This window comes from Pelodiscus sinensis, chromosome 10 (genome assembly GCF_049634645.1).
Source record: "Pelodiscus sinensis isolate JC-2024 chromosome 10, ASM4963464v1, whole genome shotgun sequence".
Classification (NCBI taxonomy): Eukaryota; Metazoa; Chordata; order Testudines; family Trionychidae; genus Pelodiscus; species Pelodiscus sinensis.
The window spans coordinates 48,955,632-49,070,996 of record NC_134720.1 but is presented as its reverse complement, the minus strand read 5'-3'; the positions used below and the strand labels follow the sequence as shown (position 1 = coordinate 49,070,996).

The 115,365-nt window shown below is 52.1% G+C and overlaps 2 protein-coding genes across 4 annotated transcripts; both read left to right on the top strand.

Annotated features, from left to right (window-relative positions):
- The first annotated feature begins 16,828 nt into the window (after window positions 1-16,828).
- Window positions 16,829-49,873, top strand: EIF2B5 (eukaryotic translation initiation factor 2B subunit epsilon). The gene is made up of 16 exons (XM_006138450.4): window positions 16,829-17,034; window positions 22,225-22,349; window positions 23,642-23,827; window positions 23,927-24,104; window positions 25,388-25,468; window positions 26,909-26,986; window positions 28,610-28,922; window positions 29,684-29,829; window positions 30,646-30,784; window positions 32,618-32,719; window positions 33,918-34,025; window positions 35,168-35,258; window positions 38,151-38,274; window positions 45,097-45,222; window positions 46,774-46,884; window positions 47,971-49,873. Exons 1-16 carry the CDS (start codon window positions 16,882-16,884, stop codon window positions 48,034-48,036), a joined length of 2,127 nt encoding a protein of 708 aa, XP_006138512.2. The 5' UTR covers window positions 16,829-16,881; the 3' UTR covers window positions 48,037-49,873.
- A 9,192-nt stretch (window positions 49,874-59,065) lies between these two features.
- DVL3 (dishevelled segment polarity protein 3) lies at window positions 59,066-114,788 on the top strand. 3 transcript variants are annotated; one of them, XM_075938116.1, is made up of 17 exons: window positions 59,066-59,410; window positions 95,910-95,979; window positions 102,171-102,292; window positions 103,020-103,126; window positions 103,954-104,089; window positions 104,375-104,468; window positions 104,903-104,972; window positions 105,910-106,049; window positions 106,226-106,302; window positions 108,231-108,298; window positions 108,715-108,765; window positions 108,881-109,030; window positions 110,447-110,578; window positions 111,692-111,859; window positions 112,850-113,062; window positions 113,912-114,304; window positions 114,734-114,788. In XM_075938116.1, the coding sequence occupies exons 1-17, from the start codon at window positions 59,244-59,246 to the stop codon at window positions 114,763-114,765; spliced, it is 2,190 nt and encodes a 729-aa protein (XP_075794231.1). In that variant the 5' UTR covers window positions 59,066-59,243; the 3' UTR covers window positions 114,766-114,788. The 3 variants fall into 3 exon arrangements, with proteins under 3 accessions (XP_075794231.1, XP_075794232.1, XP_025034930.1); XM_025179145.2 differs by lacking the exon at window positions 59,066-59,410 and adding an exon at window positions 63,114-63,190; XM_075938117.1 differs by having other exon boundaries at window positions 59,069-59,410; window positions 113,912-114,788.
- The last annotated feature ends 577 nt before the right edge of the window (window positions 114,789-115,365 follow it).

Genomic DNA, 115,365 nt, shown 5'->3' with positions numbered 1-115,365 from the left:
CAAGGGCTCAGGGATAAGTCTGGACCTTCAGCCCTGCTGCTCGGTAGATCAAGAGGGACCAGCCCACGGATTTAGGCCCAGCAGCCTCCCCTGTCTCCTACCACGCGAGAAGGAGAAGCAGGAGGCGGTTCCTGCTGAGCCGCTTGACACTATTATTCCCTCTAGAAGCTTGAAGTCTGGATTTTATTCCCCCTTCATTTGCTGCATTGTTGTTGACTGTCTGTCCCTTTTTGTTGCCCAACCCCATGCGCCCCACTTTGCACAGGGAGGCTCATCTGCTTCTCCATTGACCCCCCCAAGGATCTCTTCCTCACCCTAACCCTGGCCTCCCCAGAGGTTACATTACACCCCAGGACTGCAAGCAAAGACCGAAGGAAAAGAGCACTAGTATACCACCCCGAGCCCTTCAGTGGGAATGACGCTGCCCTCGGGACCACACAGCACCATGGAGCCCTAATCAAGACTGGGGGCCGCTTGTCCTGTAACACAGACTAACAGACCAGCTAGCTAAGTTGCTGAAGAATAAGGTCACCGCATTGCATGACTCATAGCACCAGCACAAAGAGATGGACGAGCCCACTTACATCCCAGCCCGCCTGTCTCTTCCTCAAGGGCCAGGACATGCTGCAGTCGGGAGGAGGAGGAGAGCAGGACAAAAAGCAGGTCAGCCAAAGAGTCCCCTCCTGGGGGCAGGGGGTTGTGCCCCACACAGCTGGGGGGAGAAACAGAAGAGCACCTCCTGTCTGGTTCAGGAACCATAGGGAGAACCCAAGTACACCTCCTAGCATCTCTGGAGTCACACCAGCACCATGAAGGGATGCAGCTATCTCCACACCCTGCTGCCTGGCCAGAGCTGTCCTCCTACCCCACCCCACTCACAGGGTGGGCAGAAGGGAGCAGCAAAGAACCATACCTAGGGCCTTCAGTGGGGGGGAGGGGGGGGGGAGAATTACTTTGTTTGATCACCCCAGGGAAGTAACCACCTTCCCCCAGACAGCTGGGCTCCAGCACATGCAGCCAGTGCTCTAGTTAGCAAAAGCAGCCCCTGCCTAGAGCCACCCCGAGCTGCTCTGGGCACTGGCCTTTTAAAGCATGTGAGGCTGGGCACTGAGGAACAGCCAATTGGCGGCACCTGCTCTCCGCGCCACACCTGCCCAAAGTCCTGTCTGAGCCTGCCTGTAAATCCCCAGCTCTCTGCTCTCCTGGCCTGCCAGAGGGCTGAGTGGGGGAGAGATAATAAGGTTGCATCTTCAGTGCAGAGCCGGGCACCAGCTTTCCCGACCGACCGCCATCAGCAGCAGCAATGGCCTCGGGTCCACCCGGCGGGGCAAGTTGGCCACTGAAACAGCAGTGATTTCTCTGGCTGGCAGGCTGGCTCAGCCCGGGTCAAGCCGCTGCCCTTGCAAAGCCACGCCTGCGCTGAGGTGCCCGGACCATTGTCCACAGCTCTGCAGTGGGCTGAGCAGCTTGCGGGCTCTTTCCCAGGGACTGGCGCCGCGGGAGCAGCTGGGGAAGGGTGGGCACCCGCTGAGTTGTAGGGAGCTTGTCTGCCCAGCTGGGCACAAGGCAGAGAACCGTGGCAGGGCATGAGGGGACTGGAGCACTCGGGGGGCTTAGTCTGTGCACTCACTGCCGGGGGGGTGTTACCAGCCAGGGTGCAAGCAGCCCCCCTGCTCTAATCCCCCTAACCGCATCAGTCAGCTCAGAGGGAAAGTTCCACCCTGTTGAGATGAGAGAGTTTTGTGTGTGGACAGAAGGGGGGTTAGGAAAAACACATGGACAAGAGCCCCAGCCAGCTCCCCGCTGAACCCAGAACCCAAAGAGAAGTTACCAATTAGGCCAAGACCGCGAGGTTGTTTGTTAAGTCTATGGGAACAGCATAGTGGGAAAAGCATAGGTCTGCAGGATCTGTATGTTGCTGAGCAGAACAGCCCTGTCCCATGCGCTCCTGCTGGGGCAAACGCCCTCTGGGCATTTCTCAACCACTAATACAAAAACCCCATGTGTGATCTGGGATTAGCCAGGTCAGCCAGTGGCAGAGTCCTCTGGCTGCTGGGTTCTCATCACCAGCTCCTTCTCAGTCGCTTATGACAGGCCAGGAGTCGTTGCGCTGCGAGCGGCAAAGATCAGGCCTGCTACCCAGGATCGGCAGCAGAGAAGAATCCAAGAAGCATCCAGACAGATTTAAATAAGCAATAGCCTCTGCTATGTTTATGGTGTTAAAAATCAAACCATTTCTCTCTTCCTGCATGACCTCCTCCCCCACGATTAGTAGGATGAACATACCCACCCCCTTGCACTACACAGAGCAAGGCCGTCCTTAGGATTTCTGGGGCCCTGCGCAGTGCTGTTGAGCTGGTACCCTGATGGCAGTCGGGAGGGTGACAGTGTTTTAGAGCTGTGATTTTATAATCTTCAGCAACACGCTAATGAAATATTTTAAAACATTTTAAACTCAGGTCCTGTTGACTCACACAGTAAATTCTGAAATTGACAGGCTAGACCTGGGCTTGGCAAATGCCTGTTAAATGACTTAATTACCGCTCAAATGGCTCTTCCACAGGTTCATTGTTCTGCTAACAGGTCTGGCAGGCTTTGTCACTGTGAGGTTCACTAGAGCAGTGTTTCTCAACCTTTTCTTATAAAGTACCCCTTAAAAATATATAAGTACCCCCAGTACCTACAATTTTCAGACACGCAATTTTTTTTTTCTACCACTGCAACACGTTTGTTTAAACAACATAATGGTAGCCGGGTGGGCGATGAAATGTTTGGGTGTAAAAAGAACAAAAATAATAAAGCGCTGTAAAACGTAAAACAAAAATTCAGTTTTCTCCAAATTTCAGTTGCATTGACATGCCCCCCAGACTTCTCTCCGGTACCCCTTAGGGTACTCCTACCACTGGTTGAGACACACTGGCCTAGAGTCTCTCCGTTCTCAGAGGGGCAGCCATGTTAGTCTGTAACTTAAAAACAACTTAAAAAATGAGTGGTTTTGGAGCACCTTAGAGACTAACAAAAATACATACATCATATCCTGAGCTTTCGTGGGCACAACCCACTTTTTCAGATTCTCTCCAGAGGAAGCAGTGCCCCAGAACAAGGATAGGAAGAGGCAGGTGGGGGACATTAAGATCCAGGGGTGCCCCACATTTTTGAGTACCCTACACAACTGTGTATTCTGCATATGGGTAGGACAGCTCTGGTGCAAGGGTCAGCCCTATGGACGGGAGGCAGGGAAGACTTTAAAACCCAGGACATAAAGGCAGGGCAAGGCAAATCTTGTGTGGTTAAAGCAAAGGACTGGGAGCCAAGAGATTGGTTCAGTTCCTGACTCTGCCTCTGATTTGCTTTCTGACCAGGAACAAGTCACCCACCCAGCTCTGTGACTCAGTTTCCCCATGTGCAACGTAAAGATAGTGATGCTGATTTGTCATCCAGGGAGGTTAGGGAAGTCCAATTTATTCATGCTTGGATGGGAGGCGGCAAGGGATCTAGTATTGTCCTACAAGTGTCTTGGGGTCCCAAATCTCTGCAGGCCCTGGTCCAAGGAATGCCCACCACCCCAGCGAGCAGTATGGGACCCCGCGCCTCAGGCTCTCTGGTGTGGACAAACGACTGAGTCAGCCTTGCACAGATGAGGCATCCACCCCTCAGCTGGGGGAGCAGCTCCAAGGGCTCTTTTCCATCTGGGCTGCCGCCTGTCAAGTAAGCTTCATATATCGTGGCCGCCTTCGGCCGGTCTGCTTTGAAAAAAGCCCCCACGGCACATCCCCCTTCACAAAACTAGAGCATCCTCCTAACTGGGCCTCTCACTCCTGCCACAGGAAGGAGGGCCCTTAGCCCAGGTCTGCGTGGGATGCGGTGCTTTTTAAATGGGAGCTGCCTGCATTTTGACAGCAGAGGCCCTGCATTCTATTGGATGTCACTTCACCTGCTTACGGTGTCCGGGGCCAGATACTGTCCTCCCATGTGCCTCGTGTTCTCACCAACACCTGTGCAAAGCGGCTGACTCAGAATTCCCCTCACTCCGGCGGATGGGCATGTCGTTACCTCCATGGTGCACAGGTGCCAATAGCAAAACCTGCTGCCGGGAGACTCTAGCTCAGTAGCTTCCCAGCCAGGTCTGTGTGTGAACCCAAAGGGTCAAAGTTTATTGCTATTATTATTTATTGTAGTTGTACTGCAATAGCACCCAGAGGCCCTGTTCAGGACAAGGGTCCTGTTGTGCCAGGTGCTACACAAACACACAAGAACACAAAGTCCCTGCCCAGAGAGCAAATAGTCTCTCTCGAAATGCGGCATGTGTGGGTGTGATGAACAACAAGTGTAGGGGGAGGGGTGGCAGAGAGGTAACCATGCTGGGGTCAGTGGTTACACAAGAGAACCGCCACACAACTCAAGGGCTCCTGACAATAATAGGATTACCATATTTGAACTTTCAAAAAAGGACACCCCTGAGAGGGAGCGTATCTGTATCAGTATTAGTATCTATCAACTCAAGTTGTATTAATGTGTTATACAACACGGCTGTGTCTAGACTGGCATGATTTTCCGCAAATGCTTTTAACGGAAAAGATTTTCCGTTAAAAGCATTTGTGGAAAAGAGTGTCTAGATTGCGGAAAAGCATCCGTGCCAATCTAGACGTGGTTTTGCGCAAGAAAGTCCCGATCGCCATTTTCGCAATTGAGACTTTTTTGCACAAAACAAATCTGAGCTGTCTACACTGGCCCTCTTGCACAAGAGGGCTTTTGCCCGAACGGGAGCAGCACAGTATTTCCGCAAGAACACTGACAATCTTACATGAGATCGTCAGTGTTCTTGCGGAAATTCAAGCGGCCAGTCTAGATGCAGCCCACATGTATAATGTGTTTTACATTAATGCAACGTGAGTTGGTAGATACTGATACAGATACGCTCCCTTTCCGGAGTGTCCTCTTTTTTGAAAGTTCAAATATGACAATAATCAACATCAACTATCGGAAAATCTTGTGTTTCAGGCCTTCCTCTGACATCTAATTCCGGGCCCTTTTGTAGGCACAGTGCTGGGGACTTCTTGGGGGCAGGGATAGTGCCAAGTCGCCCTCTCCTCTGAACAAAGTGCCCTGCAGCGGAGGTGGCATCCAGGGCTCAGAAGAGCACAAGCAGCTTTGGCGTGATCAAGCCCAGACACCTACGCAGGTGATAAAAGCAGGTGCTCACAGCCAGTAGAAGAAGTAAATGGGGAAGTGCTGCTCTTGTCCTTGGAGTCCTGGGATCTGTTTCTACGGCCTCATTCCTCGGGATAAAGGACCCTCGGCAGTGCCCCCAGACAAGCAAACTAGGTCTGCCGGCGTCCTTCCTCCTGTGCTTAGGCAGGATGAAGTGAACAGCCCTGCCCTTGAGATGGCAGCAGAGGCAGAGCGCCAGCGCCAGCTAGTGGCTGACAGGGGAACAGGGAGAGCTGCGGTCGGGTGAGGTCGTGCGCCATGGGGGATGGTGAAAGTCCCCAAGGTTCAGGCTGATTGCAAGGGGTGCTGGGGTTGGAGAGCAGCTGTGGACTCTGGCACAGGGTGGGCTCTGCTGCAGGGGCACAGCTCGCAGGGGGAGAAAGAGCTGCTGCTGATTCCCAGGCACTAGGGCACAAGGGAGCTAGCCTGACATTGTCCCTGACAAGCCTGTCTTCACAACTCCACTGGCTCCCCGCTTGGCTGGCTCTGGCGATGCTGAAGGGGAATGACAGCCCAGAATTGCCCTTCCTGTGTCTCTCTCTGCAGGCCGGGGGCAGCTGAACACAGGCAGCTCCTCTGCCATTGGACTCCCCTGGCCTGTCCCAGGAGATGAGGATGGCGGGTGCCAGAACCCTCTCCTCTGCTGCACCCGCTTCTGGAATCTCAGACTCCATCTTGTCAGGCTCTCCTAGGCATGTCTCCTCTCCCCCTGGCCCAGACCTTGGGTCTGTTCCTCTTGGCCATTGGGGGCGATTGTAATCCAAGCTTCCCCAGGTGCGCTCTTCCCACCAGCAAAGAGAGTGCTCTTCCAAACGCCAGGGAGGCCTTTCCCCCCTGGTTGGCACAATGTATCCCAGACATGGGCTGTGAGCCCCAAGCACTCCTGCTCCTTCTCCCCATGGCTGGAGAAGCCCTGGCCGGCCCACCCCAGCCAGCCCCAAGTCTTGGGATGCCTCCAGAGCCAGGCTGAGCCAATGGCCTGTCTCCCCACCCCACCCTTGCTAGCCTAGCATTGCCCCAAGCTCCCCTTGGTGGAGCTGAATTCAGGTCTACCGGCTGGAGCTGAGCCCGACGCGTTACCAGCTTCAAGTAGAGAGGGAAGATGGGGCCTTGGTACACAGCGCAGGTGCAGCCAAAGCCTGGGCCAGGAGAGGCTTAGCCTGCCCTGGCCTGCAATACCAGTGCATAGGATGCAGTAACCACCATGGCCCAACCTTGGCCCCAGAGCCTATCCAGTCATGAAGGAGGCTGAGCTGGTGTTACAGAGAGACCTTTGCATCCTCCTTTCCCCGTCAGGCTTCATTGGACTGGGAGACACACCCCGGACAGAGGCTTTCAGCTAATTCAACATTGTTCTAGCAAAGCGGCTCTGGCCGCAGCCTGGTTTGCCAAAGTTCAGCGCAGAGCCAAGAGCATAGGCTGTGAAGGCCAGATGCAACCCTGGAGCAGGGAAGTGGGGGGAGAGGAGGGAGGGACCTTTCCCACCACTCTGGGTCCCTTTTTCCTGGGTGCTGGGAATGCTAACAGGGCAGCTAGCTCTGTGGTGAGATGCAGGTCTGGAGACACCGTTAGGACCAGAGAGGTAGAGGTGGGGGTCGGATGGGCAGCTGAATCCACGGGAGTGGAGAGGATCAGCAACTAGGTCAACGCAAACGGGAAGCGAGCACAGCCAGGACAGCTGGGCAGAGCGCTCCCCAGGCTCGTGGAGGCAGGGTAAACCGCAGCAGCTGCATGAATACAAAACTTTGGCTTGCTTTTGCCCACACTTGCCCTTGGATGGGTCAGCGTGCTGGAGCAGCGAGGCTGATTGCTGAATCAGGGCTGGCGTTCAGTAAATGATGCTTCAGCAACAGACTCTTGGTTAAGCAGGTGAAGAATCAGCAGAGCTGTGAAATATTGTCTATAGGGAGCAACGGTGAAATCAACTTTTCCATTGCACCCCGCTGCTCTCTCTGGTGCTGAGACCGTTGTCCGCAGGCAGGGCCAGTCCAAGAGATTTTGGCACTCTGGCAAATGGCGGCTTTGCCCCCTCCACCTTCAACGGAGAGAATAATGAGACGACTAGAATGAAATTTCTCCTTTATTTATTTGGCACTGAAAATGAACAATGTACAAATAAATATTGTTATTGATTTTTTCCTACTTTTTATTAACCCTAACACAACTATACCGTAAAGGGTAAACCGCCCCATTGCTGGCACTTTGAGGTTTTACCCATTTTGAGTTGTACACAGTGTTTCTGCTCAGTGCTGTGAACAGTATTTGTGGCTCTCCTTGTACAATCTTGCTAAAAGCTTTTGTCAAATTTTTCAAAGTCCCACAATACAACTTCTTCGTGGGCACAGAGTCTTTGGGATCACAGTGCGTCACATGGCAGAGCAGCTGTGGTGGGTCACGGACCGGCCTTCAAGAAGCTGTAAGCAACACTCACTCAACTGTATGACTAGCCAACCCTGGGCTACTGAGAATAAATTAAAAATTAATGGAGATTGCCTATCTCCTAGAACTGGAAGGGACCTTGAAAGATCATAGAGTCCAGTCCCCTGCCTTCACTGCAGGACCAAGTACCATCCCTGACAAATTTTTGCCCCAAATCCCTAAATGGCCTCCACAAGGATTGAACTCATAATCCTGGGTTTAGCATGCTGTCAGCCCACGGTCAGGGCAGTGTGTGTGGGTGTGTCTCCTAAGTCTTTCACTGCTAAGACACGAAGTCTCGTAGCAGCGGGCAGCCCAGAAGGCTGAAAGGAGCCCCAAGAGTTTAACGTCCGTGACTTTACTGCTAGGACCGAGGTCCCGTCACAGAGGGTAGCCAAACAGGCTAACAGACGCCCCTGTGTGTAGGAAGAGCTTATTACACCTTAGATTTTAGCTGCTAGAACACAAAGTTCCTTCGCAGCGGGCAGCCTGGGAAAGGCTGGAAAGGTGCCCCAACGGATCTTGTCACCTGGGAGTGACACAGATCCAAACGCCCAAACTCACCCTATGTCTGTCCCTTTATGACCGGCTGAAGTTCTTTTAAATTGTGCTTGGTTCTATTACAGCAACTGAAGGAGTCAGGTTAAAACTTAAACAGTTACAGGTTTATTAAAGGAACTTATAAATCATATGGTTACAATGGCTATTGCTCTATTTCTTAATGCTAGCATATATATAGATCTTAAAAAGTGGTTACAGGAAAAAGGTAAAGATAGAAAATAGAAATAATGGTACCAAATGACAGCTTAATCTTTAAAGAGCTCTAACACTATGTATATATACTTAATCAAAGGACCACATCCAGGTACAATTTTTACCCCCTTCTGTGCCTCTCGACTCCAGCGTGTCAGGCCAGGTCTCTCAATTCCTCGGAAAGACAAATACGAGGTGGGCGTCCCCTCTGGAACCTCGGGAGGTCAAACACCAAACCCGACCAGCAGATAGGTGGTAGATTGACACACAAAGCAAGTGTGATGCTGGACTCATCTTTATACCCCTGGGGGCCCGTATTCTCTTTCTTATCTTAAGAGGCCAAATTGTACTGGTCTGTTTTGTGGCGCCAGTTCTTACAAGCAAGTTACAAGTTAATTTACACTTGTAAGAGAGGAAGATTGCTAAATTAGGACTGCCGGATGTTCTTGTTGGGCGGGAGATTCCTCCCCCCGCGGACGGTTGTGTGTTCGTATCAATATGGGTTAAGTCAAGGGCACGATGTACAGCCTCTTGGTCAACAATTAGTTTGACCACCCTCCTATCTCTGCTTACAGTTGGTCACGGTCACTGAGCCAGCATATCTAAACCTCCTGCTCCAAGGTTTTCAAAGAATATGCTGTTTTCCTGCTCTTATGTGCCCTGCATAGTTTCAAGCAAAGATGGATGTTAAAATGAAGGTTCACGTCTAGCTACACAGGCCAATGCTCAAACCACTGAACTATCCCTCCCCCGATGGACTGCCAGAATCCATGCGCAGGCAGCAAACCCAGCGGTGCTCTTTGGAAGCTCTACTGGGACACACATGTTAATTGTACTTGCATACGGAGCCGTGCTCCACAATGTAAAAGGAGTAATACAACTCAGCTTCTGACATGGCAACGGTGCACTGTTAGACAAGCACGATACTGGACACTTCTGTAAAAAGTTAAAATTCACTTCTGTAGAACTTGGCACCCCTTAAAACTGGTGCCCTAGTTTGCCAGTATCAGGGCTGGGAAAAATATGGCCCATGGGCTGGGTGCAGCCCACAGACATAGCCCGGAGCCCCAGGAAAGCTCCCAGCCTGCCTTGCCTTCCCTTGCCTTCCCCAGCAGGCTGAACAGCAGCTGCAGGGCCCTGATTGTCTTTGAACAGCTGCGAGCCCCAGGGGAGAGGAAAGAGGCTTTGCCCGCTGCCCCCACCCCAGCACAATCCCAACGGCCCCGTTTCCCAGTTAAATCTTCTGGACAGAGCCTGCCTCTGGAACCCCAGGCCCCCCCCCCCCAACCCTCTGCCCCTCCACTCCTGCCTTCCCACCTCACATAACTCAAACCGTGTCCCCCTCCTACACCCCAATCCCCTACCCCAGGCCACAACCGAAAACCTCTTCACCCCAAGCCCCTGCCCCAGGTCACAACCTCAACACCTGCCCCTCCTCCTGCACCCAAGTCCCCTGCCCCAGGTCACACCTGCCTCCCTCATCCAAACTCCCTCCCAGACCCCACATTCTCTCCTGTATCCCAAGCTCCATCCCAGACCCCGCACCTCCTCCACTAATATCATGGGAGAGTGCGGCTCATAACCACTTTCCAAATTCTTGGGAGTGTCCCCCCACAGCAAAATGACTTGCCCAACCCTGCCCCATATGGTTGGGCTGGCCCTGTGTGCAGGCAGCTCCTGGCAGGAGCCCTGGACAGATTTGCAGGGAGCCTCTTCCTGCCAGTCCCCCAGACTCAACAGAACATCTGGCTCCAAGCAGGATGTGTGGTTTCCGCCTCTAGCGCGCCAACGTGTCCTGCACCGGAGAAGGCAGACCAGGGCAGCTGACATCAGCAACATCCAAGCCAGGGCAGAAGGGTTGGCAGGAGCTGGGAAGCCATTAGCCCAGGCTTTTCAGGTCTCAGAAGGGGAGAGCTGCAAGGAAGGGAGAGGATGAAGAACAGCTGGACTAAAAGAGAGCTGGCAAGGGGGATGGGGGACTCCAAACTTGTGAGCTTTGCCTAGAGCTAAAGTTGGGCTGGGGAGATCTCACAGCTCCTTGCAGTGAGGCATTCTAAAGGAGCTCACTAGGAGTTCGGTGTCTGTATTACTCTGCTGCAGGCTGTAACCCCAGCTCTGTGCCAATGCTGGAAGGGACGGGTGGTAGGTGAAGGCAGGGCTGCAGGAGGCAGGGCTGCAGGAGGCAAGCCCGTCCAGCTCCACCCCTTCTGCCAAGGCCCCACCTGCAATGGGAGCCAAGCTGGTCCCCTCCCCCTGCACTGCGGGGTGAGAGGTGCACGGCCTCAGCCTCCCCAGCCCTGGATAATGGCAGGTAGCACGTGGCCCCAACCTCCTTGGCCCCAGAACACGGGGAGAGTGGGCACTTGGGGACAGCAACACTCCGTCTCCTGTAGACACTCTGGGGGCACAGTGTGAACAGCACCGGGCAGGCGCTTTGGGGAGGAAAAGCTTTCCCCTGCCCAGCACACCAGCTGCCCATGCCGGAGGATCTGACTCAGCAGGACAGGGTGGCTGGGCGCCCCACAGAGCAGGGCTTAGTATTTCAGCACATCAAGTGAGAGTCGCAAGGGGATCTCTCATGGCCGTCTGTGGGGCCCAATCTTCCTACCGAGGGGAGCAGAGTTAGACCGCACCTTCGGCTGGCTGTTTACTTGGTGCTGTACACAGCAAGGAACACAATATCCAAAACCCCTGCCCTGCGGCTGTCACAATCCATCTGCCTTTTCCTTTCTAGATCCCCGCCCGAGGCTGTAACCTTGCTACTAACATTATCCTGGACCCTTTGTTCCATGCCCAGTCTCTTTGCTGAGGCAAGCTCAGTCCAAGCCGCTGCTCGTATGCTGACACTGGGTTGTCTCCAGTCTCCTCTATTTTTAGCAGGAGGGGGGGGTGATTTATTTCTCTGGAGCAGTCCATTGCTCAGCGACGTCATTCCTAGCGGCTTTATTTCTATCTGCCAGCATCCAGCAGCCTGCCTCCACCGCCGTCAAAAGCCTGCGGTCGGCCCTTGCCAGCAGACTGACTCACAGGGCTTGTGCTAAGGGGCTCTTGAACTGCTGTGTAGACGTAGATCTCAGGGTCTCCGAGGGCCCCGGAGCTCGGGTTGCAGCCTGCGCCCAAGTGTCTTCACCACCATTCAACAGCCCCTAAGCTCAAGCCGTCAGCCAGAGTCAGCTGGCCTGGCCTAGCGGCTGGTTTTTAACTGCAGCGTAGACAGACCCGACAAGGTCAAGCACTTGCCCAAGGTAGCGCCGCGGAGCCCAGTGCCGCAGCCCGGAAAGGTTAACAAGGCCGGAAGGCAACAAAGAAATGATCGTTCTAACCATTGCTCCGGATGTAAATGGTTATGCAGTACTGGAACGGGAGCTCACCGGACAACAGACCCGCACGCCAGAACGGTGCCGGGAACACCGGGGTGCTGTGGGGTCTGGCAAGTAGGAGAGAAACCCCATGTCTCTGACCGGTCCTTGGCCATCAGAGCGCCCATCGCACTTTCCTAAGGGTTACCATGTTAACCACAGGGTCACGGCCAAATTCCAACACTGGCTACTGCGCTCCGCTTCCCTCCAGCCAGTTCGGTTGGCTAGAACGCGCCTCCCTGCTTCTTGCCCCAAACTGTTGTGCACGGTTACTGTGAGTTACCAAACAGCCGCTGTGCCCCTCCCCCCAGAATGGCTGTACCACTAGTGAGGGGGACACTGTCCATATGACTGCTCCCCAGCCTGTGGAAGGGCTGTGGCAACCCCTCTCCGCCCCAGGCCCTGCCCCTCCCTCCCCTTCTCTTCCCCAACCACGCTACTCCCCATCCCCCTTCTTCCCCCCTCCTCCCCAGACCCTAACGAGAGCAATGCAGCCCTGGATGCTAGCAGGGCCGGGGGCCTGGCACAAGCAGTAGCCATCCACCCCCTCTCACTGGCTGCAGCCGGGGGGTGAGGAGAGGAAAGCAACACGGCCCCAGCCACATCGCTCTGCTTCCTGCCAGCAACTGCAGGGACGGTCCTGCGCCTCCCCTGAGCAATGCGCCAGGAGAGCAGAGCGAGCTGGGGTCGTGGTGCTCTGTTTCCCCTGGTGAGTACACGGGTGCCACACCCCTGCCATGGGCACCAGGCTCCCTCTCCCCACTAGTCTCCCTAGATGCCCAGAAACTCTGGCCACACTGGCTATTGCCAGCCCCTTGCTCCTTTGGGAGGGGGGCACGTGGCCTCCACTGTCCCCCACACTGCCCCTGCCAATGGTGGCTGAAGTGTGGGTTTTGGGTCTCTGCTCTTCAGGAGCAGGTGCGTCAGCACCGCGGTTTGGTGACAGAGCCCTCACTCCCAATGCCTGGGACACATCAGGGAGCTGAACCCACCGGAGTTTCAGCTAATGCAGAAGGTGAGGTAAAGCCATCAGCAGTCAGGGCTGCTGGTATCAGGGCTCTGAGCCTGATTCACTCTTCAGACACTCCAGCACCAAGAAGCTTCTCTCCCCAGCAAAGCAAAACCTGACTGAAGGCTGCTACTTGCTTCCTAGCTGTAAATAGGCTGCTAATTCCACCCAGAACATGCCTCAAGTCCCATCCAGTGATATCCCTCAAGGCCTTGAGCCACCTGCTGGCACCGGACCCGGGCACATTTGTCTGTGCTCACACCTGCTGCCTGAGAAAGGCCCGGGAGGCTTCCGGGGTGCAGTGTGACGAAAGAGACAATGGAATCTAACGAGGAAAGGATTACCCAGCTGACACAGCCATCTTGCTGGGCATCTCCCTCTCACCTTCCTAGGTTAGGACCAGTTCCCGTCAGACTGGCTGCCAGGCCTGCTCTGGTGACAAGCCCGGCACATGGGGGTTCTTCACTAGCTCATGCCAGCCCCTAGTGCATGGATGTGAGAGGGCTTAGGAGACCCCTTCACCACCTGCTGTGGCTGCACACAGGGAGATCCCCCCCCCCCGGGTCCCCTCTTTTCTCAGGTGATGGGATGGCAAAGAGCAGAGAGAGGAGTAGGGGAAATTCAGACTTTCATGTCCCAGGTGGAGCTTGAGGTTCCCACAGGCCTATGTCCCTGTGACGGGGCACGCCGCCCCCACACAGCGGCCCGCCCCGCACTCAACCCGCGATCGCCCTGACTCTCCTGGGCACCGCCCGGAGAGCGCGGCAGGACTGCAGGGCCTGCTCCTCCGCCGCGGCCTGGATAATGGGCGGCGCGGCGAGGGTGGGGAACGTCGGGACGCCGACGTACGGTGGGGGAGGAGCCCGTTGACGCGGCGCCTGACGTCATCAGGGCCGGACGCCGGCGGGGATTTTAAAAACAGGCCCGGAGAAGCCAAGAGGGGGGTGGAGTGGTAGGAGGACGGAGGAGCAAGGCGGAGGAAAGAGGGGACGTAGAGAGAACGGAGCGGAAAAGAGCGAGAAGGAGGAGAGAGCGGAGGAGGAGGAGAGGCACGCAGCACTGGAAGAGGGGAAGTGGGGTAGCACGAGTGGTGAGGGTGACCACCAAAAAGGGGAGCCTGAAGTCGACGGGGAGCAGCACGGGGCTCCCGCGTTACAGTCCCAAACACAGCAGTCTGACAAAGGAGATCACAATTTCCTTCAGTAACCCTTCACTGCTCCTTGTGATCAGTCAGAGTCACCGGGAGCCAATGTGAGGCCTCCACACAGCAACGCAGGAATTGCCAGACTAGATCAAAATGATGGTCCATTCTGTGATCAGTAGCAGGCGCTTCACAGGCAGGTGCAGGAGACCCTGCTGAGGGCATGGGATAACCTACCCCCGGGAAAATTTCCTCTGGAATCCCAAGTCAGAGACTGGCAGGACGGTTTATGCCCCCCCTCCCCTACACGGTTGGTTTGTTTAGGGGCAGCTGTTTTAACCCCTCTATTCGCTGTGTGTCCAATCCCTATCTGAATCCTGCTAAACTCTGAGCCACAAGTCTATCCAGTGACAGTGCGTTCCATGGGCTGGCTGTCCATTAGCTTTAAACGTATTTCCTTTGATCAGCTTTGAATTTGCCACCACTTCATTCCAATGGATGCCACTTGTTTTAGGAGTAAAGGTGGGGATAAGCTCCTGATCTACCTCCTCTGAGCCACTGAGGGCTGCTTCCATCTCTCACTTCCCCTTTATTTCTGCAATATCATTTCTGAGGTGGAGGGACGAGCTGTGAACATAGTATCAGAGGCATCCTCATGGCTCCCACAACTTCACTCTTCTGGCACAACAAACCTTTCTACAACCAAGGTAAACCTTGTCGGTGTGAAATAAACTCTCTTCTCTTTTGCTCCAAGTACAAGGGGTCACTCTTTGACCTGCCTTCTCTAACAAACAGAGAGGGCTAGAAAGACTAGTTAAACAAATTCCAAACAAAATCCTCCACAGCACACTAGGGCTTTTAGTTTCATGAATGAGCCATGAGACAGCACTGCTAGACTACAGGTGCAATGCCCTGGGTGCTCTAGGACTGGGACCACCATGGAGAAAAATTAATGGGTTCTTCCCACTCCCACAAGCCTCTCGCTCACCATATCCCTGCTGATCAACTCCTCCTCCTCCTCCCCCCCAAGCCAGGGCTGTCCCTAGCAGGGTCTGGGGCAACCCCCTCCACTATGCCAGGTGCAGGGCCCAGAGCAACATCCCTCTCTGCTCCTGGCTCTACCCCCACCCTCTTCCATTTCCCCAAGCCCCACCCCCACATTTCCCCACAGCACCCATTGCCCAAAGTACCCTCACAATGTAAGCTGGGAATTACCAGGGTGGGAGGAGGGCTGGCATGTGGCAGCAGCAGGGGTTAGGTTCCTCCCACACTCACTGGTGGCAGGACCTGAAACAACTTGGCAGCTTGTTCTAATGCCCATTTCCCAGCCTGCTGTGCTCCGCTTCACCTCAGCAGCGGGAAGGGGAGCAAGCTGGGCACTCCGCTTCCCGCTGCCATGGTGAAGAGGAGGGGAGCAGGCTGGAAGATGAACAACAGAGCAAACTGACTGGTCGCTTTGGCTCCCGCCGCCCCAGTGAGCGCAGGGGCAGGAGGGAGCCCAACCCTTGCTGCTGCGCCACACCAGGTCCTCCACAAATCCCCCACGTCACCTTGGGACCCGTGGGTCCCATCTATAAAATGGTTAAGGGGGCTGCCGCAAGGCCCCCCAAAGTGCAGGGTTTGCAGCTGCTCCAAATCATCTTACAGACAGGATGGCTCTGCTCCCAGCACCTTCTGCCTGCCTTGGAATTGATGTTTCCTGGGATGCAGGAGGCTCTGGGAGGGTGGGGAAAGAGCAGGAATGGGGCACATTTTGAGGAAGGGGCCAAAAGAGATAGGGAAGAGGCGGGGCAGGGCAGAGCAGGAATGGAGTCTTGGGAAAGGGATGGAGTGTGGGGTGGGGCCTGGTTCAGAAGGAGGGGAATCAAGCACCTCCTAGCCAGAGGCAAAGTTAGTGCCTATGTACACCATTACAAGTCCACTAGAGGGCTGAGCCCATTGCTCACTACACGACAGCCAAAGATCATGATGACATTCTGTCATCCAGCAGGAAAAACTTTTATAGATAGACACACAGACAGGTGCCTGCCTCACTACATGCTGTCTGTGCCTATGCACTGTGAACACACCTTTAGTTCTAGCCAATCCTTTTCCCATCACAGTCCTGTTTTTTGTTCCAGCTACACCAGACTAACACGGCTGCATTTCTATCACTATTCTAGTGGCAATACAGTTTGCATTTCACAGCCCAGCACATCAAGCTCCGCCTCCTTCTGCATGGTGGTAACAGCATCTCCAATCCCAAATGTTCAAAAAAATCATGATCCAGTTTTACCAAAAAACCACGACATTTTGTAACAATAATAGACCTGGTGTTCTTGCCTGCGGTGGGGTTTTTTTGTTTTTAGGTTGTGCTGGGGGAGACTTAGAAGCTTGTACACTTCGAAGCTTTCTCCACAGCCACATGGCTAGAAACGTCTCCTTTAAAAAGGGAAGTCAAAAAAAGTCCTCACCCGCGCACTTGACCCTGGGAGCTGGGACAGTCAATAAACAAGAATGAGCAGAAGACGCAGGTGAAAATCTGGAGCGCTGCCATCACTGCAATTGCTGGTTCCCCAAAAAAGGCACCAGAGGGGTAATGGTGCAAATCAAATGCTCCCTTGGCAGGGACCGGCTGGGCTCCAGGTTGCACGGGGTAGCTCTGCAGGCAGCCAGCAGGGCCCGGCCTGGGCAGCCTTAGCGGGGCTGCGCTGGAGGATTCCACCAGCCACGGGAACAGCCGGTCCCATTACAACGCGCCCCGGCCCACGTGCTGCTCCAGCGCAGGGAGCAACCGCTTACGGAGCGCACGTGCCACGCCAGTTTTCTTATTGGTGGGCCGCGCCGCGCGCATGCGTGTCAGGGACACCCCCTTCGCATTGGTGTGTCCTCGCCGAGGCGCCGTCTCCTTCCGGTCTATTTGAAAACATGGGATGGTGGGCGGGCGAAGCCGCGGCGACCCGGAAGAGGATGCGGCGGAGGGGCCGCGTGCGTGAGCCAGGAGGCCGATCATGGCGGCCCGGGGCTCTGGGAGGCGGGGAGCCGGGTCGGGGGGAGCCCGGGGGCCGGACCCGCAGGAGGAGCCGCCACCCCCGCTGCAGGCCGTGCTGGTGGCGGACAGCTTCAACCGCCGCTTCTTCCCCATCTCCAAGGACCGGCCCCGGGTGAGGCACCGGCCGGGACCCTGCCCCGCCCCCGGAGAGATCGCCCTGGATCCCTCTGCGCCCGGCGGAGAGACCGGGACCCCTCCCCCCGCCGGAGCGTCCGGGACCTACCTACTTTCCCGCCAGAGACACTCAGACTTCCCCCCGCCCCCCGCCAGAGAAAGCAGCTGGGACCTGCCCCAGCTGGACAGACCGGGACTCCCCCCCCCCCCCCCCTTCCCCTTTCCGCCTTCCTACGAACAGAGACCGGGTAGGACCCCTAGATCCCCCTGGGAGAGACCCCACCTGCCACCTCCTGGCTTCTTTCTAAGTGCTGCCTCAGCCCGCGATCCTCTCTCTGAGTGTGGGGCGGAATCATTCTGAAAGTCCCAAAGCTCTGCAGGGGATCAGAGGGCAGCTGGGTTTTGTTCCTAGCTCTGTCCTTGCTTCGCTGTGGAACCTGGGCCAAGTCCCTTTTGCAATCCGAGCCTCAACTTCCCTGTCTGTAAAATGGGGGCTAATTATACTGCTGTAGCACCTCTGGGGAAGGGTAGTGAGTTATTCCTAAAGCTTTTCAGCAGCCTAAGAGGTATTTGTGGTATTCCCTGAGAGTGGCAGCTGTGGTGGGAGACACATATAAAGCGCACACCATCCTCTGGCTGTTTCTTAAATAAATTATTTCAAGAGAATAGGTCTTCAGAACAGAGAATACTCATCTGCATCTCTAATAACAAACATAACAGGCTTGACTAGAAGAAGAAATTAGAATCTATGTGCTAATTGCCAATGCTATACTATAATTTGTAGTTAATAAAACAGCTGAATAAAGAGATGTTGAATCATGTGCTGAGAGTGGCCAGGCTCAGATTTCTGGAGAGGTTTCGCTATACAAAACATTGTATTATTCGCTCCCATGTGATCCTTCTGGTTGAGAGACAGGTCTTCGATAGGGATATGAAGTACTAGTCAACAGGCTTGTCAACTAGTCACTCCTCCCCCACACACATACTTTGCTGCCTCTATCAGAAAGAGGCAGAAGGGGGGCATGAAGAAGGGTACTTAAAAGAGGCAATGTTGCTTGGAGCCTGGGGCCAGAGCCTGGGCTCCGCACAGCACTGCCGCTTTGAAACGCCAACACTAGATGCAGCCCAGGGCCAGGTGGGGGGGTCCCCAGGCTGCACGCAGCATTTCAAAGCGACAGCGCCGCATGAAGCCTGGGATCATCTGGGGACTCCCTACTGACCCCGGGGTTCCATGCGGTGCTGCTGCTTTGAAACGCATGGGGAGCCTGGCATCAGGCTCCTCATGGTGTTTCAAAGTGGCAGTGCCGCATGTAGCCTGGGATCAGCTGGGGACTCCCTACTGACCCCGGGGTTCCATGCGGTGCTGCTGCTTTGAAACGCATGGGGAGCCTGGCATCAGGCTCCTCGTGGTGTTTCAAAGTGGCAGTGCCGCATGTAGCCTGGGATCAGCTGGGGACTCCCGGGCCCTACACAGCACTTTTGCCTTTGGAGTATAGCAATAGCCCTTGCTACACTTCAAAGGTGGGTCAGTTAGTTGATACTTAACATCCTTGGTCTTGGAGGTGAAAGTTTTTGTGATAGCTTCCAACAAGAAAATATGGTTGAAAGAGTTGTTGAAATCTGTGGGAGACATTTTTAGTTTATTGAAGTTGTTATAAAAAAAGCTGAAAGGTGCCTTGATTACAGCATATAAGCACATTCATAGGGCTTTTTCATATAGAGGAGAAAAACAGAACATGAACCAATGGCTGGAAGTTAAAGCAAGAGAAATTAAAATGAGAAATAAAGCTCATATTAACAACAAGGGTAATAAACTATTGGAACAAACGACCAAGGGAAGTGGTGGATTCCTCATTTCTCCGTGTCTTAAAAGCAAGACTGGATCCTTTTTGGAAGACTTGCTTTAGCCATACGCATGTTGTTGGGATTAATATAGGAGTCACTGGGTGAAATTTAATTTGTGTAGGAGGTGAGACTAGATGATCCTTCTGGCTTTATACTTGTTGAATCTGAATTTCTTTTTAAAATTCTTACATAGGAATTGAACTAGATTAAGAAGCAAAGTACCCAAGTACTGCAAGAAACTCCTTGAGAGGAAAGAAACTTGTAAAGCACACAAAGACACGAAGTCTTGTAAAATCATTTTATGGAGGACGCTCTTGAATGAGTCAGTCTAAGGCGAGTCCAGATGTTAACGTGACCAATGACACGTTGCTCCCTCTTTTTCCATATCAACTCGAAAGGAGAAAGGAGAGTGATTATGGTGAAGGTTTCCACTACACAGGTTGAACCTCTCTAGTCCAGCATACTCTGGTCCAGCAACATCCATGGTCTGGCATGTTTTTAATTAGCCAGATGTCCACGTATCTCTAGGGATGTTAACTATCGAGTATTTGTGTAAATGTGTAACTGCTTGAAATTTTAGCTGCTACAGATGGGGGGGCCAGGTGGGACCCAATATGCAGGGGAGCCTGCTTGAAAGCCACTTCCTGCATATATCGGCTTTCCTCTCCCTCCTCCCCCATCAGAGGCTACAGTGTAAGGGGTGGGGAGGCAGTGTCAAGGGAGCCAGTGCTCATGGGGAGATGGCTTTTAATTTTAAGCTCTCCTCCCGCCCCCCGAGCATTCGCTCCCGCTTGACCTCTCCCTCCTCTCCCCCTTCCCCCCCCCCACCTCTGTAGGAGGTGGTGGGGAGGAGGTTCCACGGAAGCCGGCACGTGCAAAGGGCCTACTTAAAAGCTAGCTCCCTGCTCCTGCCTGCTCAGGCTTATCGGTTAATTGTGTAGTTGACTACACAATTGCCCTCTCTAGTTAGATAATGATTAATTGAATAGTCATGTAACTGCACAAATTATCATCGGTTACATGACTGTTTGATAGTCCCTGGGGAGTAGGTCTGGCAGCCAGTGCAGTCCGGCCCCACACCTGGCAGCAGCACAGGATGGCATGCGGAGCTGGTCCATGAGGGGTGCTGGTTTAAAAACTGGCTCCCCGTGCAGACCAATCCACACCTGTCACCTTGCACTGCTGTCTCTGATACAGGGACAGCGGGAGAGGGGGCTATGTGACTCGTATAAGCCGATACACGTGGGGAGCTGGCTTGAAAGCCTGCTTCCCATGTGTACTGGCTCCTGCCTGCTCCCCACACCTTACGCGTTGCTGCCTCTCTTATCAGAGGCAGCAGTGCGGAGGTTGGGGAGCAGGTGGATCTACAGGTCCAGTGCTTGTGGGGAGCTGGCTTAAAAGCTGGCTCCCCACGGCACCAGCTCCTGCCTCACCCCCCTTGCTGCCTCTGATACAGAGGAGGCAAGGGGGACAATGCATGTAATAGATTAGATGAACTGATAAGCCTAGGCCACCAGTCTGGCTCTCAGTGATCTCTGCTGAAACAAAAAACAGGACTATGTAGCACTTTAAAGACTAACAAGATGGTTTATTAGGTGATGAGCTTTTGTGGGCCAGACCCACTTCCTCAGATCAAATAATCTCTGCTGTTATTTAGCTCTAATTTACTCCTAAATGTCTTCCAAGAGCCCAGTAAACAGTGGGAGTGTCGGTAATGCTGTTAGGCAATATTGACCTTCCGTAGTTTGTCAAACTTTCTGGTTTGGCACCGGTCAGGTCTCCAGAGTGCTGGACTGGAGAGGTTCAGTATGTATGCTAGCTTCTGAATTGTTGAAAGGGGATGGCTAGAGAATGGAAAACTCAGCACTGATGCTGTTCTAAATAGTCTTATTTATATTACAGTAGTATGTCGAGGTCTCAGTTACGGAACAACTCCCATGGTGCTGGGTACAAACATGTAATAGTTGCTGCCTCAGAGCTCTTAATAGTTTATCTAGGGACAAGAAACAACAAGTTGGTAGAACACACAGTGGGAAGGGGTGAGAAGACGAGGGTGACAGTAATAGCTAATATATACGACATTGTGCTCTACGTGCAGTTAGGAGGGAATATTTCGAATGCAATAACGCCTTCTGTTTTCTTATCTTGTGCTGCCTCTCCTGGGTGTGAATGAAAGAGAGTGCTTCATTTGAGGGAACGATATTGCTCATAAAAGTCTAGACACTGGGGAATTACAGTAAGTTGTAAATAGGGGGAGAGTGTGAAAAGATTTTGACTCTATATCAGCATATACATACCAGCTATTTCTGTGGGAATGTTTTGGGTGTTTTTCCCCACAATGAAGAAAAATAAACCAGAAATCTAAACTACAGCAGTCAAAGCACTGGGGAGTAGCGAGCATAAGTACTGTTTGCTTTTCATTTGATGATAGGAATTTTACTGCAGCTGCCCCTCTCGGGGGAGGGACAAATATCTTTTTGGTAGATGGGGAAGAGGCCAAGGCCGTGCTTAGAGCTGGGGCAATGTTTCCCATGAAATTATGAGCAAATGAGAGAAGAGCACTTTGACGGCCCGAGGCTCTAGTGCAATAGGAAATAGCTATCCCGCTGGGTTTGGGGTTGAACAAATATGGAATAAATATTCATGGCAATTAGGGATGTGAAAAGTTAACTGGTGGGGGCTGGAGCAGTTCTGGGCATCTGGAGCTGCCGCTGTCCTCAGTGGACCGGGTTAGGGGGAGAGGCACAGGCAGGGGTTGCTCCAGCCAGGCTGACGCAGCCCCTATCTGCGGCGGTGGGCCACTCCAGCCAGGCCGGGGTGGGAAGGCACTCCAGCCAAGCTGGGCTGGAGCACCCTACCCCAATCAGTGTTTTCTACCAGAGATAACCGGTTAAACGTGAAGTAATCCCAATTACATGGAATTTTACATCCCTAATGGCAAATCATGATTACACGATTCGCAGTTGTTCACTGGCTGAAAGCCAGAAAGGAACAATTTTTAATGTGAGGGAAAAAATGCTTTTTGAAAATGAGAGCTACAAAAAAATTCATACGTGACCTGCAGTTGTAAATTACTGTCAAGGAGACACTTGACTCTCCAGTTTGCAGAATGTATTCACATTCCCTCCATAAATGTTGTGTGGGTCTCTTTAATTTTTTTTTTATTACTTTGTTCCTGTGGTTTCATCCCTCATGTCTGACATTTTTTCTGATGGTTAGAGCGTGAGACGTGGAGTCATGACTGTCTTACTCTGGCACTGCTGAGTCTTTCCTGCATCTGGTTTGTGGCTGGCCTTATTTGGTGTACAGTGTCGGTTCAGCTAACTCTGTCCTGTCTCCCTAGGTTCTCCTTCCTCTCGCAAATGTGGCCATGATAGACTACACTTTGGAGTTCCTAACTGCAACTGGAGTAGAAGAAACCTTTGTCTTCTGCTGCTGGAAGTCGGTGGAGATAAAGGAGCATTTACTGTAAGGAACACCTCATCTTCTTTTGAGGCTTACTGTAAAGGAATGTTTCCAAGATCTTATATCACAGTGACTCCTGTGGCTAATGAAAGCTGGATGATACTCCCAGTATTGTCCCAAGAGGACAATTTGAACAATGTATCCTTAGAAATTTCTGCTGGTGCTGAGAGCTTATGTACGGCATGTCCTTATTCACCAGCTTTTGCTAATAGCTGAGAAAGCACCAAGGTAAATAAGGTGTGAAGAGAGAAAATTCTTTCCTTTAGTGAGCAGGATGTGGGTAGCACTGTTGTCTCTCTGTGGACTGCATAGGTGATGGTCTTCACTGTCTTGGTTGTATTTAAAGACAGATCTTTCCTGGCTAGATATTTATGAACATTGTGTACCTGATGTTCCTTAAGCTACTGGCTCTCTGAGGAGTGAATGCCCTTGCTCTGTAACACTCTGAAGTGCACTTGTCAGGCTGGGGCTAGCTCTCTGCTACACAGTGATCTTAGCTTTCATAATCTGTAGGCTTGTGCGCCCAAGTGGAATATAAAGCATCATCTCTCCGCTGTTGCCCACAGGTTAAATTTTGGGTTTGCATAAATGCTTGGTACCTTTCACGAATCCGCACACTACGTCTTGCCCACAAGGAAGTCAGTGTCCTTTAAGCTACAGTCTCAGAGCATTACTCTCTTTTGTCTCTGCTACAATAATCAGGGCTTGACAAACAATACAATCTACTCCCCCGTGGCGAGTAGATTTCAGCCGCGCGCCCTGTTCATTCGTGGCGCGTGCATGCGCATTGCGGCTCTTGTGCATGCGCGGTACGGGGCTGGGGAGCAGTTTTCGCCGCCGTTCATCAAGCCCTGACAATAATACCTGTACTTTAAGGGTGGGAAACCCTTTTTGGCTCAGGGGCCGCTGACCCACCGAAAAATCAGTTGGGGGCCGCACACAAGTGAGAAGCAAAGTAGAAGCCCCTGACTGAGAGGGTGAAAGACACTCCCCACGTTCCCTTTGGGGACCAGAGCCTAAAGGGGCCAAGGCTAGTAGATTCTGTGTGCTCCAGCCCTGCGGATGAGTGGCTGGGGGGCTGGAGCACCAGCGCGGGCTTGCCAGTGCTGAGCTTCGGGCCGGATCCAAGCAAGGTTCCCCACCCCTGCTGTATTTATATGTGACAGTGGGCCAGAGAGCGTAACATAGTTGGTTCGTAAATGTGTGGACCGAAATCCCCCTACGCTGGAGCACCATGTTCTAGCCTAAGCTAGAAGATAACCCTTTCATTCTTTATCTGTTTTCTTCCCCTCTAGTAAGTCCAAATGGTGCCGCCGTACCTCTCCCAATAAGGTGCGCATTATGACCTCAGACCTGTACCGTTCGCTTGGCGATGTGCTAAGGGACGTCGATGCCAAGTCCCTTGTCCGTTCTGACTTCCTCCTCGTCTCTGGAGATGTGGTGTCCAATATCAACGTTTCTGCAGCTCTGGAGGAGCACAGGTGGGTGCCTGGGGCAAAGGTGGACCAGCCTGGCTTTCTCAAGCTCACTGCTGTTTCTTTTTCAGAGACATTGTTTAAAGCTCTTCCTTTCCTGTTTAGGAAGCGCCGTAAGCTGGAGAAGAACGTGTCTGTGATGACGATGATTTTCAAGGCGTCCTCACCAGGTCACCATGCTAGGTGTCAGGAGGATGACATCATCCTTGCTATGGACAGCACCACGAACCGTGTCTTGCACTACCAAAGAACTCAGGGGCTGAAGCGCTTTCGTTTTCCCATGGTACGTGCAGAGATGTGGCCAGTGAAAAGCTGCTAATGTGGTCAAGCGGCCCAAAAGAAAAGTCTAGGGAGAGGGGTGTGTTCTTTACAACTCCCATTGAAAAAGAGATGGCGGGAAGTAGCTTTTGAAGCTTACACCTTCCAATGTGGCCGCTGGCCTCTTCTGTGGGCACGTCATCACTACAGTCTAAATTGGTGGGCAACAATCGATCCAGTGGGAGTTGATTTATTGTGTCTAGTGCAGCCACGATAAATCTACTGCTGAGCGCGCCTCTGTCACCTCCCATAAGGAGAAGAGTAAGCAGCGCTGATGGGAGAGAATAAGCTGTCAACTTATTGTAGTGAAGACATTGCAGTAAGTAGATCTAAGTACGTCTACTTCAGCTACATTATTCATAGAGCTGAAGTTGCGTAACTTAGGTTGACAGCCTGTGGGAGTGTAGACAAGGACTGCAAAGCATGTGGAATGGTACCACCATGGAGGCGTATGCCCTGAAGTTACCTCGAGTTTTTGAGAATGGGGGATTGATTCCCACCATCCCTAACAGGACTCAAACTTTTTCCTCAAAATTCAGTTTTAATTAATTAATTAGTTAATGTAACATCTGCGCTTAGGACTCTGTGTGTGTAACAAGGGATAAACAGATGATTCAGACTGTTGTCTGGTGGCCAGTGAGGTGACTATCAGTGCACCTTCTCTAATGGCTTGGGGGTCGTCAATTATTTTCCCATTACCCCTTGTTGAATGTGTCACAATCCTCCCAAAAGTAATAAAAATGGGTCATTCCCAGACTAATTCCCTCATCTGGGTCATGTGTTCTCTTTTTAAATCACTGCAAGTGAGGAGTAGGCCATGATCTTGAAGCTCAAATCCTCATGTTTTAAAACTGTAAATGCATTTTCATTTATTACACTTCGCATTCCATTTGTAAATCCCAGTCAGTAGAGAGCTTTCTGCCACTTGGAAAGGCGTGACCCTGTTTCTAACCTAATCTAGCTTTTGGAGAGATTTTTCCATGTGGGAATACCTCTGGGTTGAAATCTTTCCTGGTTGGCACATGTTGTTGTGTGTGACCATTTTACACACGTTAAGTATTGTTGCTCTGTGTGGTGTGTCCGGCTGGTGTACTTAGCCTGGATATTGTAACTCGTGGGATGTCTTCCAGGTTTCCAACCAACTGAAGTGCGTTCTTAGTATTTTGTCCTTAGCTGGTGCAGGATTGTTCTGGATTGACTCCTACATAAGAAGCACTCAAGCTGTACTGTGTTCTCTCCTCTTTCCAGAGCTTGTTCCAGAGCAATATAGAGACGGTTGAGGTGCGCCACGACTTGCTGGACTGCCATATCAGCATCTGCGCCCCGCAGGTGAGTTGCCGTCGTTCTGGAGGTGTTCTGAGTTGCTGGTTTAGTGATGCTCACATGGCAGAAGCTCATTGCATTGCTGTGGAGTAGAGTCCATTCCAGAGCCCTGGTTAGGGTTGTAATAGTGTTGTTGATTAGTCAGTTAACTGATAAGCAAAAGCTTACCAGTTAATGCTATTGACTACATGCATTTAAATGCAGAGCTGCAGGAGGGGACCTACCCCCGCTGTGGCTCTGCATTTAAAATGGAGTGGGAGGCAGGCAGGCAGCCCAGCACAGTCCCAGGATCCGGGACCTACTCCTGCTACAGCTCTGCATTTTAAATGTGCTAAGAGCCAAGTGGGCAGGCAGCAGGGGTAGCTCCTGGGCCTGGCATGAGCCGGGACTCAGCGCTTTAATTTCCCGTATCGACTTATCGTGTAGTTGATAAAAATTCTATCAACTACACAGTTAGCAAATTACCCGCTTACCATCCCTAGCCCCTGTCCCGTTCCATGTGACTTTGCATGGAGCATGTCATGGACACAGGAAGCACGATGTTTTCTCGGGCTGCCCCTGCCCTTTCAGCAACTGGTCTCTTGCTGAAGAAACAGGTCAGACAGGAAGGGCCTGTGTGTGTGTCCATGTCTGAGATGAATGGAGGAACTAGTCCGAGATTAAGCCCAATGAAAAGTGAGGGATCTTGCAGAGCTTGTTACAGGCTGCAACAGCAGAGGTGCCACCTCTGATGCCTGGAGGCAGGGGACCAAGTGAAGTGTCAGTTCTTGCTGGCTGTCCCTTGTTGGGAGTAATGTCCAGGGCATTCCTTGCCATGCACTAGACTTGGGAATTGTTCTGCTGCTGCTCTTCAGTCTTTCACAGTCAGCAAAATTACAAAGCTACACCGGTCTGCCAGCTGGAATGAATATCCCACCCTTCACTGTGCAAGAACATAAGAACGGCCGTATTGGGTCAGACCAAAGGTCCATCTAGCCCAGTATCCTGTCTGCTCACAGCGGCCAATACCAGATGCCCCAGAGGGAGGGATCACAACAGGTAATCCTCATGTGATCCCCCCCGTCACCAACCTCCAGAGAAACAGAGACTAGGGACACCATTCCTACCCATCCTGGCTAATAGCCATTGATCCTGGCTAATAGCCATTGATGGACCTAACCTCCACGAATCTATCTAGCTCCTTTTTGAACCCTGTTGAAGTTCTAGCCTTCGCTGCATCCTCTGGCAAGGAGTTCCACAGATTGACTGTGGGAGGAGATGGGAAGTCCCAACACCTCCCGTGCAAGAGATCAAGCCTTTCTCATGCCAACAGGAGAAGGATGAGAGCACTGTCTTCCTGTGTTGTACTTTGATAAGCTCCCTAAGAGCAGCTGGTCTGTGTTAACAAGTGAACAGTCCTGCCAGTGTCCTCTGTGTTTTGGCCTCACATTGTCACGTTGTCTCCAGGTGGCCGAGCTGTTCACAGATAACTTTGATTATCAGACTCGGGATGACTTTGTACGTGGCCTGCTGGTGAATGAAGAGGTAAGGAGGGGTGTTGTGCGAGAGCCACTTATGTTTGATCCGAGAGGCCTTTGGCTTTTCACTTTGTCTCTTTAGTGGGTGACTGGCACCTTCTTCGTGTGCTGCTGGGGGTGAGATGTTTCTGTGTCAGTGCAGCCGGTTGTGCTTGCTGGGCAGTAACTGGGCACATACTCTAAATTGTGATAGGCATTGTTGGTTCTTGGGGAGCTGGGAACAATTTCTGTTAAATTAGGAACTAGCTCTCCTGAGATTCACAGCAGCACCTTCTCTCCGCTCTTGGGTTAGTTTATATGCAGAAGAATAGGAAATATGAAGGCTGAAGACTTGTTAAATTAGAAACTGACACGGCCTTTGCTGCTCCAGGATCATGGTGCCATGTTTAACATCAGGGTGGGGAACCTCTGGCACGTCGGCCGCCCGCAGTTCATCAGGGTTAGCCACTCGCAGGCCCCCAGATGGTTTGTTTATCTGAGCTTCGACAGTCACTGAGCCCTGCAGCTCCCAGTGGCTGTGGTTTGCTAATCCCGGTCAATGGTAAGGATGGGAATGGGTAACAGAATTAACCAGTATCCAGGAGCAGCCGCTCCAGCACACTCAGTCTCCCACGCAGCAACCCCCGCCTACTAGCCCCACCACCGCAGGCAGGGGCTGCCCTGGCTGGGCAGGGGCAGTCCCTGGTTGTGGTGGGTGGGCCGCTTCAGCCTGGACCGGAGTGTCCCTCCCACCCTGCCTGCCTCCCCTTTTCTCAGTTAACTAGATAAACCCTACGTTTAACTGGTTAGCCAATTGCACGGGATTGTACATCCCTAGTCAATGGGAGCTGCGGCAAGCAGCGTGAACTGGGGCACCACTTCTCGCATCTCCTATTGGCAAGGACCAGCAAACCTCAGCCACTGGGAGCAGTTGAGCCTGTGGACAGGCAGGTAGGTAAACTGGTGACGCGCCAGCAGCTAATCCTGACAAACCACATGTGATCCTGGGCTGGAGGTTCGCCGCCTGTGTTTTACATTCTGCTCTTCAGATCAAGGACTGTCTCTGGAGTTTGACAGCTCACATCACAGTGGGGTTGTGAGCCTGTTTGGGCCCTCGAGTACTACCATAGTACCAATCTAGCAACCAGACTTCGTTTGGTTGAATTAAAGCCAATGCAGGGGTCTGAAAGTCTTGGCTAGAGGCGGCATGTCAACAGATGTATGCTAGTGACCTGCACAGAGCTCTGCCAGTGTCCATCGCTCTGACCTGACGCATGCCCTTGTATTCCAGTCCTGGATACTCATGTTGGTTCTGGAGTGGGAACCAAATGAGTAGGCTTATGCAAATGAGATGCCTTTCCTAAAGCCGCTGAGGTGACGGTGGCTCTGGCCTGTAATGCATTTGGAAGGCTGGAGGCTGGGAATGTTTGGGGTGTGATTCAGGTCATTGGGGTGTGAGTGTCATGAAGACAAGGCCCTTAGTGCCTCAGAAGGCTGTTTAGTGAATATGGTAGAAGAGGCATCTGTATGGACGCGAGGGGTGGGTCGTTATGGGGAAGTGTGTGGGTGACGTGACATGGGGTAAGCCATGCTCAGGTTCAGGCAGCCTTCCTCTGCAAAGAGTCCCTTGACATGCTTGTCTGTTGCCCAGGTCCTGGGGAACCAGATCCATATGCACGTGACAACAGAGGAGTATGGTGCCCGCGTGTCTAATCTGCTGATGTACGAGGCCGTGTGCTCTGACATCATCCGGCGCTGGGTTTATCCGCTGACCCCAGAGATGAACTTCACCGATGATGCAACACAGAGCTATACCCATTCCAAACACAACATCTACCGCGGGGCAGAGGTGAGCCTGGGCCACGGCAGCGTGCTGGACGAGAATGTCCTCATTGGGCAGGGGACGGTCATTGGCAGCAACTGCTCCATTACCAACAGCGTCATCGGTCAGAACTGCAAAATAGGTAAGTGCCGTCCACGGGAAAGGTGGGGAGCGGATACTGGCCGGTGGTTGGAATTAGAGTGAGTTCAGCTCTAATCCAAGATGCCTTTTGTGGGAGGGGAGGAGCGGGAGGCAGAGGGTGAAATGGGGGAAACCAGAGTGGAGGAGGGAGTGACAAGTAGTTAGCTTGTGTCTATTGTACAGTCTTGAGTGCTGAATTTTGAAATGGGTCCAGGCCTTTGGGCAGGAGGCTAATGCTGCAGCAGGGAGTGTATTGAGGAGTGCAAGCCGAGTGAGAGGGAGGGCAGTTGGCACCCAGGAAAAAGAAAGAGCGGTCCATGGGTATGTACGTTAAGACAATCATTTACTGGGCTTGTCTCAGACCAGTATAGAGGTGAAAATCTTTGTATCCACTGCTCATCCCCATGAATCTCAGAGTGCTCCTGCTTCATAGTCTTGAATAAAGCTCCATTGTTTATCATTTTTCCCCATTTTGCCACATTACTGTAAGTGGGAGGCCTGCAGTTACTGCAGCATTTGCTGAATGTCCACAGAAAACTTAACTCAGTTTTTCTTCCCTGGCTTAGTCGAAGTGGCTGCTGAAATCAGAGGCTGGCTTTGCCACCGCAGCTAACCTCCTCTGAGCCACAGGTGTATTCTCTCGTCCTGGGGCGAATGAGTTGGATATTCTCTGGGGCATTCAGTGTTGTGACACTGCCAGTGAAGCATGGGGTGAGAGCTGCGCTCTGCCCTGCTCAGCGGCTTTGTGGTGCCATTCAACAGGGGATGATGTTATCCTGGATGGAGCATTCCTCTGGAACGGAGTCCATGTAGCAGACCGTGTGAAGATCCAGCAGTCGATTGTCTGCGATGAGGCTGAAGTGAAGGAGGGGGCCATATTAAATCCTCACTGTGTTCTGACTTCTCAGGTGAGCTGCTTCTGAGTCCATGCAGTTCTCCGCATGTCCTTGGAGAGCTACTAGACCAGTGGTCCCCAACGTTGCGTGGCTGCCGGGCGCCCGGGGGCGGGGCCACACACATGCTGGGCACCCGGGGGCGGGGCCACGCACGAGCCGCGCACCCGGGGGCAGGGCCACCCACGAGCCGTGCGCCCGGGGGCAGCACTGTGCATGTGCTGCGCGCCCGGGGCAGGGGCCGGCAACGCACCCCGGGCCGGCACCGCGCATGGGCCGCGCGCCCAGGGCCGCCCACGAGCCACGCGCCCCAGGCCGGCACCGCACATGTGCCCTGGGGCCGGGGCTGGGGCCACCCACGCGCCCCGGGCCGGCCCTGCGCATGTGCCGCGCACCCAGGGGAGGGGCCGCCCGTGCGTCCCGCGCCTGGAGCCGGCACCATGCATGTGCCGCGCGCCGGGGGCGGGGCCAGCCCAAATGTTTCAGCAGGCGCCCAGAAATCCCCCGGCGGGTGCCATGGCGCCCGCGGGCACCGCGTTGGGGACCACGGCACTAGACTGTGGCTCATTGAATATACTCAGCTGAAAGGACCTGACCAGCCGCTAAAATGAGGGGCGCTCCACGCCCTTTATTCTGGATAGGGCATAGGCTGCTGCCCCTGCCTTGTCCCTTCTGCAGGGCAGGAGATTTGTTTATTTAGCAGGCTACATGCCTGGACATCGCTAATAGTGTTTGAGGCAGAGCTTGGCTCCTGAGGGGGAAATGGGAGGTGGCAGCAGAGGGAGCTGTGCTTCTGTTCTGTGCCAAGATGTGTAAGTCCTTTGTTTGTAGGTGGTGGTGGGTCCTGACATCGTGCTCCTGGAAGGCACCGTGATCTCACTGCACTCACCAGATGAGGAAGAGGAGGATGACGATGAGTTCAGTGACGATTCTGGAGTGAACAAGGAGGAGAGCAAAGTGAAGCTGAAAGGTAAATGAGCTTTCCTTGAGCTCTGTCCTTTGTGAGTCTTCGCCCTCTGGGACAATCCTGTGTTCCCAGTTTGGTGAAATGCAAAGCTGGTAGCTAAAGTCTTACATTAAGCTTGGCATCTGTGCCCTTTTAGTAGGGAAAGTGGGATATCCCAGTGTAACAGCCTGATAGTAAAGTCAAATAACCAGTGACTACCAGCCCTCTCCAGCACCCAATCTCCAGTTTTGACGTTGTCTTGGGGTGAGAGCGCTGTACAGATCACAGGCTACAGTTTGAACTGTCATCCAATTCAGGACAGATGCCAAGACCTCTGACCCTCAGTTCTCTCCCACGGCACCTCAGGGAGTACCTGGATCTTAATCCTCCCCCACCATGGGATATTTGTTCTGTCAGTCCCCACTTGGGTAGGATTCAGAGTGCGAGTCAGTGTGTCAAGACAGTCAGGCCATTCTGCTGCAGGACAAGGTCATAGAATCGTAGGACTGGAAGGCGCCTCAAAGTCATCAAGTTCAGTCCCCTGCCCCACAGCAGGACTAAGCACCGTGTAGATCATTCCCGACAGGTGTCTGTCTAACCTGCTCTTAAAAATCTCAATCTCTCTCTCTCTCTCGCCCTGTATATGTGTGTGTACACACACACAATGTAATCTACTTGCCCGTGGAGAGTAGATTACACCCCGGAAGAGCCGACGCAGAGCGATCTGCGCATGTGCAAAACCGCGCAGCTGGCGAGCCCTGTATGTGTGTGTATACACTTTCTCTCTCTCTCTCTCTCTTTATATCTATATCTATATATAAATAAAACTTTTTAAAAGGTCAATTTTTCTAAAAGTGCTGCAAAAGACTAAAAATGAAGTTTTCAGCTAACAATTTAGGAGACAGATTGGATGGCTAACAGTTAGCAACTACCTTGAGTCGTACTTAGCCATCCAATCTGTCTCCTAAATTGCTAGCTGAAAACTTTATTTTTGGTGCACTTTTAGAAAAATTGTCTTTTTAAAATGTTTATATATTTGTCTTTTTGGTCTTAAATGTAGTGTGTTTCCACTAGTAAAAACTGCAAGGTTCTTGCCCGCTCGGGGGCAGTGGGAAAGAGCTGCCCATCCCGGCTCAGGGGGGAGCTCTGCTTCCACCCTGGTACTCTGGGGCCCAGCCCCTTCCATCTCCTCTCCCCGTGCTCTGACGGCTCAGTCCCCTCCTTTCCCTTTCTGTCCCCTCTCCCTGTGCTCTGTGGGCTCATTACTCTGTCAAAGAAAGCTATCAGGTTGGTTTGACATTTTGTTCTTAACAAATTCATGCTGACTGTTGTTTATCACCTTACTATTTTCGAGATGTTTGCAAATGGATTGCTTAATTATTTGCTCCATTATCTTTGCAGTTAGAGAAGTTAAACTGACTGGTCTGTAATTCCCTGGGTTTTCTTTATTTCCTTTTTATTAATGGGCACTATATTTGCCCGTTTCCAGTCTTCCGGAATCCCTCCCGTCTTCCATGACTTTTCAAAGATAATAGCTAATGCCTCGGATATCTCCTGAGTCAGCTCCTTGAGTGTTCCTGGGTGTGTTTCATCAGGCCCTGGGGATGAAATGCATCCTAGAAAGATGAAAGAACAGCTTGGTGATTTTCTACTGGTCTAGGTGAATGAAAACAGTGCCTCCTGTGCATGCATGGGAAAGTCAGCCCCTGCCCCCTCCATGGGTTAAGTGTTTGGGACACGGCTTGGTGCAGGTTATTCTGACCCCTTACTCTCTCATGAGAGGCCAATCAGTTCCAGGTTAGTTGGCTGTCCCAATACCCTTCCTTTCTTCTCAGTGCTGCCATCTTCTTCTTTCAGGTTATAACAAAGCCGAAGTGGGGTCAGAGGGTAGAGGTTACCTCTGGAAAGCAGCTGATGAGAGTGAAGCCGATGAGGAAGAGCAGAGACAGAGCCTTTGGGGTGAGGAAAAGTTTGCTATGGGCTGCTGGGAATGGAAATGCTTGTGCACTATCCCAGTGAGTTGCTGAGGGGGGAGGTTAATAATGGGAACAGGGATCACCTTGTTGTTCAGTTTGTGCAGCTCCTAGCACAGTGGGATCCTGGTCCATCACTAGGGCTCCTAAGTGCTGCAGCAATACAAATAATAATTGGTGTCTAAGGTCCGTGGTGGTGGCATGTTGATCCAGGCTGAGACAGTCTCCCCAAGCCCATTAATGAGACATCAAGAACTCAGATTAGACAGAACCCTGAAGAACAGGGAGTGGTGGGAACAACCTCAGGTTAGAAATCTGACACTGCAGTTGAATGGGGTAAGCCCATCCTCCCTGGAGCTCTTGTTCCAGGCAGTCCCCAGGCTGACAGACAGACGCCACTTCCTCAGTTCTGCTAAGGACATGTTTGAAAAATGTTCTTCCCAGCCATGAAGTCCAGATACATTTTATTGAAGAGGGGGAAAAAAAAAACCAGTGAGATTCTGGAGCACGTTCCACAACGAGGGGTGGAACCTGTGGCAAATTCCATGGCTGCCGAATCGCAAAGCCTGCGGCGTCTCAGTTATAATTGTGGAGTAGGGTGGCATGAAGTCTCCCGTTGAGCTGCGGGGAGAGGACGGTGTATATGGATGCACTGCATGGACCAAACACTCCTCTTATGCTCTTTGAATGATGTTCCCAGATCTTGCCTCTTGCCAGCCTGTTGTCTCCCAATAGCAAATTTCAAATCTGTGTCAGAATGGCAAAGGCAGCCTGTCACCTTCCAGGCACTGTATCTGGGAGTGAGTGGGGGGACCATGTGTGTGGATCAGTTTCCACCAGAACTGCTCAGCTCCAACGCTGCATCTGTTTCTCTGCAAGGCTCCACCTCAAGTAAGAGTCCCATGCTGCTGGCGTTGCTCGCCTTGGAACAGTTCGGCCGGGAGGGATGCATTTGCTTTAATCAATGACCTGAACTGCCTGCTCTAGGAATCTGATGAAACTCCTTTAATTTAGTGCAAGCCCCACTCAGTGGTTATGGATGTCTGGGTCTGTGTGTGGCAAATCCCATCCAAGGATAGCTTGTTCCAACCTGACTATTCCAGCTTCATCAGCCAGGGGAAGACTGCAGCTCCTCTGCTTTCGAGGGGGCCCCTTTAAAGGTTACATCATCCTGTCTCTATCAGGCCCCACACTGAATCCAGAACAAGAGAGTGAGTCGGAGAGTGACCTGAGTCAGGACTCAGAGCAGCCAGACAGTCGGGCTGCTTCTCCTCAGCTGGATGACGTCAAAGGTGAGTGGCAGGGGCCGAGAGGGAATGTTGGGCAGGCCAAGGAAGGGCATTTCTCATCTTCCTGTTATAATTCTTTGACATTCTCTTCATTGCTGTTGTCTGGTTAGTACATGCATAGGGGCCCAGGTGGGAAGCTTGAGGACTCTACCTCTTTCTGACCAAAGGCTGTTTGAGGCTGTCTGAGATGCCGTTCCCTTTCCATAGCAGCTTGCTGTGGTCATTCTTCTCCTGCTGCATGCCCAGGAAGCCCAAAATGTGTCAGGGCCTGTCTACACGGGGAAGTTTTACTGGTGGTGAAGCCAATATAGTTACACTGGGTTAATACCCCATGTGGCACTCTTAGGCCTTATCTATGCTTACCTGAAAAGTAGAATTAAGATGTGCAACTCCAGCAACTGTTGATGTACCTTAATTCGAGTTTTTGTGCAGTCTCCATAGCAGGAGGTCAATGGGAGCAAACACTCCCACTGGCTTTCCTTACTTCTTTCTAGGAACAGGAGCACTGGCACTGAAGAGGGGTGGGGTACCTTCTGACTTCGATTTAGCAGATCTTTATTAGACCTGCTAAATCAAACTCCAGAAGATGGATCACAGCAACGTTGATCTTCCCCATATGAAGACATGGCCTTAGTTTGGAATGAGTGGCCTTTTCAGTTTAACCTGCAGACTTGGAAAAAGTTTATTATAGTATGAGTGACTACTTTAAGGGTATCCACTTGGAGAGTTACACCAGCCTGGCCATATGAGTTCATATTCCTTCTAGCTTGTGCCAGTATAACTTTCCCATATAAATCAGGCCTTAGGCCATGGAATAACCTCTCAAGGGAGTTGTGGAAGCCCTGTTGCTTGCATCAGTTCTGCCTGCAGCTCTGAAGAACACATGGTGCAGTAGGGGACAGTCCTGCACTGGTGCCTAGTGATGAAATTGAAGGGATCTGACAGGTCTTTACTTTTACACGTACTCTACTGTTATTTACAGGTGGAATAAATGTACGTGTGTTGGGTTATGGAGGGCAAATGAGGAGCTTTTTAGTAGGCTGGTCCCTGCTCTTGTCACGGGGCTAGTTTCTCTGTAGTGAGAGGTGCTGTTTGCTGGATTTCTCCCTTTCCTGTCTAATGGCCTATCCTTGCATTGATGACAGTTTTCCAGAATGAGGTTCTGGGCACCTTGCAGAGAGGGGAAGAGGAGAACATTTCCTGTGATAATCTGGTCTTGGAGATCAACTCTCTCAAGTAAGTGCTCCCCTGGAACTGCAGTGCCTGACTTGGAAGTGTCTTTTGCCTCATAGGCATGACGCTCAGAGGTTTGAGGGGAAACGGAAACAATATGATTAGCCCATGTGGTGATCAGTATCCAGTAAGTTTCTTCAGCAGTAGGGTGTAAGAGAGACTGATAACTGAACAGGGTGCCATGAGGTGCTGCAGAGAGTGCTCTAACTCATCATCTCCCTGACTAGCATCAGCTGCTGTTCCATGAGCCCTAGGGCTAGGGACTGAATATACCCACTGGGTGCCTATGAAGGGAATGGGAGATTGCCAGTCTTTTTAGAGCAGGCCACACTTTTGCTAATCCAGGGAGTTGCTACTTTGCAACATTCAGACAGCAGAAAGTCCAGAGCCAAGAATCTGTGTGTGGCATTTCCACCCTATTTTACTCCTGGGGGAATTCTGCAGGAAAAAGTTAAAAATTGTGGGCACAATATTTTAAAATTCTGTGTGTTTTGTCAAAATAATGCAATTATAATGCAATATAATCACTCTGGTTTTAATTCTTTTGGTAATTTATTTAAACTGCAATAGAGTGGATGGAGAATGGGAGTGGGAGGCATTGGAGGAAATCCCCAAACCTCCTTGCCTCACAGTAATGTGGCTAGGTTTGACTCTGTATTTCTAACTAGAAGATTTACCCGGCGTTGCTTGGGTCCTTAACTCAATTAATTTTTGTTTTTTGGAAAATGAAAATGTCCATTCTTGGTTGAAATCATTGCTCTGGGGTGGGGCTGGGGATGAGCGGTTCAGTGTGCAGGCTGCCCCAGGGAGAGAGGACTACCCCACACCTCTCTCACTGCAGTAGCTTGGGGCCAGGTGAGAAGTGCCTCTCCATGGTTACTGCAGCTCCAGCAGGCACAGTCGGGGGAAGGATGTTTGTCCCCTGGCTCAGGCAAATCCAGGTTCATCTGCCCCCTGCGCTTGCCACCTGGGGAGGGAGAGGGCTTTGGTGCTGGGGCAGTCCCAGATGAGGGGGGTTCCCCCAGCCAGCCCCTTTCACTTGCCTGGTGATTGTCTCTTTTCTGTATGCTTTTATGACAGGAAATCCCATTCCAGGCACATCAATTTTCCTGGAACAACCAAACCCTGACCTTGCTGTCAGTTATGATAAGAGGAAGCTGCCTACCAAATTTGGCGGTCCTAGCTCTTACCGTTTAGGAAGACTTCTTGGACAGACAGACTATCTCTCTCAAATATATAGTAGATTATTCGTCAACTAATATGTGCAGCCACATGTTCAGTGTTACGTCATCGGCAGCTGGTGACAAGTGAGGGCTGGGGAACCAAAATCACAATTTATATTGATTGGTTACTGACCACCTCTAGAAAGGTCAGTAGCGCAAACCGTTCATGAAGCACATTTTGATAGGAAATTATTTCAGTCCAAAAAGTTGGACCAGTATCGATCATTCAAGTACCATCAGTATTTGTAAGGCCATAATGTCCTTTACACCATTCTGGCAATGCAAAGGAACCTTTAAATTTACATCTGCTTTATACTCTTGGGGGAATTCCTAGAAACAATGGGAACAATTCACTAGGCAGGCAGGCTGCTCCATTCTGCTTTGCCTGAAGATTACAGAACCTACCCCACACCTAGCTCCTCAGTAACAACCCCAAAGCCCTGCCTCTCCATGTCAAGCATGTTGCAATAGCAAGCAAGCGGGACAGTGCATGTGATTTACATCTCTACTGGCTGCCCCAGGCACCCGAACCAATGTGCCAGGGTGGGGCATGTAACCGCTTTGCAGCTTCCCTTTGCTTCTCCATCAGAAGTCATTTTTCTGTAGGAAAGCAAAAAAAATGAATAAAAAAAATCTGTGGGTGACGTGCATTCTGTGCACGTGCAGTGACCAGAATTCCCTCAGGAGTACTATGTGCACAACAGCTCATGGGTTTTAGCCTTCTTGATCTTCTGGTCTGTTCATTAGCTCATTAGCATCTCCACTGCTTAGAGTAACCTCAGCTTGGATATGCTCTAGAATTCGCCTTCCAGCCTCTGCTGTCACTGAGAATAATTAGGCAGAACAAACCAGTTGGGCTTCATTAAAGTCCTCTCTCTGCAGGAGGCAGGCTGTGAACTGGAGTCCCAGACAAGCCAGCTGACTAAAGCACAAGTGGCAGTGGGCCTGGTTTGTCTCCTAGCTCTGTGGAGGCGTGATGAAAAGTAGGGATGTAAAATCCCATTTAATGAGTTACCCTGTTAAATGTGAAATTTAGCTGATTAAACGGGGTTGCGGGGGAGGCTATTCCAGTCCCCTGGGCTGGAGTGGCCTCCCACCCGCCACGGCCAGGCTGGAGTGGCTCCCCGTGCCGGAGGCAGGGGCTGCTCCAGCCTGGTTGCTTCCAGCTGCCCTGAGTTGCTGGAGCAGCCCTCTGCCTGTGATGGGCTGCAGGCTGGGGGCTGCTCCCAGGTAATGGTTAACTTTTACCAAGTAAGCATCACCCATTAAAGGTGATGTTTACCGGGTAAATGGATAACAGATTACTCATTCACATTCTTAATGAAAAGTGAACAGTACCTGCTTATCTCACTGGAAGGCTATGAAATTGGAGCCCAGGGTATAATTGGTGTCTTCTACCTGCCACTTCTCAAATAAGGTCTGTTTCTCGTTTCCCCCATCATATTCCTGCATCAGACCAGTAAAGGTGAGTGTGCTCTCCCCGTCCAGGCAGCATGCTACATTCTTAAAAAGACTTGGCCCAGGGCGGGATGTTAAAATGTAATACAACCCTTAGAAATGTGTGCCCTGCAACAGACAAGCAGACTTCAGCGATTTGCCATAGCTGCCAGATTGCACAGGCTTATGGTCCTAGAAGATGTGCGTACTGACATCCCTCCCCTTTCCCTTACAGGTATGCCTACAACATTGGCCTGAAGGAGGTGATGCAAGTGCTCAGTAAGGTGGTCTTGGAGTTCCCATTGCAGCAGCTGGACAAGGGGTTAGACTCCCAGCACTACTGTGTAATGCTGATTCCTGTGAGTACACCTCCCCACTCCTTTCAGTCTGCATACATTTTCCTTTATCTACCATGACATGGTGTTGTAAAGCACAGAGGCCTGATCCCTGCCCACAGCTGAATTAGACTAGTCTTAGGGACTATTACAGGAACAACAGATGGGTCTTCACCTTTGTGCTGAGCACCATACATGGACATGACATGAACCTTAGGCCTTGTCTACACTCACCAGGAGATTGATGCTGCAAGGATCGATCTCCTAGGCGTTGATTTAGCTGGTCTAGTAAAGACCAGCTAAATTGCGGATCACACTCCTATCGACTTGGGTACTCCACCAGGTCACTGGGGGGTAAGGGAAGTCAAGTCGAGAGGAGAGTTTCTCCCATTGACCCCCTGCAATGGAGACGCTGCAGTAAGTTGAACTAAGGTACGTTGACTCCAGATACACTGTTCACGTAGCTAGACTACCTTGGTCCAACATTGCTCCCAGTGTAGACCTGGCCTTAAAAGAGGCAAGAGAGCTGGGGATGGGATGGAGAATTATGCACTTGGCAGTCTCTTGGGTTTTGCACTGGATGTGCCCTTGTAGCAAATTGGCATTGGAGTGTGGGGTTTAGAAGTGGGATCTGAAGGCGCTGAGAGCCTGCCTGGCTTGCACAAGCAGGTGTACACAGGAGCATGGCAGGAAGTGAGGAAGGCACATGTGCGAGAAGGACTCAGTAACACACGGGGGGCTTCAGTAGGTACCAAGAGGCCAGATATAGGTAGGTTCAGAATGGTGTGATCCTGAAGGTGAAGACAAGGAGACAAAGAGCCTGGGAGGCTCATTTTGGTCAGGCTGGGGGCATGTGAGAGTCAAGAAAGCCAGAAGGCAGGAGACTTCAGCAGCAGCTGAAACTCAGGGACATGGAAAATGAAGACTTGATACCCGTTCTTTCTTGGGACTTCTCTGGTGGTGTATAGGAATGGGTGCAAGTTCTCCAGCCACTTGCTGGTGATAGCGTCATTGAGCCTAGGAGAGTAGCTTGTCATGACTGCAAGGAACTTGCTGGCCCATGGGCCTTCCTTGATTCTCCTAAAGCAGTAGAATGATCAACACTATTAACTCCACTTGAGAAAGTTCAGCGGAGTGTCTGGCTTGGGAGAGACTTTTACTTGTGGAGCCTTGTATGGATTAGGGATGTAATAGTGTAGTCGATTAACCGATTATCTGATAAGCAAAAGCTTATAGGTTAATGCTATAGACTGTACGCATTTTCCCCCTCTACCACTCTCCCCCCCTCCCCCAGGACAGGGGCTTCTGCCACCCTGTGCTGCTGCCTCTGATACAGAGGCAGCAGCACAGGATAACAGGCAGTAGGTTTGTGAGGGGAGCTGTTTTTTTTTTAACTGGCTTTCTTCGTGGACCAGCTCCCACCTGGCACCCCGCACGTAGTGGCAGGGGACTCCTTGGGAGTGGGGCTAGAGTTCACTGGTTGCCAGCCCTGCCCCTGGGGACTATAGAATAGTCGACTAACTGATAAGAATTCATGAAGTTACTCAACTATTCAGTTAATTGATATTTAACATCCCTAGTGCGGATACAGAAATACGGATCTGCATCCGCTGGGATCACTCTGTGATCCGACCCGCGATCCACTGACAGCCTTTTACAAGTAACTGCACCCACAGCCGAGCAATCTTACAAGGTGAAATGGGGATGAGCAGGGAAGAGGCAGTTTGAGGGCAGAGACTGGGAGTAAGCTGCAGCGTAGGGCGGGGTCTCGGAGAGGAGACAGTATGGAGGGGACAGCTGGGAGGGAAGGGATGTTGCCTTGTGTGCTGCTTCCCGGGGCTTGCAAGTGACCAGCAGCAGCAGCAGCGCATGTTGCATCACAATGGGGTAAAGGGGGCTGGAAGTGTGGCCAGCGCTGCCGGGCTGAGCCATGGTGGGGATGCTGTTGCTGCCTGAGAGGCCCAGGCTGCTGGAACGGCATGGCGAGCAGGTGCTGAACAACCCCAACTTCGACCTGCCACCCAGCCCCAATTGCTGGCCCCATGCTCTGTAGGCTGCCTGAGCTGGGTGCTGCTGGTAAATTGAGCCCTGCTGGTAAACAGAGTCTTGTTTCTCTATTTGCTCCACTGTCCACCAAAATGGTCCATGGAAAAAAAAGTGGATATCTGCAGATTTGCAGGACTCTAGCCATATCCTTATTTCTGTCTCCTGGGAGTAAGGGCTGGAAATATCCATTCCTCAGAGAATAGATGCAAAAGAGGCAGAGTCCTATTGGAGAATCCACTGTGAGCACTTCTTGCCTGCAGTACGTATCTAATATTGATAACTTTTCCATTGTCTACTGTAGAGATAAAGGCAGGACCTGGCTGCTTCTGAGTAACATACAGAGCACTGTTCCACCCCTGGAATGACCGTGGGGTATATGTGGCTGTGTAGAAATGGCTTCCATGTTACTTGGCCGGAGGGTGGACAGACTGGGACGTGGCCCTGTTAAAATGCTGACCCTCAGTGAAAGCTTGTCCCAGGACCTTTTATCTAAGTTGCAGGGAGGTGGACAGGTTCCTGAATTTTCTGCTGTAGCCTCTGATGCCAATTGGTCTGTGCTGGACTGAGTGGCTCTTTAGTGCTTGCAGTGATACATATATTAGAAGAAGCAAGTCTGGCTCCTTGCTGCAAGGTTTGATTTGGATTGTCCTACCTCAGGAGGGATATAGAGGGCAGCTCCTGTATTTTCTGTGGGGCTGTGAGATTGTATTTTCTGTGGGGAGAGACATTTCCCCCAAATGGATCCAGATATGTGCCTTAGTTCACTTTTGGAAGATGCCCTTTGTTGGAAATGTGCAGCAGTTGAACAATTCCGTTCGTACTAATTTAATTCACCTTACAAAGTTTAATTGAAAATGCCCCATTCAGTTTGCCGGTGTTCTTAGCCATAATGTTCCATAATGAAAGGGGTAACTGGGGTGCATACTAGAGTAGATGCTCAGCTCTCCTTGTATGTGGAAAGCAGTGCAACTGGAGAGTAGGATGCCTGAAACCTGCCGCTGTTTGGGATCCTAGTTTGAATAGATATAGCACCGTTCCTTGCAGAATCCTGCATTGAGCTGCTGGCCCAGCTATGAGAGACATGGATGGAATCGTCACTGCAGCATCCTGTCAGAGGAGCCGGTGAACTAGGATGGGGCTGAGCCCATGATATTTCCATTAGCTTTGCAATGAGGGGAAATTATAAGAAAACATGGTGATTGTTTATGGAACAGGGCCCTGTTCTAGGATCCAAGGCGAATGGCATTAGATACTGCACAAATATGTAACTGCAAGACTGCCTCAGAGAATTTATGATCCAAGTATAAGATGAGTCAAAGATAAGATGTGAATGGTAAATAGCTTATGTTTGATGCATGTATGTTTCATCCTAGCAAAACTGTCATGAAGATTTACCAGTGTAGGCACTATATCAATTCCCCACCCTTGTAGAATTCTGTAAGGTGGGTGTGTATGTATATTCATGAGTGCTCAGTGTATTAAATATTAATACACTGCTTGGATTTATCAAATGTAGATTGTGCTCTCTTACCCTCATAAGCAAGTTTGACATGGGGTATGTAGCCAGCTTCTCCTTTGGAGAAAGTGGCCAATAGATTTCTTGGAAAAAGGAGTAAACAGTGAGGTGGCAAAATTTGCAGATACTAAACTGCCCAAGATAGTTAAGACCAAAGCAGACTGTGAGGAGCTTCAAAAGGATCTCCCCAAACTAGGAGACTAAGCAACAAAACGGCAAATGAATTTTAATGTTGATAAATGCAAAGTAATGCACATTGGAAAAAATAATGCCAACCATACATAAAAAATGATGGGAACTAAATTAGCTATTACCACTCGAGAGAGATCTTGGAGCCATTGTGCATAGTTCTCTGAAAACATCCACTCAATGTGCAGCAGCAGTCAAACAAGCAAACAATGTTAGGAATCATTAAAAAAAGGGATAAAGAATAAGACCGAGAATATTTTATTGCATCTTTATAAATCCATGGTATGCTTGCAGCTTGAATACTGCATACAGATGTGGTCACCTCATCTCAAAAAAATGTATTGGAATTGGAAAAAGTTCAAAAAGGGCAACAAAAATGATTAGGGGTTTGGAACGGCTGCCATATGAAGAGAAATTAAAAAACTTGGGACGTCTCATCTTAGAAAAGAGGAGATTAAGGGGGGATATGATAGAGGTTTAAAAAATCATGACTGGTGTGCAGAAAGTGAATAAGGAAAAGTTATGTACTTGTTCCCATAACATAGGAGCTAGGAGTCACCAAATTAAATTAATAGGTAGCAGGTTTAAAACATAAAGAAGTATTTCTTCACGCAACACACAATCAACCTGTAGAACTCTTGCCAGAGGATGTTGTGATGGTCAGGATTTTAATAAAGTTCAAAAAAGAGCTAGGTTAATGCATGGAGGACAGGTTCATCGATGGCTATTAGGCAGGATGGGTAGGAATGGTGTCTCTAGCCTCTGTTTGTCAGAAACTGTGAATGGGCAACAGGGGTGAGATCACTTGATGATTCCCTGTTCTGTTCATTCCTTCTGGGGGCAACTAGCATTGGCCACTGTCGGAAGCCAGGATACTAAGCTAGAGATGGACCTTTGGTTTTGACCCCGTATGGCCATTCTTAATGTTCTTATGAGTGTTCTGCCTGGAACAATCTCATGTACTGATGTCCTTAACTTGTGTGAAAAACATTAACACAGGGGTTCCCAAACTGGAGCTCACAACTGCTAGGCCAGTGATAAGCTGTGTTACAGGTGGTCACACACAAATACAAAATTATGAGTATAGAAAAACATCAGTACATTTAAAACGAGAAATATATACCTCACGTGAGGCTGGTGGTGATTATGACGATTAATGTGTATTATGGATGTGCCTGGGAGCCCAAGCCATAGACTTGACCCCCCATGTGCTGAACAAACACATATTGATCACTGTCTCTGCCCCAAAGAGTTTCCAATCTGAGCAAAAGATGAAAGACAGCAGATGGACATAGACAGACAGAGGAGCCCAAGGGAACAATGAGATGAGTGTTGTCAGTGCAACAGATGCTCGTCTCAGCACATCTGCTGCCTAACCATTGGGGGGAGGGAGGGGAAGAGAGAGAGAGTGTGTGTTTTAAGCCACCCATATTGTAATTTGAGAACCCCGGCTAGTGCTTAGGTGATGCTAATATGGAATGAGAGTGTAATCTGGATGTTCCTGATACAAAGTGCTACAGGACCCATTAAAACATGAGTTTGTATGAACTGAGGCCTAAAGGACCTTGGCAGGAGCTGGCACCAGGTATGCCAGTAGCACGGAAGCTTTCCTTCTGGCAAAGGCGCTTCCTCCCAGTGGTTGATGGGAGAAAGGTCAAGTGATAAAATAGCATTGACTAACCAGGAATGCGGCTGAGGAAGGTCTTTTCCCAGTGCCCCTAAGAAGTCCCTATTGCTGCTGTGCCATCTCCACTCAGCGGGCAGACCCATTTGTTCTCTGAGAATGGGCTGCTATCCCAGGAGCATGGTAAGAGTGCGTATAGCTCCATAGGCATGCAGGGGAACTTGGGATGCACTAACTTGGCCGTTAGTTCGTCTCTTGTTAAATTTGCCCTTAAAGAAACAGAACTCCCCAACTTAAACATCCTGCTTCCCACAGCATGCTAATGGGAGCGTCACATCCTGGCTCATCATGCTATCGAACAGGCAACTTTGTGTTAGTTGTTCTCTTATTCTAGGGCTGTACACAGCGGTTCTCAACAAAGGGTCTGTGAGCTGGTTTCAGGGAGCTGCAGGATCCCGCAGTTGAAGCCTGTGCCTCAATCCCTGGGACCCCTGTGGTGCTGAAACCGGGAGCAGAGCCATGGGGAGCACAGCACCTCATATGGGGCTCAAACCCCAAGCTCTGACCTGTCCAGAGCCCCGGTGCCTTATGGGGCAGAAGCCCCGAGGCCTCTCCCCACTGCCTGGTGGCTGATGTCTGGAGCCTGGAGTCTGCCACTGGATCCTGGAGTTTTCCTCTCCCAGCCCAGACCCCCGTTAGTCTGTATCAGCTTCCTCTTTTCTCAGCAACGTCACTTAATGCTCACAGGCAGCAGCATGTGTTCCTACTGGTGATAACACATCTGCACATAGCAACATTTATTCCGTACATGGATGGAAATAACTAGAGGGACCCTTGATGGACACTGCAGGGTACAATTACTAAAGCTGTATCTACACTAGCACTTGGGTTGGTAAAACTTCTGTCGCTAAGGGGTGTGAAAAACCACCCCCGAATGACATAAGTCACATCAACAGATGTGCCAGTGTGGACAGTGGGGTGTCTCCTGATGACGTAGCTACCACCGTGCATTGGGGATGGTTTCATTATGCCCACAAGAGAGCTCTTCTGTCGGCATTGAGTGGCAACACAGGCGACTGTACAACGGCTCAGTTGTACTACTGTACAATAGTTATTCCTTTTTCTGCTTTTCAGTTGTCTTCTCTAACTGCTCTGTGACGCAGTGATGTACCTTTGTTGGCCATGGTCTACTATAAAGTGACATCCTTCAAGTTCCCTGCTCCCTGAACTCATTTGTGATGATAAAGTGTCACCTTGTAACCACAGCTATCCCCTACACATCACTCAGCTCTTGGGGAAGGTGTTGTGTATCTAATTAGATGGTCTGACTGATTGGAGAATGGCCTTTTACTGGCTTTGCTTCCACAGACAAGTCTGTTCCTATGGAGGAACTGCACTGAACATGCACATAGCTGTATTAAAAGTCTCATAATTCAAGAGCCTTTGTTCTTTATTCTGATTCCTCCTGCAGTTGTTAAAGAACTGGTGTCCAGTGTTTAAGAACTACATCAAGCGGGCATCAGATCACTTGGATGCCTTATCTGCCATTGAGGAGTTCTTCCTGGAACATGATGGCCTCCGCACATCCATTGCCAAAGTAAGTTCCTCACAGCAGCAAGGACTTCTACTTCCACTAGCTCAGTGGTGAATTGTAGTTTGTTGGTGCTGCTTTTCTTCTATCAGGAAAGGAAGGTTTGTGTGTCAGAAAGGGTTAAAATCTGTCCTCTGCATCTGCGTAGGCCTCTGAGTGAGCCCTGCTAGAGAAGAGAACTGGATGACCTGTAACCTGGAGCTGCTATCTAGAAATATCGAACCCAGAGGGACTCATTCTATGGGGCTATAGTTGAGAGGAGTGGAGGAGAGGCCAGTTTTGCACACTGAAGGCCCCAAACCCACTATCTGGGGCCCAAAAGCTTGGGGGGCAATGAATCTTGTAGCTTTAAAATGGCAAATAGACAAGGCTGGAAAGAGGGTGGGATTTCCCATCTAGGCAGAACTGGGTGGAAATCAGTGAACAAAATGAAGGTCGTGTGTGGCTGATCTGCTTTTGCACTGTTGTTTCGGTCCTCATATCCGAGTGTTAAAATGTATGCCTCATACATACATGCTCCCTCTGGGTTAATAGATTATTTCTGCCATGTAAAATTGGAGCTAAACTCTCAGTTAGGAATCTTTTCATGAATAGTTTTTCAGCAAGTGTCTGCACAGCACTATGCCTGTCACTTCCGGAAAAGGGCTGTCCTGCAAACCTGTCTACCTCTTGGTTTCCCAGGAAGGAGGAATCTTATCTCATGATACCAGTGCCTCTAGCTAATGGTGTGAACACTTAGTCTGGACTGAAGTCAAAAGCCTTCAGTTCACCTTAAATGGCAATGACTATCTGGCATGTATCCATTGTTCTAGGAGCTTGGCTTTCCCTGGTGGCTAGGAATTGAAGTGACCCTCGTTGCTGGAGCTGGTACATGTCACCCAGCTTTGTCAATCCTCTGCCGTGAGGAGACTGGCTGCAAAGTGTCTCCTCATGCTGAGCACAAAGGGGTGATGAGGCCCCCCCCAAGCTAGAGTGCATTAGCATCCTTCCCTTATCACAATGTTGGGCAAGGGCTTGATTCTGCAAATGATTGATTGCATTTGACACCCACCAAAAGGCCCCTTTTAGCAAAGGCCATGTGGGGTTGAGTTGCAGATGCGATGATCGGAGTCAGGGCTGGCTGAGCCGCTTGAGTGTGCTTCCCTGCTGCAGCTGCCGAATTACACACATCTGGGTCTGCGGACATGGGAGCTTTCTGAAAGGTCCATTTCAGTACTTGTCGTTAGCATGCTTTACTGAGGAGGGGGAGTCTCCTTGGGATCCATCCTTGCTTTCAACTCCTAAATACTCCGCCCTGCATCCTTGGAGCTGAAAGCTGTGGGGAGCGCTGACCTGATCCTTTTGTGCAGCAGAACAACCTCACCTGCAGGGGGTCAGTGTTGGCAGGGCAAGGGTATCTTGGACAATAAAAGCACGAAGATCTACACTCTGTTCTCCCCCACTGAGGCTTGTGCTGGGAGCCCCAGGTTGTGGTACACAGCCTCTTGCTGTTAAGTGAGCCAGTCCCAGAAGAACTGCCTGTTTCCTGCCCCATTTATGGTTTTCTGATTGGTCCAGGTACTGATGACCTTTTACCAGCTGGAAATCCTGGCAGAAGAGATGATTCTCTGCTGGTTTTCTCAGCGAGACACATCGGAGAAAGGCAGGCAGCTTCGTAAAAACCAGCAGGTAAGTCCCTGCGTCCTGGAGGGATTCGCTAGTAGCTGCAGTCCGCCTTGGGGTAAGGGTGGGTCTGGGAAAGCCAGGTGCTCAGCAGGAGCCACTTGTTGCGGCAGATAATGAAACACGCAATACATTGCTTACCGCAGCTCAGCCTGGCTTTCTGCCATCGCCAGCATGCTCTGGGTGAAGGATCAGGTAGTGGGAGAGGTTTACTGACAGGTGCTCGAGAAACTACTGGGATGGTCTGTGTAATGGAGAAACCTCTCTAAGCTAAAGCACCTGCTTGAAATGGGCTTTCGGTAACAAACTATCCCCCTCGCTTGTTTCCTTTGACGTTGCTGTACCTGGCCCGCTCCATTTGCATGGCTTGCCAAACACTGGCCATACTGAGCAGCTTTGAATCTCAATAGCCATTTTATAACTGGCTTGTGCTACAAGAAGCATAAACCTCCTCTGCATCTGTAGGAACTCCGTACTCAGATGTGGCCAAGCCCAGTTCCAAAGCCTTTCCTCCAAACGGTACAGAAAGAAAACCCTCTTTGAGGAAGAGGCCGGGTTTGCTTAGTTCAGAGCCCATGTGAAGTCAGCTCCCTTCATAAAAATCCGTCCGTGCCTACAGCTGCTTGTTTAAACAGGATCAAAAGGCAAAATGAGCAAAGTACATAACCTCAGAGCAGACCTTGACAGAGTAGGTTTCTCTTAGCAGCAGCTTTTCTTGCACTGCCCCCCTGATGTACTTGTTGAAAATTAGATGGAGTTGTCATGCCTCCTTACTATTAGCCCTTGATGGAAAAACTCTGGGTCCAAACTTCCCATTTCTCAGGCAGACTTTGTTCTTTTTATTAGGAATTTGGGGGTACTGTTGCCTCAAAGACACCTCCTTTGTGGGTTCTAGAGAGTCAGTACTTCTGTGCCACCTGTATTTAAGTGTCTGTTTTATCTTAATCTCCTTGGTGTTTTTTCCCTGTTCCTTTGTCTACAGTGGAGGTGTTCAAATGCCAAGAAGTTATGTTCTTAAGTTGCAGATGTCTCATTTAAAGTAGCTGTTTTCAAGGGGTTATTTTTCCTAATTGCATTTCATTGTTTCTGCAGCTTCAAAAGTTTATCCAGTGGCTGGAGGAGGCAGAAGAAGAGTCATCTGAGGGCGACCAAGACTGACCAGGCAGCTTGCCATGAGAAGAGGCAATCCTGCTGCCCTTAGACAGGAGAAGGAGGGATCTCTTACTGGCAAAGTGAGCAGAGAAAGAGCAGTGCCAGTGCATGGCGCACAGCTGTGGGACCTGAAATCGAAGTGACTGACAATCCCATCGTTCATTGTTGTGTATTCCCAGCCCCATGACCCCCATGGCATCTTGTGTGGGATAGTCACAGCACAGCATGAGAACCACAAGAGAAAAGCAGGAGACAGTAATGTCCAAGATCCCTCTGTGGCCTGTTTGTGATGTATTATAAGCTACTCATTGGGAGCCACTCACTCTTAATGTAGAGAGGACAGGCAAATTCATACCAATTCCATGTAAATGTAACCCTGGGGGTTTGAACCATTTCTGGTTTGTGTAAAGTGGTCATATGACCTGGTCCTGGTTATTTGGAGTTACTGATGTTCCTGGATCTGTAAAGAGTTTAATGGACAGTTCAAAGCTATGATTCATTCTCACTCACTTGTGGGGAGCCCCTTCTGAAGCTGACTCTGGCAAGGCTGGTAGACCAACATAGACTGGGTGATGTCAATACAGGGCCGGGCCTCAGAACTCCTCTGGCATGGGAATTGCAGTCGTCAGGGGAAGCCCAAGCTATTGGGCAGCCTGGAATGAAACGAGGCGCTCCTGGCTCGTTAAAATCTTGGCTCTGACACAGATTTGCACTGTGATTATAGCAAATCCCTGTAGCCTTTCTGTGTCTGTTTCCCTTTCTGTAAAATGGGGCTAATACTCGTCTACCTCACAGAGGGCTAGCTAATAACAGAAACACGCTTCATGAATAAAGTACTGTTTAGATGATTGTGTCCCCGATATAACCTACCTACCTGTCCCTCTGGTTCTTTAGGTGAGTTTTTATTTTAACTTGTAAAAGGTAACAGATGCCTGGCACGTGTTAAGGCCCCTGGTTTAGGGCTCTGCATGAATCTTGCATCTGCTGTGACACCAGACATTCTCCTGTCTTGCCTTCTGTGTTAGAGACAGCACCAGGTGCTCTAAGAGAAATGAGGGGTCTTGAATGCTGCTGTTCTCTGAAAACCAGAACGTGAGTTTTTTCTTTTAAAAATAACATGGCCTTTGGGTCTCCCCACAGACACCTGAGCTCAAATCATGGGCTTTATTTATGTATTTATTTTTTTTTTCTAAATGAATTTTGCTTTTCTCCTTCAAGGGGGAAAAAACTATTCTGCAAATCCAGGTTGAGGATCAGCAACGGCAGGGTAATGCATGGGTGTGCAGCAGGAGTGGTTGTGTGTCTTTTCCATCCATCCCTCCACTGCACCCTCCTCCATGCTGATCATAGAGCCTCTCAGGGGCAACATTCTTGTAAATATTATTGTGCCACTTCCCTCCCCTGTTCTCCCCCAAGAATGGAGCAGAACAGCACCGTGGGGATCAGCTTACTGTTAATAGGTAGGTCCTGTGTTAAGCATGCTGACCGTGCTACTGTCCTTTTAGGGGGAATGTAGAATCAATTCTAGGGTGGAGGTGTATTGAAGCTGCCCACTCCCAGGGGTTTTGGCCATTGGATGATGCCACATACTCTAAATGAGGGAACATTGACTGTGGGGGATGAAGTCAGAAAGTGGATGAATGTTGGAAAGGGGGCAAACTTCTGTCACGAGTGCTGCCAGGACAGTGCATGAAGACCCTTGGCTTCTGGCATCATGGAACTCAGTCTTGTAAATGTTGGGGAAAATAATTGTAAATGTTGGGGGAAATAGTTGCTATCTGAACTTTCTATATCTGCCAATATTTAATTCAGGGAGTGATTAAAAACATCCTGGTGTAAAGAATGGCGCCTCTGCTTTGACTTTGAATAAATGTCTCTGATCATAGCACAAACCTGAGCACAGCTCACAGATAGAGACTTAGCTACTTTCTCAACAGGATCTGAGTATGTATATAATATGCACATATAAAACCAGCCCTCTATTGAATTGGAATAACTACCCAACTGTGCCCAGCAATCATACCATCTCAGAGCAGAGCTGGAGAACAGTTTATCTGATTGAAACTCCTGCATTTCAGATTTCTACTATCCGGGAGGGGCTCTCTTTTATTCCGAATTAAGTTTCAAAGATGCATCAAAGGCCTCAGTGAAACAATGCTGAGAGTTACAAAGTGTCTGTGCCTGACTGAGACTCTGTGATTTGGGGGTGGGGGTGGAAACAAAGTGTTTGCAAGCCATCTGCAAGATTCAGGAAGCTTAAAAGCTCCCTGGATGTCTTGAGTATTTTTTAACAGTATAAAGATGGTTAAAAAAATAGGTTTTGCTTGTAATTGCGTAAGTAGTATGTTTTGAGCAGAGGCTCTGTATACTTTGTGCCAAAGGACAAACAATTCTGCTTTCTGTGTTCTGCATTGTGCAGCCTGAATTCGCTGCACTAAAGTGACTGATTTCTTATTGTTGTGAGCCTCTCTCTCACCCAGGGGTTATAGGTACGTACAATAGAGATTTTAAAGGTTGAATGTTCCTATGTCACCAGACTTTGTCCTAATCCTTCAGGGCTCTTGAGTGGATTTTTTTAAAAACTCTTGTGTAAGGGTCTGTGCTTTACAAGAGACTTCTCAAAATAACATACTTGATCTCCTCCAAAGTACTGCCATGGTGCAATGCAGCCACCCTTCCTTCAAAATGGCAGGTAAGTATATATTTAATGAAGGCGAATTGATTACAATGCTGGAGAGCAGAACAGGCTTCATGCTTTCTGTGGCATACTATCAGAAGTTAGTCATGGGGAATGCAAAAAATTCCTTATTGGTCTTGACTGGTCTGTAAAATTATCCATTTTTAAGAGTGATGGATGTGGTAGATTCATGTATTTTAAGGCCAGGAGGGGCTGACAGTATAAAGCTTATATATAAAACTCTTATGCTGTAGTGCCCTTAGCAAAGCTATCTCCCTGACAGGGGAGCTGGCAGCCGCTGCATACCTCGCTCCTGGGGAGCCAGTAGTGGAAACTAATAAGCTAATGCTTAACTGTTACACTTTCACATCCCTAGTTACGATCATTTAACCTGACATCCTGCATAACCCAAGTCATAGAATTTCACCCACTGGTTCCTGAAGCAAGCCTGCAACTTCTAGGTGAACAAGGGAATATCTTTTAGAGATACAGTCGGATGTGATTTAAAAAATGTCAGGACCAACCGTTTTTTCATACCATGTCATCAGAGACTTCTCTGAACAGGTTTTCATGGCATGCTAAAAATACCAGTAGCCAATCTATAGACATGCTTACAAGGGTTATTAAAATGTATGTAACTGGCTAACCGTAAAACCACTGAAAATTTCAGCAGTTACACTGTTACATGTAGGGTGGCAGCCAGCTCCCATCTGCCACTCTGCACTGCTGCCTCTGATACAGAGGCATGGCTTATTGGTTACTTGTTTAAATGGCTACACTCCTACATCCCTTCTGCATACACCACTGGGAGCAGTGGTGCTCACTAGCTGCTACATTTTTTAGACCAGGTCTACACTATGAACTTACATCCGTCAGGGAGGTGAAAAATTCATCCTCTTGAGCAACAGAGTTCTACCAATCTAAGCTATGGTGTACTGCAGGCAGTGCTATGGCAACATTCCTTTGACGTAACTACCACTTCTGTGGAGGTGAATTATGCCAAAGGAGAATTTCTCCAGGCAGCATAGTAGCATCTTCACTGATGCACTGCAGTGGTGCAGCTGCACTGGTTCAGCATTTAAAGTATTCATCTCTGCACAGGTTTCTATCATAGACACGTTCCAGGCTGGTTCAATGGCTCTTGACACCCTTGCTATACACATTAAGTCTGTTCAGCACAGATTCCTCTTGGACCTGGCTGGCTTATCCTAGTCCCCTACTCCTGATTTCCCTGGCTCTGTGCTGTGGTCTTTGCTCATATGCATTGACGGCATCTCACTTAAGGCAGGGTTTATCAGTTGGGAGTATTTAATCACTCACCCTATTTTAAAAAAGCAGCTGCAGAAATTAGAGTCGCTGATACAAGTTGCAGAATTTGAGCTCTGGAGCTGGAGCAGCCTTACAACTATCACGTGCGTACAGCAATGGGGGGCAGCCTGCGGCCCAGGGGCTGCAGCTGGTCCATTGCGGGTTCTGTGTGCACTCACAAGACAGTTTGTTGACTGTTGCCCACAGCAGGGTTGCCAGATTCCACTGGGTTCCATCCAGGTAGATGTTTTCTTACCGATATTACTAAAATGACACGTATGTAAAGCAAGGGCACACGTGTGTGCTGATTGCACACAACATTGACTGTGACTGTATTCCCTCTGCATCCAATTAAAGTGCTGCTTCGGTTCAGTCTGCATACCCCACAAATACTAGGTGCGCAAGCAGCGTTAGCAAAACTACCCTATCCGAGGAGACCCTCTTGGTTACAGCAATCCTGGGTCCCACTAACCTAGGTTGCCTGTTGCTGATCTACAGCCTTATTTCTCCATCCAAACTTAGGTGGCTTGTTAGCACCCCTTATCTTCAGGGACCCTACCACTACAGAATACCTTGAAAGGCTGCTCTTCCAGCAACAGACGCCCCCACTAATGCAGTAGAAGCTCCTTTGTGTTGTGCTGCAGCCTTACTAGCAGAAAAAAGTGCAAGGGGTTAGGCATGCTGAAGAGAAGTGCCAGTCCTGTTTGCCTGATGGCACCCAGCAAGACTTTTAACATCAGCTGTCTGGATGGTCCCAAGGCACTACCTGCAGGACAGGCAGGAGGTGAAGTTGCACCAGATACTTGTATGCTTGGGGGATGCTAACACATTGAGCAGGAAATTGTTATAACAGACTTCCACATTTCCATGAACAATAAAACACGAGAGGTAGTTGTGCTACATTTTTTAACATCTTTGAGGTATTAATACAGCATTAGAGGACAGTTACAGCTGATCCCTCGTGTCTTGATGGTCCTCAGATTAAGAGAGACACATTAAACAAGACCACTGGACTGTGGGCAGGATCCCTGTGGAGTCAGATCATTTCTGACAGTCCCTGTTCCGTGTGAAGGGCCACTGGGAGATGAGGCAGTTTCCTGCTCTATTTCAAAATAGGGAGAGTCTACACAGCACTTATTTCGAAAAAGAGCACTCTTTCTCCAACTTCCCTTACTCGTAAAATTAGGGTTACAGGAGTTGGAGTAAGAAGTCCTCCAGCTTGACAATATTTCGACATTATTTCAAAATAACTGCTGGCTCTGTAGATAAAGACTAAGTTGTTTCAAAATAATGTCGCTGTGTAGACGTACCAATGCCTCTTATTTGCCAGCTTTTCCTGCTGTGTGCCTAGGACTACAGCTAATTACTTGATCTACATCACTTTGGATTGTGAAATGGTTTGTGCCCTGTGCAATGTAGTTAGGTTGACCTCACCTCCACTGTACACATAGCTAGCTCAATGGCGGAATTCTTCCATCAGCACAGCTGCTAGCTCGCAAAGAGGTGGATGTACTGAAAACCCCCTGGGATGCACCTGTGCTACAGTGGCACTGTATCCTCAGGCTACGTCTACATTGGCAAGATTTTGCGCAAATACTCTAACGCAAGAGTTTTTGCGTTAGAGTAGTTGCGCAAGAGAGAGTCTACACTGGCATGTGCTTTTGCGCAAGAGATGTGCTTTTGTGCAAAAGCATCTGTGCCAGTGTAGACGCTCTCTTGTGCAAGAAAACTCCGATGGCCATTTTAACCATTGGGCTTTCTTGTGCAAGAAACTTGTGTTGCCTGTCTACACTGGCCTCTTGCACAAGAGGGCTTATTCCTGAGCGGAAGCGTTGTCATTCTTGCGCAAGAAGCACTGATTTCTTACATTAGAATGTCAGTGTTCTTGCGCAAGAACTTGCGGCCAGTTGCTTTTGCGCAAAATCTTGCCAATGTAGACACAGCCTCAGTGTCTATTCTTTAAGGTGGGTTGTTGGTGGGGAGGGGATTGTTAAACTCAATTTCAGGCTAATAGACTCCCAGCCAGATGAGTGCAGCTTCCTGCCTAAGTGACCCAGGCCACAAGACTTGTCAACGTTGGGATTGCACCCTGCTGTCTGAAAACCCAAGGAAACTGGCCCCTTCCCTCCACGGGGAACAGCTTATCCTCTTGGCATAGGAGATTCTGGCCCTGACAGCTGGTGATTTTTCAGTCTAGCCTGAGCTCCTGGCATTAGGATGCTTTCTCCTGACTTGACTGTTTGACCTACAACACTTGATAAATGGGTGCTGGACAGTATAACAGAATCCCTGTCCAGCAGAACTGACTAAATATCCCAGCGGCTGCCTTATAACTTTGTTCTTCAATGAGACCATTTCACAAAGAGATAATGGGAGCCACAGAGGTGAAAGTTGTTCTCAGGCAGGAAGAGGCTTCCCTGACCAGCCATCAACTTGCACATGTTTGGGGAGGAATCTATGGCTGGGATAGTTCTCCCTGCCGCCATCAGTGACATTAACAGGAAAGGGGAATAAGAAATCCAAGAAGCCTGCAACGAGTCTAGGGAAGCAAATAAAGGAGTGGGAGGGAGAGGGGTTAGAGAGAGAGAGGGAGTCTGAGATGGGGGTGGTTACATGTAGGGGAGCACATGATTGTGAGGGGCTGAGATCATAAAAGGCTGGGTGAGAAAGGGGATGGGAGTCAAAGGGAGGGTTGGAAGAGCCCAGGGTCCATGGATGCATGCAGGGTTTTGTAGGAGAGCCTGGTAGCCTTAGAAGAGGTTGGAGCCGGATATAAGATAGAGTGGGGGATGGAGTCCCGTGTGGAGAGAAGGGCTGAGCCTGGTTACAGGGGAGCCCTGAGAGCAGTTTAAGTGAGCTTGGTGTGCCTTCAGGCTGTCCTGGAGTCCTGCTGAGAATGGAGGCAGCTGTCAGGAAACCAGGACTGGAGGGAAGTGTATGTGCTTGGGAATAGGGGCTGTCTTGAGTCCTGGGAGGGGGGGGGATCTGGTGGGTGTAAGGGAAGGGGCTGAAGGGAGTTGTGTGTGTATACATATGTCCTGGGGGAGGTTGTCCTGGAGCCCTCGGGATATAGAAGTGAGCTGTAGTGAAGCTAGAGCTCTGTATGTATTTGGGGGTGCAGGAATCTGATGGATGCAGTAGGGGGCTGCTGGGAAGACATAGCTGAGGGAGCTGTGTGTATTCACGGGTGAGGAGGAGTAATCAAGATGTCTGGAGAGGCTCTTGAACACGGGTGCCAACCTCAAGGCAGATCGTCAAGAAACAGGACACGACCCCCAAACTGGTTTTATGAGCGAGTTAGATTTCACCCCCCAAGTAACAAGGATGAACTCTGCAGGCACTACAACAACCTTCCTATGGAGTTACACACAGTGCCCTTGGACAGGCACTCTGGTCTATGTTGCCATCCAGACCAGGCCACCTTTGGGATAGATGGTCCCTTATACCAAACATCAAATTAATTCAGGTTGCTCCCCATCCCAATGGAGTCAGTTTCATCCCAGATCTCTCACCAAAGACAACACTGGTAGTCAATCCTGTCACAGTTAATACATCTTTAAGAAATGAGTAATTTACAAGAGTCAATCAAGTGAACATTACACACACACACGAGTTAGTCTTAGGTTCCAAAAGGTGACAGTAGCTGCTACTTATGGAAGCTATATTTGTTCTTTAGGGCTAAGCCAAACTAAACAGCTTGGGGATCTCTAGCAAATGCTTAGAAACACTGTCCTTTGAATGCCAAGCAACATAGGGATGTTAATTTCTGTTTAATGAGGATTTTTATTTCCTTCCCTGAGCACTTGAATTGTGTTGTTAGGAGGGTGTGGGCATTGTACCCTCTTCACAGGTGGGAGGGAAACCAGTCAAGAAAGTCTTTTGTCTACTGATGTTCCAGTGGTTTGTCTGGCATCTATAGGCCTTCTTTCCTTGGGGAGGAGGGAAGTATTTCACACTTAGGCTACATCTACACTGTATCCCTCTTGCGCAAAAGCCTATGCAAATGAAGCATGGATTAGCATATTGCTGTGCTTCGTTTGCATAATTAGGGGCTGGTTTTGCACAAGAGGCTTTTTGCACAAAAAGGAGCTGTCTACACAGCTCCTTTTTGCGCAAAAACCCCCTCTTGCACAAGAGCCATTCTTCCTCATTTTTTTCTCTTGCGCAAGAGAGATGCAGCGTAGACATAGCCTAGTAATATTTGTCCCCCTTCCAACTATGGGTTTTACAGTTTTAGCAAACACTTAAATCTTACCTTATAATGCAGGGGACGTAGATGCTATTAGTAAGCAAGCAGCCTACAAGCATTTCTTAAACTAGCCTGAACATTAAATGCATTTTCATGTCTCATTTAACAATGGTAATGCACAGACAAGCCAGACTGGTTTCCAGTTAGGCATTTGTCAGTGTTCAGTGGGGCTCAGGTAGGAACTGGGGAGCCTATGTATTGGGGGTTGGTAGGGAAGCAAGGGAATTGTGTTTGTAGGGGGCTCTGAATACTGGGGGAAGGCTGTAGGAAAGTGGGGCTGAGGTCTCTACACCTGGAAGGTGTAGGAAAGCTGGGACAGTGGAAGGCTCTGTGTTGGGGGTCTGTAAGGAAACTGGGGGCTCTGTGTGTTGAGGGGTGCTGCAAGGAGGCTGGGGGGTTCTGTGGGGGGCTGTAGGAAAGCTGAGGTGCTCTGTGTTGAGGCTGTAAGGAGGCTGGGGGGATTGCTGGGGGGCTGTAAAGAGGCAAAGGGGCTCTGTGTGGGGGTCTGTAAGGAGATGGGGGGCTCTGTGTGGGGAGTTGCAGGGAGGCTCTCTGTGTTGGGGGGTTGTAAAGAGGCTGGGGGCTTTGTGTAGGGGGCTGTAAGGAGGCTGGGCTCTGTGTGGGGGGAGGCTGTAGAGAGGTGGGGGGAGTCTGTGGGGGGTTACAGGGAGGCTGTGTGTGGGGGGAGGCTGGGGGGGCTGTAGGGAGGTGGGGGGAGTCTGTGGCAGGTTACAGGGAGGCTCTGTGTGCGGGGAGGCTGGGGGGGCTGTAGGGAGGTGGGGGAGTCTGTGGGGGTTACAGGGAGGCTCTGTGTGGGGGAGGCTGTAGGGAGGTGGGGGGAGTCTGTGGGGGGTTACAGGGAGGCTCTGTGTGGGAAGAGGCTGGGGGGCTGTAGGGAGGTGGGGGAGGCTGGGGGTTACAGGGAGGCTCTGTGTGTGGGGGCAGTAGGGAGGTGGGGGAGGCTGGGGGGGTTACAGGGAGGCTCTGTGTGGGGTGGCTGGGGGGGTTACAGGGAGGCTGTGTGGGGGGGCTGTAGGGAGGTGGGGGAGGCTGGGGGGGTTACAGGGAGGCTCTGTGTGGGGGGGCTGTAGGGAGGTGGGGGAGGCTGGGGGGGTTACAGGGAGGCTCTGTGGGGGGGCGGGGGGGTTACAGGGAGGCTCTGTGGGGGGGCGGGGGGTTACAGGCAAGCTCTGTGTGGGGGGGGCTGTAGGGAGGTGGGGGGCTGGGGGTTACAGGGAGGCTCTGTGTGGGGGGAGGCTGTAGGGAGGTGGGGGGAGTCTATGGGGGGTTACAGGGAGGCTCTGTGTGGGGAGAGGCTGGGGGGCTGTAGGGAGGTGGGGGAGGCTGGGGGGTTACAGGGAGGCTCTGTGTGGGGGGGCTGTAGGGAGGTGGGGGAGGCTGGGGGGGTTACAGGGAGGCTCTGTGGGGGGGGCTGTAGGGAGGTGGGGGAGGCTGGGGGGTTACAGGGAGGCTCTGTGGGGGGGCCGTAGGGAGGTGGAGGGGCTGGGGGGTTACAGGGAGGCTCTGTGTGGGGGGGCTGGGGGGTTACAGGGAGGCTGTGGGGGGGGCTGGGGGGAGGTGGGGGAGCTTGGGGGGGTTACAGGGAGGCTCTGTGTGGGGGCTGGGGGGTTACAGGGAGGCTCTGTGTGGGGGGGCTGTAGGGAGGTGGGGGAGGCTGGGGGGTTACAGGGAGGCTCTGTGTGGGGGCTGGGGGGTTACAGGGAGGCTCTGTGGGGGGGGCTGTAGGGAGGTGGGGGGGCTGGGGGGTTACAGGGAGGCTCTGTGGGGGGGACTGGGGGGGTTACAGGGAGGCTCTGTGGGGGGGACTGGGGGGGTTACAGGGAGGCTCTGTGTGGGGGGGGCTGGGGGGTTACAGGGAGGCTCTGTGGGGGGGACTGGGGGTTACAGGGAGGCTCTGTGGGGGGGCTGGGGGGTTACAGGGAGGCTCTGGGGGGGGCTGGGGGGTACAGGGAGGCTCTGGGGGGTTACAGGGAGGCTCTGTGGGGGGGGCTGGGGGGTTACAGGGAGGCTGTGGGGGGGGCTGGGGGGGTTACAGGGAGGCTCTGTGTGGGGGGGCTGTAGGGAGGTGGGGGAGGCTGGGGGGGTTACAGGGAGGCTCTGTGGGGGGGCTGGGGGGTTACAGGGAGGCTCTGTGGGGGGGGCTCTAGGGAGGTGGGGGGCTGGGGGGTTACAGGGAGACTCTGTGGGGGGGCGGGGAGGTTACAGGGAGGCTCTGTGGGGGGGCTGTAGGGAGGTGGGGGGGCTGGGGGTTACAGGGAGGCTCTGTGTGGGGGGGCGGGGGGGTTACAGGGAGGCTCTGTGGGGGGGCTGTAGGGAGGTGGGGGGCTGGGGGGTTACAGGGAGGCTCTGTGGGGGGGCGGGGGGGTTACAGGGAGGCTCTGTGGGGGGGCGGGGGGTTACAGGCAAGCTCTGTGTGGGGGGGGCTGTAGGGAGGTGGGGGGCTGGGGGTTACAGGGAGGCTCTGTGGGGGGGCGGGGGGGTTACAGGGAGGCTCTGTGGGGGGGCGGGGGGTTACAGGCAAGCTCTGTGTGGGGGGGGCTGTAGGGAGGTGGGGGGGCTGGGGGTTACAGGGAGGCTCTGTGGGGGGGCGGGGGGGTTACAGGGAGGCTCTGTGGGGGGGCGGGGGGTTATAGGGAGGCTCTGTGTGGGGGGGGCTGTAGGGAGGTGGGGGGGCTGGGGGTTACAGGCAGGCTCTGTGGGGGGGCTGTGGAGAGCCGGGGAAGGTCTGTGGAGGCGGGGGAGTTGGGGGGGCTCCGTGTCTACAGCCGCGCCGCCGTGAGGGGCTAGGCCGGGCCGCGCCGCGCTCGCTGCCCAGCGAAGCCCCCGGGGCCGCGGCCGGCGGGGCGGAGCCGGAGCTTGCGCCGTGAGCCGGGCGGCGCTGGGACCCGGAGAACAAGGGCCGGGGGGCGCCGCCAGAGGCCGGGCCGGGTCGGGTCGGGTCGGGCCCGCGCGGGCGCCATGGCGGCGGCCGAGACGAAGATCATCTACCACCTGGACGAGCAGGAGACGCCCTACCTGGTGAAGCTGCCGATCCCGGCCGAGCGGGTCACCCTGGGCGACTTCAAGGGCCTCCTCAACCGGCCCAACTACAAGTTCTACTTCAAGTCTATGGACGATGACTTCGGGTGAGCGGGGCCCCTCCCGCCCCGGGGGTGCCCGGCCCCCCCCCGGCCCATCCCGGCGTGGGCTCGGCCCCTTCCCCCTCATCCTCAGGGTGTGCCTGCCCCCGCCCGCCCCGAACTGCCCCGGAGTGTTCTCCCACAGCCCCCAATACCCCCCTTGGGGTGTGCTTGGGCACCCCCCCCAGCCGCCTAATCCCATCCCTGGCGTGTGCTGGGGGGGGCAAGCACCCCCTCAGTTCCCCCCCAGGCCACCCCCCCAGGTTGTGCTTGGAGGTGGCTGTTTGGGGATGACACTCCCCAGCAGTGTTCCCTGTAATCTGGGTGCTTGGGCAGCTGCCCAGGGGAGACTCCGATGCCACTGCTGGTTAGCAGCACACCCACCGCTGGCAGCCGATAGCACCGCATGTGTCTACTGGTGGGGCACATCTGCACATGCCTCAGTGCCCCTAACAACATTTATTCTGCTCATAGATGGAAAAAAATTAGAGGGAACAGTGCTCCCTACCTCCATCCCCAGGTTGGTGGTTGGACAACACCCCTTCCCACCTTGCCTGTATCCCGTTTCTGGGGTGTATGTGGCTGGAACACCCGTCTCCAGTTTCTCCTCAGTCCTGTACTGGGGTGGGAATGCCTGTTCCATCTCCATTGTGTGCGCTTATTTAAGGGAGCATTTGAACTCTTTTAATGACGGAAGTCATCAGTGCTTCTTAAAAAGCCATTCAGATGGGACTCTCATCGTCCAAATCCATTCTCGAGAGATTCTAGGACCCTCAAACCTTATATCTGGGTTAGAAGGTTGGGGGATTTGTTCCTCCTTTCCTTCTCTCATTTTGGGGCTCCATAGACTACTTTTTCTGACACTTCCCCAACAAAATCTACATTTCTTTAAGGAACTACCAGCCATGTAGAAACTTTCTTAATTTTTCTATGGAGCCCCTGATCCTTTCTTCTCCAACTGAACAGTAACACCCCCTTCACGCCATTCTGTCATCTCCTTGCATCTCTTTTTTAGTCTCTGGTGGACATCCCAGTTCTGTCCAGGGAGCCCTGCTCTTCCTCTCTTGTAGAGCACCTACTTGGCACAGAGTTGCAGGGCCTGACTTGCTTCGTTTGTTTTCCTCACAGGATTCACCATTTGCACTAGAACTTGTGAGGGTGCAACTAGGGGTTCCAAGTGGCCTGTAGTTTCATACTCCTCCTAGCCAAAGACAGCCTCAGGCCATGACCTTGTTAGAGCTCATAAATTAAACAGGGATGGGCCTGGTTACTGCTTGTATGAGAGACTTTCAGATAATTCTGAGTGCTGCATAAAGCAGTGTGTGGGAGTCATTAGGGCTGTGGTGTGTAACCAATTCTGAACTAGCCACATTCATCCAGCCAAATAGTCACATTCAACTGGCCAAATAGGCACATATGGCTAGTATGTTGGACATCACGGTGTTAAGGGGTATGTTCTTCACTGAGTCACTTTTGACCTAGATGCCCCAAGCTGGTGTTAGGTCTGGAGATGATAGCATTTAGATTAGAGTTAGAACCAATGTAGAGGCTGTTCATGATCATGAAAGATTCCTGGCACTTCTCAAATGAGTTGGTATTACCTTTTATCCAAATTCCAGTTAAGTACCTTTTCCTGCCATCATTCCCTCTGGAATTGTAGTTGTTTGCACTACATATTCTGTGCCTAAACTACTGTATCCCATTGTTGGGTACTGTTCAATGGCTGTTGCATTTCCACGGTGAGTGAAATTAATTCTCTGTGCGTGTTGTTTGTAAAGAAATACTTTGGGGTCCTTTGAAACATTTCTCTCGAAATGAATTTAAATTTTTGACTGCAACACTTCCTTAGAGGTGGAAAAGTGTCTGCATTTGTCAACAAGGTATAGTACTGTAATATATAGTAATGTCTCAGGTTGTAGCCAGGGGTCTGGTGGAAGCTGCAGGGACCCGTGTTAGGTCTGGTCTTATTTCATAGCTTCACTAATGATCCAGAAGAAGAGGCATATGGCAGATTAGTGAAATTTGCAGATGAAGCAAAACAGGGAGGAGCTGCAGATACTAGAGAAATGATATGGAGAGACCCAGACCCATGACTACACTACACAACTTTTAGCGACAAGATTGTGTCAACACACCCAACATAACAAAGAACGGCTATACTGGGTCAGACCAAAGGTCTGTCTAGCAACACCCCTGTTGCTAACAGCCGCTATGTGTAAATGCTGTTTGTTGGCACTTTTGCTGACAAAATACTCTAGCTCCAAAGAACTAGCAAAACTTTTTTGATTGGGAGAGATGCTAAGCACCTATGAATGACAAAAGTTCTATTGATCAATTGCAAGTGTAGACAAAGCCTCAGAGAAACTAGGAATGGGCTGAAAATAATAAAACAAGGATCAGTTTGGACAAATGCAGCTTATTCAGTGGGAGAGGAGAATAACCCTAAACCTGGATTTTCTTTAGGTGGAAGAAATGTGGGATGGAGGGGAGAGCCTGGGGGGATGGGAAGCAAATCATACAGGAATCTGGAGTGTGATACAGGGTAAAAAAACCTGGTCATTGTGGTTTTGTCTTAGTGCCATGTATTTCTGTGTTGCTGAATAAGTCATCTTACTCTGGGGCTGTAGATGAAGAGGCCTCCTGTTTTGGAGCAGAGAGGAGAGAGTCCTTCTCTTTCTCTGACTCTGGGGAGAACCCATCTGGAATGTTGCGTTTAGTTCTGGGTACCTGCTTATTCTGAGAAGGGCAAGGAGAATGATCTCCAGGCTGGAGGGAGACAGTAAGGCTTTTTGTCTGCACACTATGCAGCTTTTAGTGATAAAACTCAGGCAGTGTAGTGGCTCTTTGTCAGCTCTTTTGCCAAAAAAATACTTCCACCCCCAATGAGTGCTGTTTGCATTGTTGACAGGAGAGTGCTTCTGCTGACAAAACGCCATTCACATGGGCATTTGCCACTGCAAAACTTTTGTATTTTGGGGGAGAGGGTTTTAATACCCCTCAATGACAAAAGTTTGTGATTTTAATTGCTAGTATAGACAGAGCCTAAGACTGATCTGGCTATGAACTTGTCTCCAAGGTAGTGATATAAAATACCAGTTAAAATGTTAACCAGTTAAACGTTATGTTTAACCGGTCAACCAGACCAGCAGGCTACTCCAGCTTATCTGGGCCTGTCGCGCCACAGGTTGCTCCAGCCAGGCCAAGCCTGCCACACTGCCAGCAGGGGATGCTGTGGCCGGGTGAGAGTCCCAGCCAGGTGCCACGTACTCAGTAAGACAGGTAAGACAATGCTTACCAGGTAACCCGTTAACTCTCTTCATCCCTACTCCAAGGAAGGGATGCGGGCCCTATCACTTCAGATGTTTTAGTAATGTCTCAATGGTGTAGAAGAGAGAATATTTTCAGTTGACCCATGGGGAGGTAGGCTGGCAGGAACCTACTGGGGTATTGTGTCTCCTTGAATGGAGGGAGAGATCATAATGATTTGTAGAATAACAAGGGCACTTAATCTCTGTGTGGTTCAGAGAGAGAGGTGGTATTCATGTCCACTTATTAGCCTTTGCCAATCAATCTGCCGCTTTCCCCCAGATTGCCTCTTCCCTCAGCACCTTCATTGAGGAGCGTGGCTGCTGTGGATTGAGTCTCCTGGGCAGGCCTTGTTCTGACTGTGGGAGAACTTCTAGAAACTTCTCTATGGTGACAAACCCTTTATGAGGTAGAGGGAATGTTGGAGCCTCGAGGTTCAGTGGCAGCCTTGAAACCAGAAAGGGGAAGCCTCCAGCTAGGGTGAGCCTTGTGCATTGGCCCCAGCTCTTGGGAGGCAAAACTCCTAGGGAATTGCACTTAGTTCGCTGCATGTTCTCTATCAGGGATGGATGGATTTAATCTCCCCCCCCGCCCAAGTAGGATTTACCTGCTAATACAGGCCTGACAAGTTCCCCTTCCCAAGCCTGGTCACTTGTCCGTGTTTCTTCCCTTTGTCCGGGCAGGACAGCTCTGGCATGGTTTTCCCTTGGATTTTCCACGTTCCAAGGCAACAGTGTAGCCACTGCCTTAAGACATGGCTTCACCACAGGCACTACGACAGCGCAGACACAGCAGCATGGACACTTACTCCTGCGATGTATGAGGTTTTTCCATCACTGTAGGTAATCCACCTTTCTGAGCATCGGTAGGTAGGCATTGATCTGATTGGGTCTACACTGGGTCAGGGCAGCGCAGCTGTAGTGCTCAGGAGTGTGAACTTTTCACTCCCCTGAGCAAGTACAAACACCAGCCTAACATTTAACTGGAGACTAGTCCTTAGTGAGTGGATTTCCCTTTATTTTGTTAACATCTGTTTGCGCTGAGTATCAGGATTGCAATGAGGCTGTATCAGTGTTTACATCTCATTGAAAATGTGAACCAGGATTCTCCTTGTTGGGTTAGGATTGCAGGGTCGATCAGCAGCTAACGCAGGGTACCCAGCCTTGGAATATGAATCCCAGAATGCTATTTTCTGTGGGGAGAAAAGAAACCCAGGAGTAATTAATCTTACAAATGTGGATGCAGGGAGGGTTAAATGGTGAGGTCGCAACTTTTCTTAAACTAGTCCTCATGGGGAAATGTATTCATTACTCACCCAGAGAGCAGGAGTTTTGCTACCTGACTGAGATGCAACTGCAACAAATAGCGGTCAAACCATGTCTGAGTCTGGTGGTTGATAGTATTGATCTAGTCTGATAACCATGCTCTGTAGTCCCCTTGGTCAGTCACTTAATTGCTCCATGCCTCAGTTTCTCATCTGTAAACCAGCAATTGTACTTTCCTCTAGGGATGTTAAATTTAGATTAACTGGCTAATCAAATAGTCAATGCAATTTGCATTGACTATTCGATTAGTCGATAAGGGTGCTTCCGCCTTTGAAGTGTAACATTGTTACACTTCAAAGGCGAAAGCGCTGCAGGGAGCACGGGGCCAGCAGGGAACTCAAGCAGTCCCCTGCTGCCCGTGCTCCCTGCGGTGTTTCAAAGCGACTCAGAATCACCAACTGACCCGGGGCTCCATGTGGCGCTGCCGCTTTGAAATGCTCCGGGGATCCCGGCGTCAGGCTCCACATGGCGTTTCAAAGTGGCAGCACCACATGGGAGCCCTAGGTCATCAGGGAAGTCCTCCGCTGATCCGGGCTCCACACGGTGCTGCCGCTTTGAAACGCCACATGCAGCCCAGGCCAGCTGTCCAGGCTGCATGCGGCATTTCAAAGCAGCAGCACCAGTTGGAGCCTGGAGGCTGCCACTTTGAAGCACCCCCTTCCCTCCCCCGTACTTGCTGCCTCTTTCTGATAGAGGCAGCCAGTGGGAGGGTTGGAGAAGCAACTAGTCCCCTAGCATGTCAACTAGTCATTTACACCCCTACTTTCCTCTAACTCTTTGTCTTTCTCTTGCGATCCTTAGGCAGGTACTCTTACTTGTGTACGTGTGTTTGTGCAGTGCTTAACACAATGGGCTTTGAACTCTGTTGTTAGTTGTTAAAAACTTTAAAAAATAAGGGTACCCAGGCAAGGATGCTGCACACAGCACACGTCTTGAAGCCCCATTGTAGCTTGTGTGATTATTCAGAAAGATATGGATCTCAGCAATGTGTAAAAAGGCTCCCTCGAGTTTTCATAGTGATATGGTGTCTAGTTTTGTGCGTCATGAATACAGATCTCTGCAGACTGTGCTATGCGATGGTTAAACTAAAGATGCAGTTTAAAGCCATTTTAATTTAACTGGAGCAACTCTTTGTGGGTGCTCTCTCAAATCAATTTAAACCAGGTTTTTATTAATTTAGGTGGCACCTACCTACACTTCTCCTCCCTAAATCCATGACTGCCTGAATCCCCCTTACTCTGTTCCTTTTTTTTTCTCATAACTCCTCTTATGCTTAAGGAAGTGGCTGGTCTGAACGACTGATTGTTTTGCTTGTCTCCATTGTATCCTGCCAGCTCTTCTATTCCATTCTGGTCTTTGAATTTCCGTGATCTCCTCTCTGTAAGACAACCCAACCTCTGTATCCCCTTTTGCTGCATCACTTAAGGGACACAAATGATTTGGGGTGGATGATGAGGTGCATCTGCTGCTTCTCCCACTGATTTTTGCTCCCCTCCCCTTTGCATTCAGGATTTGGTTCCAATTTTAACCTCCAAACAATGGTGAGTGATTTCCAGGTCTTAGCTGGCAAGTGAAAATTGGTATCCCACTATTCACCAGCCTGGTAACTAATCCAGGACTGTTTAATTATCACTCAGCTTTCCAAAGCTGGATTCAAGGCTGAGATTAGGAGAACTTTCTGGAGACAGAACAAAGCAGGCCCTGCTGGAATTCCCAGCTCGTGGGTCAGACGCTGTTGGTATTTGGCGACCTCATCTCGCACACATGTGCATGGGGAAATGTGTTGATGTCTGCTGAGAGGATGATTGATTTATTTTTATTGTGGGATCTTTCTGATATCAGTGCCAGGAGCCTCTGCCTTTCTGGCTGAGAGCATTTGGAGACAAGGACGGGATCCTAAACGTAATAAGCAGTGTCAATCCGTAAGAAGTGGTAAGCTGCCTCAGAGCGTGCCAGCCCTTTGGAGCCTGCGATGATATTTTCTTGTGTGCGTAACTTTCATGTTTGCACAAGGCTCTTGGCTGCCTCCCATAGGTTCTGCTGTCACTCAGACTGGATTGCATGGGGATGGCGTAGGGAGAGAGCATCTCTTGACAATCTAAGTGAGCTCACAAGGCTTGGAAAGTCTTGTATGACTTTGTTTGTTTATTTCCCTTGTCTTAAGAAAAGTCATGGTAAGTGGCTGTCCATGAATAGCTTCTGAGCAAGCCTTCTCCTCTCCTTGCCCTCCAGTCAGTGACCTGGTTAAGAGGTAGGGCGTATACTGTTGCCTGCCATTCAGGAGCTGAGCATAATTCTGTTATTAAGTCTTTCCTAAGCAGTTAAATTCCTTAATTGAGGAGAAAAGTGGCTCATTCCCTGGGTGTCTCCCAAAATGCAGCTGCAAAGATAGGATGGGCTAGAGCTGTAGTTGAATTGTAGATGCCTCTCGTGTTGGGTACTCTGTGTAGTTCTGTAGGGCAATTAGATTGAAATCCTTGTGAGAAAGCACCTGCTCCTAGGACAGAACTGATGTGGTTGGCTAATGCCCAGCAGCTAGATGAGCCCTCCTCCAACCAGGTTACTCCTTTCTGGTCAACGTGATAAGCATTAGAGACCAGTTCCCAGTACACTGTCTATTGCTGGCTCTCCGGCTTAGCAGAGAAAGCCCAAAGGTAATCAGGTGGGATGAAGTTGCCTGAGTTGGGGCTAATTGTTATTTGAAATGTTTCTTGGGTGGCTGAACGCTGGGCTCTGCACCCACTGACTGGCTGCCCTTCCTGCCTTGAATCTGCCGAACCGTTGGCTGGGGAATGCCAAACACTCCCTGCTCTTCTGGTAGCAAGTTATCACAACATTCTCCCTAGTGAGAGGTGGCACATAGCCATGACTAGGATCAACTCCAGTGTCTGTTGCAGGAGTCTTTTCCCAAGTTGCAGGGGGAGGCAGAGCAAGGGCACCAGGGCTGGGGTGTGACAGGTATGTGTGAAGAGAGCAAGCTGCTGATACTCTCACACTGTATGTGCCTCTCATGTAGCACCCTCCTATTCAAACCCAGCTATTAGACTTCATAGGTGTCCAGCCCTGTCTGCATTGTAGTTGGCACCATGTTTGATGGCATCCGTGCTCTGGCTTCTTTACCAGAAAGACATGTTGTGGAAGTCATGCTAGTCAAATTGTAGCACAGTTTGACTAACGTGACTTTCAGAACACCTCTCCCTGGCAAATAAGCCAGAGCATGGATGCCATCAAACATGGTAGTTTCTAATATGGTGCCAGTAGTAGGTCGCAGACTGTCAGACACTGGGTCACCTTGCTCTAGGGTGACGAGCAGGGTGCGAAGGAACAGGAAATAAATTTTGGGACCTCAAACATTGCAAATCACAACTGCTATTTTCTAGCCATCGTTAGGTGCAGCTGAGCTGAGTTCTAGCAGGTTTGGTCTGGCATTTGGTCTGTGATCATGGCCAAACATAGCCTGGGTCTTTGCCTGAGCTGCCTGCTCTTGGCTGTTAATGCCATGTTTTCAAGCATGTTCTGCTGGATTTAACCTTTTAACCCTTGTGTAAACATGGCCCTACATGCTTGTTTCCCTGACTTGCTGTATGCTGTCCATCACAAGGTTCTGTTTAGTTATGGTGTGGCAACGTGGGCATTTTTGGTAAATTTTTGTAAACCCTATGTGTGTTTCAGCTTCTCCTGTATTTCGCATGGCTGCCCAGTGATGGAGGAAAAGGGGCCGTTTGCTCTCAGTGCACGCTGAGAGAGACGTGGTTGGGAATGTCTTGTCTGAGCTTGAACAGGTCCTTAAAAAGGACAGGCTGAGGTTGACCCATATCAGTGGGAGACCTAAGAAGAGCATGGCAAATCTGATCATCAGGACCTTGACACCACTGGCCACTGATGCCCAGAGAGGAAGGGGTTTCCCCACCTCTCAGCTGGGAGGCTGAGCAAACCCAGCAGCTCCAGAACAAAGAACTGGGAAGGTGTCAGGTGGGGGATCAGAGTTGGTTGTTGGAAGGAGTCAGGGTGGTTGACAGGGAGAGAGACAGAGCCTGAACATGGAGTTTGTTACAGCTCATCTGAGTTCTGGGCTAACTAAAATGGGCTTGGACAGTGTTTTAGCCATTAGTTCTTGGTGCTCACCTAAGGACTTGCTGGGCTGCGTCTGGCTGACTCATAAATCCGATTGTTCTGACAGTGCTGTGAGAGTGTCACTGCAAATACTGAGTGAGGAAGGGCAGACAAGTCTGGCCTCCCCAGACCAGAGACAGAGCCCTTGAGAATTTGGCATGTCAAAGGGCTTCCTCCAAGAGACTGTTCCAAAGCTGAAGGCATAGCACAATCCTGTGGATCTGTGACATACAGCTGTGCCAGAAAGGGTGTTTTCTGTACTCCACAGTAAATTGGCTTCAGTCCCTGACTCCATTTTCTGAGCTCAGTGGTCTGCCAGTGGCTTTCAGTGACAGCAGGGTTGAGTGCTCAAAGTGAAGGAAAGAGGCCTCATGCACGTAGCAGCCTGGCAGCGAACATGCGAGGCTTGTGGGGGGCTATATCTCTGGCTTCTGTGGTCAGGACAGTGAGTGCCCTCCCCCTGTGCTCACTGGGAGAATATGAGACTGTTGGTTTTCTGGTTTACTTTTGCCTCTTGTCTAATTAGTGAGCTAATGATGACAGTATGGCAGCCATTGTTGGGTTTTCTGATTTCTATTTAAAATAAATGTTGGAGAGTTTCAATCTGAACTTGGCTAAGTGCCATTCCACACAGGGCCCGTCCTCCCTCTGTAGCCTGGCTGCATTTCAGTGGTGTCTGTGGGTGGTACCGCTTGGGGCATTGTCTGTTTTCCATTTGTCCGGCGTCATGAAGGGAATGGGATTGCCACTGGCAAGATAACCAATGCTGTTGAGAAGCTCTAGGAAAGGAGCAAGTTGGTTGGCTTTCCTTCGTGGCTAATCTTTTGTTGGTTGCTCTCCTCAAGCTTAGCTCCCAGACACATGGTTTGTTTGCCCCAGGATTCCTCACCCGCTCCTCTCACCAGGTAGCTCTGTGGTTTTTCTCTTTGCAGTGATTGTTGTCATAGATTGTTGTAGGGGCTGTATTGTCATGCTGGTGCAGAGAACTGGCTAATGTCCATCTCTGATGAGGGCTCATCCCACAGGCAGTAGCTACCTGATGTCTCTAGGGAGGGCGTTGTGCCAGAACTCTGCTGTGCAAACACAAGCGAGCTTCTGCTCAGGCCTGCAGGCCCCAGGAGACTGACAGGAACATACAGGGCTGAGCTGCCATTCTGACCCAGAGTTGGCTTGAAGTGTGGAAGCGCCTGTGCTTGGTATAGCTCAGCCAGGAGGGCAAGGGGGTGCCTCTGTGTGGGTACCCCTGCAGCTCCAGCTAGACACTCGTGCTTGGTTTGGTTTCCATCTTCCTCACAAAAACCAACCCCTTGCTAGGCAGTCAGGCCGTCGTAGGCCTTTCCCTTTAGCTCTGCAGAGCACATCCTTAATGCTCCTTGTATCCTTCTGAGGCTCCGATGAGGTAGATTGGAGGCAGCTTCTTGTGTAGCTATTGGGGGTTGGTGGGAGGGACTATGCAGTAGGGATATAAAGGACTAGTCGACTATCTGATAAGCAAATGCTTATTGGATAGTTGATAGGGTAGTCAACTAGTTGCCTCCTCCCCCGCTTGCTGCCTCTATTAAATAGAGGCAGCAAGAGGGGGAAGAAGGAGGTTCTTAAAAGCAGCAGCGCCGCATGGAGCCCGGGGTCAGCTGCTCCATGTGGCGCTGCCACTTCGAATGCCGTGGGGGAGCCCGGCATCAGGCTCCCTGCCGCATTTCAAAGCAGCAGCGCCGCGTGGAGCCCAGGATCAGCTGGGGACTCCTCATCTGACTCCAGGCTCCGTGTGGCGCTGACGCTTTGAAATGCCGGGCAGAGCCCAGGATCAGTTGGGGACTCCCTGCTGGGCCTGAGCTCCACGTGGCGTGCAAGCTTTGAAATGCCTTTCAAAGGCGGAATGCGGAAGTGCTTATCAACTAGTCGAGTAGTCGATGTCATTTTCATTGACTACTCTACTAGCAAATTAATTGCTACTTAATATCCCTACGATGCAGACTCCCTACTGCAGCTGATGGAATGTTTCAGTTCATGCAGGGGATGCTCCTGGAATGGGAGAATCAGTTCCATCCTGCTGATCCTTTACCACCCCTACCCCTCAGCTAGCCTTGGAGGTTTATGCAGGATGTGGCCAAGAGAACACAGTGGTGTCCTGGCTTCGGGTATTGCTTTTACTCGACTCTCTCTGAAAGCCCTGGCAGGACAGCTGGGCTTGGGTGAGTTTGGTTTGCAGAAGGCTGTGGAAGTTGCTGATGTGGACACTGCCTGTGTGTTGCCCGGTCATCTGTGCTCCCTAGATGCTGTCTGGGCTGTGTGCAGGCTTTATCTGATGGGATGCCAGCTACGTGGTTTTTCCTATTGATTCCCTCCTCTTTCCCCTCCAACCCTTTTGTTTGTTAGTTGGAGTTTGCTTCCCTGACCTTTGCTATCTGGCTGGTGGTTTTCTGGGGTATTTGTTGCAGGGTGGTTCTGGCTGTCACATCATGTGATCCTAGCCATCACGGCTTATAGTTCAGGTGAAAAACGTGAGTGCCATCATTTCCTCCAGAGGCATGGTGGGGGTCAGATAAGACATTGTTGGAAGCTATTAATGGTACAGTTTTCAAATCAATTCCCCCAATTGGGCAGTTGGAGGCAGATCTGGTTCTGTCACGTTGGGCCCATCTCTCAGCTATTTTGGCTCCATAGCAAACCCTTCCAGTCCCTCTGGCCATGCCTACAGGAGAGGTCCCATTTAGGGATGTGAAGTGTTAACCAGTAAGCCTCACCCTTAAGGGAGCTAGCAAGGGCTGCCAGCTCTGCTCCCTGGGGGAGGCTTTTCTGCATGCTCTGCAGCGGCCCCCCGGAAGTGGCGTTGGCAAGGGCTGCCTGCTCTGCTCCCATGGGGAAGTTTGCTCATGCAGTGAAGCCGCCCCTCCAGAAGTGGGGCCGACAAGGCTGCCAGCCCTGCTTTTGGGGAGACTTTGCTGTGGACTCTGCAGCCAGTTCCCTGGGAGCAGGCTGGCAGTGCCTGTTGGCCTCGCCCCCAGGGTGGGCTGGGCCAGCCTTATCATGGACAGAGACTGCTCTTGTTGGCTGGGGCAGCCCCTGCCTGCAGTGGACCCCACGGGGCTGGAGCAGACTCTGCCCAGGTTTGGTGAGGAGCTGCTCCGTCCCCTATTTGTTAATAGAACCAGCAGGCAAGACTCACCGGTTAACCTTTTACATCCCCACTCCAGTATGCTTTGTACTGTCAACAAACCCTGCCTGGTACAACTCTCAGGTTAAGCAGACAAGACCTTTCGTAACATGCAGGGGAGACAATGGCATTAAGGATATTAAGGACTAGTCGACAAGCAAATCCTTATCAGATAGTCGAATCGACTAGTCGATTCCCCCCACCCTTTGCTGCCTCTATCAGATACTTCAAAGTGGGGTACTTCAAAGGGTCAGTGCTGCATGGAGCCCTTACCCAGTATCCATGCAACGCTCCGCTTTGAAACACCAAGGGGGCGTTTCAAAGGGGCAGCGCCACACAGACGATCCCCAGCTCAGCTGTGCAGCGCTGCCTCATTCAAACACTACCACAGCGTTTCAAAGCAGTGGCACCGCTTGGAGACCAGGCTCAGCTGGGGACTCCCCAGCTGATCCCAGGCTCCACGTGGCATTTCAAAGTGGTAGTACAGCATGGAGCCTGGGGTCAGCGGGAGACTCTGAGTTCCCCGCTGACCCCAGGCTGCATGAGGGCACTTCTGCTTTGAAATGCGGACTCTTGTACATTTCAAAGCTGGCACACTGTGTGCAGCCTGAAGTCAGCAGACTTCCTGCTGGCCCTGGCTGCGCTGGAGTTCCGCAGTCGTCCTTTGAAATGTACAAGAACCCCAGCGGGGCTCTTGTACATTTCAAAGGAGGAATGCGGAAGTGTCTATCGAGTAGTCAATGGAAATTCCAATGGAAGATGCCAATTAGGGATGTTAACGAATGATTAATTCCATCGACTACTCGACTAAATTAATCGTTAGTTAACATCCCTAATTGGCATCTTTGAGAGCTTCCTTCCTGCTGCTTTGAGGCTCTTGGTCTGGCTTTTCTCTCTCTCCAGCCTTGTGCTGTTCTGACTGTGATAATTACAATGGGCCAGTACAGCTAGGAACTAAGGTTCTCTGGTAGCCTTAGCAGGCCCAGAGTTGGAGCTGGGCTCTTCTCCCCTGGGACCACTGGGCTCCCAGTTGTATGAGCAGTATTATTTGGCTGTGGAACAATTGTGATTTCGTATCAGTTATTTTTTAGATGGGTGGGGGAGACAATTCTCTAGGACTGACTGCCCCATCCCGGATCCAATCTCCAGGGCAGTGGAGCAGCATTCAGTCGGTGTATCATACCGGTTGGGCTGTGAAAAGATTGTCCCCTCTCTGCTCATCTTGCTGGCCAAGATACAAGTACAAATACAATGAATTCCTGTAATAATGACTGAACTGGCAGAAAAGAATCAGGGTTGTTGGTCCTGATGTTACAGAGTCCAAATAAGCTTTAGACCCCTTAGAGAGAATAGGCTTCCTCATGCCCCCAAGGTAGGGACATTGGCTCCTTCATAGAGAGCAGCTGCTAAAAGCAGCCCTGTCTGGGAAAGGCTTTCCTCTCAGCTGACTTCTGGATCTGCCCTTAGAGTGGTGAGAGGCACTTCTGCTGGATGACCTCCTTCTTTGCTGCCAGCTGTCTCAGTGGCTCCTGGTGAGTGCTGGGTGTGAATGAGGCAGGCAGTGTTTGGGTCTCTCACTTCTCTGATGCCCAGCATCTGCTGCCTTACATACTAGTCTACCTCAGAGTTGAATCTATAAGGGCGAGTCAAACAGGAGTGCATTCTGGAAGCTGTGGCACAGGCTTGGATTACAATGGAGAGGGCATTTATGCTAAAAGCATAGGTGCAAGAGTTGGGTGCCCTGGATTTTGTTCTTGGTGTTGCTACCAGCGCTGAGAATTTGGGCAAGACGCTTCCCTTTTGTGTGCTTTAGAGTCCCCCTCTGTAATATTGAGGTATTACTGACCTATTTTATTGAGCTAGAGATTAGCATTTGGAAAGTGCTTTAAGATCCTTGGCTAGGATGTGCTGAAAAAGCTCAAGTCTTATTCTAGCCTCCTGAGGGTGAATTCCAGAGGGATTTATTGTACAGACGGGCTCCTCCTCCATTATTACCAATGTGGTTGTCCTGAGGACTTCACTAGAATTTCTGGTGACCCCTTGTGATGTGTCAGCTGTAACTCCAGCCCCTTTGGGCTCTGTAGTGAGCCTCAGGCATTGAAGTGAGAGCTCAGAAGCTAGCAATGAAAAATGCCTGTGGGTGTGAGATCAGCCGGGCTTTGCCTTCTCTAGGGAAAAAAAAAGTTTTATTTTTATCATTAGAGTTTACCTCTGCCTGTTAACACATGTTAAAACGACAGCTGCTCTGTCCATAACTTTACTCTGTTTGTTGCTGTCATGCTCTCTATGTAATGAAAGAGGTGCCAGGACTCAATTAATATTTTTACTTTCATAACTGATGTGGCAACCATCAGTGCTGGGGCTATGAACTGCCAGGCCTAGAAGTGTCGGGGCTAAGCCCTGCTGCAGATTAAACACTGGTTATTGTTAGCAAAACACTTTTTCTTTAGTGTGGAGGTCCTCCCAGTCTGGCTTGCAGACACTGGGACAGTTTTATTCTCTAAAACATTTTTTCTAGGCTTTGTCCCAGTCTAATTTTAAGTGTCTGAAGCAGTTGGACTCCCACCTCCTTTCTAGGAAAATGATTTCCTCAGGCAGGTTTCTCTCATGACAAGAGATCTTGCTGATAGCCTATGTTATTCCTTTTCTTAGTAATATCCTTTCCCCCTAACTACGCTCCACTGCCTTCCCCTGGATAGCTTTTGGTTTCTAGGAGGATAATAGCAAGTCAATGTACCGTTAACTCAGGAAGCCTGTGGGTAATCCATACGTGGGCAAACCACACTGCTTGCTATTGGGGATTCTCACACTGTTAGGTGCATGAAAGTCTCCTCCTGAACATAGAGTGAACCCTGCAGGGCAGCTTGTGGTCTATCCTTTTGTTTTCTTTGCACAGTGTCTGAGTCATTAAATACAAAATATTGCAATAAGTATGACTTTAGTACTTATGGGGTCTCCAGTTTAGTACTTATGGGGTCTCCAGTTTGGTGTCAAAGCTTTGAGAGTGCAGAGGTCATTAGGCTGTAGGGATGTTAAAATGCGTTTAATCAAGTAAATGTGAAAATGTCAGCAGTTACATGTAGAGGGGAGGTCAAGCCGGTGCCACATGTATACCTGCTCCCTTTTCCCCCATGCTGCTGCCTCTGATACAGAGGCAGCAGTACAGGAGAGGAAAGGGGTAATGTGTGTGGCAGGCAGCTTCCCAGGAGCAGGTGTGGCCAGCAGTTGCGTGTAACGGTGAAGGTTAACTGTGTACACAGTTACACTTTCATATCACTATTAGGTTGTTAGTAATTTTGGTAGCTAACTCATCCTTGTGTACTTATATCTTTCTAAAGCAACCTCTCTACTCCCACAAATGAAATCAGACTAGACCAGTATATGTCTTCATTGTAGTGTGGTAGTGGGACTTACATTATATAGATCAGGAGGGGGAAATCATTTTTGAATGGGAGCTGCTTCAAAACATTTTTAATTGGTTGAAGGCTGCCCCTGAAGGGGCTTGGTCTCGGACGGAAGGGGCTGGCCTTTAAAAAGCAGGAATTGAAAGGGCTTGCGCCTCCCCTGTGTCTCCCAGGCATCACGTTAGTGAGGGATGGGAGCTGCAAGCCCTTTCAGTTCCTATTATTTAAAGGGCTCGGTGCTCCCGACCTCACTGCTAGTGCGTTGCCTGGGAGCCAGGGACACTAGAACCCTTTCAACTGCTTCTATTTAAAGGGCTTCTATTTAAAGCCCCCTTCTGTGGGGCTGTTGCCTGACAGCCACGGGGAAGGCGCAAGTCCTTTAAATAGAAGCAGTTAAAAGGGCTTGCGTGTCTCCAGCTCCCAGGCAACGCGCTAGGGGGCGGGGCCTGGAACTGCCGCGTGGGCCAAATCCGGCCCGCTGTGAGGCTTTTGCCCACCCCTGCTTTAGATATTTGTTCAGATACACATAGCTGTTTCCCCACAGGACCCCCTTAGATACGATTTTTCATGTTAGCTGGAGCCCATAGGTGGATTATTTTGGAATGCCAATAGGATTTTGTGCGGCTGGAGCTTCTCTCCCCCGACCAAGAATCAATGTGTGTATGTCTTTTTATGCACAGATATAGTTAATCTGGGCCCTTTTGAATATTCTAGACCACTAGTTCACACAGCCCTCCAGGTAGCCAATGCCTTGGGCTGAACTAGGTATGGAGAAGTTGCCTGCTGCTTGTGTGTTCTTCAATGAGTTCTGGAATTTGCATGCAACGGAGTTGAGATGTGCACAGTAGTCACGTGCCTGTGTTACGTGTTCCCATGTGGATCTCCCAGTGACTTAGGTGGGGGTCAAGGAGAGACATTCCATGCAAATGGTGTATTCATGCTTTGGTACGACTCAGAGTGAGGAAATTGGAAATCACCTAATATCTTTGCCCATGCTGCTGATAGCCTGGGGCAGAAAATAGATTTGTTGCCAAACATAATGATCATCTATGGACTACTCTGAAGTGGGGCTGGAAAAGGTTTAACTAGCTGCTAGTGCACTTTTCAACACAGCTACCAAAATCAGTGTTCTGTTGTTTATACGTGGAAGAGCTGCTCCTTGGGTAGCAGCAGGGCAGATCCTACCACCTTCCACTGTGTCTTCACCTTGCTCTGGAGCAATCTCCGCCAGATGGGCCCTGGCAACCACGATTTGCTGAGGCTGTCAAGAGGAGGTCCAATTGGTGCCATTTGTAACTGTGATTCAAGAGAAGCATAGAAGCCGAAGCAGAATGACTTGAATTTTGAGAACAGCCTGTTGAAAGGGGTAGGGCAGCTGGGACTTTTCCTCTCCTGCCCATTTGGCTAGGCGGCTGCTTGGAACAATATGACATTTCCTTGGTGGAGTGGTTGGTTGACTCTGGTCAGTGTTAGTTTTGTTCTGTGACTTGCTTGCTCTCTGGTTGAATGCCTGTGCATCCTCTTTGTTAATAGGTAGAATCAGAGCATCTTGCTTTCTCTCCTCATTCTTGCAGTTGCCAGAACCAGTGTCATCTTTTGTTGCACTTCCCTGAACCCTCAGGCCTGGTGTTTGCATGACACTGGGGGTCGTGCAGAGAGCAGTACCAAACCAAGACGTTTTGATTTGCCTGGAAAATAATCTTTGTTATGGTGGCCCCGCTAAACGGCCATGCCTGTCCGACAGTAGGAGCATTTCTGTAGTGCTGGGCTTTGCCTCTGAGAAGAGCCTAAGAAATGGTTAGATTTGTCTAGAGCAGGGGTGGGGAACTTTTTTGGGTCAGGGGCCACTGACCCACCGAAAAATCAGTCGGGGGCCACACATAGGTGAGAAACAAAACAAAACAAAAAAAACCCAACACGTCACTGATGTGGCCCCCGACTGAGAAGCAGAAAGACGCTCCCTGCATTCCCCTCACACACCAGTGCCTAGAGGGACCCAGGCTAGAAGATTTTTGTGGGCTTCCCTAGGCTCTGGGTGAGGCCTAAAACGAGGTGTTCAGTGTGTGGGAGGGAGCTGCCAGGAAGCAGGCTTCGGATGTGGGGTCTGGGCAGGAGGGAGGGTGCAGGAGTAGGTTGGGCGTTGGTGGGTCTGGGAAGTTGGTAGGGTGCAGGAGCAGAGTGGCAGTGCAGGGTCTAGGCAGGAAGATGGGTACAGGAGTGGGCTGGGGTAAGGGGTCTGCCCAGGAGATAGGGTACAGGAGCAAAGCAGGGGTGATGGGCCTGGGCTGGATGGGGGTGCAGGGTTGGAGTGCCAACACTGGCTCCCTAATCCTGGGGGCGAGCCTCAGGGGCCAGATCCAAGGAAGCCCAGGCCTTAGATTCCTCACTCTTGGTCTAGAGTATAAAATGCTGTTAAGATCTGTCCCATTCTGTATTCTTTCTGGGAATTGCTTGCAACTTCCACTGAAACATCTCTACTGGCCGCTGGTAGAGACAGGAGACCAGGTTCGCTGGGCTGATCTGTCAGTTCCTATACTCCCTGCTACCTCCCATTGTAGACAGGTATATTTCTGTAACTGCCTCCTTGCTGGTTGATCCTTCCACCTGCTTTGCTTTGGTTGCTTTTCTCTAATGCTTTCCGGTTTGCTAACATTTGTGTGGTAGTGAGGTAGGCACGCTATACTAGATGTGTGATTTCCTGCTTCCCAGCTTTCCCTAGAGCAGAGAAGTTTCCCAGTGATTGCTCCAGCTATGTTTGGAAATAGATTTTTAAGCTGGGTCTTGCTGTCCTCCCCTGCATTTGAGGCCTATAGGGAACTGGTTTAACTTCTCAACCTCCCTTCCCACAAAAGGCATGCTGGGAGGTAAGAGTCCAGGATCCATGACTAGCCAGGTGTTCCTCAAGCCGTCATGTGCAGCTGTCCTGGCCCCAGTTTTGGAAACATTACCCATCCACTTTGCGTAGTTCCTTCTGTCATTGACAGGGGCTAATGCTTTGTCATTCTATAAAATGGGTGGGCAATAATTTTTGAATGGGGGGCCACTTTCACAAATTTTGGAAGTGGCCGTGGGCCGACCCGGAAGGGGCGGGGTTGAGAGCTACCCTGCTGGGAGCTTTGTTTGACCTTGGATCCCTGCTCCCAGACTTCTGGCCAATGGAAGGGACCTAGAGCAGAGGGGAGGATGCTGGGGGCTAGCCTCCTCCCAGAGTTGTCTGGGATGGAGGCTTAGATTTCATATAACAGGGCTCGCAGCTCCTGGCCCCCATTGCTAACCAGTTGCCTGGCAGCTGCCCGGCGGGCACAAGCCCTTTGAATAGAAGCAGTTGAAAAGGCTCGCGTCTCTGGCTCCCTAGCAACACACTAGAGGTGCTGGGAGCTGCGAGCCCTTTTCAGTGCTTCTATTTAAAGGACTTGTGGCTTAGCAGCCGTGGGGAAGGAAGGCACGGGGTGAGCCCTTTAAACAGACGCAGTTAGAAGGGCTCGCTCCCCTCTCCTGCTCCAAGGCAATGTGTTAAGGGGCGGGGCCTGGAACTGCCTCGCAGGTTGGAACAAAGCCCTAGGCGGGCCGGATCTGGCCCACCCCTGCTATAAAAGGAGGTGAATTGGGGCTTGCTTTTGATTGTCCTCTTGGCTTTGCAGAGGCTGGCTGCCTGGCACAGAGTGACATGGTCGGGAGAGAGGTTGCTGTTGATACTCCCACAGGTCATCTAGAGACTAGGGACACAAAATCCTGGTTAGTTAGCTATCTGCCAGACCCTTCCCCATTTGCACAGCAGCTGCCACTGCCTGTTCCCGACCCCCGCTCAGGGCTAGAGCAGCCTTCCCCCCACTTGGCAGGCCACAGGCAGGGGGCTGCTCCCAGATGCCGGTTAACTGGTTACCCCTTCACCTCTCTACTGGAGATTTTGAGAGCCGGGGGGTAAGGATGTTAATTGCATAGTCAATACAATTTGTATCAGCTACAAGATTAGTCAATAAGGGGAGGAGCTCTGCAGAGCCACAGTGGGGGTAGCTCCCGGAACTGATGCGAACTGAGACTGAGCAGTCCCGGATTACGCTGGCTCTGGAACAGCTTCGGCTTTGCCTTTTAAATGTAGTAAGAGCTGCTTGGTCCCAGACTGGCACCAGCCAGGTTTGTTCGGTCCTGGCTTGCGCCGGGTCCAGCAGCCCCTTTTCGCAGTGGCCTGGGCTGGCTGCAGGGAGAGGATGCTGTAGCAGCAGACCCTGTCCATGGCCAGCCCAGGCCACCACGGACAGAGGATGCTTTGTGGCAGTAGACTCTGTCCATGGGGTGGGGGGAGGGGCAGGCAGGGGAGCTTCCTGCTGGGACCCACTAACAGGGGCTTTTACTCTGGCTCCCCCCAGCACCGACAGCAAGAAGGGGGTAAGCAAGTTGTTGAGTACTCAACTTGACTACCCCATAAGCTTAGACGTAGGACTCTGCCTCTCCCCACAGCTGCCCCTCTCAGTCCTTCCTGGGCATTTCACTGGAAGTGGGGGGAGGATGGAGAAGGGCCATAGCCGCTGATCTGAAGGTGTTTGGGAAAGAGCCCGTGTGAAATTCTTGTGCTAGGCCAAGAAACATGACTTTGTCTGTTGGATGCTGCTCCAAAGGAAATAGTCATCCAGGCCCAAGAACGAAGCTTTGGGGTTGCTCCCATGTAAGGAAGCAGCACTGGCTTCTGCTCCCTGTAGGAAGCAGAGGTGCCTCATCAGCGCATGCATGGCTGGGCTGAGCTGGGCAATGGCAAGCACCCTACAGGGAGTCATCCTCACCCTGGCCTCAGAGGCATATGGGTAGAACTCCAGCCTCCCACTGCTCTCACTTTACAAGCCCCTCTGGCCAGCTGCACTGTGTGAGGCCATGGAGGCAGATGCTACTGGAATCTTCTGACCTAGCGTTGACTAGAAAGGTTGTGCCTTCCTCACCCTGACCTCTCCAGATTAGGTACTCTTGCACGTTGGTTGGGGCAGGGAGAGGGTACTTTGCGATGGTTGGTAACATGAGGCCAGGGCAATTTTGGGACCCTCCCACTCGCCCTCTGGGAAAGACCTGTTGTTAAACACAAACCCATTGTTCATATGGTGGGGGGAATAAATCCAGTGAAGTTTCACCTTTCTCCCAACAAATATCTGCCCGGGACTTGTACGTGATTGGCAGTGTCTGCCTTGTTTTGTGCCTTACCAGCTCTGCTTTGCGAGGAGGCAGCACCACGGACTGGGCCAGGAATATGGCCTGAGAGTGAAGGGGCTGTACAGGGATGGGCCTGTTGTGCAGAGAGGCCAGAAGGGAGGGGGGGCCTGTTGAGCAAATTGTTTTGTGGTGACTTTTGTTCCCCAGGTGTGGAGGTTGAGCTGCTTAGATCCCCCTTCTCCCTCCTCGCCTCTCCCTGCTCTCCCGCTGTGTTGATGCTTTTCCAGGAATGAGCTGTTCTGCTAACCCAGCACATTCCACTGCATCAGCATTTTTTTGGCAGGAGATTTTCCTGCTGTTAAGAAAGAGCTGGGGCTGGCTGGGCTCCTCTCCTCCAAAGGCCAAGGAAGGAGAGTCTTGTCCTGCTGGCTGCACATGCAGGGGCGCGCTGGTGGTCTCATCCCTGCCTGCCCAGCTGCCATGCTGGCTGTGGAGGGGGTCTCCCATGCCTTTGTTGAAGTATCAATCCTTGCTTTGATGTTTTCCTTGTTTGTCACTAACTCCTGTGGGGTCCCAGGCCCTGCAGGTGAGAAGTTCCATTCGCAGGCAGCCTGGACAAGGGTGACTTATCAGTAGTGCTGCAGAGATTCCACAGAGAGCTCATTAACGAGCTACTAAATAAGAGGATGAAGTACCCGGGGATTTGTTGTAACCACTGGGTTAGCTCCTGCCATTGGCCTAGTAGACCTTTCCTTCCTGACTGCCTAGTCCCTGCTTTTTTCCCCCAGCATTCCAGTGCGAGCCAAGCTCTATTCTATTTGACATCACATCGAGCTGGTAATTCTTGTTTGATAGTTGGTACGTTGGGGAGTTTCTCTTCTCTTCTGTCAGCAAGTGTTACTTGCAAGGGGAGTTTGACACCCGGATGCTTCAGTGATGGGTGCTGCATTGTGGGCCAGGCCCTGTTATCTTCTCCTGCCATCCCTCACCATTAAGATGAACCCTAAAAGCTATCTTTGGATTGTGCTTAGCCCACCCTGCTATACATCCATCTCCTGTCAGCTGCAGCATCTGAGCCAGTTTTCCCTTAGCATGAGCCCAGCTTTCAGCCCTGAGCGTGTTGCTATGTCTGCTGGCTTGCCTGGGGTTTCCGGAATGTTTGTCTGTGGGGTATTTTGTCCCAATGCCCTTGATTCACTTCCCGAGGGTGGTCCCTTTTGGATTATCTGCTACCCTCGTGGTTGACCCTGTGGACCAGCTCATTCTGCCCCAATGAGCTGAAGGTGCTTGGATACAGGAGTGGGGAAATGGGTTTATTTTTAGTTGGGGTGTTTCCTTTGACCTCAGCCAGAGGGAATGAAAGTGGCTTTGAACCTTCAGAGGCCTGGAGAACGGCTCCTTTGATGGCTTCTCTAAACATTGTTGTGGAGGTTGGAGGCCTGCGGTGTCTGCTGGGAGAGCAAATTAATTAATGTGGAAATGCATCTGTGTCTCCTGCGGTTCTCTCCTCAGCTTCCTGTGTCAGTTCAGACAGGCAGGTCTGTGGAGCTTCTTTGCACGACAGCTCCTACAGCCAGACTGGCAGCTCGCAAAGATCCAGGTGGCCACTGCAGGTCTTCGGCTTAATTTGATTTCTGGGTCTTGTGCTTGGTTTAGTTTAATCTTGGTGCCAGACAGGCCTCGGAGGTCAATTTGATTATTTCCAAATCCTGTTTCTTCCAGATCCCTGGGCTTGATCAATACTAATTCCTGGGTAGGGTGGGGTGGGGTGTCCTCTTCATTGAGCACAAATCCAACTGGAGTTGAATGGCTCTACCAGCTCTGGGACATAAGACCTGAGTCAGTTTCTTTTCCAATCCTTGAAACAGCTTCTTGAAAGCCTGAGTGTATGTGTATAAAGCAGCGAAATCCCAACAGGAACCATCTATCACTAACCAGGACCCTTTACACAACATGCAGTATATGAATAGGTGCCTTGACAAGCCCTCGTGACTGCAGTGATGTGGAGCACACCAAAGGAGATTGTTAGCAAGGAACTATAAAGAACCTGCCCATGGGTGGCAAAAGAACAGCGAATGACCAAAGCTTCGTTGAAGTGAGTGTGTTCAGCCTCTTGGGCTGGGTTGAATGTCATGACCCCTTCACCTGTTCTCAGTTTGAAGGAGTCATGTCCCTGAGTGGCTTTGCTGGGGGGGAAAAATCCTGCATGACTGAGTCCTTTGATTCCAAAGTCAAAAGGAACCATTGTGATCACCTGTATAAAACAGGCCATAGAACTTCTCCACAGTTGTTCCTTATTAATACAACATTGTAGGCCAGCAGGCCTTCCGGAGGGGTTCCTCCGCCTCTGGGCCCGTGGGCGGCCAGTCCGCCCCACTGCACAGCCACTTAAAATAGTCCCCAAATCAACAGTCCCACTAGTCCAACTCCCAGCCTTAGGTCAGGTCGGGGCGAGAGGCAAATAGTTCAGGCACCCGGCCTTGCTTCAGGTCCAGGCCAATATAAAGAGTCTGATACCATTTGAGGCCTGGCCCAGGTTAGGGCGAGGCAACAAGCAAACAACCCAAGTATCAGTTCATCAGGCCCGAGGTCTCTCTCAGGAGGGGCAATAAACCCTTAGTTCAGAGGGCCTTGACCATGGTTCGGGGGGGCTGACAAGTAGCAGTTTCCAGGCCTGGCCTTGATTCAGGCAGGGTGGCAAACCCAGGTCAGTTCAGGCACCTGGCCTGGTTCAGGGCGGGGCCACAAGGAGTCCCTCAGTTTACCCAAGAGTTTAGAAGGCCCAGCCTTGGTTCAGGCAGGGCAATCAAGCAACCTTGACAGGCCGGCGGTTCAGAGAGCCCAGGCCCTAGGGCAGGGCGGGGCAGCACACAAACAGTTCACCAGTTCAGGAGGCCTGGCCTGTATCAGGCAGGGCAATGAAGTCCTTACTTAGGAAGGCCCTGGCCCAGGGTGGGGCAGCAAACAGACAGTTCACAGTTTAGCAGTTCAAAGTGAGGAGGGGGCAGCCCCTGGTTCAGGGCATGGCCACAAACACACTACAGGTTTGGGGGTCTCTTTGATCAGGAGGGGTGCAGGCAGTTCGCCTGCAGTGGTGGTGAGGGGGAGACTGCCACCCACTCCACTCCTCCCCAGCCCAGGATGCAGAAGAGCAGCTGCTGCTGGCTCAGCGGGGGCTCCAGCCCGCAACGCACTGGCCTAGGGTCTTTACCAGCCCATGCTCTCCCTTGGTCCACTTCCTTTCTCCCCCTCAGCAGGTACCTGAGTCTCGGGCAGGTCTCACGGGAAGTCAAGGAAAGTCTCCTCTGTCCGGAGTCCCGGCAGCCCAATCCAGGCTTCAGCTGCTTGCAGGTCTTGGGGCTTCAGCTGGTCCTCAGGGTCCCTGGGTTCTGGCAGGTTCTCCGGGTCTGTCTCCCTTGGAGGCCCAGCCCATGCCCCAGTCTCCCCAGCAGGGAACACTGGGCAGGCCTTGGCTTCCTCTGGGTCAGAGGGTAGGCCTGTGGGAGGGCCCAACTAGGTCTCTGCCTCCCAGGCAGGGAGTTCGTCATGAGCCTCTGGCCAGCCACCACCCTGCCCAGCCACCACCCGTCTGCGGAGGCCGCAGCTGCTGGACCTGCTCCCCCTGGACACTGCTGTTGCTGCTGCTGTTCACCACCACCAGCTGCTGCTGTTGCCTGAGGGTGGCGGCGTGAGGGTGGGGCTGCTGGCCTGCCCCCCCCCCACTCCAGAGGGAGAGGAAGAAGACCCCACCACCACCAGCACCCATCACCTGGGATCCCCCGCCTCAGCTGGCCGCTGCTCACCTGCTGCTGAAGCTGCACCACCTGCGCCCCGTCTGGGGAGCGAAGAGAAGAAGGCATCACCACCTGGACTTGTGGAGGGGGCTTTCAAAGACTGAGCTTTTTTTCCATCTGTGCTCCTGGGGTGGTGGTAAGTTGAACTGCTGAGAGGGGGCTGAGGGAGGGGCACAGAGCCCTCCCCCCCCCCCGCCCAGTCCAGCTGTCCCCTCTTCCTCCTGCCACCACCCCCAACGCCCCTTCCACCACCCTTCAACACCTGGACTTTCTCTTCACTCCTCGATGGGGCTGCTGCTCCACTTGGGACTGTGCTGCTGCAGCAGTGGGCGAGGTTGAGCCCCCACAAGTGCTTCCCACCTCCTCGGACTTGGCCCCCCTCCCTCAGCTACATTTGGCTGGGGGGCCCCCTCTTACCTCTGCTCACCCTACCCTATCTCAGCAGCTTGCCTCCTTCTCCACCGCCTGCCCCGCCCCGCCAGCCCAGTTTGTTTTCCCTCCCTCCCTAAAGTCGCTCACCCACCATACCCAGCCCCAGGCTGTGTCTAGACAACACCTATCTGTCAACAGAGAGATGTAGAGTAGGCATGTCACAATTGCTAATGAAGCAGGGATTTAAATATCCCGTGCTTCATTAGCATAAACATGGCCACCGCTTTTTTTCGAAACGGAGCTTTTTTTTAAAAAAAAAAGGCAGTCTAGACGTGGATCTGTTGAAAATAAACCCTTTTTCGACAGATCCTGTAAACCCCCCACAACCACCCTCGCATCCCACTGTTCTTGCCACCCCCGCAAGGGCTGCCTCGTTCCCGCTATCTGCGGGTGGCCCTCTGGGGATGGTATTCGTATCCCCAGTCCCATAGGGGCTGCCTCGTTCCCTCCGCTGCCCCCTCCCTCGCTGGAGTTGGGGATGGACATTGCGATGCTGTCACTTTTGGCGCCGCGCTGGGGATCGGATCCCTGTCTGCTGTCTCCGTGGCCCGCGAGGTCCGTCCCGGGGCCCAGATGGAAGAAAAGCCTGGTACCCCCTCAGCACTGGGGGCCGAGCTCCGCCAATTCCTCACGGACACCCGCGGGGCCAAGGGAAAGGTGGAGCTGGCCCTTCAGCATTGGGGGAATTTCAATTCCATCCTGGGGGCCACGAGGGCCCTTTTGCAGGAGGGGAGAGAGACCAAGAGGCAGGACATCGCGGCCTACAGGCGGACCCACAAATTCCACGATGCTCTCCTCGCCTTCGGGTCGGGGTGCGGCCTGATGTGGGGCCTGCGGGAGGCCAACGGTCACCCTGCCCGTGAGGATCCACCCCAGCCCTCCTCATGAAGTACACCATCATCACGACGTTAAATGCCCGGGGCTGTAGGGAGGGTCTCCGCAGGAGCCGGGTGCTCTCCTTCCTTCAGGAGGGGAGGTACTGGGTGGTTTTTCTGCAGGAGACCGACACAACTCCAGCCGTTGAGGCTGGCTGGTGGCTGGAGTGGGAGGATGGGGTGCATTTTAGCCACCTCAGCGCTCATGTTGCTGGGGTGGTCACCCTGTTCTCCCCTGCCCTATGGTCCGAGGTGCTGGGGGTTGCCGAAGTTGTCCTGGGCTGCCTGCTGCCCGTCCAGGCCCATGTGGAGGGGCTGGCGTTGAACTTGATCAACGCCTATGCCCCGAACGCGGGCCCGAACCAGGTCACCTTTTATCAGCAGGTGGTCACCTTCCTCGGCACCTTGAATCCTTGCGAATGCTTGGTCCTGGGTGAGGATTCAATACCACTCTTGGGGACCAGGACCGTGTAGGAGTTGAGAACTGCCAGGCTGCAGCAGGCGTCCTTAGGGAGATCATGGACCATCACTTCCTGGTGGACGTCTGGCAAGACCACCACGCAGATGACACCACCACCTTCACCTGTGTCCGGGTGGGGGACGATCGGTAGAGCCACTCCCAGTTGGACTGCATCTATTTATCTCGGTTCCATTTGGCATGAGCCCACTCCTCCAGCATCCGGCTGGCTCCATTCATGGACCACCATTTGGTGGCTGTGAAAGCCCCTCTCAGTTCAGAGAGGCTGGCGCTGGCCTATTGGCATTTTAATAATAGCTTGCTGAAGGACGTGGGCTTCCTGGCGTCCTTTTGAGAGTTCTGGCTGGTTTGGCGGGGGCAGTGGCTTGTCTTTCCCTCTGTGCAGAAATGGTGGAACGTGGGAAAGGTGTGCGCCCGCCTCTTCTGCCACAACTACTCCCAGGGTGCCAGCTGGCAGAGGGATGTGGCGATAGAGCAGTTAGAACGGGAGGTTTTGAAGCTTGAGGGGCGCGTGGCATCCGACCCCGAGGAACCACCCCTCCGCGAGGCGTACCGGGAGAAGTGGAAGGAACTCTGGGCCCTCGAGGACCACCGGGTCCAGGGTGCCTTTGTGTGATCCCGCATACGTCTCCTTCGAGATATGGATCGCGGCTTCTGCTTCTTCTATGCCCTGGAGAAAAAGAGGTGGGCAAAAAAGCATGTCACTGTCCTTTGGCAGAGGACGGCATCCACCTCACGGATCCAGAGGAGATGCGTGGAAGGGCCAGGACTTTCTACGCCAGTTTGTTCTCCCCGGATCCGACCGAAGCCAACGCCTGCAAGGTGCTCTGGACTGAGTTCCCAACGGTCAGCGCGAGCGACTGGGACTGGCTAGAGCTACCTCTTTGTCTGAGTTCTCGGAAGCCCTCCGTCTCATGCCCACCAATAAAACTTCAGCATGGACAGGTTGACCGTGGAGTTCTACCACATGTTCTGGGACGTCCTTGGCCCAGACCTCGTCACCATCTGGGCTGAGCCCTTGGAGAGTGGGGTCCTCCCTCTGTCGCGCAGGCGAGCTGTGCTCACCTTATTGCCAAAGAAGGGGGTCCTCCGCAACCTTCAAAATTGGCATCCCATCTTGCTCCTCAGCACGGACTATAAAGTCGTAGAAAAGGCCATCTCTCTGCGACTGCGGTCTGTGCTGGTGGACGTGATCCACCCCAACCAGACCTACACCGTCCGGGGCCATAGCATCTTTGATAATCTGTACCTGTCCGGGATCTCTTAGAGCTTGGGTGTAGGGATGGTCTGTCGTTCGCCCTCCTGTTCCTGGACCAGGAGAAGGCATTCGACAGGGTGGACCATGGGTATCTCCTGGGAACTCTGCAGGCCTTCGGCTTCGGGCCACATTTTGTGGGTTTTGTCTGGGTGCTGTATACCCTTGCGGAGTGTTTGGTCAGGTTCAACTGGACCCTGACCGAGCCAGTCAGCTTTGGGCGGGGAGTACGTTGGGGTGTCTGCGGTTGGGCCAACTGTACGCTTCAGCGATCGACCCTTCCTCTGTCTCCTCCGTAGGAGGTTGCCTGGGTTGGTGCTCCAAGAGCCAGAGCTGCGGCTGGTTCTGTCGGCGTACACCAATGACGTGCTCCTCGCAGTCAAGGACCCAGGTGACCTAGCGTGTATGGAGGCCTGCCAAGTGATCTACTTGGTGGCCTCCTCCACCCGGGTCATCTGGGACAAGAGCTCTGGCCTGGTGGTCAGGGACGGGTGGCAGGCAGGCTCCCTCCCACCCGCGCTTCAGGCCATCAGGTGGAGCGCAGGTCCGCTGCTCTATCTGGGCATTTATTTATCCACTATGCATCCTTCCCCGCTGGAGAACTGGCAAGGTTTGGAGGCTAGGATGGGTGAGCGGCTGCAGAGATGGACAGGTCTGCTCCAGTGTCTCTCCCTCCGTGCTGGAGGGCGCTGGTGTTAAATCAGCTGGTCCTGTCCATGCTCTGGCACCAGCTCAACACCCTGAGCCCGGCCCCAGAGGTCTTGGCCAAGCTCCAGAGGACTGGGTCTCTGCAGGGGTTCTGTGCTCCACACATGACATTTCCTCAGCCTCGTGTCCTGCCCTGACAGCAAGTGGATGGACTATCATAGTCCTGTTTGTGGGCAGCGGTAATCAAAACGTCTCGTGGGCCACACAGAACCCCAATGGGCTGCATGTGGCCCAACCCTGTCCTAGAGCACTTCTCACCCCACTCTGCATTACAGTGCATGTGTGTCTCTTGGGCGTAACATGGAGTTCAGTTGGAGGGTGTCTCAGTTATGTAAGTTCCTTCAAGGAATACAGATGTTACCTAACAATTCAGTCAGTCAACAAAGTATCTTTTCTGCTATCCCAGCCCCTTCCACCCCATGCACCTGGCACACGTTTGCTGATACACATGAGGTGAAGAAATGTTGATGGAGTTTTTGAAGGCCCTGGTTTATGACTGCAGAGATCTCAAATCACCTAACCCCATCTGATATGCCTCCTTTGTCCCTGGAGCTGAGTCCTCTGTCTCTGACACATAAGTGTCATTGCTGGCATACAAGGACCGTGACTCGGGGTCCCGCCGTTCAGAAGGCTCATACCACAGCATTGTCTGGGTTTGATCTCTGAGGACATTTCATATTTGCAACTCCATCTCTTTTCAGCAGTTATCCTATGTCAGTGGTCCCCAACGCGGTGCCCGTGGGCACCATGGTGCCCGCCGGGCCATTTCTGTGCGCCCGCCGAGTGATTGGGGCCAGCCCCGCCCCCAAGCACGTGGTGCATGGGCAGTGCTGGCCCCTGGGCATGCAGCGTATGGGTGGCCCCACCCCTGGGTGCATGGTGCAAGGGCTGTGCTGACCCCGGGCACGTGACGTATGGGCGGTGCCGGCCCCTGGGCGCGCGACATATGGGCAGCCCCATCCCCAGGTGCATGGTACATTGGCTGTGCCGGCCCCGGGCACGCGACGTATGGGCAGCCCTGGCCCCTGGGCATGCAGCGCAGGAGCGGCGCCGGCCCCAGGCGCACAGCGCGTGGGTGATGCCGGCTCCTGGCGTGCGGCACAGGAGTGGCGCCGGCCCCGGGAGTGCAGCACATGGGTGGCACCAGCACTGGGCACGCAGCATATGGGTGGTCCTGCCCCCGCGTGCCCGACGCATGTGCGGCCCCACCCCCAGGCGCCTGGTAGCCCCAAAAGGTTGGGGACCACTGCCCTACGTGATTGTTTGGCAAAGAGATGTCACACCCTGCTTTTTTTTGGCAGTAGCATCTGACCTCGTAGAAGCGTTTGAGGGGGATATAGCTGTAGTGATAAGGGCCATGATATTTTTATATAAATGCACAATTACTATAGTTAACCACCATGCAGGTTAATGGTGCTGAATGAGAGACAAGATCTGCTTCCTGCACTATAGAGCCGAGGCTATTGTTCTGGAGAGCTAAATAACATTTCAGGGTTGTTGTTTTTTTTAAGCCACTGAAGCATAGGGTAATGGTGTTGAAGAATAGCATTGTCTCCTGGTTCTCCATTGTTTTTTTGTTTTTATGCTGGGCAGAGTTAAGGTTATGTGGTGGGTCTAAGCTGTGCATCTTACTTTCTAATGTTTGCGGTTTTGTAATATAAGGTTACGCTTAACATTGAGTTCTGTGGCCTTTCTGATGTTTGAGAAGATGCCACTGTTCCGTGGAGGTTTTTCCCAAAAACTAAATTAAGGTTTTTGCCCGTTAATTTCCATACATTATTTTATAAAGCCTCTCTGATCTCACTGTTCTGAAGTTTTTGCTGATCGTCAGCATGAAATTGCCATCGCTCAATTATATCTCCTAGCTCCCTGCCTCTCCCTGAGGAATTCCTTTCTACCCTTGGTATTTACATGATTGGTGATTGAATTATTGCCCCCCTCTTCCTTTCTCAAAGCCTTCTCCCCTCACCTATGCAGATTTTGGTTCTTGAATCTCTTACCCATACGCGATTTCCCCCTTTGCTTTTGATAATTTCTGTAGCTACTCTCTGAACTTTTTAGTTTATTGTTTTCATTCAGATAATGAGGCTTCACAGGTGAACACAAGATTCCAGATGGTGTGATCCAGAGCTAGCTACTCTCATCCCCAGGTCCCTGAATGTTTCTAGGTTCTGTTTCCCACTGAACCTGTCTCTTATTTCCCCAGATGCATTAGCTTTCCTGCACATCTCTGCTAGCCAGTGGGCCCTGCTGCAGTGACTCCCATAGCTCCCCACACTGCTATCCCAGCAGGAGGCTCTACAAGGACAGGAGAGGCTAGGACTCAAAACAGCTGCATTCTAGGCTAACTAGAAATGGCTCTGGAGCCCAGGGGAAGGGCTCCATTATGGACACAGGCCAGCAGCCCCCAAGTATATGCCGCCTCTTCCCCCAGCTCCACCTCTGCCACCTTCCCCCCACCCTTCTACCTATTGCTAGTCGTGGTCACAAGTGTCCAGTCCTGGCCTGAGGGGAGGCAGGGGCTGGGTGCCTCAGGCAGCTCACCATGGCTCGTGGTCCCCCCCTGGAGCTGTGGGGAGCTTAGCGCAGTGGATGCAGGAACACGTCCCCCGCGAGTGGCGAGGGTTTCCTGTATATGAAATCCCTGGGATTGGGTCTCTTCAGAGAACTCTTTACACTCCTCTTTCCTGGAGTAATGGGCCGAAGATAAATCCCAGTGTCCTTTCCCCAAAACTACTAGCAAGCAGGAAATTCCTTGTTTGGTCACCTCTGCCGATGGAGGGGCAGGGAGGGCAGACTGGAGGGTGGCGCTGGGGAGGCACACTTGGCTCTGCTGCAGACAGAAGGCTGCAGGAGAGTAGGGGTCTGGCGAGGGCCTGAGCTGGCTTCCTCGCTTCCCTCTGGCCTCGCAGACTGCCTCTGCCCCTCCCCCACCCGCCATGGGAGCAGATGTGCTCCTCGTGTCAGCGCCTCCGCAGACAACTGTTTCACAAATATCCAACTCTGGCTTCTGCAGCCGCGGAAGTGTCCCCCCTCCCCCAGCCTGGCTCCATGTGCCGTTCGCCTCCATGTCACTAAGGGATGGCGCTTGAATCATCCGCCCACTCACCCTGCCGCCCCCGGGGCCCTCCTTCCTGCAGGTCCCTTTGCTGGCAGTGGCAGTACAGATGTGTGAGGAACACTGCCCGGGGCCAGGCGCTGCTGCATGCAGGGTGCTCCACTGCCTGTGGCTGCTGCTGCTTCCAAGTGCCCACAGGTTGGGCTGAGGCACAGTGTGTGCAGTTTGTGGCTGGCAAATTGCTACGGCAGGCAAAGCACTGCGGGTGTCGTAGCTCAGGGAAGGCCGCGTGCTCTCAGGAGTGCGGGTGGTGCCTTCATTGAAGACAAGATTCCCTCATTCCTGTCACACCTGGGTTCGGTGCTGCCACATACTGACCTCACACCATGTCTGTGGCTCTAAGGGAGAGGTGGCCTGAGAAGGAGACAGATCCCAGCCCTGTGGACTGCTGGGCTTGGTAAGTTGTGTGGGTTGCAGAGCCATTGCAGTCTGCTCGGTGGCGTATGGCCTACGCCACCCTCACTTGGGCAAGGTTAGAGCTGCCCGCTAATAAGAGTTCTTGTTGGATGGGAGAGATCATTTCTCAGCATGCCCCAGAGCTACGCAAACCTAGTGTGCCTGTTAAACCCTTGTGGGTATGAAGTCAGCCTGCCTTGTGCACAGAAAACCACGGGGAGTTCTCTTGGGATCAGCCTTGTTCTGGCAGCCTGCTGGACTCCACAGGGCTGCCGTGGTTCCCACTAGGTAGATGGGTCCATAGAGAGTCAAAGGTGAAAAGCCCCTTTCAGTCTTATCCGGTACTTTGGGAACCCTGTAGTATGACCCCATCAGCTGAGGACTCTCCCACAGGAGACATGCGGCCGTGACCTTTGTGGCTTCCTCCAGGGTTGTCCTGTGCATCCTATCGAGAACAGATGTGGCATTGCACACAGCTATCGGGGGCTGCCCAGCTCAGGTCTGACTGATTTGGGACAGTGTGAGGGGTAGAGGAGAGGAAGCCCTTCACTCCATAGATCTGCTGATGCCTCTCAATTCTGAGCTAAGAGCCTAGGGCTAGAATAGCATGGAGAGCTGGGCAATCAGGATTAACAGGTGTCAGCCAAACAGTGTAGGTGGGGAAGGTTGTTTGGTTCAGCATGTATCTGACTAGCTCACTGCTATTAGCCTTTACTCTGGAGATTCTAAACATGTATTTTATTGCATGCTGGAATCCTAGTGGTAAATGTGATAAATAATGCAGCGTAGGTGCAGGTTATGCCAGGAAGTGAGGGGCAAATTGGGAGGAGCTTGTCCTTATACTAGGGGGAAGAAATCCACTGCCAGTCCCAATACGAATCCTGGAAGGTTTGTTCCCTTCCTGGAGCAACTGTGTTCCTTCTGTTTCTCTGTCGATCATGGGAAGCAGATCCCTGGTGGGACATGACATCTGAAATTGTGGAGTCTTCCCTCTCACCACTCCCTTCCCCACAAAGCCCGTACAGTGCCTGTTCGGTTTGTTAGTCCCTCCTTGCTGTGGGTCACTTTGTCCCTGCCCGTGTGTAGCACTGCGCCTTTGCTTGCATCTGGGGCTCTGTGCCCCTGAGGAAGCTACAGACAGGACTGGAAATTGGCTCTGCCTGGTGCTCTCTCTAGGAACTGGACGGAGTCCAGTCTGTGAGGATGTTAGTGCCACCAAAGGGGAGGGGGAGGAGGCATTGGAGGAACCTTCCAGCTAGTGAGACCAACTGGCCTGGGTGCTGAAAGAGACTGGAATGTGCCAGCATTTGACACTTGCTCTGGAGCAGAGCCATGCTGTTAGTGTCCGTGGTAGACAAGACAGACTAGAGGAAGGAGCTTTAGGTTGGCAGACTTCTAATCCCAGGTTGGCCGCTGGCTTGCTGTGTGACCTTGGGCTGGCTACACCTTAGAGGAGGAGGGTTTTGTCTGCTTCGGAGTGCTAAGTGTTCTCATCTCCTGGTCTGTAGATGCACTCTCCTTTGTAACTAAGGGATATTGGGCTGTTGTGGAGACCCTCTCTTCCTCCCCTCCTCCACCCCTCTAGTTCCTTAGGAACCACTGGTTCTCTCCCTTGGGAAGATCTTGACATTTGTGTGTTGACAGCCAGTGATGATCTTGAAATCCATTCGGTGACTTCCTTAATGGGAGTGTGTGGCACTGAATGGAGTAGCTCATATTGCTGGTAGGGTCGGGGAGAGCCTGTTCCCCAGACTTTGGCAGATAGCATTGTCCATTTGCCTTTGGCTGATGTTTTAAGAGTGCAAATGAAGTTTCTTCTAATTTCAGCTGCTGTCTGAGCACCCACCCTCCCATGTCCCAATGTGATCTAAGTGGCCAGGTTGCACTGCATGCTGGGATGATGGGTCATAGTCCAAGGAAGACAGCTGCTTTCAGTTTTTTATTTTCTGTAAGTTCATGGAAGCCCTCAGACACCTGAGAGATGCTGACGTGGCTTGTGTGCCTTCTTGCTTTGCTGTAATAGTTACTTCCAGAGTGGAGTGATTTAAATCATCAGTCTGAATCATGGTTTAACTAAACAAGCAAGAAACCCTGAACTCCATCATATTTAATCCTATTTTAAATTTGTACTTTGTTAGTTCTTTTACAAAACAAAAAAAGAAAAGGTTCGCTCTCATTGGTCGGGAGCTATTTAAGCATGTAGATTTGCAATGAAGTATGACCTTTTTACTAAATTATATACATGTATAATATATATAAACACACACACACACATGCATTTACTTAAGCCAGAAGTGGAAACCATTTTTTATCATGGGTCAGTGATCCATAGAAAAAATTAGTTGTGGGCCACATGCAGGGCCATGGGGAGGGCAGAAATGAGAGGTTCGGGGTACGGGACGGGGCTCCGAGCTGGAGACTGGGATGAGGAAGGGGGTGAGGGCTCTGAGTGGAGACTGAGAGCTGTGGATTGGGGCTAAGGATGAGGGGTTTGGGGTCTGGGTTAGGACCATGGGGTTGACAGTGCAAGAGCAGGTTCAATGCTGAGGCAGGGGGATTAGGGTGTGGGAGGAGGTTTGGGGTGTGGGCTCTGGGAGGGAGTTTACAGTGTTGGGGCCTGGGCTGGGAGGAAGTTAGGGAGGGTTCAAAGCTGGGACAGGAGATAGTGGTGCAGAAGGAGGCTCGGGGTGTGGGCTATAATTAGGCCACACTTGTCTTGGGTGGCTCCAGGCTGGTGGCACAGTGGGTTTAAGGCAGGCTTCCTGTCTGCTCTGGCTTCCCACTGCTCCTGCAAGTGGCCAACATGCTTAGCCCCTAGGTGGAGGGGCCAGCCAGTTCTGCATGGTGAATGCTGCTTATACATACAGGCGGAACCCCTACAGCTCCCATTGGCTGCAGTTCCCAGCCAATGGGAGCTGCGGAGCTGGCGCTGGGGGTGGGGCAGCATGTGGAGCTTCCCTGTTTGCCCCAGCACCTAGGGGTCAAAGAACAGACTCAGGGCTTCTGACCTGCCATGCAGCTTGTCACAGACCAGATGAAATGAAGCAGCAAGTTGGAACCTGTAGTTTCCCTACCCCAATTTAAGCAATTATGTAACCAGGCCTGCCAACATGGGTCCAAAGGGTGCAACTGCACTGGGCCCAGCGACTCAAGACGGCCTGGGGCTCCTGGCTACTGCTGCACTGCCTGGAGTCCCAGGCCCTTTAAATTGCCATCAGAGTGCCACGCACCGCAGTTTGGGCAGCACAAAGAACTCACTGCTCCCTTCCCTGCCCCTTCTGAGAGTGTGGAGCTGCTGCACCCTTTGTCTTCCCCAGGCCCAGGGCGGCTGTCAGCTCCCCTTCATGTAACTTAATATATATTCAGAATCTACATTTTTACATTTTGTGTTATGTTAGAAAATGGTAAATGATACATTTTTTTATTTACTAGATAATTAACTTTGTATGTGTCATTTGTGTCAAGCTACATTTGGATAGAGATTGGAACGCCATTAAAAATGTTTAAAACCAGCTTTTGAAAACTGTTTTTATTAGCTGAATAAAATCACCTGAAGTGTTCTGGATATAAAAAGAAAGAAAGATTATCAAACCATAATTTGCATTTAAAACTGATTTGTTAAATGAAGGCACTATTAACTGTAATAAAGTGAGGGATGGTTTCTGATCACTGTAAGCCAGACTTTCAAAGATATTTGCAGGTAGGTGCTAGGGCTATAAAATCCTGGTTAATCAGTTAACCTGTTAACCTATTATAGGGGGGTTGCTCCTGCAAGTCCAGGCCTGCCACAGGTAGGGGCTGCTCTAGTAACCATTAGAAGCACCTACTAGGGATGTGGTGTTAATTTAGGTAAAATAAATGAGTGTTGTCATGACTCGGTCACTGTCCAACATTAAACATTGTTACCCAAAGTCTGGGGTTTGCCTTAGTACTATGGCAAACACAATTACAATTTCTTTTATTAAAGAAATAAAAAAGAAGGGAAAGTGGTTCAAGTATTTGAAATGTAAAGTATTAAGTGAGGTTTTCATTGTAACAATTCCTGCTCTATGTCCCTTCAATGGGATTTTAGAACCTGGTGAGAGTTGTCTCAATGGGAATTTAGCACCTAACCTGCTTAGGTTCATTTGCTTAGGCACTTCTCGGCTCCTAAGTACCTTTGTAACCAGTTTGTCAACTTGGAATCAAGCCAAATAAGACACATATTCTCTGCTAGCTAACCTGAAATCAATAATAACGAAGGCAAGAGCTTTTCTGTACAACAGAAAGTACTGATGTTTAGAAAAGTAGAGTGCTACATTGGCTCCATTGCACAGACTGTAAAGAATACCAATAATTCATGCAATACATGGCATTGTGACGTCTTTAAAAAGCTTGAGTTGACCTCAGAAGATAGAGGTTATTCCCCAAGTCTGTTTAAAAAAAGCAGCACCTTTTAACACTTTAAAATTTGAGGAGGGCTTATTGTAGCATATGATTCATTTATTTTAAATGATTTTCACTGATGTTCGGCTGTAACACAGCTAGTCACAATTGCAAATGTAGGTTACAGATTGAGTGCATTTAATTTTAAATTTAAAAAAAATCCCATTTTCAAATGGTTTTACTTAGTGATTTTTATGCTCCCGGGTTGCTTGTCTCCATTGGTTTCTCTCCAGGCATCACCCCTCCCCTCCCCACGTCACCCCGCCATTCTCTGGGTTTTGCTGAGTTCGCTGAGCAGCTCAGGGTACAGAGCAGCTGGAATCCCTATAGTCTCCAGGATTTTCCCCATCCCATCAAACCTGCATTTGGCTCTGTTTCTGAACTTGCAGTGAGGGCTTCTGCTACCAACCCCATAGGGATCAAAAATGACCCTGCAGCTCAGCATGGGTGCCTCTGTGAATAGCAGGAGTTCCTTGTCCCTGCTCATCTGCTGCCCCATGACCAGCCTGGTGTCTGATCTGAGGGTTCAAGACTGCCTTAAGCCACCCTTAGCCATGTTTCTAACCTGTCCCATCTCTTTTCACAGGGTGGTGAAGGAAGAAATCTCGGATGATAATGCCAAGCTTCCCTGCTTCAATGGCCGGGTGGTGTCCTGGGTAAGCAGGCATCTTGGCTGGAGGCCTGTCTGTCTGTCTACTTCAGACAACACAACTAGCTCTGAATAGTCCCATTGTACTGTCCCAGAGAGAGCACTAGGACAGCTGTGCTTTGTACTGAAGAAACACTAACTGTAGCTGAGCTCCTGGACTGGAGACACCACTTTCCATCCTAGTCCTGAACCCTAGAGCAAGATTCCCCCGAAAGCTCCACACTCGCTACGAAGCAGTCCTGGGGATACAATAATTAAAAACACGAGTCAGGCCTTTTTGAAACTACTTCCTAGGGACACTGCTCCTAGCCTGTCTAAGGTTACCAGTGTGCCCCAACAGCAGGGTCAGCTTCCCAAGGTCCACCACAGACAAATGTAGCAAAAGGCGCCGACGAAGAGGACTGGGTTTGACTGTCCTGAGGACTGAAGGTACTGCGTGGGTAGCCACAGGGCAAGGTTTTCTCTCTGTCCACACCAGGCACATGCCCTCGCCCCGGAGGGGACCCCCTTCTTGGGATGCATGGGGAGTTTAGTCTACATAGGCCACTGAGCCTTTTTTGTCCCCCCTCACCACTGCTACAACTTATGCTAGTTGGGATGCGGGTATCTGCCTGCTAGAAACGAACCTGAAATCTAGCAGCTCATTTCCTGGGGTTACCAAACAATCCCCAAATAGAAGCCACCATCAGGCACTTGCAAGCCACCTGGGCTAGATTAGACCTGATGGCTCCCAGCACAGGTCAATTACACAGAGTCCCTGCCTCAGGGAGCTTCTGCTATCAGACAAAGGGTAGGAGGAGGCTAAATTGGGAGGAAGGATGGGGAGCAGTAAGGCTGGGGAAATATGAGACCAACCAGTTGGGTGTCTGGAGCATGGGCTGCTGCATGCATTGTCCCTGCTATGAGTGTGTCTGAAAGAGACAACCATGTCGCTGAGGTTAAATCCTTTGTGTGTGCAGGGAATGGGGCCCTCTCTCCAGGCTGTCACACAAACACTTGGCCTTTTTATAGTTGTTGCCGAACAGTTTGCAGTTCTCCCTCTAGTGGCTTGCTGGGCGCCTGCCCTGCACAGAGCTTGTCCAATTCTCCTGTCTCTGCAGTATTGATTACAGCAGCATCTGTCCACAGACAGCCCTCATCTTCCCTTCCCCAGTTGCCTTTGTTCTTACTTGCTTGGTCAGGGGAGCCCACAGGCTGCCAGCCCTCTGTTCCCCACTCAGTTACTTTGCCATGCTTCTAAATGTGGCTCACATGCATGCAAAGCAGCTGGCTCCTTTCCCCACCTCCCCCCACCCCCGGGTGGATTCAGGACCTGTGCTGAGCAGAGTCGTCTCATGGGTATAACACAGTTTGGTTTGATCTCCCTATAAAGACCTAGTCTGTATTCTCTGTGGTAGCACCTGACACGGCTTTAGCTGGGGCCTGAGTTAGTTGGACTCCTTGCAGGGCAGAGACACCTGGAGTTAGCAGTGGCTTTCTGCCCTTGTGTGTTGTGGACAGTAGCACTCTCCACTCCCTTTGGGCATAGCTGACACCCCTCCCCCACCCGAGATTCCCCATCAGTTGGTGGCTTAGGGAGCTGTGTAGTCTGTTCTGCTGTTGCCAGACAGGCTGGAGTGAGGCTATTTCAGGAATCTAGTGCTAATTTTAGTAGGGGGGATTAAGTCTGAAGCCTTCCTGGGAGCTAAAGAGACAGGAAAACTGCAGGAGTGTTACTGAAACATTCCTTGGAGGACAGCAGTGACCGACACTCGACTGGTGCTGTTAGACTGCTGCCTGGATCTAGACTAGGGACGTGAATGTTTAACAGGTGAGGTTTACTGGTTAAGGTTAACCAGTCAGGGCTGGAGCAGCTCCCTGCCTGCTGCGGGAAGGGGGCTGCTCCAGCCCCACAGAGAGCCAGTTACAGTCAGGGGCTGATCCCACCCCACTGGTGCAGCCCCTGCCTGTGGGCGGGGGCCGCTTCAGCCTTTGTGGAACAGTCCTCCCCGTCCACCACCTCTTTAATAAGTTAACAGAGCAGCTCCCGACCTGTTTTATACCGCGGACCGACAAACCCATTCACAAACTTTTGGCAGACCAGTAACATTTTATTTGCATATTTGCGTATTCGTATGCGAATAAAATGTTACCTGTCCACTAACTCACTTGCCTGTTGACCCCATCCAGCCAACCCTGGTGCTCTGTGTCTCTGTATTATGAAATGTGCCAAACCTATCATCTGATAGCCCCTCTATCCCACTAACCCCATTACCTCACAAGTCTGTCTTACCAAACCTGTCACCCCAGTGCCCACCGTCTCCCGCTTCCCAACACCCCCTGCTGCCAGCTTCCTTTTGTCGACCACCTCTGTCTTGCCTGAATCCCATCCTGCATCTGCTGTCACTACCAGCCTTGGCATGCTGTGTCCCAGCGACCCCTCACTTACATTGACAACCTTCCATTTCCCTGGACCCTGCCCCACCGCTCTGTGCCCCCTGCCCCTGCCCACAAACTCCATGACTGCCTATTGTGCCAAACCCAGATCCTGCTACACTGACCCTGCAGCTGCCTGTTCCACAAGCTCTGAGGCCCCCCGACCCTGCTCAGACATCCTCAGGTCTGCTGCCCCCTGAGACAGAAGCATGAGCTGCGCCACACCTGGCTCCATAACCACTGACCCACTGTAACCCACCCCCTCTAATCCCTGCCCTCCCTCAGCCCCAGCCCTCCCCCCTCAACTCCAACCCAACCCCTTGCTCCCCAGAGCCTAACACCCTTTGACCCCCACTCCATGTCCTCTGATCCTTTAGCTTCTGATCCCCACAGCCCATGCCAACACCCTCTTGCCCTGTGACTCCACCATGTCCTCACCCGATGCCCCTTTGATCCCACCCCTCCCTCCCCAGAGCGAGGCTGCCCCCTCTAGTGAGTGTGACCATTACTGCCGCACAGGCAAGGAGTGTGGCCGCTGGCAGCGCACGCATGCCCTCCTCCTACGCCCTTCCTCCCCAAGAGCGTCTCAAGCCCTCGTGGGTTGAGGCAGGGAGGGAGCACAGAGCCTGGGTCGGGTCACCATCTTACCTGGGTGGGACGGGGAAGAGGGAGGGAGGCACCCCCTGCTCCGCCGCCTCCTGCTGCCGCCTCAGCCCCAGCACCACTGCCAGGCCAAAGCAGCGGTCACAGCTGCTGGAGCTGAAGCTGGCTGCTGTGTGGCAGCAAGCCTCTGCAAACAGCTGGCTTCACCTCCAGCAGCTGCCGCGGGTTGGCAGCCAGCGGTTTGCAGCCCAGCGCCGGTCCGCAGACCGGTGGTTAGGAACCGCTGGATTATCCAGTTAAACGACATGATTAACCCGTTAACCCCGCGTTTCTCAAACGGTGGGTCCCGATCCCCCCACCCCCGGGGGGGTCATGAGCAACCTAGAGGGGGGTCGTGGTATCACAAAGTTCGAGAACTTCTGCATTAACCAGTTAAATGGGGTTTTACATCCCTAATCCAGACCTCTGTCTGTCTAGTTATTTCTCTGGCCCATTCCCACTGTGTTTAAATGCAGAGGGCCATGGGTGAGCTCTTATCCCACACAGTCCTGCTCTCCTGGGCCTCCCAGCCTCTCATCCCACCTGTGCTTACCTGGGCGCTCCTTTCCCTGCTCTGAATATCTGCAGTGCCCTCTGCTGACAGGAAGCAGGGCTGCATGTGGATTTTCCACAGCAGCATCAGGGAAGAGAGGCTATGATGGTATCAGAGGCAGCAAAACCCAGTTAGTTGCCAGCCAAGTCCTTCCTTTGCCACCCCTGGTGATATTTCCAGCACTGTGTTCTCTAGAGTTTTATCCAGGCCTGCAGTGGAGCATTTTCTGCTTGTCCTGTGATCGGGCCCTGTCCCCTCCCATGGCTAGTGAAAAGTAGAGACCTGGAGCCCAGTTGATCGAAACAAGTAAGATCAGGGCCTAGTAGTTGCAGGCCTGGTCCCTCTCACCTCGAGCTTTCTTGTTCTTGCTCAGTCTGTCTCCAGACGTGCACCAGGTTCTGTTCTAGGGCTGGTGCCTCACTGAGCCAAGACCAGGGGACGGAGTCAGGACCCTCTTCTTGGGCCTGCAGGGCACATTGGGGCAGCCAAGCCCAGTGTTGCAAGGAGGAAAGAGTGGAAGCTGCAGGGTTTGCAGTTTTGGTGACTGACAGAGGCTTGATTTCTCAGGTGCTTCACCCTTTCCTTGGGGGGGTGCTCACTTGGCTGAGAGAGGAGCTCTGTTCCCACAGCCTGTTACTATTTGGTTGTATTATTGTAGTGCCTAGGGTCTCTGGTTGTGGACCAGGACCCCCTGGGGCTAGACAATGTGCGAACAGACAATCCCTGCCCAGAAAATCTTGCAGTCTAAATAGAGCAGACGGCGGAAGAGGCAGAACACACAAGCAGAGCGAACGGTGTTGATGGCAGCAAACCGCATTGTCTGTCTTGGTTGGGCTCTCGTTTGAGGGGTGGATCAGCTAAAGCATAAGTAGAGGGGACATTGAAGGGCTCGGGAAGGAGAAAGACAGAAGGCAACAAAGAGGGTAGGAGGAGTGATGGTGAGGGGAACGCTGAGGCCGAGGGAGTGTTGGAGCAAACAGCCAGTCAGCACAGGGCAGAGAACGTCTAGGGAAAACTGTGGTCAGTTCCCCAGACGCCCAGTGGTCCCTGCTTTGCCTGGCTACTCTTTTTGTAGCTTTCTCCCTAGCCCATACGGCCTTGGTTTCCCCGTGAGGCCATTGATCAGTCCACATGGGAAAGTGGCTTTTGGCCACTCTTCTAGGCTACATTTAAGTGAGTGACCTAGGTTTCTATCACTCCTACAGACCACATGTGGGAATCACGCTTAAACGTGGTGCCAGCTAAACCGCTTTCAAACACAGCATGGCAGCAGTGTAGAGGGCTGTATCCAGGTAGCAACTGCCTCAGCTGGAGACATCTTCAAATAACTCCCAAAGTGGACCAGCCAGTTGTCCCTGCCTGGGGTTTGCGGCATTGGTGGCGACAGGCCCCCTATCCTATTCTCTGAGCCTGGGCCCAGGCGATGGTGGATGTTTACACTAATGCCCATAGGCCCCAATCTGGATTTCATAGAGCTGGAAGAGACCTCAGAAGGTCATCAAGTCCAGCCCCCTGCCCTAGGCAGGACCAATCCCAACTAAATCAACCCACCCAGGGCTTCGTCAAGCCGAGACTTAAACACCTCTAGGGACGGAGACTCCACTACTTCCCTAGGGAACCCATTCCAGTGCTTCACTGCTCTCCTAGGGAAATAGTTTTTCCTAATATCCAACCTGGACCTCTCCCACCACAACTTGAGACCATTGCTCCTTGTTCTGCCATCTGTCACTACTGAGCCTTTCTCCAGCCTCTTTGGAACCTCCCTTCAGGAAGTGGAAGGCTGCTATCAAATCCCCCCTCACTCTTCTTTTCTGCAGACTAAACAAACCCAAATCCCTCCGCCTCTCCTCGTAGGTCATGTGCTCCAGCCCCCGAATCATTTTTGTTGTCCTCAGCTAGACCTTCTTCAATGCGCCCACATCCTTTCTATAGTGGGGGGCCCAGAACTGGACACAATACTCCAGATGTGGCCTCACCAGAGCCGAATAAAGGGGAATAATGACATCTCTGGATCTGCTGGAAATGCTCCTGCTAATGCAACCTAATATGCCATTAGCCTTCTTGGCTACAAGGGCACACTGTTGACTTCTATCCAGCTTCTCATCCACTGTAATCCTCAGGTCCTTTTCTGCTGAACTGCTACTTAGCTGGTTGGTCCCCAGTCTGTAACAACGCTTGGGATTGGGCCTCCCTGTGCTTGGTGCTGTCCCAGAACACATCCCATCTAGGTTACTTCATGGCTAGTATAGCACAATATTGTGCAGGGCACAAAGCCCAGGTGCTTAGTTTCTGTTCTGGGCAAGGCACTGAGCCACTCTCAGGACAGGTTACAGGCTGTGCCCACGGGTCACTGGTCGGACTGAGGTTGTGGAATTGCAGAGCACTTGGAACAGTCAGGATGGAAAGCACCGTGGGGTCTGCTCCCTGGCGGGGATCGGGTCTGCCCTCCTCCTCCTCCACCACCACCAGGGGCTGGAGAAATGGTAGCCCTGATTGGTCCTGGAGCCAGTACAGTTGTAACCGTCCCCCAGGCTGAGGCTCTCACCCTGTTCCTGAGCCTCTTTGTTCCCTGTCTCTCCTCTCCCCAGCTGGTGTCTGCGGAGGGGTCGCACTCAGACAGCGGATCCGTCTGTGCTGATAATCAGCCGGAGCTGCCACCCTCCATAGAGCGCACCGGGGGCATCGGAGACTCCAGGCCCCCCTCCTTCCAGTAAGTCACTTGGGGAGCATTTCAGTGGGCTTCCCCTGCACAGGGAGTCACGTGAGCTCTGAGCAGGCAGTGGCCACAAACTGGGAAGGGGGAGCGTGATGAACTGGCAGGGGCTGGGTTCTTACCTAAGCAGTGTGCCTGGGAGGCCACCCGGCAGCAGTGGGGCTGGGAAGGGAGTGCTGGGACGGGGTCCCTTGGGTGGTGGGGCTGGGGATGGAGTAACAGGCACTAAGACTGGAGTTCTTTGGTCATTTGACAAGCTGCAAGCAACAGGAGGATTCACCGCACCTGCTGCTGCTTTGATCTCCCATTGCGAGAGCCCTGCAGGGATATAAAATTTTGGAATCCACATCTGTAGCTGCAAAAATGAGCTGCAGGTATCTGCATACACATGTGCGGCTGCCGATCAGATAGCCGTGGATTTGCAGGGCTCTGCGCATTGCCCAGCCCACATGACAGGCTTCTGTCTCCTTTTTCTTTTTACAATGGTACCCGCTGATTTTACTGAGGGCTTGGCAAGGAGTGCGGAAGCTGCTCTCCCCACCCCCGTGGCCTCCTAGCTCCATCTCATTGTGGGACTGAGATTGCCCCCCCCCCCGTGTGTGCCTCAGAAGTCAGGGGATAACCGGAACTAGGGTGTGCGGAAGTGCAGTGTAGCCGGTGCAGGTCAGAGCAGGGATGAATGGGAGCCACTGAGTGTTCGGTTGGGTGTGTCATTCCTCTGCAGCCCCAACACCGGGGGGAGTCGGGAGAACCTGGATAATGAGACCGAGACAGATTCGGTGGTTTCATCGCAGAGGGAGAGACCTCGCCGGAAAGACGGACCTGAGCATGGTGAGCCTCGACCACCTGACTAGAGCCCCTGCAGGGCCTGGCTGGGGCTCAGGGAGGGAGCGGCTGCAGGCATACTGGCTGTGAGGGAAGGGCTGTCTCCATGGGGCCGCCTGCTGTACAATGAGGGTCAATCCCTCAGCATGAGCGGCAGGACCCCAGGGTGGCAGCTGTGTACTGCTGCTGTAGCTTGCCTCAGATCCCCCTCGAAGTTTGGACATGAGGGGCAGGAGGGGTGGACACCTGGATACCACAGGGGCGAAGACGGAGCCCCACTGGGCCAGGTACCTCTCTGTTGCCGTACTTGGGGAGAGGCTGCTTCCCAGCACCTACAGGCAGGACGTGTGTCTACAAGGGGCAGTGATGAAGAAGGTCCGGGGCCTACCTGCACCCTTTGGGGCTCTAGTTCCTCTCAGTGAAAGGCTGGGGAGTGGTTTCCAGCCTGGCTGGTGCTGCACTCTGCCCGCAGCCTGGCACCTCTCGCCCCAAGGCACCATCTCTGAGCAGCCTTCCCAGCTCTGTAGGGATTGTTGCGGCTTCAATCCTTGCTCCCAGTGGCTCGGTGTCACCTTCCCCGTTATCTAGAGAGGCAGGGAAGTTGTAACCTGGAAGAGATGAGGAATGATCCAAGAACGGAGGGGACACCACAGCGTTCCCTGGTGCCAAGACTGGGTGTGTGATGCCCAATTCCTCCCCCACCCCGAAGGAATTCTTTGGTGCCCAAGTGAAGCGCTAAACCCACGTAGTGCTCCTACAGGAGGCAGGGCTGCATCTCTGCTGCACGGTTGTCTCCCTGTGTCTCCTGTGAGTGTTGACCTCTCTCTCCCCAGCCCCCAGAGTGAACGGGACAGCGAAAGGGGAGCGGTGCCGAGACGTAGGTGGGTACGAGAGCTCCTCCACTCTCATGAGCAGCGAATTGGAGACCACCAGCTTCTTCGACTCGGATGAGGATGACTCCACGAGCAGGTAGGAGAGCGTGCAGCCTGGGGGAGCACGGACACCTCTCTCCCTCTCTGTGCTAAGGAGATGCCAAATCAGGTCACATCAGCCACGTGTCTCAGGGCTCCTCCCTCAGCTGAAGGCGCTCAATCCAAACCAGCAGCCCCCTCTGCTTTTCTAGTCCTCTGCTGCCCCCACTCCTAGCTCACAGCGTTCTCTCCTCCTGCTCCTCCTCTGTGGCCATCCCGCTGACCAGTCTGTCTTCTCTTAACCCCTGTGGGCAGTGGGGCTGACTGTCTCCTTTGCTGGCAGGTTGAGCAGCTCGACAGAGCAGAGCAGCGCCTCCCGCCTGATGAGGAGGCACAAACGACGCCGGCGGAAACAGAAGGCCCCACGCATCGAGCGGGTACATCTCTTGGGAGGGCTGTTGCAAACCTGGGGCTGGGGTTTCCCTCTGCACTCCTGTGGGGGGCTAAGCTTCGCCCTGGCACCCACGAACTCAGCCAGTAGAGTCTCCAGCCACTACAGATGGAGCCCAGGGGCTGAGAATCTGCTGGCAAAGGTACCACAAACTCTTCTGGGTCAGTGCTGCTGCTGGCACCGAAGGTCTCTCTTGTCCCAGTCACAGAGGGTACGTGTGGGATGCAGCCACCTATCGGTGTCTGAGCTTCCAGCATTGGGCAGGGTAGGGTCTGAGCATGGGGACAGCACTTCAGGGAATAGAAAGGGTGGTGGGGGGCGGGAGAGATGGGACAGCAGAGAGCCTGGGGTCAGTGGAGAACAGGCTGGGACTGGTGCGTGGGCCAGGGAGATGTTTCATTGTGCCTCATTGTGTTGCAGTCGTCGTCCTTCAGCAGCATCACAGACTCAACTATGTCTCTGAACATCATCACAGTCATGCTAAACATGGGTGAGTGAGAGACTCTTGTTCTGTGGGGGCCTCAGGCACTCCAGGAGTGAGACCGGGAGATGCAGTGGGGCAGCAGGCAGTGGGGAGGTAATGAAGGGAGAGGGCCCCTGAGGAAACAGATTGGTCCTGAAGCATTGGTCCCCTGAAAGATGTGCCAGTTTGTAAGGATTTGGTTGGGATCAGGATTGTTTGAGGGGAGGAAGGGGGGAGGGTTAGGCCCTGGGATTTGGTGCAGGATAAGTTGCAGCCTCTTCTTCCCCCAGCCTTAGCTCTGCTACCTTGGGGTATGCCTAGACAGTGTTGCTCTTTTGGGATACCAGAAGTGTCCCGAAATAACAACGCCGTGTCTTTAAAAGTGCCTGCTATTTCCCAAAATTGCGGGTGCACTATTCCAGTGTCCCTGTAACCCTCCTTCCACGCTGTGCAGACAGCGCCAGATTTCAAGATAAGCTCTTTCGGTTTAGACTCAGAATAAGCTATGCAATTTGTGTTGTGTACATTGGGTAGCTTATTCCTACAGCAGGGTGCAGTCTAGACACACCCTGGATGTCCCGAGTGCCATGTTACTCCACTGTTGCTTCCCAGCTGCATTTTGTCTGGGAGCCTGAGGGGCCAACATGCACACGGGGAGGGCTCCAAATGTCTCTGTGTCGAGGTGAGCGGTGCCCTTCCAGTGCTTCAGGGCAAGGGAGGAGCCCGGCACGGTAGGTGTCATCTCTATCATCCCAGGGGAAGGAGGTGGGGAGCAGGCAGAGCATTAGGAGGCTGTGGAGATCAGGGCTGACCTGGGTGGAGTTGGGAAGGGAGGGCCAGAAAGCCACTTGAGGGATAGGGAGGGTGGTGATGTGGCAGTGGCAGAAAAGCCTCACGCGCATTGGCCCTCGACAATCCCCGTCCCTTCCTGCTCTCACTGCGCCCGTTCTCCCCTTACCTGCAGAGAAGTACAACTTCCTGGGCATCTCCATCGTGGGACAAAGCAATGAGCGTGGGGACGGTGGCATCTATATCGGCTCCATCATGAAGGGGGGCGCCGTAGCGGCTGACGGCCGGATCGAGCCCGGAGACATGCTCTTGCAGGTACAGTGCGCCTCGCTGCGGAGGCTGGGACAGGGACCGCGGGGCACTCGGGGCAGACGGGAGCCCCTGCTCGCAGACTGACAGCCAAGTTGCAGAAGGCCCTCCCCAAAGGAGGGAGCTGAGTCCAGCCTCCAGCCATGTCGCGGGGATTCAGCCGCTCGCTGCCTTGTTTGCAGGTGAATGATATCAACTTTGAGAACATGAGCAATGATGACGCTGTGCGTGTGCTGAGGGAGATTGTGCACAAGCCGGGGTAAGTGTTTTCCTCCACCTCACCCACTAGCTCTCTTGTCTGGGGCAGGTGGCCTCCAAACCAGCGTCTCCCACTACAGGCCCCTTTGCTCTGCCTCATAGATATTGGTGGTGCAGCTAGCCCTTGGGGTCTTCGAACAGCAGCCCCTTGCAGTGCTCGGCAGATCCCCCATCCCACCCCTTATGCTGGGTCAGGGGAGGTGGCCCAGGGCTCACAAACGCCCTCTCCTTATTGGTATCACTGACTCCTGGGTTTGAGATGAATAAGATGAGAGAAATGCAAAGTGCTCCACTTAGGAAGGAACAATCAGTTCCATACATACAAGATGGGAAGCGACTGTCTAGGAAGGAGCATGGCGGAAAGGGATCTAGGGGTCATAGTGGACCACAAGTTGAATATGAGTCAACAGTGTGATGCTGTTGCAAAAAAAGCAAATATGATTCTAGGTTGTATCAACAGGTGTGTTGTAAGCAAAACTCGTGAAGTCATTCTGCCGCTCTACTCTGCACTAGTTAGGCCTCAGCTGGAGTACTGTGTCCAGTTCTGGGCACCACATTTCAAGAAAGATGTGGAGAAATTGGAAAGGGTACAGAGAAGAGCGACAAGAATGATTAAAGGTTTAGAGAACATGACCTATGAAGCCAGGCTTCATGAACTGGGCTTGTTTAGTTTGGAAAAAAGAAGATTAAGGGGGGACATGATAGCGGTTTTCAAATATCTAAAAGGGTGTCACAAGGAGGAAGGCGAAAATTTGTTCCTCTTGGTTTCTGAGGACAGGACAAGGAGTAATGGGCTTAAAGTGCAGCAGGGGAGGTTTAGATTGGACATTAGGAAAAAATTCCTAACTGTCAGGGTGGTCAAATATTGGAATAAATTGCCAAGGGAGGTGGTGGAATCTCCCTCTCTGGAGATATTTAAGAACAGGTTAGATAGACATCTGTCAGGGATGGTATAGACGGAGCTTGATCCTGCCTTGAGGGCGGGGGGCTGGACTCGATGACCTCTCGAGGTCCCTTCCAGTCCTATTATTCTATGATTCTATGAACCTTGAAAGAGTCCCAGGCAAGAGCTGGAGCTGGGAGAGTCTCCGTGGTCAGGTCATGAACCAAGTGTCCCAGCACTGGTCCCTTGTCTCTAGTGAGGCTGGGTTTGCCAAATGCCCCTGTGGTTCCCATTGCCCGCCTTGTTCCCACCTGTGCCACCTGCATGCAGGTGATCCCCATCCGAGAGATCCGTGCTTCTATTTGAAATCCTGGCCCCGCCCACTTCTAAAGGCCCCGCCCACAGCCTTGCGGATGGGACCTCTGGACCCGGGACTCAGCTGGTTTTGTGGGACACCTGATGAAAAACAGGGTCAGGAGTGTGCAGGTCATGGGCTCGAAATGAAGGAACTGGATGGGGACACCGAGCAGAGACCCCGAGGCAGCACTCACTGCTCCTCGAAGCTGTCTAGAGAGCCAGTGGACGCCGCCCCGAGGAACTCTGCCTGGATACGTGAAATAAGGGGGGAGCGGGAAGAGGCCCCACAGTCGCAGAGCACCCCCTCATCCAGCATCCTCCTCCTGGTGTCGTAGATAATGAGGAGGTCTTGTGACTTCGTGGGGCCACCGATGGGGTGGACAAAAATGAATCCGTGCGGGGAGAAGTGCAGCTGGAACCTCGATGAGAGGTTCTGGAGGAGCCGGAACAGGCTGCAAGGAGGTGCACTCGAAGCAGGCACACGCCAGGTTCTCCCTCACGCTGCAGAAGGGGCAGGTGCCAGAGATCGGGGTGAACACACCCGTGCTCCTGGCCCCAGACAGGCCTGTACTTACCCTACCTCCAATGGAGCAGGCTGTGCGACCTGTAGGCCAGCCCCTGTGAGAGCAGCCTGGCTCTGCTGCTTGCTGGCTTGAGTGCAGGTTGCAAAACGGTTGTTTCTACTGCAGGCCCATCACCCTGACGGTGGCCAAGTGCTGGGACCCCAGCCCCAGGGGCTGCTTCTCGTTACCGCGTAGTAAGTTGATTGCTGACGCGCCCTTCACACTGGTGCCCAGCCCATGGGGGCCTCTCCGCGAGCACCTGCTTGTTTGCTTCTTCTCCTGCTTGCTGAATGGGGAGACTGAATGTGGGGTAGCTGGGGGTTGTGTGTCTCTCCTCCTGTGGTGGCTACAAGGCCCCCAATGCAGGCCTTTGAGCCCTGCAGTCTCCTCCTTGTGTCCTACAGTCCAGAGAGCTGAAGTCCCCCACTGCCCGCCCTCCTCCCCCACATCATGCCTAGGACGTGCTCACTGAACCAGGGCGGGAGGGTCACCTGCTCGGAGCTCTAGAGGAAGGAGAAACTCTCCCAAGATCGCTGCCACTGAGCCGTAGGGGGGACTCTCTCCCTCGGCGCCCCTCTTGCTGACCCTCCCTCTCTTCTTTCTCTCCCAGTTGCTCCCCAACGGATCTGGGCTGGGCCAGACTCTCCGTGCTCCGATCCGGGTGAGTCCTGGCTGATGCTGGGGAAGGAAGGGGCTGCCCAGGACGCCCCTGAGAGGCAGGTATCACGAGGGAACGATTCTCTGACTGCACCTGATTGTCTCTGCCTTCGCTCTAGGTGAGCCCATCCGACCCATCGACCCGGCAGCCTGGGTTTCCCACACAGCAGCGATGACCGGCACCTACCCGGCGTACGGTATGAGCCCATCCATGAGCACAATCACTTCCACCAGCTCCTCCATCACCAGCTCCATCCCAGAGACCGAACGTAAGTCCCTGTGTGCTCCCCCCACTGCATGGCTTCCAGTCACCTGCGCTGTGCCTGCCGGCACCCCAGCCTGACAGGAGCAATACATCTGCCTGGGCAGAAACCAGAGGTCAGGGAGGGCTAGGAAAGGGGGAGCCAGGGACCAGCAGGAGTGGGGACTGGAGGAACAGCAGCTCCCTCCGGGCAAGGACCAGGCGTGGCTGGAGGGGGAAATCTGTGCAGGCAGGCGCCTGGGGCTGGCTAGGAAAAGACCCTTTGCCCAAAAGCGCTGGACAAGTACAAGCTTTGGGTGAGCACATTCAGGTCAGTTTTCCTGCTCTTCAGACAAGGGCAACAGGAGAGGCAGGGTGCAGGCTCAGTGCCATGGAAACATTGGGCTGGAAGGAGGCTTGAGGGGTCATTCCCCCCACGCTGAGGCAGGGCGAGTAACCCTAGACCGTCCCTGAGGAGGAGTTATCCAGCCTGGACTTAAAAATCTTTCCAATGACGGGGATTCCAAATCCTGCTATGGCCGCCTTTCCCAGAGCGTCGTGAAGGTACGGCAGGACTGAGCTGCCAGTCAGAGGCAGGAGGCGGGAGGAGACGAAGCTAGTGGGAGGGGAAGTGATGTCAGCCAGGCAGGGAATGCCTTGGGAAAAGTAAGTGGGGCCAGGGAGAAAGGCCCTACTGGGCCTGCATGAGGTTGTGCCTCTTTAACCAGAGGCTTGTGGGAGGGAGAGAGGATGGAGCTGGGACTTTCAGCTACAAGCAGGTAATTCAAAGGTAGCTGTAAGAAGTTGGGGGGCCTGGTAACTCACAGGGCTGGGGGCCTGGAGCCAGGCAGCCCTGTGCTGAAGTGTAGAGCCCCCTTCGGCTCCATCCTGGTCGGGGTAGTTGGCAAAGAGTGAGGTGATTACCCGATGGGCACCTGATTCCTCTAAAGACTGAACAAGCTCAGGGGAGCAGGCTGGCTTCTGTGGGAGGTTCTGCAGCAGATGCTCAGGCAGGCAGCCTCCACAAGGGCTACAGGAGAGCTGCCAGGAGCTTGCTTAGTCAGGGGGATTGTTGAGTTGTGTTGTGGGGGTTTGCTGATGGTTGTTGGTGCCACCAGTACCGGGTACTGAGAAGAAAGTGACACTGGTTCTCTCCTGAGCTAGGGAGACAGGCCTTTCTGGCAAAGCTGGAAGGTGCCAGTTCGATTTCCCAGCTAAACCAGGATCTGGTACAGAGCAGCTTTTAGTTTTTGGTTTGGTTTTGCATGGGAAGAAAGCTGACGAGATCTAGACCAGCGTGTTGGCCAGTTCCTCAGTGTTATGAGGTGTGCCTGCGATGTATTGCTCCCTGGCCCATCTTCTTGTGTGTGACACCTCCATGTGGCTTCCTGGTCTCTTCCATCTCCTCTCATCTCTGCCTCCCTTCCCTTCGTCCGCCTCGCAGGCCTCGATGACTTTCACCTGTCCATCCACAGCGACATGGCCACCATCGTCAAAGCCATGGCCTCCCCCGAGTCAGGCCTGGAGGTGCGCGACCGCATGTGGCTGAAGATCACCATTCCCAATGCCTTCATTGGTAAGAGGCAGCCACTTCCTTCTCTGGAGCTGGGGAGTGGATGGGTGGGCAGGCATCTTCCCTGTGTGAGTGGTTCCTGTTGGGGACTTTGCCAAGAGAAAACCACAAGGAGTCCTGAAGCACTTCAAAGGCTAACACGTATTAGGCTATAAGCTTTCATGGGCTGCAGCTCACTTGGTCAGAGGCATGAAGTGGAAGCTTCGGTCTAGCAGGGATTTAACATACATGCAGAGATGGGGGTGTCACATCAGTGCTAACGAGGCTAATTCAGTCAGGGTGGATGTGGCCCACATCCGAGAGTGGATAAGAAGATGTGAATAGCTAATGGGGAAATTTACTTTCTGTAATGAGCTAGCCGTTCCCAGACCCTGTTAGGAACCATTCTGATAGTTCCATATCAATTCCAGCTCTGCAGTCTCATGCTGCAGTCTGTTGTTGAAGTGTTTTTCATAGAACACAAGCACAGGAAGGGACCTCAAGAGATCATCACATCCAGTCCCCTGCCCTCCCGGGCAGACTTTTGCTCAAGTCCGGCAGCTTTCCAGTCTGTTACTGTGTGTGGAGGGAGGTTACGGTGCTCTCCTCCTGATTTGTGGATGGTACTGTTCCTGGCGTCTGATTTGTGTGCATTTATTCCGTGGCGTAGAGACAATCCGATTTGTCCAGCGCACATGGCAAAGGGGCAACAAGCCATTTGCCAAGAGAACATCCTTCTCTGTTGTGTACTCTTGGCTCATTGTGTTGGTCGTGCTAGGGGGAAAAAATACAATCCGTGGCCCTGTGCTGTCCCAAGGAGGGTCTCTGCATCCTTCTCATGCATGGAATCTCCATCTCTGGAGATATTCAAGAGCAGATTGGGCAGACATCTGTCAGGGATGGTCTACTCTGGATGGTGCCTTTGATCCTGTTGTGAGGGCAGGGGACTAGACTTGGTGACCTCTCGAGGTCGCTTCCAGTTCTAGTGTTCTATGAGTCTGTGATTTTTATGGCCTACTCTCATCCCTCACCCCTGAGACTAATTCAGGCCACCTTTGTCTTGCGCCTCTCCCCCCTGAGCCAGCCCTTCCTATCCTCACTGTGTTTCACCGTGCTTTGTGGTTGATCTCATGGCAGGTTCAGATGTGGTGGATTGGCTCTATCACCACGTGGAAGGTTTTACAGACCGGCGGGAATCCCGCAAGTACGCCAGCAACCTGCTGAAGGCCGGCTACATCCGACACACCGTGAACAAGATCACCTTCTCTGAGCAGTGCTACTACATCTTTGGAGACCTCTGCGGCAGTATGGCCCCATTCTCTAGTGCTGGGGTGGGGTGGGGGTATGAGGCTTCAGAGCAGAGCATCTCTTTTCAACCCTGACAACTCTCTGCTGAGAGTCTTGCAGTGGTTTGCCACCTCTAGACTGCCAGCCCAAATCCCTTCCACCTCTGGCTGCACAATCCTTTCTCCTGGGAAGATCAGGGAGGAGTGAAACGACCCCTTTCTTTGATCGCATCCTAGCCCTAAACCTCTGAATGGTGGAGAAATGGGCAGGGAGCTGAGACGCAAGGACACCTGGCTGGCTCTGCTCTAGGGATGTGAAAATTAGATTAATCAACTAATCGAATAGCCGATAGAAATTCCATCGATTAGTCGATTGGTCAATAAGGGTGTTTCCGCTTTGCGATGTAGCAAGAGCCCGCCTGGCTGTTGCTACATTTCAAAGGCGGAAGCGCCATGCGGCATTCTGCCTTAGAAATGTACAAGAGCCCCAGCAGGGGCTCTTGCACATTTCGAAGATTGAAACGCCGCATGGAGCCTGGCACCACCGGGGGACTTAGAGTTTTCCTCTTTGAAATGCCGCATGGAGCCTGGGCAACAAGGGGGGAAGCAACTAGTCAACTAGTGTGTCGACTAGCTGATAAGCTTTTGCTTATCGGCTAGTCAATTAGTCACTTACATCCCTACTCTGCTCAGCTGGGAGGGACGGGAAGGAAGAGAGACAAACCGACAGACCTAAGGGGGTCTGGCCAGCTTGAACGTCGCCCTTTCTCTTCTGAGCAGGTTTCTGAGTATCTAGCTGAACACTGATCCTTTCTCTGAGCAAGTAGGGCGCAGTAACCTGGGCTGGTGTCTAGCAAGGAGGTGTCCATAGCTGTCCTCCAAAATCTTCTGCCCCTGTAGCAGGTATCCCATGATTACCTGTCCGCAGGGATGGGGGTGAAGTTGCCCCACTGTATATGACTGCTTTAATTCCAGGACCGATCCAGGCTCTCTGTTTGCTTCTCTCCAGACATGGCTAACCTGTCCCTGCATGATCATGATGGATCCAGCGGAGCCTCAGATCAGGACACGTTGGCTCCACTCCCCCACCCAGGAGCTGCACCGTGGCCCATGGCTTTCCCATACCAGTACCCACCACCTCATCCATACAACCCCCATCCAGGATTCCCTGAGCCAGGCTACAGCTATGGCGGGGGCAGTGCAGGCAGCCAGCACAGTGAAGGTAAGTGTGTGAAAGGAGCTGAAATGTGTTAAGGAAAATATCCAATGGCACCTTTGGCGAGCAAGCCAAGATCTGGGTCATCTCCTGGAACGAGGAATACGTCTTCCCTCTCTTGCGTGCTCACCGCGCAGCGGGACCGGTGCATTGCAGCATAGTTTTTGAAGCCTCAAGTATGGCTCATTGCCACAGGCTAGATCCTGGGCGTGATGGAACCAGTGTATGATCTCTCCTTTCACAGAGCCTCAGAGAGCTAGAGGGCAAGTTTGAAAGGAGATGACCAGCTTTGCTGCAAAGGTACCCTGTAGAGCTATCATAGCTCAGGTTGTTATGGTAGTTCCTGACGACCACTCTAGATCGGGGCTCGGCCAGGACAGACACACAGTCGCGAAGTGTGCCAGCTGTGAAGACGTAAGGGTGGACCTCATAAGCAGCATGAACAATGTGATGACAGCACATGACATGTTACTTCTGTGATTTTTTAAACATGATTAGTGTTTCCTTTTGGGGGGAGGAGGGGCCAGAGGAGTTAGTTCAAAGTGTATTACCTATGGGGAAAGAAAAGGGAAGGGAGAGAGGAAGAGTGAAGCTGAGGTGAAGAGCCTGGGAGGAAGGGAGGAAGTTGGAGTGCCCAGTCAATCACTGGACCAGGAGAGAATTCTGAATGACGCCCAACTTTGGCTGCTTCTGCCCTTCCTGGCTGGGGTCCGACTGGTTCCTGTCTGTGTTTTTTGTCTTCGGGGAAGCTCCTTTTATTCCAGTCTCTCCCTCCCCCTGCTGTGCCGGCTAGGGATGTATGTTGGGGGTTTGCTGTTGGGGCCATTCCCTAACCTTGCCTTGGGCTTCTGGCAGGGAGTCGGAGCAGCGGTTCAAACCGCAGCGGCAGTGAAAGAAGAAAGGAGAGAGACCCAAAGGCTGGCGAGTCCAAGTCAGGCGGCAGTGGCAGTGAGTCGGACCACACCACCCGGAGCAGTATGCGGCGGGAGCGGGCGGCCAGTGAACGCTCGGTGCCAGCCAGCCAGCGCAGCCAACACTCTCTGGCTCACAGCATCCGCAGTCACCACAGCCAGCAGTCATATGGGCCGCCTGGCTTGCCACCCCTCTACAGCCCACCCATGCTGCTGATGCCTCCGCCGCCTTCTGCCATGGGGCCCCCAGGGGCCCCGCCGGGCCGTGACCTGGCCTCTGTGCCCCCTGAACTGACGGCCAGTAGACAGTCGTTCCGAATGGCCATGGGCAATCCCAGTGAGTTCTTTGTGGATGTAATGTGAAGCACCCGTCCCCCTGTCTGTCTGCTGCCCTCGTCGGTTTGTCTCCTAGGAACAGCCCTGGCTTCACTTTGGTTTTTGTTTTGTTTTTCGTTTGTCTTGATAACTAAAAAAGGGAAAAATAAACCGAACTAAACCTTGATTTTAATCCCTACTGCCGTGGCGTGGAGGCCTTGCTGAGTCCTGCCAGCCCCACCCGGCCCAGCCCTCCTCCGGACTCGCGTGTGCAGAGGCAAGTTGCTGCTGCTTGTGCAAGCCCCTAATCCCCATCTCTAACTCCATTAACCCGCATCCATCCTGGTGCCTGTGCTGCTCGCCTGTGTGTAGCTGCCGCTGCCACCTCACTCCTTCCACCCTAAATGTCTCCTCTTTCTTTTCACCCTTTTGTGTTTCTTCTGTCAAGCAGCAAAGAATTACGGGGTGTTTGACTTCCTCTGAGCTTGCCGCCCCCAGGGGTGAGAGCTGGAGCATGGCATGGCGGCTTGGCCCAACAGAGGAGGACATGAAGCCCCAAGGGTGCTGGGCACGTACGGTGCTGAAGATGGCTTCTTTCCCACTAGCTGAAGACGCTCCCCTGTCCCCTCCAGAGCCCTGAGAGGGGAGCAGGGCCCAGCTCCAGCCGTGTGTGTGTTCAGCTTAATAAATGTAGCCACCTCCCAGCCAATGGCAGTGCCTCTGGGCAGTGGAGAAGGTGAGGCCCCAACTGGGAGGGTGCCACGCCCTGTTCCTCCACCCCACCACAACCTGCTCAGATGTAGGCCAGGGACTGTTACCCTACAGCGGGGTGGGGAATCTTTTTGGGGTCGGGGGCCACTGACCCATAGAAAAATCAGTCGGGGGCCACATCCAAATGAGAAGCCCCTGACTGAGAAGCAGAAAGACACTCCCCACATTCCCCTTGCACGCCATAGCCTGGGGTGGAGGGCAGCCTAATAGATTGTGTGTGCTCCAGCCCTGCGGATAGATGGCAGTGGGGTTGGAGCGCCAGCCCCAATGCTGAGCCTTGAGGCCCGCTCCCAAGCAAGCCGAGGGCCGCAT

Bases quoted from the DNA above. Each gene is read 5' to 3' on its own strand.
- EIF2B5 (XM_006138450.4), top strand. From the start codon at position 16,882: ATGGCGGCCCGGGGCTCTGGGAGGCGGGGAGCCGGGTCGGGGGGAGCC. The intron at 30,785-32,617 runs GTAAATGAGCTT...TTCTTCTTTCAG, and splicing joins GAGCAAAGTGAAGCTGAAAG to GTTATAACAAAGCCGAAGTG. The intron at 38,275-45,096 runs GTGAGTACACCT...TTCCTCCTGCAG, and splicing joins ACTGTGTAATGCTGATTCCT to TTGTTAAAGAACTGGTGTCC.
- DVL3 (XM_075938116.1), top strand. From the start codon at position 59,244: ATGGCGGCGGCCGAGACGAAGATCATCTACCACCTGGACGAGCAGGAG. The intron at 59,411-95,909 runs GTGAGCGGGGCC...CTCTTTTCACAG, and splicing joins TCTATGGACGATGACTTCGG to GGTGGTGAAGGAAGAAATCT. The intron at 104,090-104,374 runs GTAGGAGAGCGT...CTTTGCTGGCAG, and splicing joins GAGGATGACTCCACGAGCAG to GTTGAGCAGCTCGACAGAGC.